Source organism: Tamandua tetradactyla, chromosome 26 (genome assembly GCF_023851605.1).
Source record: "Tamandua tetradactyla isolate mTamTet1 chromosome 26, mTamTet1.pri, whole genome shotgun sequence".
NCBI classification, from domain to species: Eukaryota; Metazoa; Chordata; class Mammalia; order Pilosa; family Myrmecophagidae; genus Tamandua; species Tamandua tetradactyla.
In genome coordinates, this window is record NC_135352.1 from 1,132,388 (window position 1) to 1,276,566 (window position 144,179).

Consider the following 144,179-nt stretch of genomic DNA (forward strand, 5'->3'; position numbering starts at 1 on the left):
TATCCTTCCATCAGTAACCACCTGCAAGCATATTCACTCTTAGTGATTTTCTATCATCATGCATCACTTTTGCCACATCTTCCCCTTCATACAATCAGACATTTTCCTTTGCCCACTTCAATCTTGACTTTTAAATGTTCCTTTGTGTTTCAGCCTTGTTGTTCTGTGTATCTGCAGTTGCCTCTCTTTCAGCATTTAGTCCATTGTTGGGGAATGATTATGATACCGAAGTCTTACCCATCTTACTCTTGGTGGATATATGTGTCCATCAACGTAGGGTATTTTGAGCAAAGACTACATGAGTATCCATGTATGTCACTCACATATGAACATGTTTATATAAAAGGAACCTCTGGGTTCCTTTTCTGGAACCCAGAGGAAATATAAACATGTCTGTGTATGAGTGACATACATGGAAACACATGCAATCTTTGCTCACTATAACCTAAGTTCAAGGATACATATATCCACCAAGGGAAAGAGGGGTAGGCATTCGGTTACATAATCATTCCCCAAGAATCGACTAAATGCTGAAAGAGAGGCAACTGCAGAGTTACGGTTGGATGAATAACATGGATGAAACACAAAGGAACAATTAAAAGTCAAATTTGAGGACATCAATGGAAAATGTCTGATGCCCTGAGTTGTATGAATGGGAATATATGGCAAAAGTGATGCATGATGATAGAAAATCACTGAGTCAATATGCTCACAGGTGGATACTGATGGAAGGGTAAGCTTTGAATTTCTAGATTCATGAAAATGATTCCAATGTGGATAAATTGTTTGGCAGTATATGAGATAGGCCATGAAAAGTTGGGAAATTAGGCCAATCATTCAGTTAATATCATCCCATCTCAGTCACTTCATATTTAACTCAGTGAGAGAAGGAAAGAAAGATCATGATGATATTACATGGAGAAGCAGTTTCTTTCCAGAAACTTTGCACTAGTGACCAGGTCACTGATGACCAGTTCTGGCTGTCAGTTGCTGGTGCATTCTAGGCAGAATGTTTGGGGGTTCTCTCAGGTTTGTTGCAGGTAGGAAGCTCCATGGTTACCGGGCAGAGTCCTGTGGAGGCCACAGTGCCTCGAAGGGAGTGTTAGCCTCTGGGGAGCTTCTGTTTTCCATGATCCTTGGGACTCTGAGAGAGGGTGTTGTTGATGTGCTACCTACCCAATGAACTGATTCCAGCCCTGACATTCCAGAACCTCCTGTGGGAGTCAGGAGTGTGCCCAGTTTTCACAGGTTTTTTTGAGAGGTCTCTTACTGTTCTTTCAACTCATGCAGTCTATTAGAAATTGGCTTTATTAAAGACATGAAAAGCAGCTTGCAGACACACTGGCTGAACTGATTGACAATAAATGTCAGCACCTTGCCGAGTTAAGTGTTGTGCAGAAGAGGCCTGTGTGACTCAGTCATCTCTAGGAAAGTCCGTGCTACAGAAAGAGTCTTTACCCATGCCCAACCTTCTCAACAACTGCAGCAGAGCAAAGACAACCAGAGTGATGCCGATGGAGGAATTAACTTGCTTGTCCAAGGACAAAAGGAAGAACAATCCAGAGGTCCCAGGCATGATGAGGTAGTAGAGATGCTCAAAACCCTGGAGCCCCAAGAAAAGGTCATGAGAACCAAGACAGCACAAGGTGCTTTCCCAGAGCCACTATGTGGCCACCACTTTTTGTGTCAAGGCCTGACCACCAGCATCGGGTCTGGGGCTTAAAAAAGCCTTATCTTTCTACTCTACTCCATCCTCTTGAATGCCTACATTCACACAACCAAGCATTATTAGAGACTCTTTGAGAAGAGGTGATGGAAAGGCGTCACTTTGATGTGCTAGAGTTCTGCTGCTTTTGCCCCCCAGTCACTCAACTAATGATTTCTGTTGATAGTTTCACTACATTCAAAGAATATTGGACTTCAGGAACACATCCATAAATATGGGGTAGTCTTTCTATAGAAACTGAATAGTGTGGCTTTTCCTTAACCAAGGCTCTACTACTTTAGAACCTACTGATATGATTTAAGAGAGTTCTTAGGGCCATACCCATATGTTTATAGGTATTTGCATTTCTTTCTTTCTGAATTCGTATGTTAAAAATTTTTAATTCATTCTAAATATATGCGTGTGAATATATATATGTATATATATATATCTATATATATATATCTCATTATTATAATTAAAGAACAATATGCCATTTAGCAGTCAGCATTTCAGAAACTGAAGTGACATTCATGTTCCAGTTTCCATTCCCAGCATTCCGGACATAAATAAATGTATTTATTGAAATGAATATTAGATGAAGTACTAAAGAAACAATGACAACTCGGAATAGATGTCTTTTCTGAAGTACATTATACTAACAGAGTACCCATAATGATTTAAATATATGCTGTAAAAGTGAAATAAGGATGGAAAATTAATTGATGAATGTGAATGGAGGGTGTGTTTTTTTTTGCACAATATCAGGGTCCTCCATTGGACTTTTCTCAGGATTAAGAACTCTCTCTTGGACATAGAAGGAAATGGCCACCAGCCCAACCTCCTCACTTTTTTATCTGACCAGGGTACACACCGCACAGGAAAGCTCAGAGAGGTGCAAAGATCTTATCTCCCAGAGACACATTAGACATTCCTAACAATGAGTAAAAGAAAAGGCTCTGCTTGAGATCACAAAATGGAGATCATTCTTGTTGGTGGAGGAAAGAAGAAATTCACACTATGAAGAGTGGTAGGATCCACATAAGATGAAACACTGATACAACATCCTCAATTTTTCTCTCAACAGAGAAAGAAAATGGAGCTTGGGCCTTTTGTTACACCAGTGATGATGAGAAAGTCCCTGTTCCTGGAAAGTGGGTGTTCTGAGGATAAGGGATGAAATGAAATAGAACACAAAATATGTCAGGACATGAGAGGGGTGATGGGGAAAGAATAAGTCAGGTAGGGTAAGGAGTGGTTGATGGGGAGAATGCAGCCTCTTGGAAGGAGGAGTCAGGGAAGGCTTCTGAGGAGGAGACCCTGAAGGAATGTGGGAAACTGGGGCAACACTGAAGTATGAGTGGCCAGGACAGTTGACAGCCCAAAGCAGGCACGATCAGGAAAGTGGTTGTGTAACTGAGAAATCAGGATTGAAGGAAAGATTTTCATCAGTAAATCATTATGCAACGATTCCTTTTTGCTTTCTGAAATGTTAGAGGAGACAGGGAAATATGTGACATCTCTGAGTTGGTTTCCAGTTGCCTTTGATATCAGAAATAACTGTAAAAAGCTCTTAAGATGGGCCTTTGTGATAGCAAGAGTTGGTCACTCTCGAGTAAAACAAAGATTCAAATGCTAATGAAGTCAGCCATTAAGGACTTCTTCCTAGTGGTTCACACCTTAAGCATTGAAGTGATAATTCTGCCTCCCCTCCTTTTCAATTTAGGATCTTCCATTGAAGCAATAATGAGAACACTTGTCTTATTTTCTGCTTTGAACATAACTCTCCCAAATGAACTTATCGCCTCATTTTATTTCCATCAAATCTTTGAACCCCTGAACGCTGGGAGACAAGCTGTTCAAATATTCATCTCTCTGCTCTCCTGCTTCATGTGGAGTAATAATAAACTCTTTCTGCCTTTAAAGCTGCAGTGTTCCAGGAATAGGTTATTGAGTGCAAAAGGCAGAAGAATTCACAGCCTTTCCCTTTCACCAGTGTGAGGATGAGCCAGAGACAAGAGGGGCTGGAATGTAGTGTAGGATGACCTGAGAGGTAGATAAGGCTCTCATGGGCCAGATAATTGTTTGCATTGTCACCACAATAGAGTTTTTTATTTGAATTTCCAATGACTGTGATGCAATGTGAGGAGCAAAGGAAAGTAGACATGTTGGGTGAACACTTGGTGAGAACCGCAAGTGGTTAAAGATGGTGAGGGCTGAATGAGGGGCCACATGGGCAGAGACGCAGATGCAGAGATGGGGTCAGATACAGACAGGAGGCTGGCTCATAATGAATGTGAGGACACAAGAGATGAGCTAAAAGTTTGATAAGGGGTTTGGCCTGGGTATCTGCATGAGGGCAACCATCCTCCATGTATAAGGGATGACTGGTCAAGGAGTGTATTTGATGGGAAATGGAATGAGTTTTGGATGTGAAGAGTAAGATTTCAGAAGACCAAATGAAATCAGATTAGAAATAGCATGTGCTCACGTTGAGAGAAGCAGCATGGATACAGAGTGATCAGAGGACCCTTTAAATGTGATGAGTCATCACTCAATGAGATATTACTAACACTCCAGATTTCTAAGCCCTGGAGAGATTGCCATGGGGAAAATAGTGAATCACCTCCTTGTCCAACAGCCTTTATGCTTTCCCACCAACAGAGACATTGTAAGGAGCCTTGCCATTGGATTGCCCAAAAGGTTTACCCAGGTTTGGACTTGAGTTTGCCTGAATCCTCTCTCCAGTCCCCTTTCTCCACCATGAGAAAGAACAGGTTTCAGAAGTGCTTTCACCATCATATTAGAAATATTAAGTCCATTCGGAATTAGACATACTAAATATGTGGATGGTCCTGGTTCTAAATGCCATCTATTCAGGCATGGCTGCCACCTACATCTTACCAGCACAAATATTTCCTCACAGCCCACCATCACGCACAGTTGCCTCTAGAATGTCCAAGTTCTGTGCTAACGTGACGAACTCACATGCTGGCCTCCTCTTCAAACATGTTCATCCTTTCTCTTTCTCTGTTGCATGAAAAGGGATTCAGTCCTGATAGGTATTCAGTGCAGATCTTTGTGGTCTTACTTGACTCCTTACTTTTCACCTAACAGCTGTTCTTCATGACCCTTCCAGAGCTGACCCTTGTCCCTACTGTTTGCCTTTTTCTGTGGTCACAGCCAACTGCATCTCTGACAGGATGACTATACTTGCATCCTAAATGTATTCCTCCTTCTTCTTTTACCCTACAATTCCTTAATATGAAAAAAATTTGCGTGTTCATATGTTTCAATGTTTATGTACACGCATTAAAGATTATCATCCAATATATGCATCATGCAACTTGTATTCATCATGATGATCCTTTTGTGTATAACCTGTTGACCTTTTGTCTAATTGTCTTATCAATTTCTGAGAGAGTTGTTCCAAGATTCACTGTTTTGATTTATGCTGATCGTTTGTAGATTTCACCTCTAGCAGTTTTTAAAGCAAGGAATGGAGGTTGAAAGCAAAGTTCATTTGGTATATTTGTCCTGGAGTGGATGCACTATAGCATCAGAAAATAGTTGTACTTTTGGCTCCATTTTTGTGGATCTTTGCTTTTCTTGGTTTTGATTACCTTCATCCACGATCCTATTTTCCATTGTACCTTGGACTGCCAATTTGGACTGCCAATTTGCTTGATATCTCAAATGAGTTCCAAAATAAATCAAAATATATTTTCAATTTTGTTCAACAGTTGTGATTCAATACACCATGTGTATTTCATATAATTCTGAGAATCTTTCAGTATAATCTATCTTCTTTACATGCAGATTGCACAGGTGCTCAAAGTTAGAAGTTTAACATGGGCCAGAAGGGGCTACCTGACTCCAGCCCACAAATACAGCCATGAAAATGCCTTATTTCTTTTCTGATAAGTCTAAGTTGCTATGGCTGTAACTGTGGGTTCAGCTAAAATCAGGCAGCAAAGACATGAGGACAGGACAAATAATGACACTGTCCAAACATGGCTATAAGTTAAAATGTCCATGTGTAAAGCTCTCAGAAAACTGTCCCAGTTAAATACAGAAGTACACAAAAAGACAAAGGCCCTACCTGCACACACTTTTTTGTCAGCTGTTTCCACCTACTATAAATATGAATGGGCAAGTTGGAACACCCGATCTATGAGGAAAGCGGTAGAAAGAACGATGGAGAGCAAAACATATGTGCTGTAGGGGGAAAGTGAGTGAGGAAAAGATCAATGAAATAGAATGGATGTTGGAAAAAATTTTCCTGATGCATTAAAGTGATGAAAGAAAACATTGCATAAATTAAAAATATGTGTCTTTATTCATATAAACACACACACACGCACAGGCACACACTCATATACATACTTGAATATGGGTCCATGGAAATTTTTATGTGAATTAGTGAATATTGCATCAATGGCTACAGAGGAACCACATTTCCAGGCTTATTGCATTCATGTCCTCATCATTTTGAAGCTAGTAGAAAGGGAAGCCGACACACCCACCCTTGAAATCATACAAACACAACCCAACTTTCAAGGTATATGAACAAAACCGCCATCATTTCTGCCCTCTTGAAAGGGTACCTCAAAGACAATTCCAGGAAAATACTTTATTGAGGTATCCTTGAACCCACTATCACAAATGGATTTAGAAGAAATTGTGTACCCAGCATGCTATAAAAGTCACTACACTGGTGGTTCTCACCTTCTGTGCAGAGCCAAGTGAGCATTGAGTCTTGCCCTCAAAACTGCATTTAAGTGATAATTCTGCTTCCCCTCCTTTGCAACTTAGGATCTCCCATTGAAGCAATAATGAGAACACTTGTCTTCTTTTCTGCTTTGAACATAACTCCAAAATGAACTCATCCCCTCATTTTATTTCCATCAAATCTCTGAACCCCTGAACTCTGGGAGGGGAGATGTTCGACCATTCATCTCTCTACTTTCCTGCTTCACGTATAGTAATAATAACCTATTTCTGCCTTTGAAGCCGCAAATTCCCAGGTATTGGCTATCAAGTGCAGAAGGCAGAAGAATCCAGTCTTTACCTTTGCCATTCAACAGTGTGAGCACGAGTCAGCGACCAGAGGGGCTTGACTGTAGTGAAGAATGAGGCAGGTAAAGCTGCCACAGGCAGATGAATGTGTGCATTATCACCACAATGGAGAGTTTTATTTGTACTTATAATGACTGTTACGCAATGTGAGGAGTAAAGGAAAGCAGATATCATGGGTGAACACTTGGTGAGAGCCACAAGTGTTTAAAGATAGTGAGAGCTGAATGAGGGGCAGCATGGGCAGAGATGCAGCTGCAGAGATGCAGAGATGAGGTCAGATACAGGACTGGAGACTGGCTAACAATGATTGTGAGGAAACAAGAGATGAATTAAAAGGTTGACATGTGATTTGGCCTGAGTATCTGCATGAAGGCAACTATCCTCTATGAATAAGGGATGACTGGCCAAGGAGTGCATTTGATGGGAAATGGAATGAGTTTTTGGCGGAAAGAGTAAGATTTCAGAAGACCATATGGAATCAGATTAGAAATAGCATGTGCTCATGATGAGAGAAGCAGCTTGGACACAGAGTGATCAGGGGACGCTTTAAATGTGATGTCATCACTCAGTGAGATATTAGTAAAACTACAGAATTCTAAGTCCTGAAGAGATTGCAGTGGTGAAAACAGCAAATCACCTCCTTGTCCAACAGCCTTTATGCTTTCCCACCATCAGAGACATTGTAAGGAGCCTTGCCATTGGATTGCCCAAAAGGTTTTCCCAGGTTTGAACTTGAGTTTGCCTGAATCCTCTCTCCAGTCCCTTTATCCACCATGAGAAAGAACAGGTTTCAGAAGCACTATCACCATCATATTAGAAATATTAAGATCATTAGGAATTAGAATTACTAAATATGTTAATGGTCCTGGCTCAAAATACAATCTACTCGGGCATGGATGCTACCTACATCTCACCAGTACAAGTGTTTCCTCAAAGCCCACCATCATGCACAGTTAACTCTACAATGTCCAAGTTCTGTGCTAACGTACCTAACCCACACTCTGCCTCCTCTCCAAACATGTTCATCCTTTCTCTTTCTCTGTAGCATGTTAAGGGATTCAGTCCTGATAGGTATTCAGTGCAGAGCTTTGTGATCTTACTTGACTTTGTTTTCACCTCACAGCCTTTCTTCCTGTCCCTTCCACTGCTGACACTTCTCCCTAATGTTTGCCATTTTCTGTGCTCACAGCCAACTGTATCTCTGACAGGATGACTATACTTGCATCCTGGATGTATTCCTTCTTCTTATTTTACCCTACAGTTCCTCAATTTGAAGAAAATATGTGTGTTTTTACGTTTCAGTGTTTATGTACACACATTAAGGATTATCACAAAATACATGCATCATGTAACTTGTATTCATCATGATGATCCTTTTGTGTATAACCTGCTGACCTTTTGTCTAATTGTCCTGTCAATTCCTGAGAGAATTGTTCCAAAATTCACTATTTTTATTTATGCTGATCTTTTGTAGATTTCAGCTCTATCAATTTTTTAAGCCATGAATGGAGGTTGAAAACAAAGTTCATTTGGTATGATTTTCCTGGAGTGGATGCACTATACAATCAGGAAAAGACTTGCAAGTTTGGTTCCATTTTTGTGGATCTTTGCTTTTCTTGGTATTGATTACCTTCTTTCATAATCTTATCATCTGTTGCAAATTTGACTGCCAACTTGCTTGATATCTAATATGAGTTCCAAAATAAATAAAATATATCTTTTCAATTTTATTCAACAGTTCTAGTTGAATACACCATGTGTATTTCATATAATTCTGAGAATCTTTCAGTATAATCTATCTTATTTACATGCATATTGCATGGGTACTCAAGGTTAGAAACTTAACATGGGCCAGAATGGGCTACTTGATCCAGTTCACAAATACAGCCATGGAAATGCCTTATTTCCTTTCTGATAAGTATAGGTTGCTAAGGCTGTAACTGTGGGTTCAGCTAAAATAAGGCAGCAAAGACATGAGGACAGGACAACCAATGACACTGTCCAAACATAGCTCTAAGATAATATGTCCATGTGTAAGGCAGACAGAAATCTGTCCCAGTTAAATACAGAGAGACACAAAAACATGAAGGTCCTTCCTGTATGCAGTTTCTTTTTTTAAAAATTTATTTATTAATTAAAAACATTTAACAAACCAAATAAAAGATTAACATATACAATCAGTAATTCATAATATCATCACTTAGTTGAATATTCATCATTTATTAGAACATTTGCATCAATTCAGAAAAAATAAAGACAATGGAAAAAGATATAAAACAAAAACAGAAAAGAAAAAAAAGATTATACATAACATACCCCTTACCCCTCACTTTCATTGGTGACTAGCATTTCAAACTAAATTTATTTTAGCATTTGTTCCCCCTATTGTTTATTTTTATTCCATATGCTCTACTTGTCTGTTGACAAGGCAGATAAAAGGAGCATCAGACACAAGGTTTTCACAATCACACAGGCACATTGTGAAAGCAATATCATTATTCAATCATCCTCAAGAAACATGGCTACTGGAACACAGCTATACACTTTCAGGCAGTTCCCTCCAGTTTCTTCATTACATCTTGAATAACAAGGTGATATCTACTTACTGCATAAGAATCACCTCCAGGATAAGTGCTCAACTCTTTTTGGAATCTCTCAGCCATTGACACTTTGTCTTATTTCACTCTTTCTGCTTTTGGTCGAGAAGGTTTTCTCAATTACTTGATGCTAAATCTCAGCTCATTCTAGGGTTTTTCTCAATCCCTTGATGTTGACTCTCAGCTCATTCTAGGATTTCTGTCCCACGTTGCCAGGGAGGTCCACACCCTTGGGAGTCATGTCCCATGTAGACAAGGGGAGGGTGGTGAGTTTGCTTGTTGTTTTGGCTGGAGAGAAAGTCCACATCTGGGCAACAAAAGAGGCTCTCTTGGGGGTGACTCTTAGGCTTAAATTTTAAGTGGACTTGACCTATCCTTTGTGGGGTTAAGTTTCATATGAACAAAGCCCAAGGCTGGGGGCTCAGCCTATAGCTTAGGTTGTCCACACTGCTTGTGGGAATATCAAGAATTCAACTTGGGTAAGTTGAATTTCTCCCTGTTCTCACCATTCCCCAAACGGGTCTTTGCAAATACTTTCCCACTCACTGCTCGAATCACTCTGGGATTCAAGGGGGCATCACTCTGGACAAACCAAAAAAATCTCATGTCCTACCGGAGATTCCAAATATTTATGGTGGGCAATCAAACTATCTGCATAAGTTGTATTAGGAAATGCACCAGTCAAAATATAAATTTTGTGCCTAATAAACATTCTTAACTTTCCAGTCTCACACATAAGTTGACATTTTAAAATAGAATTACCATCTATTTTCAGCACCCTGCAATAATGACCTTCCTTTGTTCTTCCTCATGCAGAAACATTTTTAAAATTTGGACATTTGGTCACTATTATTATACACTTTAGGCATTCCTAGATCATACCATCTCAATCTTTAACATCTATCTTTCTTTCTGATTTCATTTAGGTCCCCAGCCCTCCTTCCTCTATCATTCTCATATGCAGCTTCATTCAGTGTTTTAACATAATTGTATTACAGTTAGGTAGTATTGTGCTGTCCATTTCCGAGTTTTGTATTCAGTCCTCTTGCACAGTCTGTATCCTTTCAGCTCCAATTACCCAACATCTTACCCTATTTCTATCTCCTGATGGTCTATGTTACCAAAGAAATATTCCAAGTTTATTCACAAATGTCACTTCATATCAGTGAGACCATACAGTATTTATCCTTTTATGTTTTTTGGCTAGTCTCACTCGGCATAATGTTCTCAAGGTCCACTCATGCTGTTACATACTTCATAACTTTATTCTGTCTTAAAGATGCATAATATTCCATCGTGTGTATATACCACAGTTTGTTTAGCCACTCCTCTCTTGATGGACATCTTGGCTGTTTCCATCTCTTTGCAACTGTAAATAATGCTGCTATAAACATTGGTGTACAAATGTCCATTTGTGTCTTTGCCCTTATGTCCTTTGAGTAGATACCTAGCAATGGTATTGCTGGGTCATATGGCAATTCTATATTCAGCTTTTTGAGGAACTGCCAAACTGCCTTCCACAGTGGTTGCACCATTTGACATTCCCACCAACAATGAATAAGTGTGCCTCTTTCTCCACCTCTTCTCCAGCACTTGTCATTTTTTGTTTTGTTGATAATGGCCATTCTGGTGGGTGTGAGATGATATCTCATTGTGGTTTTGATTTGCATTTCTCTATGGCCAGGGACGTTGAGCATCTCTTCATGTGCCTTCTGGTCATTTGTATTTCCTTTTCTGAGAAGTGTCTGTTCAAGTCTTTTTTCAATTTTGTAATCTGATTGGCTGTCTCTTTGTTGTTGAGTTAAACAATCTCTTTATATATATTCTGGATACTAGACCTTGATCTGATATGTCATTTCCAAATATTGTCTTCCATTGTGTAGGCTATCTTTTTACTTTCTTGATGAAGTTCTTTCATGCACAAAAGTGTTTAAATTTGATGAGTTCCCACTTCTTTCTTTCTTTCTTCAGTGCTCTTGCTTTGGGTGTAAGTTCTATAAAACAACCTCCAATGATAAGATTTATAAGATATTTCCCTACATTTTCCTCTAACAGTTTTATGATCTTAGACCTAATGTTTAGATCTTTGATCCATTTGGGTTAGCTTTTGTATAGGGTGTGAGATATGGGTCCTCTTTCATTCTTATGCATATGCATATCCATTTCTCTAGGCACCATTTATTGAAGAGACTGTTCTGCCCCAGGTGAGTTGGCTTGACTGCCTTTTCAAAGATCAAATGTCCATAGATTAGAGGGTCTATATCTGAACACTCTATTCGATTCCATTGGTCAATATATCTATATTTATGCCAGTACCATGTTGTTTTGACCACCGTGGCTTCATAATATGCCTTAAAGTTAGACAGCATGAGACCTCCAGCTTCGTTTTTTCCCCTCAAGTTACTTTTAGCAATTCGGGACACCCTGCCCTTCCAGATAAATTTCCTTATTGGTTTTTCTATTTCTGAAAAGTAAGTTGTTGGGATTTTGATTGGTATTGCATTGAATCTGAAAATAAATTTAGGTAGAATTGACATCTTATTTGTATTTAGTCTTCCAATCCATGAACACAGTTTGCCCTTCCATCTATTTAGGTCTTCTGTGATTTCTTTTAATAGTTTCTCATAGTTTTCTTTGTATAGGTCTTTTGTCTCTTTAGTTAAATTTATTCCTAAGTATTTTATTCTTTTAGTTGCAATTGTAAATGGAATTCGTTTCTTGATTTCCCCCTCAGATTGTTCATTACTAGTGTATAGAAACACTACAGATTTTTGAACGTTGATCTTGTAACCTGCCACTTTGCTGTACGCATTTATTAGCCCTAGTAGTTTTGCTGTGGATTTTTCAGGATTTTCGACATATAGTATCATATCATCTGCAAACAGTGAGAATTTTACTTCTTCCTTTCTAATTTTGATGCCTTGTATTTCTTTCTCTTGTCTAATTGCTCTTGCTAAAATTTCCAACACAATCTTGAATAACAGTGGTGACAGTGGATATCTTTGTCATATTCCTGATCTTAGGGGGAAAGTTTTCAGTTTTTCCCCATTGAGGATGATATTAGCTGTGGAATTTTCATATATTCCCTTCATCATTTTAAGGAAGTTCCCTTGTAATCTTATCCTTTGAAGTGTTTTCAACAGGAAAGGATGTTGAATTTTATCAGATGACTTCTCTTCATCAATTGAGATGATTATGTGATTTTTCTGCTTTGATTTGCTGATATGGTGTATTACATTAATTGATTTTCTTATGTTGAACCATCCTTGCATACCTGGGATAAATCCTACTTGGTCATGATGTATAATTCTTTTAATGTGTTGCTGGATTCAATTGGCTAGAATTTTGTTGAGGATTTCTGCATCTACATTCATTAGAGAGATTGGTCTGTAGTTTTCTTTTTTTGTAATATTTTTGTCTGCTTTTGGTATGAGGGTGATATTGGCTTCGTGGAATGAATTAGGTAGCTCTCCTTCATCTTCAACTTTTTTTGAAGAGTCTGAGCAGGATTGGTACCAATTCTTTCTGGAATGTTTTGGTAGAATTCACATGTGAAGCCATCTGGTCCTGGACTTTTTGGAAAGCTTCTTAATGACTGGTTCAATTTCTTTATTTGTGATTGCTTTGTTGAGGTCATCTATTTCTTCTCGAGTCAAAGTTGGTTGTTCACACCTTTCTAGAAAGTTGTCCATTTCATCTGTATTGTTGTATTGATTAGCATAATGTCATTCATAGTATCCTGTTATTATCTCCTTTATTTCTGTGGGGCCAGTGGTTATGTCTCCTCTTCCATTTCTGATATTATTTATCTGCATCCTCTCTCTCCTTCTTTTTGTCAATCTTGTTAAGGGCCCATCAATCTTATTGACTTTCTCATAGAAGCAGCTTCTAGTTTTATTGATTTTCTCCATTGTTTTCAGTTTCATTTATTTCTCCTCTAATCTCTGTTATTTCTTTCCTTTTGCTTGCTTTGGGGTTAGTTTGCTGTTTTCTCCCCCGTTCTTCCAAGTAGACAGTTAATTCCTGAATTTTTGCCCTTTTGTCTTTTTGATATAGGCATTTAGGTCAATAAATTTCCCTCTTAGCATTGCCTTTGCTGTGTCCCATAAGTTTTGGTATGTTCTGTTTTCATTTTCATTTGCCTCGAGATATTTACTGATTTCTCTTGTAATTTCTTCCTTGACCCACTGGTTGTTTAAGAGTGTGTTGTTGAGCCTCCACATATATGTGAATTTTCTGGTGCTCTGCCTATTATTGATTTCCAACTTCATACCTTTATGATCTGAAAAAGTGTTTTGTATGATTTCAATCTTTTTAAATTTATTGAGACTAACTTTGTGAACCAGCATATGGTCTATCTTTGAGAATGATCCATGAGCACTTGAGAAAAAGGTGTATCCTGCTGTTGTGGGGTGTAATGTCCTATAAATGTCTGTTAATTCTAGCTCATTTATTGTAATATTCATATCTTCTGTTTCTTTATTGATCCTCTGTCTAGATGTTCTGTTCATTGATGAGAGTGGGGAATTGAAGTCTCCAACTATTATGGTAGATGTGTATATTTCTCTTTTCAGTGTTTGCAGTGTTTGCCTCAGGTATTTTCGAGCATTCTGGTTCGGTGCATAAATATTTATGATTGTTATGTCTTCATGCTGAATTGTTCCTTTTATTAGTACATAGTATCCTTCTTTATCTCTTTTAACTGTTTTACATTTGAAATCTAATTTGTTGGATATTAGTATAGCTACTCCTGCTCCTTTCTAGTTGTTATTTGCATGCAATATCTTTTCCCAACCTTTCACGTTCAACCTATGTTTATGTTTGGGTCTAAGATGTGTTTCCTGTAGACAGCATATAGAAGGATCCTGTTTTTTAATCCATTCTGCCAGTCTATGTCTTTGATTGGGGAGTTCAATCCATTAACATTTAGTGTTATTACTGTATGTGTAGTACTATTTTCTACCATTTTGCCTTTTGGATTTTATGTGTCATATCTAATTTTCCTTCTTTCTACACTCTTCTCCACACCTCTTTCTTTTGCGTTTTCATATCTATCTCTAGAGCTCCCTTTAGTATTACTTGCAGAGCTGGTCTGTTGGTCACAAATTCTCTCAGTGATTTTTTGTCTGAAGATGTTTTAATTTCTTCCTCATTTTTGAAGGACAATTTTCCTGTGTACGGAATTCTTGGTGGGCAGTTTTTTTCTTTTAGTTATTTAAATATATCAACCCACTCTCTTCTTGCCTCCATGGTTTCTGCTGAGAAATTATGCATAGTCTTATTGGGTTTACCTTGTATGTGATGGATTGCTTTTCTCTTGCTGCTTTCAAGATCCTCTCTTTCTCTTTGACTGATGACATTCTCACTAGTAAGTGTCTTGTAGTATGTCTATTTGGATCTATTCTCTTTGGGGTATGCTGACCTTCTTGGATCTGTAATTTTAAGGTTTCCATTAGAGTTGAAAATTTTTCAGGGACAATTTCCTGCATTAGTTTTTCTCCTCCTTTTCCCTTCTCTTCTCCTTCTGGGACACCCACAACAGGTATATTTGTGTGCTTAATATTATCATTCATTTCCATGAGTCTCTGCTCATATTTTTCCATTTTTTCCCTATAGTTACTGTTTCTTGTCAGATTTCAGATGTTCCGTCCTCCAGTTCACTACTCCTATCCTCTCTCACTTGAAATCTATCATTGTAGGTTTCCATTGTTTTTTCATTTCTTCTACCATGCCTTCATTCCCATAAGTTCTGTGATTTGTTTTTGCAGACTTTCCATTTCTTCTTTTTGTTCATTCCTTGTCTTCTCCATGTCCTCCCTCAATTCATTGATTTGGTTTTTGATGAGGTTTTCCATGTCTGTTCATATATTCTGAATTAATTGTTTCAGCTATTGTATCTCATTTGAGCTATTGGTTTGTTCCTTTGACTGGTCCATATCTTCAATTTTTCTTATGTGATTTGTTATTTTTTGCTCACATCTAGGCATTTAATTAACTTAATTAGTTTATTCCGGAGATTGCTTTCACTTATCTTACCTAGGATTTTCTTGTTGAATGAATTTGTTGTCTATCTGTTCTCTGACATTCAGTTCAGCTTTTTCCGGACCTCTAGCTTATGTTTTCTTTAACAGAGGATAATTTTTTGGTTCTTATTTTCTTGTTTCTTGCCCTGCTTCTATGATGCTTCCCCCCCAACCCTTAAGAGGGTCTATGTAGGTATTATAGACTCTAGCCAGGTTTTCCCGGACTAAACAAGCCCCCTATTAGGAGGAAGGAGTCACCTATGTCAGTTTTCCCTGAGGTTGAGAACCAGTAGGTTAAAAGACTTTCCTGTGAAATCTCTGGGCTCTGTTTTTCTTATCCTGCCCAGTATGTGGTGCTTGTTTGCCTGCGAGTCCCACCAGCATAAGATGATATGGTACTTTAACTTTGGCACACTCTCCCTGCTGGAGGCATAATGGAGACAGAGGAGAGGTTGTAGGCTGGTTTTAATGGCTTCAAATTACCAAGCCCTGGGGTCTGAATTCCTTGAGAGAGGGATTCCACCTGAGTTGGGCCTCACCTCTCCCCTGGGGAAGGCATGTCCCGACTTGCAGGACAGTCAACGGGGTCTGCCACCTGCTGAGGGAAGAATGGCTATGGGACAGAGAGACGCAAGAAGGACAGCAAGACAGGATTCTGATCAAGCTGCAAATTTTATTAAGCAAGCCGGGTGTATATATACTGACTTGGGGAGGGAGTAGGGTATGTGGGGCATTATGATAGGAGGGAGTTCGCGCCGGCGGGAAGGTCCTGGCCGGAACCTATTTCCGTGAAGAACCTTGTTGTACTATATAGATGCCATTTCATTAGCCGGGGTGGCCATGTTGGCTCAATCGCTATCTTAGGTTAGCCTCTGGTCCCCAACAAAGGCACAGGCTTGAGACAAGCCCTGAAAGCAGCTAGTTTCTGCCTATGCCTGGGGCAGTTATTGCCTGAGAATTCCTGCCACTGAATCCAGAGGCAGTCAAGGCTTTGTAGAAACATAGCCACAAAAAATCTGTTTCTTTTCTTCTTTATTTGTTAGCCCAATGGGTGACCTCCACTTTGACCAGGTTCACCTGAGCTGGGGGCCTATCTTTAGTAGTCGAAATTTGTTAATTAATACCACAATTGTTGTTTGGTTGGGCTTAGCCCCTGCTTCTGTTAAAGTCTCCCTCCTCTCCCCTCTGGGAAGCAGCCTGTGGGAGAGGGGCACCAGCCACCACGGCCTGGGGAACTCGCTGTTCTGGGGAGGCTTGCAGCTGGTCTAGACTCGGGTACGCTGTGTTTCCAGTCACTGACGTGGCTCCAGGAGCCATTCTGTACTGTTTCTGCTCACCTAGCAGCTATTCTGGAGAATGAACTAAAATGTGTACATTGCTAAACCACCATCTTGGCCACACCCCCTGCACACAGTTTCCTGTGAGCTGCTTCCACCTATTATGAATATGAATGGGCAAGCTGGAACACCTGATCTATGAGCAAAGAAGTAGAATGAACAGTGGAGAGCTACTGTTGAAAAACAGTATGTTGAAAAAATCTACCAATGCTTTAAAGTGATAAAAGAAAATATTGCATAAATTAAAAATGTGTATGTATTCATATAAACACACACATAAGCACAGGAATACACTCATATATATATATATTTGAATATAGATCCATGGACATTTTTATGTGAATTAGTGAATATTGCACCCATGGGAACTGAGGAACCACACTGACAGGCTTTATGAACTCATGTCCTCACCATCTTTAAGCTATTAGAAATGAAAGCCAAAATACCCTCTCTTGAATGCATCCAAATACATCCTACCTTTAGACACATATGAAGATAACCAGCATCATTTCTGCCCTCTTGAAAGGGCACCTCAAAGACAATTCCAGAAAAATACCTTTTTGAGTCCCCCTGACCCCACTAGCACAAATGGATTCAGAAGAAAACGTGTACCCAGCATGCTATGAAAGACACTACACTGGTGATCCTCACCTTCAGTGGAGAGCCATGTGAGCATTGAGTCTTGCCCTCAAAACTGGTCCATTAGTGATAAATTCTATCATCCTCATGATAAGATGAAGAGATAATGTAAATAAGTTGCCTAGTTGTAAATTCATTCCAAGATCTAGATTAAGCAGTCTGTCTCATATCCTCTGAGGTTTGGCAAACATATACATTGTAAAGGTCTGAGAAAGTCAACCTCATTTATTTTTGAATACCAGGCATGGAAACTTTGAGCAGTGTAACTGACTCACAGGACAATGGTAAAAACATGGGAATGCACTTCCAAAGAATCCAGACTATGGATGATCAAGGTATACCAATGATACCCTAGTGTGAGGAGTTTTGGGTTTCTGGAGTGCCAGTGCTTAAAGTTCATTCCCAGACAGAGATATTAAAATAATGTCCCCAGGTAGAATGTTAGTTGCCATGACCTTTCCATAGGCAAGTGCAAAAGTGGCCATCCTCTTCATTAAATGACTCTGTGGTTTGATTGAGCCCATTTCCTCACCTCCTTCCAGGGCTTTGTGTCTGCATCCACTGTTCTTGATCAGAACTGGAAAGGGATTGAAGAGAGGATTCAGCAAAACTCAAGACCTATTGTTTGGATACACTAATGCTGAGATATTTCCATTCAAAAGAAGCATGAAGGGCAGGTAGAAGTGGGAAGAACACTGGTGCAGATGAATAAAGAAATTTAGAAGAATGTGGGTAACTAGATAATAAGTGATGGGGGCACTTAAAGAAGTGAAGAAGAAATACCTGTGTCAGGTGCTGCTGACTGAGCCATTAGAGTGATGTGAAGGAAATTTGGAGGGTGGTTGAAAAGTCTGAAATCCACATACAATGCTAAGAATGTGCCCGAACTGCACCTCTATCTTTGCAACACATCAATTACTTCTGCCTGTAAAAACAGGGAATGTTACCTGAAGCCAATTAGACCTCAGTAAGCTGCTAACGTGTTTAACATACATCTTCCACATGATTAAGCTTTCCTTTTCTGGAACCCAGAGGAAATATAAACATGTCCATGTATGAGTGACATACATGGATACTCATGTAATCTTTGCTCACAATACCCTAAGTTGATGGACATATATATCCACCAAGAGTAAGATGGGTAAGCCTTCGGTAATATAATCATTCCCCAACAATGGACTAAATGCTGAAAGAGAGGCCACTGCAGATACACAGAACAAGGCTGAAACACAAAGGAACACTTAAAAGTCAATTTTGAGGCCAGCGAAGGAAAATTTCTGATGCCCTGGATTGTGTGGATGGGAAGATGTGGCAAAGTGATGCATGATGATACAAAATCACTAATAATGAAGATGCTGGCAGGAGGTTACTGATGGAAGGTTAAGCTTTGAATTTCTAGATTCATGAAAATGATTCCAACGGGGATAAATTGTGTGGTAGTATAAGGGATAGGCCATGAAAAGTTGGGAAAGTAAGCCAATCATTCAGTTAAAATCAGCCCACTTCAGTCATTTCCTATTTAACTCAGTGAGAGGGGGAAAGAATGATCATGATAATATTATGCAGAGAAGCACAGTTTCTTTCCAGAAACTTAGCCCTAATACCCAGGTCACTAATTACCATTTCAGGCTGTCAGTCGCTGGTGCATTCTAGGGAGAATATTAGGGAGTTCTCTCGGGTTCGTTTTAGGCAGGATGTGCCATGGTTACTGGGCAGAGTCCTGTGAAAGCCTCAGTACCTCAGAGGGAGTGTTAACCTCTGGGGAGCTTGTGTTTTCCATGATCCTTGGGAATCTGAGCAAGGGTGTTATGGATCTGATGCCAAATGAACTGAGTCCAGTCCTGATATTCCAGAGCCTCCCATGGGAGTCAGGAGTGTGTCCAGGTTTCACCAATTTTTTGAGGGGTTTCTTACTATTCTGTCAAGTCATGCAGTCTGTTAGAAGATGGCTTTATTTAAGATATAAAAAGCAGCTTGTGGACACAGTGGCCAAACTGATTGAGAAGAAATGTCAGCATCTTGCCTAGTTAAGTGCTGTGCAGAAGAGGCCCGAAGTGACCCAGTCATCTGTAGGGAAGACCATTCTACAAAAAGAGTCTTTAAACATACCCAGCCTTCTCAACAACTACAGAAAGGCAAATATAACCAGAGTGATATCGATGGAGGAATTAACTTGTTGTTCCAAGGATTACAGGAAGAACAACACAGAGGGCTCTGGTAAGAAGAGATAGTAGAGAGTCTTAAAAGCCTGGAGCCCCAAGAACAGGTCTTGAGAACCAGCTGCACAAAGTGCTATCCCAAAACTACTATGTGGCCACCATTCTCTGTATCAAGGTCTTCCAATGAGCATTGGGCCTGGGACTTAAAAAACCCTTTCCTTCTCCTCTACTCCAGCCTCCTGAATACCTACGTTCACACTCCCAAGCATTCTTGAGAGTCTTTGAGAAGAGGTGATGGAAAGGAATCACTCCCATGGGCTGGAGTTCTGCTTTTGCCCCCCAGTCACTCAAGTGATGATTTCCATTGACAGTTCCACCTTCAATCAAAGAATATTGGACTTCCAGGGACACATCCAGAAATATGGGTCTTTCTACAGAAACTGAATAGTGTGGCTTTGCCTTAACCAAGGCTCTGCTACTAAAGAGCATACTGGTATGCTTTAAGAGAGTTCTTAGGTATATACTCTTATGTTTATAGGTATTTCTTTGCATTTCTTTCTTTCTGTATTCATATGTTAATATTTTTGAATTCATCCAAAATATATGTATATACATATTTATACATATATATCATTATTATAATTACAAAACCATATGCCATTTAGCATTGAGCATTTCAGAAGCTGAAGCAACATTCATGTTCCAGTACAAGTTTCCAGCATTTCTGACAAAAATTAATGTATTTGCTGATACACATATTAGTGGAAGAATTTAAGAAACAATGGCAACTGGGAATAAACTTCATTTTCTGAGGTGCATTATACTTCCAGAGAACTTATAATGATTTAAGGATATGATGCAAAATGAAAAAAGGATAGAAAATGAATTGATAAGTGTCAATGGAGGGTGTTTTTTTCCCACAATGTCAGGGTCTGGCATTGGACTTTTCTCAGGATTAAGAACTCGCTCTTGGTCATAGAAAGACATATCCACAACCCCAACCTCATCCCTTCTTTATCTGACCAGGGGACACACCTCACAGGAAAACTGATGGAAGAGCAAGGATCTTATCCCAAAGAGACACATTTGACATTTCTAACATATGAAGGTTGAGTAAAAGAAAAGGCTCTGATTGAGATCACAAAATGCAGATTGCCTTTCTGGTAGAGGAAAGAAGAAATTCACACTAAGAACATGGGTAGGATCCACATAAGATGAAAGACTGAGAGAGCAACCTGAATTTTCCTCTCAACAGAGAATGAAAATGGAGTTTGGGCCTTTTGTTACACCAGTGATGATGAGAAAGTCCCTGTTTCTGGAAAGTGGGTGTTCTGAGGATATGGGATGAAATGAAATTGAACTCAAAATATGTCAGGACATGAGAGGGGTGATGGGGAAAGAATGAGTTTGGAAGGGTACAGAGTGGTCAATGTGGGGAAAAAAGTCTCTTGGAAGGAGGAGTCAGGGAAGGCTTCTGAGGAGGAGTCACCCAAGGAATGAGGGAAACTGGGGCAGCACTGAAGGATGTGTGGACAGGACATGTTACAGGCCAAACCAGGCATGATCTGCAAAGTTGTTTTGTATCTGAGAAATCAGGATTGAAGGGAATTTTCTCATCAGTAAATCATTATACAAAGATTCCTTTTTGCATTCTGTAAGGTTGGAGAAGACAGGGAAATACCTGACATCTCTGAATTGGTGTCCAGCTGCCTTTGATATCTGAAATGACTGCAAAACCTTTTTAACATGGGTCTTTCCATCTATACAGAAGAAGAAATGAAAGGAAAGCAGAAAAAAACTATGCATACCATCACCCTTACCCCTCCCTTTCATTGATCTCTACCATTTCCAACTATATTGATTTTAACATTCCTTCCCCTTATTATTCATTTTTATTCCATATGTTCTACCTGTCTGTTGACAAGGAAAATAAAAGGAGCATCAAACAAAAGAATTGGACTCCATTTGGCAGAAACTCCAGCCCACAGGTATGGTGGGGCACCAGACTCTCCCAGTGGTTCCCCGACCTGCAGTTGCTGCCACTGCTGCACCAGCCAAGGGCTGATCAGTAATTTGAATTAAACAATTATTTGGAATTGTTAATGCAACCAGCATTTTCAACACATGGATTTCCTCAAAGCAGGCTGACAGGAAAATCAGAGATTGCAGTTTATAAGAGCATGCTGCATTTTTTTAGCAGAAAAACTACAAATTTCTAAATTTCACTGCAGAAAAAAGCAAGATCCTTCTAAATCAAACAGAAAACAAAATTTACTGAATAAGTTTTTTAAAAATATTTTTATTGACAAAACATAACTACATACAAACTTGAACATTCTTAACATTTGAACATTCTATTTTTGGTATATAATCAATAACTCACAATTTCATCCCATAGTTGTATATTCATCACCACGATCATTTCTTAGAACATTTGCATCACTCCAGAAAAAGAAATAAAAACAAAAAAGAAAAAACAAATGCATACCATACCTCTTAACCCTTCCTCTCATTGAACGCTGGTATTTCCATCTACCCAATATATGTTAACCTTTCTTCCCCCTATTTTTTTCTAAACTCCTTACCACTTCCTTTCATTGATCATTAGTACTTCAATCTGCTCTATTTATTTTAACATTTGTTCCCCCTATTATTTTTTATAAAAAGTTTTAAAGTAATTAAAAGGGGCAATGTCAGTTTGTAAATATGATAACAGAATAAAGTTTTTAAAAAGTCCATGGAACTATACAAATAATGAACACTAAGATCATGATGCACTATAGTTAATAATACAATTATAATTATGTTCTATCATCAATTTTAACAAATATTCCACAACAATGCCATGTATTAATAATAGAGTTGTACATGGCACTCATATTTAAAGCATAATTGGTCTTTAAACCAGCAATTTCTCTAATGAAGAAGAGAAAATAATCTTTAGTTGAGGAAATTGGGTGCTTGTGTTATAATGGTAAATTTCTGGTGATGAATGAGGGCACTGCTTAACATTGAGACACCTAATGAGTAATGGGGACACTAATATAATATGTGGGAATTTCTTATATGAATTTCAGGATCTAGGTTATGAATGGAGGCATTAATATACTATTGTAAACATCTGATGTGCTATCAAGGCCTTTGTATAATTTTGGGAAACCTCTGATGAAATATGTTAAGGTCCTATCCTCCAGTTATGTGAATATGAGCTTATTTGGAAATAAAATCTTCAAAGATGTGATAAGCTAAAATGAAGCCAACCTGTATTAGGGAAGGCTGTAATACACCATGACAGGTGTCCTTATAAGAAGGAGAGAGGTGATACAGCAAACACAAAGGAGAATGTGACATGAAGATTGAGGCAGACTGAAGTGCAGCAAGTCAAGGACACCAAAGGTTGGAAGGCAAGAAAGGAGTCTCCTCCACACAGGGCTCAGAGGAATTCTCACCCAGCTGGAAACTTGATTTCTGGTCTCTAGTTTCCAGAACAATGAGGCAATAGATTTCTGTTGTTTTAAACCATTTACTTTGTAGTATATCATTGAAACATTCCTAGGAAACTAAGACAAATGATCGTTATTTAAGAAAGAACATCATTGAAAAGACTTTGAGCTACAGGTCTCATATTTTAGTGTATGCAGTTTTGTTGTTCTTTGATGAACTATTTGTAGAAATTTCCTGATTTAAAATTGTGTGAGAATCACTTAATGCAAACTGAATTTTTCAAGCACAATTGAATTGATCATATATTTTATTTTTACTCTGTCCTGACCATTGTGAGTAATATGGAGGACATATGAGGTCCTACCTTTAAATGTAAAATTTTTCTCAGAGTTAAAAATAAGTCAACTTGCATTATCTAATTTAACTTGTATTTGAACACCATAACTACATGCAATCTTGTAAGGGCATGAGATCTTGTTGGTTTGTATAGATGAGTTTGATGCCCCGATATATCCCAGAGTAATTTGGGCAGAGAATAAAAAGTATGTGCAAACTCCCCTCAGGGATTGGGGAGAAAGTGGAAATATTCAACTTCCCCATCTGGGGAATTCTTGATATTCTCACAAACAGTGGGTATAATTAATTCAATAGGGTAAGCCCTCAATCTTGGTTTTTGCCACTATGAAACTTATTTCTCAAAGGAGAACCTGTCTACTTATAATAATGCCTAAGGATCACCAAAGAGAACTTCTTTTATTACTCAGATATTTCCTCTCTCTCTCTAAGCCAACTTGGCAGGTGTGATCACTGTCCACCCCATTATGTGGAATATGACTCCCAGGGGTATAATTCTCCCTGGCAATTTGGGACCGGACTCCCAGGATGAGCTGGGTCCCAGAATCATGGGACTGAGAAAGCCTTCTTGACCAAATGGGGGAAGAGAAAAATGAGATAAAATAAAGCCTCAGTCATTGAGAAATTTTTTTACATGTTTTTATTGTAACCAACAAACAAACATCCAAACATTCTTGACATGGTTACAATCAATGACTCACAATATTATCACAGAGCTGTGTATTCATCACCATGATCATTTTTTGAACATTTTTTTTTACAGATAGGTTAGGTTAGATTATGTGTTAGAGAAAATTTCAGTTCCAGACCAAATAAACCTTTCTTCCTTTGGTCTCAAAGAATATGTGTGGTTCTAAAATATAAAAAATGTCTGCCTTACCCATGTGTTCTAAATTACTTTAATCCAAATTTAACTGGTTTCATTCTTATCTCTAAATATCAGGTTATGTATATAACAGCTTCTCAAAATCCAGAAATAATAGTTAAGACTCTGGACTAAATGTGTCTGCTATAGAAGTTTATAATCTAGACCCCTGGTTTCTTATAAGCATTCCCTAAAGTAAACCATAATATTGTTGGTCTTTTGTTTCTGGCTTATTTTGTCCCACCAAATATCCCACACATTCATTCACATCATTGTATGCCTCAAGACTTTGTTCTTTTTTGTAGCAGCACAACATTCATTCATAAGTATACACCATCTTTTGCCAATCTACTTCTCAGTCAGTGCATCCTTCAGTCACCTGCATTCATCAGGCATCATGTATAGTGCCTAAAGTCCACAGTCCATCAATACTCTCAAGTTTAGATAATTTCATTGTTCCCAAGAGAAATAAAATCAATCAACATGCCCTCACCAAATAGGAATATTTGCATCTCAGACACTGAGAAATTTTAGACAGAGTGAAGAAGTTACTCTGAAGGTTATTCTTATGCATCATATAGACATCCCTTTTTAGTTCATAGTGTATTGTAGTGGCTAGAGGGAAGTACCTGAAGCTGTTGAACTGTGTTACAATAGCCTTGATTGTTGAAGATGATTGTATAACTATACGGCTTTTACAATGTGACCATGCAATTGTAAATAGCTTGGGCCTGCTGTTCCTTTTATCCATGGTATGAACTGATGAATAAAAAAATAGGGATAAAAATAAATAAATAATAGCTGTGGATAAGGGGTAAAAATTGTATAGATGATAACAGTACTAGTGGTTAATGAGAGGGAGATTAAAGAGGTATAAGATGTATGAGTTTTTCTTTTTATTTCTTTTTCTGCAGTGATGTAAATGTTCAAAAATAATCATGGTGATGAACACACAACTATGTGATGACATTGTGAGCCATTGATTGTATACTTTGGATGGACTGTATGTGTGTGCAAATTTCTCAATAAAAATATAAACAATAATGCCTATGAAATAACCAGTATAAAGAAGTTTCTCACAAATGATCAGTTCTGTGATTCTGAAATTTACAGAAGCATAAGTTAGATAAGGAATAATTTTGCACGGATTGGAGATGTTATAGAAATTACCAATGAATTAGGATTGCATTAAGCCATATCAAGAGGAAAATGACATTCTAGGAAACCTGTGGGTAAATTTTCTTCTATTTGAAAACTTAAAAGTAATGTGGGGAATTTTTCATAACACACACTTTCTTTATATGACTTCTGAAAATTATCATGGTCTTTGCATGATGTGAGGGAGGAAAGGTTAAACAAATTCTCTTCTAAAATATCAAAATCTTGTCAAATTTGATACCAATTACAGTCCTCAGGTTCACATTCTAGCCCAATTATTAGTTTCTATATGTTATTTCTAAATCCATCATATTATTCCTGCTTAATATCTTTACAAAATTTAAACTCCAAACTCTCCATGGATGACACCTTGATGCAATATTATAATTCAGTTTTTTAATATAATATTCATTTTGAATTCTTTTACAGAAAGATATTTAACGTTATCAAATACTGTTTTTCTATAAAATTCCCAGAATTATAACAGATGTAACTTTCCATTTTCATATTTCTTTTGGTCAAGTTTTCATTCATTCACTAATGCACTTACTTATTTATCAAATATTTTAACCGCATTCCAAGTTTTACTCCTTTAAGGCTGGTGCTTCAAAAGTGGATAAGATAATTTCTTGACCCTCTGCAGCATAGACAATTGTAAAAGAAAGAGACATTAAACAGACATTAAACAGCTAGTAAGCCATCCATGTGCAAACTGCTAAAAATCTGTGTATGTTTGCATGTGCTTGTATACAATAGTATAGGGATCTAAAATAGGTAACTAAAATTTAACCACATAAAATAGGCATTAAGTAGATAAATTTTACTAAAAGTTATTATAAATAAATAAAATAAATACATTTTTTGTGATCACAAGAACTATAAAAATGCTTTAAATAAGTATTGGATTTTGAAGAGGGAATTGCATTCAATCTGTAGAGGGAATGTTGAATAATATAGAAAGAAAGAAATGCATAAGTAAAACAAGGAAATATTTTATATAGTCCATCAAAAGTAGTTATTGGTGCAACAGCAATGTAATTCATAATTGGCTATGATTTTAAATAAAGTTTTGAAAAATGTCAAAAACAGATTTATAAACATATTAGGCAGAGTAACAGTGCATAAGAAGCATCAGTGGAAATTAGAGAAAATGTTCATTCTTTGCATGCAAACTCAGAAAAGAAACATAACTGAGCAAGTACTTTCACAAAAGCCTTCCCAGTGCCTTAGTTCAGAGATTGTCACTGCCCTGTGGGGTGGGAAGTAGATTTCAGCTTTCCCCAAATCCCTCTTCAATGGTCTATGTACAGGACACAAATGCTCAACCATAGTGTAGTCCTAATAATAGACTTTGAGATTTCACATCCATGGATTTCTTTTTGTGAAATAATCCTGCATATTCATTAGAGTCATTGAAAATAAGTAGTGATTGAATTCCATTTGTGCCAATATTGGAGGATAGCTAGCTATAGTTCTGAGGTGCTGCATGATTATAGATTGTATGTAAACACACATATATGCATCCATGCACAAATACATGCATATGTGCATACATATATATATAAGTATGGATACATTCTCCATTTCTCAGGATACAGTTCAAAAAGTTGCTATTCACAATATTTGAAATTACTTGGCACTTTGCTTTTAAAAAGTTGTTCAGGAAAATAAAGTTTTTGATATTGATTAGAGTTTCTGTGGAAAAGATTCATTAAGGAGTTTACAGTGTAAAATTTATAGAGAGAAGAAACTATGTTGTTTTCTTCTAAATGCAAAGGTTCACCATGAGGGATCCTGGGCTGATTTTAAAGCCATGCTATTCCAGCACAACCTCTTTCCAGGTGTGTGCTGAGGAAAGCTCTCAGAATGATTTGGTCTCAGCAGTTTCCATGGATGCCTCCTCCTCTTGGCTCTGAAGATCAATTTCCAAAGAAACAAAAATGGAAGAAAGTCCAACTCCTCTTGCTTTTTCCTTAACTAGGATATTTCTGCCACGCCTGGAGATACTTTATACAGCAAATTTAAAGACTGTTAAGGAGAAAAGTTGGATATCTTAGAAAAGGAATAGAAACCTACTGGGAATATTTCCTAAGTTTATAAAAAGATCTTAGTCCTGAAGAGAAGATAGCCTCGACCCATAGTAGAAGTCTAAAAATTCTTTGAGGTTAAGATGTAAGGGAATATTGCTTAGTCTTGAAAGTTCTGATTAGTTTTTAAAAAATATTTATTTAAATAATCAACAAGGAAAGTATATTAGTGATTTAACAACACATAGAATCTCACCATTTATTTTCTGGCTTTCTGACATTAAACCATTGCTTACTGTCTCTATTAGTCACTCTTTCTCATCAATTTCCTCAAATCCTCCTCAAATGCCTAGGGACTAAAGAGTTTATTCCTTGTACCCTCCGTTAATCAATCAATCAGTCCTTCTCTCCACCTGCCCCTCTACATCACTTTTTCTCTACTTTTTGTTGCATTCTTCCACATTACTCCCCTTACCACTCCCTGCTGAGTAACATGAAGGACTTTGACATATTCAGCAATGTACGGTAATATAATGATTTTGAGAATCCAGACTTCCTGCTGTTTTACATTTTCTTACACTACCTCCATGGTCAAAGTCTAACCCATGTTGTTAAGTGAGCTGGTATATAACAGGATATGCTATACTATTGTATAACAGGATATTCACTGTTATATATGGTGTATAACAGGATATTCACCCCATTTATGTGAGAGAAATTGTACTTCTTTGCCCTTATAAGATGAATAAAATGAAATAATATTAATAATTTCTATTTAAGTTTTGGATATTTGTCCTGCATTGCTAGTTTGATTGTATGGAAACATATCTGGCAGATACTAAAATTCTATTATTTGACATAATTGCATTTAATTGATTTGTCTATTTTTTGTTTATTAAACTAGGTAAACTTAATCCATTTATATGTTTTGATACACTTGACATGTTTATTTTACATTGGGCATGTCATTATTTTTGAAAAATTTCTTTGTTTGTTCCTTTAGTTTTTACCTTATTTTCATTTCAGAAATTTGTGTATTGCTCTTCCCAAGTTATCTTTGGCTTGAGGATTTCTTTGAGATTTTCTTTCCTATCAAAATGGCATGTTACTGGTGTTTTTTATTTAAGATGACAATTTTTAAAATTTCATCTTCAAATTTGGAATTTACTCAGCCCACTGTTACTACCAATTTAGTTAAATTATGTTGCATGAGATATACCATTCTATGGAAGGAAGTGTTTCCTCAAACATTTCTGGCTAATACCTAATGATGCCACACACATTTATGTAAGCATTCCAAAATCATAATATAAAAGCAACTCATTTGTTCCAAAATATCTCAAAATTTTAGATATTAACAGTCTAGCAGTGTTCCTTTTAAGATTTTATTCATTTAAAATTTTGAAGTTCTCCATTGTTAATGCTTATGTAAGATATTAGTAAAATTTGAAATTCTCTAGATGCAACAATTTTCAGTATCTAAAGGATGATTAACAATTTCATTTTGATTTCTTTAGCAGCCAGTATTGGTTGACAAATTTAACTACTTATAGTAGTTAAACATGAAGGCATAGATGTAGCAGCCAGTTTAAAAGAACATACTAATTATTGCCTTTTTATCATTTGGGTTAACAACACAGCTGTATGGGGTTAGAAAAAAAACTGTTAGGAAATGCAAATTTTATATATCCTAAGTATTAGGAACATTGATTTTCATATATTATTTTCTGGAAGTTAAAAAACATTAAGTACAGGGCAGGCCACATGGCTCAGCAGGCAGAGTTCTCACCTGCCATGCCAGAGACCTGGGTTTGATTCCTGGTGCCTGCCTATGCAAAAAACAAACAAACAAACCAATAAATAAAAAAATATTAAATATAGCTGTTATTTCAATCATATAGTTATTTTTAAACAGAAATGGAAGAATACATAGAACTCCTTCTATCTTAGAAGATTTTGATTTATTCAGTGATGTATTTTACTTTTTCTCTCCCCTGGCTTTCTTAAGAGAAGAGATTCTCCATCCATCATGGCGTCAATTGGACCATGGTGACAGATTATTCTCATTAGGATACATACCAGCAGAGCCACTGGGGACCTCCTGTTCTACCTTTTTTATTGGCTTATTTGGAGACAATCCTTGGAAATACCTTCATTATTGCATTGATTCTCATGGATAATAAATTCCATTCACCCATGTATTTCTTCCTTAACATCTTCCTCTCAGTGAAATAGTAACCACCACATATTTTGTTCCCAAGATGTGGGTGCATTTCCTGTTAGAGAAGAAAGACATTCTCTTCAGTGAATGCTTTGCCCAGCTCTATATTTACTTTCTCTCTGGATGCACTAAGTTCATCCTTTTTACTATAATGTCATATGACCCTTGATTAACCATTTGCAGCCCCCTTTGGTACCTTATAATTATGACCAGCTCACTCTGTGTTCATCTCGAAATACTCTCCTGAGTAAGCAGCTTCCTGCTTAGTCTTCCAGTTACTATCGTTAAGGCAGGACTGTGCCATACTGTGGTCCCAGTAAGATTGATCATTTTCTCTGTGGCAGTGCCCCCTCCTCCCCAAGGCCTGGGCTCATACCATTGACCTATTAGAATTCCTCAGTTCCCTAGTCTTTCTCACTAGCTCCCTCTAACTCACTGTGGTCTCCTGTGTTTAAATGATCTCCATCTCCTGAAGATAATCTCAGGCCAAGGACAATGCAAAGCTTTTTCCACCTGTGCTTTTCAATGTACTGTGATCCCCATGGACTGTAGAATCTCTATCTTTGTCTATATTTATCCTTCATAGAAGAGCAGCCTGTAACTCAACAAGATCCTCTTTATCCTCTCCAATGTCATCACACCTCTCCTGAGTCCCTTCATCTTCAGTCTATGGAGTGAAAACATGAAAGATGCACTGCAGGACACCTTAGCTAAGGGCCAGAACTTCATTAAAAGATGTAGTCCAAGTGACGGGATCTTTGAAAATCATTCCACACCTGGGAATTCTCAGTCATTTAGAGAATGAGTACAGCAATTGATATGTGGTTTATGATGGAGCTTTTTTTACTTTGTCATACATGGAATGCATAGTAAGAAGTTAGGTGGGTTTTCCCACATTTGATTTAACAACTACCAGGATGTTAGGATGCAGACTCACTGTACATTTCTATAGGGATATTAATTGAGTTGCTCACCATGAATGAGCTAACAATCTATGAGTATAAAGGCCTTTCCTTATTGTATTAGTCAGGGTTCTCTGAAGAAACTAAACCAGCAGGAGATATCTGTAAAGATGAGGTTTCTAAAAGTGCCTCACACAACTGTGGGGATGTACGATTCCAACATTTGTAGGGCAGGTCATGAACTGGTAGCTCAATGAACTGGTCTTCAACAAATTTCCTAGGAGAGGTTGGCTGGCTGAAGCAGAAAGAGAGATTCTCTCTTGAGAACCTCCCATTTGAGATATTTATCCCATAAGAGCAATGGAGTTAAAAGGTGTCACCACGAATATGAAATCATAGATTGCATTAATAGTTGGTTGCCATTTGCAGGAATGGAACTTAAATTCTTCTTGTCTTTCTTTTTTACATGAGTTTAGCTACCTCTCCTTAGGATTAAACTAAAAATATTCTCCCTTTTATTGTTCACTGATGTCCCTTCTTTGGATTTATAGCTCCTGGTAAAGAAAACATTTATTTATTCATGTTAGCCTTCATTTCAAATCTACCTGTGATATAAAGTTGGAATAATTAAGGAAAAGAATAAGGAGATAATGGATAATTTGCAAACTATCATAAGTAATGTATAATTAAGGGAACAGTATCTACATAATATTGGTCATGGTTATCTCCTTCCTTTTATATAATTTTTGTGGGATTCAGGAGCACATTTACAAGAAAATATCCTAAGTATGATGAGTTCTAGTGATTGACAAATGTGCTTGACTCTCATTCTATCTACTTTCTACCTGGAGATTTGACAGTTTGACCCTTTGTAGGAAAATTGATTTATCAATAGCTTGTTCAGACAAGATACAGATAAAGTTCTTTCTTAATACCAACAGACTGGGGAAGTATGTGGACTTTTATCTTTTTAACTCCCTTCCTTCCTCAAACACAAAATTGGCCTTCTGAACTAGTCTCTCTCTCTCTCTCTCTCTCTCTCTCTCTCTCTCCACCTCACCCCCTCTCTCTTACATTCTCAACCATGTTATCTTGTCATTTAGTAATCTAGTGTTTTGTGCATGCAAACAGGAAAGCAAGCAGTATAGGGAGTTAGTGGTTCATAGGTTTGTGCAGCAGGATATAGAAAAATTCTTTCTACATATATCAGTAAGGAGATGACAGAAAAAGGCAGTTTCTATTAGGACTTAAGAAGAAGGAATGGAAAAAGAAAAATAAGAAATATTAGGAAACAGGGTCTTAATTGAGTCTATGCAAATGTACATCTCCTAGTAATTTTTGTTCCTCAAAGTTTCTTTCTGATTATATAATCCTATAAATATTCCTTTGTTTAATTTTGATTCTGTTTAGTGTACTGTGATTTTGATTATAGCAGTTGGTTTTAGCATGTATTTAGTGTGTAACTTATTCAAAAATTTCTATGACCAGTCTTTTTCAACCCAGTTGAAAAAAGGCTGAGTAATTTAATTCAAGGATTTTTTTAAAGAACATGTAAAGTGGATCATTATAGATGTTGTGCATATGTAAGACATGAGACCCAAAAGGCAATTTCTTAATATATTCAAAATGGTTAAAATGACTAGTTTTGAAAAAAATTGATTATATTCTAAAAAAGTATTACCAGGGTATTCAAATTTTGATTGCTTGGCATGTTACTTATAACCTTCTAATTAATATTTTTGTCTTGAAAGTAGTCAAACTAATTGAATTTTGTAATACCATTATTTTTTGGTTGTATGTTGTATGGCAGGGTCACATTTCATTCTTTTTCCATGTAAGTATCCCATTACCGCAGCACCATTTGTTGAATGCTTGCTTGTTTGCTTTTTGTTTGTTTTTTGAGGAAGTGCTTGGTCTGGGAGTCAAACTCAGGTCTCCTGCATGACAGGCAAGAATTCTACCACTGAACTACCCTCACACCCCACCATTGCTCTTTTGTTTGTTTGTTTTTGCACCCCACCATTACTTGTGTGTGTGCATGCATTTGTGTGTGTGTGTGTGTGTGTGTGTGTGTGTGTGCATGGTCCAGGAACTCAACCCAGATCTTGGGCATGGAAGGTGAGGATTTTACCACTGAACCAACCGTGCACCCCCCACCATTACTTTTTAATGATATGATATTTTTGGTCCTTTGGGATTGGGGATTAAATAATATAATCTTCTGTCTTGCATAAATATTATCTATAGTATAATTTTTGTTTTTTGTATATAGTAGAAAGGAAAATAAATTATTTCCCACCACCATTTTCTCTTACATTGTTGAGCAACTCAGCTTATTTTTCAGAACCAATAATAATATATAATTAACCAAATATCAGGGTATATTGTATAATAAATTTAAATAATTTAAATAATAAACATTGCTGGGATTATTTTTCAAAAGTAAGTAAATGTATAGCTTGATTTGATGAAGTATTTTATACTTCTGCATATTATTCTTTTGAATAAAATATTTGTTGTATTATTGTTTTGAATGAAATATTTGTCCAATGAAATTTTACAAGTAATGATTTCAATGCAATATGCATTAGTGATTATGAGAAATGGAATTCATTTAACCTCCTAATTTTCATTTAAAACTGTTTTTGTTTTCTCCTTCCCCTCACTCATTTAGGTAAATTTCAATGGCCAAACTGGAACATGAGCATTCCAGCACTATTACCTACATGATGTGTAGATTTTCCAATCTGTATCATACTGAAATCCCTCTCTTCCTCTTCTCCCTGGTTTATATGGAAAATCTCCTGGGAAACACAGCTGCCCTCTCTCTATTGGTTCTTGATTTTTCTTTCTCTGGATGCCCATAAATCACTTCCCTTGTCATCTGACATTTCTCAACCTGTTTTTAGCACTGTATTAGCTAATGTTCTGTATAGATACAGAACAATCAGGAGATATCTGTAAATATAAAATTTATAAAAGTGTCTCACACAACATAGGGCAGGCCATGAGTTGGCAGCTCCAAAGAAGCTCAATGAACTCTTAGGAGAGGTTGACTGAAGCAGAAAGAGTGATTGTCTTTTCTGAATCTTCCTTAAAATCCTTCCAATTTTAGACTGAGTTTTACTCATTGCAGAAGACGCTCCCCTTAGCTGATTGCAAATGCAAATAGCAGTCGATGCAGGCAACATGATTATCATTTAAGTCCATGAAAGGTCTTCACAGCAACAGACAGGCCAGCACTTGCCTAACCAGACAACTGGGCACCAACACCTGGCCAAGTTGACACATGAGCCTGACCGTCACAAGCACCCTTTTTATCCCCAAGATGCTCTTTAACTTTCATCCAACCAGAAAACTTATAATCTTACAACCTCAGACTTGCCCGAATTTACATCACCTTATTCTTCAAGTCGCCTGAGTCCTTTATGCTTGCAGTGATGGCTGTGGATTGCTATGTGGCCATTTGGTACCCACTAAGATACCTGCTTTATTATGAACTCTTCTGTGTGTTTGGCACTGGCTCTGCAGTTCTGGGCAATCAGCTTCTTTGACTCATTGTGCCTCTTTCCTTCATAACCTTTCCACTCTGTGATCCTTATGCTATTCAGTACATTTTCTGTAAGAGGCCACCATTCTTTACATGTTCTGTGCTGAAACTTATTGCAGAAGACTATGATGATATTGGAGGTGATTGAAAAAGTGTTTCTCCACTTCATTCTCATAACAGTCTTCTCCTACTTTGCATCCTAATGGTAGTAAATGGAATGGACTAAAGAGAGGGCAGGATAAAAGCTTTTTTCACCTGTACTCCACACCTGATTGTTGAGACCATATGTTATGGGAGAGGACTGGTCATATTCATGAGACCCAACTCTCTCTACTCAGTAGAGGGATACAAACTCATCTCCTTGTTCTATGCATCAACATCCCAATGCTGAATCCTCTAAGTTACAGCCTGAAGAACAAGAAAGTGAAGGGTACCATGTAAAGAGTCATGGGAAGATAACCAAAAGCAAAAACAAAACAGAAAATACCAGCCATAGAGTAGAAGCTTTAAAGATTAAAGACAATGTTTCTTACCTTGTGTTCACCTCCAAATTATGTGGGCTTAAGATCTAAGACTTGAATTTTGGATTCAGTAGACTTGCAAATGTATATGCAAACATATTTTAAAAATTTCCCAAAGTATTTTCCATTCAACTTTCTTTTCTCTATGAATGAATATGTATGGATATCAGTTTACTAAGCGTTAAATTATTGCCATGTCAGCTCAATAAAATACTGTGATAACTCAACCATATTAATAGGATTGCCATATCGTACAATCACTGCCTTCACAATAATATGTAAAAGTATTACATACTTCTTTTTATAACCCTTTTTTATAAGTTTTGATAAGTTGCCCATTCCTAGTCTACCAATCTGCTGTGACTCATAGGGGATGTCAACTAGAAGATGCTAATCTCAGCTTTTTCCCAGAGTAAAGAACAGAAAGAGAATGGAAATTCTGAAATACACACATCTTAAAGAAATGAAATTTGAAGTTATCAATGAGAATTTTTCAGGATGTAGAACAAGGTCTTCATTTTTATCAATTATATTATTTTATTTATTTTTTCCCTTGTGGTGAATCATTTATGAAAGTGGTATGATTTTCTTTAATTTAAAGAAGTTCAAAGGAATTATTTAAACTTCTTTTATGTCATTATGGAAGAGAGGCTACATGAATGAATATTAAAAATTATTTCATGTATTTAACTGTATTTATTTACTACAATGTACACACAGCCATGGTTTATCATGGGGCTCATACACTAATGAGCTTAAAATTGTTGGATTTGAAGGCAATTTACAGAGTTAAATCCAGGTTAAACCACTTAGTAGGTACATTTCTTTGGGAAAATAACTTCACCTTTTCATTATTCTGTTTGTCAATTATTCCACCTGAAAAAAATCATTAATTTTAATACATGCATTGTTGAAAGTATGAAACATATGTAATACACCTGGAACATAGCAAAGGCTTAATAAACACTGCATGTTATTAGTTTCCAGATACCATTTAAGGGAAAATAAATAATTTTTGATAGATTTTATAATTTCATAGGAAGAAAAAAATGTGGCAATTCCACTAAATAGACAACTTGTCAGAACTGTGTTATTTCTGTTGACAGCAATTTGCCCATTGAAGCAGAAATTCCTTTTTCCAAGGTCACATGTAAAACTTTTAGAATAATTTATAGAACCTAATTTTATATTAGTATTAAGACTTCTAAGAAATATATTATCCCCAGACAACCCACTGTCTACCTGTGCCTCAAGGGATAAATGCAGCTCATTTATGTGTGGGAGACCTGTGCTCTCATTAAAAAAATTTAAAGCCCATATATAAAAGAATCTTAATTTGTTCCTGTCTTATAATTTTTTTAATATTCTGACATGTGGTTACATATTAAAAAAAAGAATATAACATTCTTTTAATGTGGAGTGATGCAGTAATTTATTTGTAATCCTGTAAGACCTAAGTCTTCATCATCACCCTTCAAAAATATGCATGTCAATGGTTTTCTAAACCCTACCTTGGATGTGACTTTTCTTATAGCTAAGCTATCATTGTAATTCAGAGTTGCCCTTTAACAAGCACAATTTTATAAATGGTATCACATTCTGTTTTCTAAATAACTGCTCCAGAAATATAAAGAAATTGAAACAATGGTGTCTAGAGGAGATTGCCCTCTGGGTGAAATCAGAAGTATGTAACATGTTGTAACTTAACCCCAAATTTGTCAATCTTTAAGACTTGTTTTGCTTACTATTAAATTGAAAAACCATATTCCTTAGTAACTGAAAATTAATCTTAACCTAATGTATATTTTTCTTATGACTAACAGTGAAAAAGCAATGTATGAATATTGTGTGAGATGATAGCAACAATCAGGTGAATCAAGAAGCAATACAAATGCAGTAAAACCAGTGTGCATTTTTTTCAGTTATTGTTTTTATTAATGGTATAGCAAGGAAAATAATTTTTATGTAGCATAAGGTAAACTATAATCAGTGACTATGATTAATATAAATTAATAATAACTTGAATAAAGTTAAATTTTTTCAAAGAAACTTTCCAAGCTTCCACCTTCCTCCATTTTTACCCTATGGTCAATTTTTAGTTTGAACTACTGAAAACTCCCCTACAGCAAAAACTGCCTATTCCTAGTAATTACCACTTTGTTATGTTTCAAGTCTCATAGAGGAAACTCAAAACATATTTGGTTTAAATTTTTGAATTATAATACCTGGTTAAAATCTTTGGGAAACCAAAATGATTTTGATTAAGACTTGCAACTTAATTGGGAAACTGTGATTAATTCAAACTCAATTTTGATTTAACAACTTTTTTTGCACCTCACCAAAAATAAATGTTACAGGATTTTGACAGCACATGGATATAGATTACTTAAATAGTTTTGCAAAAAAGTCTATTACCAGAAACCATAAGAAGAAATTTGAATGACAATGTAATTACAATTAGGTGAAGACCAAGTGGAGTGAATTCAAATTCTCTAAGGATTGATTATGAGAAAACCTGTGGGGCAGGCAAGAACACTTGCCTGGAATGCCAGAGGACCTGGGTTCGTTTCCCAGTGCCTGCCCACGTATTTAAAAAAAAAACAAACTAGGAAAAATGAGAAAACCTGTGTTCATGTAATGACATCTTCCTCCTAGCAGTCTAGTAAGATCATGGTAGGAAAGAAGTTTCTTCATTTTGGGTCAAAACACTTTCACATGTACAAAATGAAGATACTTTCCAAAGGCTTAAACTTGAGGCTGGGTCCTTAAACATAGTTTAACTTTTTGAGAGGATTTAATTGGTTAAATGAATTAAATTATAGGCCCAAGAAACTGTTTCTTTCTAACTTAGAAAATGGGAAGGGTTGTGTGTCTGTGTGTCCAGGAGTGTGTATGTGTTCATGTGTATTTTTTGTGTGCTTGATTATGTGTGGGAACATATATGTGCATGAGACAGATGAACCAAAATATTAACTCTTTTTTGTAACTGTAATAACTTACACACTTAATAATACTGAATACTTGAAAGCTGTCATGGTCAGGTTCATGTGTCAACTTGGCCAAACGTTGGTACCTGTTTGTGTGGTTGGGCAAGTGCTGGTCTGTTGCATAGTCTGTTGTGATGAGGACATTTCATAGAATTAAATCATGACCACATCATCTGCATCCACAGCTGATTCCATTTGTAATCAAGCAAAGGGGAGTGTCCTCTGCAATGAGTGATGCTTAGTCTAATCACTGGAAGCCTTTTAAGGAGGATTCAGAACAGACAGTCTCTCTTCCTGCTTTGGTTGGTGAGCCTCTCCTGTTTAGTTCATCCAGACCCTCCATCAGAATCATTGGCTTCACAACGTGCCCTGAAAATTTGGACTCTGCATTCCCACAGTTATATGAGACACTTTTATAAATTTTATATTTGCTAGTGTTTCTTACTGATTCTGTTTCTCTAGAGAATGCTAACTAATACAAAAGCTATATGGACCTTGTTCTTTTTCAGCATTGTGTTCTAAATTAGATATAATTTCTGAGACTAAAAAATTAGAAATGATGATTGCTACTACAACATATGGTTGATATTTTTTCTTTTCTTTCAGTACTCACTCAAAATTTCCTTCTATTTTATTTGGAAATATCATTCCTAGCACTATATCTCTCTGATATAGCCAACCATGGGTTGGCTTTCCTCTTGAATGTTATTCTCTTATTGAATTCACCTCTCCTATTAAATTGTATAAAATAGAAATAAAATCTAAATGAGAAGGAATGGCATTGACACTCCCTAATAAAGCATGTGCCCAAGTTTCTAGTTAATCAAGATGATGACATAAGACACTTAGGGTGTGCACTTACACAGAACCTTTGAACAAACTCCAAAAATTGGCAGAGCCCTTTTCCTTAAAGTTCAAAATAAAGAGAAATTAAAGATACTGGTGCAACTGGGCCAGTGACAAGTTGGGCAAATACAGGTTTTTAAATGTTAAGAGGAGCTCAAAGTACCTAGCTTGCCCCTTTCCCAACCCATCATAGCATGTGTGGAGCCAATATTTGAGCCCATTGTGGGTTGCTGGCCTTGTTCCTGCAGTAGAAGGGCAATCCCTGTGCATATTCTAGAGTATCTTTATGTTCATGACAATCTATGAGGTGACAATTTGAAATATTGAATTATGAAATTATTCTCTGGTTGGTCCAAACACAACTTGTTTTGTGGAAAACAATTAATTAAAAAGGATGACCTGCTTTAATAGATTAGATAGTCATACAATAGATTAGAGCACCCAGGAAAAGGAGAAAATCTATTTCATTGGTATTAGAGGGAGCATTCAAATTCCTGTAAATGGGGAAGTTCCTATGGCCATAGGAAATCTTGAAAACCCAGGACAAGACAAAGGTTCAGGGAACAGGAAGTCAGACCTGCACTACATATAATCCTCTGCTGATATTCAAAGTAGGGCTAAACACTGAAGAAAAGCATCAACTGAAGCAGAACCAAACTACAAAGATTATAAAAGATGTTTTTTTCACAATCGTTGCATTTTTTTTTAGTTAGGACCTTGCACCTAAGGAAATCTCTTTTATATCATTAGATGGATACTAATGTAAGGAATAGACATACCAAGGACAAAATCTCAGAGATAAGATCTTCAAATATTGAGCTGTAAATTATGCAAGTAAGGACTACAATACAAAGAAACAGGAAATGATGACTGATTGAAAGCAGCAAAATAAAAATCCAGAAAACATCAAAGAAGAATAGTCTTTGGATAAACCAGAAAAAGACTTTAAAGAAATGATGCTGAACATGCTCAAGAAGATAAAGTAAGAAATGGAGAAAGAACTAAAGGATTTCATGAAAGTAATGGATGAACAATATGAGGGTTCATAAAGAAATAGAAATTTTCCAAGGGAACCAAATAACTTAAATTTCAAATTCCCTAGAGAGTTTCAACAGTAGTTTGTAGTTGACTGAAGAAAAAAGAAGAAACTTAAATAGAAGACAGGTGAAATGATACAGGCTGAAGAATAGACAGAAAAATTATCAAAAAAGTGAAGAGAAACTAAGAGACCTGAAGATTACCATGTCCTGGGTGAAGAAGAAAGAGAAAAAAGTGTAAGCAAGAATATTCAAAGAAATAACAGGAAAAAGATCTAATATTTAGTGAAAAACATTAATATTCACATTTACGGAGGACAGAAAACCACACACAAAGTACACTTAATGAGAACTATCCCAGAAACATAATTGAAACAGGTGGATATGAATAACAGGATAGTGTTGTGATAACTTCAAGGGACAAGCAAGGGTGCTCTAGATAATTTACTACTATATTATTGGTAGAAATATGGATGCTAAGTTACTTCCATTTCTCATAAGAAATCCTGGAGACAAGAAGGCAATGGGAAGTGTAATCAAAGTGATTAAAAAAAATCAATTGCCAACCAAACATTTTAAAACCAGTGAGACTATCTTTCAAAATGGAGGGAGATATTAAGACATCCACAGATAAAATTTGAGGTTATATGTCATTGCTAAATGTGCTGCAGTGGTTTAGAGCTACGTAACCCCCAAGAAACATGTTCTTTTTTTTTTTTTAACATGGGCAGGCACTGGGAATTGAACCCGGGTCCTCTGGCATGGCAGGCAAGCGTTCTTGCCTGCTGAGGCACCGTGGCCCAAGAAACATGTTCTTACACATAATCCATTCTGTGGGTGTGAAACCATGGAATATAATAAGTTGTAATGAGGTTATTTCCATTAAGTTGTGGCCCACCTCCATCAGGATGGGTCTTAGTCTTACTACTGGAGTCCTTTATAAGAAGAATGAAATTAATACACATATGGAGCCATCAGAAGTTGAAAGACAATGGAGCCTGGGAGACAAAGGAAAGATCAGGTGGGGCTGCCATGAGCATTGCCACGTGATTAAGGAGGCTAAGGACCAAGTTTATTAGTGGCCAGCTATGGAATTCCAAACTATTGTAGGAAAGCATCATCTTAATAAGACCTTCATTTGCACTTCTATCCTCAAAACCATGAGCCAATAAGTTCCTATTTTTAAGCCAACTCATTGTATTGTATTTGCTTGACAGCTGAGGAATCTGAAACATATTTTGGCACTGGAAAATTGAGTGCTGACATATCAAATACAAAAAATGTCTGTGGAGGGCTGCACAGGTGGTTCAGTGGTAGAATGCTCACCTTTCATGGAGGAGACATGGGTTACATTTGTGGACCATGCATCCACCCCCCCAAAAATATTGTGGAAATAGCTTTGGAAATGAATCATTGTAAGAGGTCAGAAGAATTGTGATGTTCTTGATAGAAAAGATCTAGATTCCATTGAAGAGATTATTGGTAGAAGTGTGGCTACTAAGGCACTTTCAAAGAGTCCTTAGAAGGAAATGATTAATATGTCATCAGGCACCAGAGGAAAGGCAATTCTTATTTTATAGTGGCAGAGAACTTGACAAAATTGATTTCTGATGCTTGGAAGGCAAAACATGAAAGTGATGAACTTGGATATTTAGCTGAGGAGATCTGTAAACTAATTGTGGAAAGCAAAGCCCAGTTATTCCAGGTAGTTTATCATAAACTGTGAGAAGAAAGGGATAATCTGATAAATGAACTCTTAAGTGCAAGACAACACAGAAATTGATAGTTCAAGAAATTCTGAGTGTATATGCATTGGATATTCTGAGATTAGAAACAGAAGAATCTCTATCAGGGACCTCACTGAACTTCCATAAAGTGAATCCCCAGAGAATAGGTCAAAACTGAAAACAGAACTAGTTAGCCATTTCAGCAGAAGTCTGGATTAGAAATGCAGGCATGCAGGACTATCTGTGGATGTTTCTATTGTCTGATAGTTTGGCTCACTGTGAAATGTATGCAAATTTGAAAAGTTTTTGTGAAATCTTTATGATCTGTTCCATTGCTAGCCTGGACTGAAAAGGACAGGGAAGGGACAAATTGAAGTAAGAATAGCTTCAAGGGCAGAATATTGGACACTGAGGTCTGGAATAAAGAGATCTCCTTGAGCCAACAGAGTGAGTCCATTCATGTGATGTAAAAGTTGGGTCCACCTTGCTCTTAGATGTAGTGGTCATTGCAACACATTGACAAAATTGATTTCTGATGCTTGGAAGGCAAAACATGAAAATGATGAACTTGGATATTTAGCTGAGGAGATCTGTAAACTAATTGTGGAAAGCAAGAAGAGTTTTCTAAGAAGAGTGCAGCTTCCATAATGCTAAGAGATGGTGGGGTGTTTCCTGGTGTTTTCTGAGAGTTTGTCAACCACCTCAGTGCTTGGATATGAGGTGACCTTTGCTCCAGGATTTTCTCAGAGCCTAGCTGCCACCCTGTTATGTGGAGTCAGTACAGCATATACCCCCAGTGTTCAGAGAGTATGGCTACTGTGAAAGTGCTTATAAGGGGTGGTGCCACTGCTCCATCAGGCCCAGAGATAAAAACAGAAATCCATAGATGAATCTCAGATCTTGAATTCAGATGGAGTATACCCAGCTGTGCTCAGAATTATTTGTCACCAGTGATCCTTAATTTCCTCCTAATTTCTTGTTATTGGAATGGGAATGTTTATCATATGCCTGTCCCTCCTTTATGTATTGGAAACAGATAATTATTTTCTATGTAACACAGGTCCACAGAGAGAGGGGGATTATGTGCCAAGGGAGACCACACCCATAGGCAAATTTTTGTGAGACTTTGTACTTAGATTTCTTTCTGAAATGACTTAAGGTTTTGGGGAAGTTGTGATGGAATAAATGTATTTTGCATATAGAAAGGAACCTGTATTTTGGGGATCTGGAGAGAGTAGTATATACTCAAGAAAAACTTAATCCATCGGTACAATGGTATGAACTCATTGTAAGTGGAACAATTTGATGAAGCTAATTCAGTTAATGTGTGATGCAACTCAATTGGGGTAGATCTTAATACTTTTTCTGGTGGACTTTATAAACAAAATACAATTCAGACAGAAAGAAAGTCACAGATAAGTTTCAGAAGTTGAAGATCAACAGAATCTAGGTGAGAAAGGAGAGGTCACTATGTGCTCTTCTATGTGACAGAGTAACTGAGGAAAAAGGATCATGGGAAGATATTCCTAGAACACAAATATTTGATAAAAGAGCCTGTTCTAGTTTGCTAGCTGCTGGAATGCAACACACCAGAGATGGACTGCTTTTAATAAAAGGGGATTTATTTTGTTAGTTCTTCAGAGGAAAGGCAGCTAACTTTCCACTGAGGTTCTTTCTTACATGGGAAGGCACAGGATGGTCCCTGCTGGCCTTCTCTCCAGCCCCCTGGGTTCCAACAACTTTCCCCGGGGTGACTTCTTTCTGCATCTCCAAAGGCCTGGGCTGAGCTGCGAGTGCTGAGGAATGCCGAGCTTCTTAGGCTGTGCTACATTGTGGCCTCTCACTTAAGCATCAGCCAATTAAGTCAAACAACCTTCATTGCAGCAGGAACGCCTCCTAGCTGACTGCAGATGTAAATCAGCAACAGATGAGGTCCACGTACCATTAGCTCATGTCCATAGCAACAAAACTAAGTATGCTCACCTGGCCAAGTTGACAGCTGAATCTAACTACCACATGCCCACCCCTTGTCAACTTGGCAACTACAAATATCACCTTAAACAGGTGCAAAATATTCTCTTCTTGCTGTGGACCTGTGAATCTCAAAACAAGTCCGGTGCCAATATGCAAAGGAAGATATTCACAGGATACAGATTTTCATTTCCATAGGGAAAAATTGGAAGAAACCCAGATGTAAAACCTGCAGGGCAAGTGCCATGGGATTTCAAGGTCTGAAAGTCATTTATCCTTCGGCTTTAGAAAGTGGCAGTCCCACCCCTTCCAAGGGCCTATGCAATGGCTGCCTTTTCCAAATCAACCTCAGGGAACATCGAGGAGACCACCTCTCAGCTCCACTCTCTCCAGGCATCAGGGCCACCCCTGGGCTCTCTGCCATTTCTGGGGCACATGCTCAACCCCTCCATGTGGTGGCAGTCAGGCTCTCCCAATCCCCCAAGGAGCATGCTACACCTTTTCCAAGGCCTGAGGCTGCACAACTCTTCCACTGCAATGAGAGGGGAGACTCATCCTCACCCTTCAGGGTAAACTCACCCTCTCCATGTATATGGGTGGGTCCACTCTCTTGGCTGAGGTTTCTTGACTTCAGACCTGAGCTTCCATGGTTCTCGCTCTGCAAACTCCAATCTCTCCCTTTTGTGTCCTCCTTTGTCAAGATTGGTATTAGTTCCATCTACACCAACAGTCTCTTCAAGCACTTCAGAACTTCTCCATTATTCTCTTCACAGTTCCTCCAAAATCTTCCCCTTAGCCATCCAAAAAACTGTTCCAACACATCTGGTATTTGCAAACCACAGCAGCACCCCACTCTCTGGTACCAAATCTGTTCTAGTTTGCTAGCTACCAGAATACAACACACCAGAGATGGATTGGCTTTTAATAAAAGGGGATTTGTTTTGTTAGTTCTTCAGAGGAAAGGCAGCTAACTCTCCACTGAGGTTCTTTCTTACATGGGAAGGCACAGGATGGTCTCTGCTGACCTCTCCAGGCCCCTGGGTTCCAACAACTTTCCCCGGGGTGACTTCTTTCTGTATCTCCAAAGGCCTGGGCTGAGCTGCGAGTGCTGAGATGAGGAATGCCGAGCTGCTTGGGCTGTGCTACATTGCGGCCTCTCATTTAAGCATCAGCCAATTAAGTCAAACAACCTTCATTGCAGCAGGAACGCCTCCTAGCCTACTGCAGATGTAAATCAGCAACAGATGAGGTTCACGTACCATTAGCTCATGTCCATAGCAACAAAACTAGGTATGCTCACTTGTCCAAGTTGACAACTGAATCTAACTACCACACTGCCATACCTTCATTAGGCCTTGATTTGGATATGATTTGAACTTCTCTTGGCCTCAAAGCCATGGACCAGCAAATCCAAAATATTTAACTCAGCCCACTGCATTGTATTTTCTTAAGCGGATGAGGTAACTAAAACATCCAGTCATATAGGATTAAGGCCCATCCAAATTCAATTTGGCCTTATAATAATTAAATCTTTCAAGACCTTATTTACAAATGATTTCCCATCTAGAGGATCAGGAGTTAAAACTTGAACACATCCTTGGTAGGGGACATGATCCATTCGTACCTATATGTGATAAAATTATTACTCAAAAGATTTCCAGGGGAAGATGGCAGAATAGGATAGGTTGAGTTCACCCCTACTCCAAAGAACAACTAAATAAGGGCAGGAAAAAGACTGGGGGAGTGATTCCAGGCTGTAAGTGACATGGGAGGCTTTCCTACACCACATAGGGAAGCCCTGGTTGAAAAAGTAGAAGAATGGAGACATCTAGAGAATGGGAGACTGGCTAGCTAGTGCAAACAGCCTAGTTTGTGCACTTCCAGATGGAAGCCCAGAGGTCCAGAGCCATCAAGAGTGCACAGACAGGGACACAGGGACAAAGAAGTTAATGAAGCTGTGTTCCTTGAACATGCCACCCCCTGCCATGGCTGATGACTCCCTCAACACCCCACACACCTGAATACTGCCACCCAACCTGCTCACTTCAAGCATTCCTGCCCCAGCCCCATCCCTACATGTCCTTGCCCCACACACCAAGCTGCATGTCCACAAGCCTATTCCAGACCAATCTCTCCAACACAAGTGCACAATCACACACCCTTTTACTGAGACATGTTTACCAGTGGCCAGCCCCTTGACCCCCAGCTCTCCCTCCGTTTCCCCTGTAGGCAGTCACCTGTGCACCTTGGCTGCAGGGACCCATCTTCATACAGAGACCACACCCGCACCCAGACCATACCGTTGCTCAACATTGCCTGCTTCCCCCTGAGCAATGCACACATGTACATCAGCATCTGGCTTCCCAGATGCATGCACACACACACAACCACTCATGCCACATCCCCTCAGCTTGGGGCAAAGGCTGACCTGTGTATTCAGGCCACACACAATACCAGCTTATGCAGGCACAATCCCCACCCACTGTCCCTGAGCTCTGCACATGTGCACACCAGGGCCCTGCCCCCCAGACCCACACACACAAGTTCCCTGCCCCCAAATCCACACACCAGCACAGCCACATCTTCTCTACCAGGCACCCATGCATTTGGTATTGGCCCATGTATCCCACCCCCTTGCTCCACACATGTGCACACCTTTGTCCCACCCCATAGCACAAGTGCCTTTCTCCCACACCTGTCAGGTGGTTTCAGGCAAATCTGTGCCTCACAGCCTCTGCCCTGTACAAGCAAACACCCCCACCCCACCTCACTCCTGCACTTGTTGACCTGTGCCAGGGCCTCAAGCATCCATCATCACCCACCACTGATGCGTGTTCCACAGACTTTATGACATGAACCCTGTCACTACACATTCATGCATTCACATCCTTCTTCCCCTGGACACATCCACATGCTCAAGGACAAGCCTATGCCCCACTCTCCCTGTGACTCAAATTCTGTGCCTTGGACTCCAAAACCTGACACCCATGATCCACATGCATTGTGTCCCTATACCAGTGTTAGCACAGCTTCTCAGCCAACCCATCTGTAATCTGCTGTGCCCTAACTCTGTGTTCTGTATGCTGCACAATGCTTCTATGCTCCAAGTCCTGCCTAAGATGAACCTTGACCCTTGGCCCCATACTGCATGTCCACAACCCCATGACCCACACTCCACATTCAGAGACAGCAGCCTAGAGTCCACTACCCCTGGATATAACTGCACCGCAAAATGTCACTGCCCTGATCTGTTCCTCCCCAAACCTGGCATCCTACTCCATGCCATCCTGCAAATAAATAGCTTTAGACTATTGATAGGAATCAATGTCCAAAGTAACCCTGTCAAGATATGTACATGCCATGAAGACAACAGAAGGTCACTAACCATATGAAGATGCAGACAAATGCAGCCCAGTTTAATGTCCAAATTAAAACACCAGAGGAGACACAGACTTTGGAACAACTTATCAAAGATGTTCATATAACTTTACTAAATAAAATCAGTGGTATGTTGAAAAGCCTTCAGTGGGGTGGCTAATGACATAAAGGAGATCAAGAAGACACTAGATGAGCATAAAGAGAAATTTGAAAGAGTAAACAGAAGAATAGCAGATGTCACAGAGATTAAAAATGCTGTAGACCAAATAAAAATATATACTAGAGGCCAACAGCAGATTGATGAGACAGAAGAAAGAATAAGTGAACTAGAGGACAGGACAACTGATTTGGAACACATAAAAGAGTAAATGACAAAAAAGATGGAAAAATTTGAATTGGACTTCAGGGAAATGATGGACAAACCAAAGCACACAAATAAAAGAATCACCAGTATCCTAGAAAGAGAACAGAAGAATAAAGGCCTAGGAAGACTGGCTGAGGATATAATGAGGAAAAATTTCACAACATTTATAAAAGGCATAAACGTGCAAGTCAAAGAAACCCAATGAACTCCAAACAGAATAAATCCAAATAGGCCAATCCCAAGACACATATTAATCAGTCTGTCAAATGGTGAAGAGAAGCAGAAAATGCTAAATGTGGCAAGAGAAAAGCATCTACTACATACTGGAGAAACCACATAAGACTGAATTTGGACTACTCAACTGGTACTATGGAGGTAAGAAGGCAGTGGTATGATATGTTTAAGATCCTGAAAAAGAAAGACTTCAGCCGAGAATTCTGTACCCAGCCAAATTGTCCACCAAAACAGAGGGAAAGATTAAAATTTTCACAAACAAGCAAAGGCTGAAAGAATGTGTCCACAAGAGACCAATTGCACAAGAATTACTAAAGGGAGTTCTGCCTGCTGGGAAAAAAACCAACAGCAACAGAAGGAGGTCTGGAGGAGGACACCAAATTGTGGAGTACCAGTAAGGGTAATCTAAATGATAAAAAGAGAAAAAGAAGATATAGATCTGGCAAATAAATCCAAAGGATAAAATGATGGATTCAAGAAATGCTTCTACAGTAATAACTTTGAATGCTAATGGAACAAACCTAACAACTAAAAGATACAGATTGGCAGAATTCATTAGAAATATGATTCATCTATATGGTGTTTACAAAATACTCATCTCAGACACAAGGATACAAATAGATTGAAAGTGAAAGAATGGAACTGACCCAAAAGGGAAAAAGAAGTGTAAATAAAAAAGTGTCAGTGACAGAGAGAGTTTAAATAGAGTCAAGAGGTTCTCTGGAGGTTGCTCTTATGCAAGCTTCAATTAGACCTTGATACCTATCATAACGTGCCAACCCCCAACTGGGAACATTTTAGACAATCCTAAAGAACACCTAGAACAATATATAAGATTCCACAAGGGTTCCATACTCTAGTGTAACTTTCTAGAGACCTACAACCTTCAGATGGGTCCCTGAACCAGATAAATCCTGAAACCTAGAGGACCCAGGCTCTCCAGAACATCAGATAGTTCCATCTCCCTACCTTGTACTAGTTTCAGACCTTTCAACATGAAAATTTAGAATGGCCATTGCCCAAACATCCCAAAAGAGAGGTGTTCTAGTTTGCTAGCTGTCAGAAAGCAACACACCAGAGATGGGCTGGCTTTCAATAAAAAGGGATTTATTAAATTAACATATAGTTCTTCAGAGGAAAGTCAGCTAATTTTTGACTGAGGTTCTTTATTATGTAGGAAGGCACAAGGCGATCTTCACTGGCCTTCTCTCCAGGCCTCTAGGCTCCAACAACTTTCCGTGGGGTGATTCCTTTCTGCATATCCAAAGGCCTGAGCTGAGTTGCAAGTGCTGAAGTGAGGTATGCTGAGCTGATTTGGCTGTGCTACATTGAGCTCTCTCATTTAAACAATTACCCAATTAAATCCAACATCATTCATTACAGCAGACTTGCCTCTTAGCTGACTGCAGATGTAATGAGCAACAGATGAGATTCATGTACCATTGACTCAGGACGACAGCAACAGAACTAAATGCCTTCACCTGGCCAAGTTGACAACTGAATCTAACTATCACAAGAGGGATAGAAAGATGAAAGGTGATGGAGGAGTTAGAAGAGATGACAGGGTTTAACAAATTAATATGATTGTTGAATCAATAAATTGATATATCTTTTAGTCTCCAGTATCTTAGTGTAGCTAGAAGTATAAACTTAAAGTTGTAGAATTGTAACCCATGTCAAACTCTGAGATATGTTCTACAACTAATTGTGGTGTTGTGCTTTGAAATTTATTGCTTTTTTGTACACATGTTATTTTTCACAAAAAGAGAGGAAAAGTTGATTCTTGTGAGAAAAAACCAATTAAGCCTTCTATTGTCTTATATTCTGGGGCAGGTAGAAGGAAAAATCAGAGAAGTTCATCTGGTAGCCCAAGACAGACTCTGGGATCTGTCCTGTAACTACCTGTTGAAGAGTGCTTTGAAAACTATTGCTTTTTATTCTTTGCTTTGTATATACGTTATAATATACAATAAAAAGTTAAGAAAAAGAAAGTGAAAGAATGGAAAAAGATGTTTCATGCAAGCTGTAACCAAAGGAAAGCAGGAGTAGCTATAGGAATATCAGACAAAACAGACTTTAAATATAAAAAACATCACAAGAGAAAAAGAAGGACACTATATATTAATAAAAGGGACAATTCATCAAGAAGAAATAGCAATCATAAATGTCTATGCTCCCAATCAAGGACCTCCAAAGTACATGAGGCAGATATTGACAAAACTGAAGGGAGCAATAGATATTTCAAAAATAGTAAGAGGCTTCAAGGCACTATTCTCTATAGACACAACAACAAGACAGAGGATCAGAAAGGAATAGAGAACTTAAGTAATTTGATAAATGGGTTAGACCTAACAGACATGTATAGATCATTACATCCCCAAATACCAGGACATACATATTCTGTAATGCTCATAGAACATTATCCAGTATAGATCATATGCTGTGGCACAAAATCATTATAAATTAGAACCACTGAAATTATTCAAAGCACTTTCTCTGATCAAAATGGAGTGAAGCTGGAAATTAATAATGAACAAAAGACTTATAGGAAGATGGCTGAATAGAGAAGCTTGAAATTAGCCCTGCTCCATGGAAACATTAGAGAAGGGACAGGAGGGTGACTAAGGTGGCAATTTGGGAGTGCAGCTGACCTAGGAGAGCCTTCTGCACCACATGGGGCAACCCTGGTTGCAGAGGCTGAGGCAGAAAGCTGGAACCTGATGCAGAGGTGCAGAGCCCACAGAAGGGCACAGATGGGAGCTGAGGTCTAGAAAATAGGCCAGACCATGTTCCTTGGGCATGCTACACTCACCAGCACAGTCCCATGAGTGGTGACACACCCCACTCCCCAAGCACCTGAACCCCATCACCCATTCCCATTCCCTGTGCTACAGATGCCCCCACCCCACAAGCCCCCAGTGCACCTACCTACCCCAAACCCACACCCAAGTTCAGCCAAACCCACCTCTCCTGGACCTCCTCCAAGCACTATCTCCCTGTCCCTGTTCCCTGCAGGCTGTTGCCAGTGCATAAAGGTTGCAGGCACTAACCTCCATACCTAGACTACACTATCCCCCTGCCCATAGTGTTGCACAGCCTCATCCTGCCCCCCCCCAGCTCTGTACATCAGCTTATACCACTCCTTTTCCCACATGTGCACAGGCCCCAAATCACATCATTTAGCTTTGGGAAGCACAGTTGATGGCAGTCCTAGAACCGTGCATGCACATGCACCTCAGCCACATTTCCAAGCTCTGAGAAAGTGCTGAAATGCACAGCTGGGTCACATCTGTCCCAACCCATGATGGCATAATGCTGACCTGCTGCCACAGCTCTACACATGTGCATGAAGGGCCCCATTTCTTAGTCCAGTGGACACCTGGTTCAGGTCCCCCAGACCGGTGAACCCACACAGCTTTGTACTCCCTGACTGCTGGGTGCTCACATTCACAAGCATCAGCATAACATCCCTAACCTGTGCTTATACTTGCCCTGAAACAAATCACCGCACTGAGTGCCCCACCCCATACCCTATTCCCTGCTCTACAACCATCCTGAAAACACAAGGCCCTAGACTACTAAAAGAAATCAATTCCCAAAATAAATAAATCAAGATATTTACATGCCATGAATGCAGCAGATGATCAATAAGCATATCACAATGCAGAAAGATACAGTTCTGCCTAATGACCAAATTAAAGCACCAGAGGAGACACAGATGTTGGAACAACTAATTAAAGATGTTCATACAACTCTATTTAATAAGATAAGTGGGATAGAAAACAACATGAAAGAGAGACAGTAGAAGAGCACAAAGAGGAATTTGAAAGAATAAATAGAAAATAACAGATATCACAGACATTAAAGACTCTGTTGACCAAATAAAAAAATATACTTGTGCTGGTTTGAAAGGATGTATGTCCCCTAGAAAAGCCATGTTTTAATCAAAATCCTATTTTGTAAAGGCAGAATAATCTCTATTCAATACTGTATGTTTGAAACTGTAATCAGAGCACCTCTCTTTAGATGTGATTTAATTAACAGTGGTTGTTAAGTTGGATTAGGTGATGACATGTCTCCACCCATTTGGGTGGGCCTTGAGAAGTTTCTGGAGTCCTATAAAAAAGGAAACATTTTGGAGAATGAAGGAGATTCAGAGAGAGCAGAGAATGCTGCAGCACCACAAAGCAGAGAGTCCACAAGCCAGCAACCTTTGGAGGTGAAGAAGGAAAATGCCTCCCAAGGAGCTTCATGAAACTGGAAGCCAGGAGAGAAAGCTAGCAGGTGACACTATGTTCACCATGTGCTCTTCCAGCTGAAAGAGTAGCTGTGTTCACCATATACCTTCTCAGATGAGAGAGAAACCTGAACTTCATTGGCCTTCTTGAACAAAGGTATCTTTCCCTGGATGCCTTTGATTGGACATTTCTAAAGACTTGTTGTAATTGGGAACATTTTCTCAGCCTTAGAGCTGTTAACTAGCAACTTATTACACTTCTTTTTTTAAAAGCCATTCCATTTCTGGTATATTGCATTCCAGCAGCTAGCAAACTAGAACAATGCCAAAAGCATACAACACCAGATTTGAAGAGACAGAAGAAAGAATAAGTGATATAGAGGACACAACAATTGACTTCAAAGACTCAAAAGAACAAATGGCAAAAATGATGGAAAAAATTGAGTTGGATCTCAGGGAAATGATAGACAAAACTAAGTGCACAAATATAAGAATCATTGGTGCCCCAGAAGGAGAAGAGAGAAGTAGAGGGCTAGGAAGAGTATTTGGGGATATAATGGAGGAAAACTACCCAACCCTCATAAAGGACATAATATAAAAGTCAAAGAACACCAATGAACACCAAACAGAATAAATCCAAATAGGCCTTCCCCAAGGCACATACTAATCAGTCTGTCAAATGTTGAAGAGAAGCAGAAAATCATAAAAGCAGCAAGAAGAAAGCAATCTACTACATACAAGGGAAACCAAATAAGACTGAGTTCAGACCACTCAGCTAGCATCTTGGAGGTGAGAAGGCAGTGGAAGAATATATTCAAGATCCTGAAAGAGAAAGACTTAAAGCCAAGAATTCTGTACCCAGCCAAATTATCCTTCAAAATTGAGGGAGAGGTTAAAGTTTTCACAGACAAAGAAGTGCTGAAAGAATGTGTCAACAAAAGACTGGCCCTACAAAAAATACTAAAAGGAGCTCTGCTGGCTGAAAAAGAAGAGACAGGAGAAGGAGGTCTGGAGGAGGGCACAGAATTGAAGAGTACCATTAAGAGTAATTTAAAGCATGTAAAGAGAAAGGTGGAAAAGAATATATAGATATGACAAAATAAAAATATAAGATGGTGGAATAAAGAAACACCTGTTCAGTAATAACTTCAAATATTAATGGACTAAACTTACTAATTAAAAGATATAGATTGGCAGAATGGATTAAGTAATGTAATACAGCTATATGCTGCTTACAAGGCATATTTGTATCCTTGTGTCATGTTAGACACAAGGATACAAATGGATTGAAAGCAAAAGGATGGTATAAGATTTTCCACACAAGTTGTAATCAAAAGAAAGCAGGAGTAGCTATACTAATATAGGACAAAATAGACTTTAAAAGTAAACATCATAAGAGATAAAGAAGGACATTATATACTAATTAAGAGGTCAATTCACTAAGAAGTTATAACAACCATAAATGTTTATGTTCCCAATCAAGGAGCTCCAAAGTACATGAGACAGAGTTTGGCAGAACTGAAGGGAGCAATAGATGTTTCAACATAATAGTGGGAGACTTCAATACACCATTCTCCTCTATAGATAGAACAACCAGACAGAAGATCAATAGGGAAATAGAGAAGTTAAATAATTTGATGCATGAATTAGGCCTAACAGACATATATAGGCCATCGCACACCAAAGCACAAGAATATGCACTCTTCTCTAGTGCACATAGAACATTCTCTAAGATAGATCATATGCTGGTTCACAAAACAAGTCTTCATAAATTTAAAAACATTGAAATTATTCAAAGCATTTTCTCTGATCACAATGGGATGAAGCTAGATCTCAATAACCACCAAAGAATGAGAATATTCACAAATATATGAGGATTAAATAACACACTTTTAAACAACTAGTGTGTCAAAGAAGAAATTGCTAGCGAAATCAGCAGCTATCCGGAGATGAAGGAAAATGAGAATACAACTTATCAGACCTTTTGGGATTCAACAAAGGCTGTTCTGAGAGGGAAATTTATTGCCCAAAATGCCTGTATTAAAAAACAAGAAAGAGCAAAAATAGAGGACTTAACAGCACACTCGGAGGAACTTGAGAAACAACAGCAAACTAATCCCAAAGTAAATAGAAAAAGGGAAATAACAAAGATTAAAGCAGAGATACATGAATGTGAGAATGAAAGAACAATCGAAAGAATCAATAAAACCAAAAGTTGGTTCTTTTGAGAAAATCAATAAAATTGGTGGGCCACTAACAAGACTGACAAAGAAAAAAAGAGAGAGGATGCGAATAAACAAAATCAGAAATGGGAAGGGTTGTGTTACCACAGGCCCTGAAGAAATAAAAGAAATCATAAGAGGATACTATGAGCAATTTTATGCCAACAAGTTAGGCAACTTAGATGAAAGAGACAAATTCCTGGAGACACACAAACAAGCTCACTGACTCAGGAAGAAATAGAAAATCTCAACAAACCAATCACAAGTAAAGAGATTCAATCAGCCATAAAAAAATCTACTACAGAGAAAAGCCCAGGGCCAGATGGCTTCACAGGTAAATTTTATCTAACATTCCAAAAAGAACTAACACCAATCCTGCTCAAACTTTTCCAAAAAATCGAGGAAAAAGGAACTCTACCTAACTCATTTTATGAAGCCAGTATCATTTTAGTATGTAAAGATGGTATAAGAAAGGAACACTACAGACCAATCTCCCTAATAAACACAGATGCAAGAAATCTCAATAAAATATTAGCAAATTGAATCCAACAACACATTAAAAAAATTATACATCATGACCAAGTGGGTTTTATACCAGGATGCAAGGATGGTTCAACACAAGAAAATCAATTAACGTAATACAGCACATTAACAAATCGAAAGGGAAAAATCACATGATCATCTTGATTGATGCTGAACAAGCATTTGACAAAGTTCAGTATAATTTTCTGATTAAAAAAACATTCTAAAAGGTAGGAATCAAAAGTAACTACATCAGTATGATAAAGGGAATATATGAAAAACTGATAGCCAGAATCATACTCAACGGAGAGAGACTTAAAGCATTCCCCCCTAAGATCAGGAATGAGACAAGAATGTCCACTGTCACCACTATTATTCAACATTGTGCTAGAAGTTCAAGGTAGAGCAACCAGGCAGGACAAAGAAAGAAAAAGCATCCAAACTGGAAAGGAAAAAGTAAAACTCTCATTATTGGCAGATGATGTGACAGTATACTTGGGAGATCCTGAGAAATCTACAGCAATGTTACTTGAGCTATTAAACAAATTCAACAAGGAGGTGGGACATAAAATTAAAGTGCAAAAATCAACAACATTTCATTATGCAAGCAATGGCCTAGCTGAAAAATCAGTTAAGGAAAAAATACCATTCAAAATAGCAAATAAAAGAATTAAGTACTTAGGAATGAACTTAACTAGGGATGTAAAGGACTTGGATGCAGAAAACAGCATAACATACCAAAAGAGATCTAAATAAGTGGAAAGACATTCCCTGCTCATGGCTAAGAGGGCTAAATATAGTTAAGATGTCAATTCTCCCCAAACTGATCTACAGATTCAACACAGTACCAATAAAATTTCAACAACCTACCTTGAAGATTTGGAATAGCTAAAGACCAAATTCATCTGGAAGGGAATGAAACCCTGAATAGCTAAAATCATTCTAAAAAAGAAGAATGAAGTGGGAGGATTAACACTCCCTGATTGTGAAATCTATTATAAAATCACAGTGATCAAAACAGCATTGCATTGGCACAAAAATGGAAGCATTGAGCAATGGAATCAAATCAAAAGTGTAGAAATAGAGCACCAAATCTATGGTCAACTGATTTTTGACAGGGCCCCAAATCCTCTGAACTGGGATGAAATATTCTTTTCAATAATTGGGCATGGAAGAACTGAAATCAAAAGCCAAGAGAATGAAAGAGGATCCCTATCTTACAACCTACACAATAATTAAATCAAAGTGGGTCAAATACCTAAATATAAGAACTAGCACCATAAAGCTTCTAGAAGAAAATGTAGGGAAACATCTTCAATACTTAGTAATAGGGGGTAATTTCCTAAACTTTACACCCGAAGCAAAAGCAGCAAAATAAAAAATAGATAAATGGGATCTCCTCAAAATCAAATGCTTCTGAACTTCAAAAGACTTTGTGAAAAAGGTGATGAGGCAGTCACTCAATGGGAGAATATATTTTGAAATCACGTATTGGACAAATATTTGATTTCCTTTATATACAAAGAAATCATACAACTCAATGACAAAAGAATCATCAACCCAATTATAAAATGGGATAAAGACATGAATAGGCATTTTTCTAAAGAGCTAATACAGATGACTCAAAAGCACATGAAAAGATGCTCATTTTCATTTTTTACAAGGGAAAGGCAGATCAAGACTACAATGAGATACCATCTCACACCTATAAGAATGGGTGCTATTAAACAAACAGGAAACTAAATATTGGAGAGGATGTGGAGAAAATGGGACACTTACACCCTGCTGGTGGGAATGTATAATGGTGCAGTCACTATGGAAGACTGTTTTGCAGTTCCTTGAGAAACTAAATATTGAGTTGCCCTATGACCCAGCAATAACACTACTTAGAACATACCCAGAAAAGCTGAAAGCAATGACACAAACAGACATTTGCACAACGATGTTCAAAGCAGCATTATTCACAATCACCAAAAGATGGAAACAAACCAAATGCCCATCAAGAGGTGAGTGGATCATCAAAATGTGGTACATACATTTGATGGATATATATACATACAATGATATATACATACGATTATGCAGCAGTAAGACAAAATGATGTCCTCAAGCACATGTCAAGATGGATGAGCCTTCATAACATAATGCTGAGTGAAACAAGCCAGACACAAAATTAGAGATACTGTAGGATTCACTTTTATGACCATGTTAAAGGTAAAACCAGAAGCTTATAATACCGAATATAAGGGGTTTAGAGATACATAAATGCTAGAGATGGGTGGATGGTTAGCTAATCAGGTTGTACTCCAATGTAAGGGAATAGATAGAATTGAAGGCAGATATCTAGTGGGTCTATAAGTAATATTACCATATTGAAGATGAACAAGATAGAAAGGGGTTGTATACACCTAAAGGTTCCATGATTAATATTAAAAATATGAATTAGTTCTTGCAAGAACTGTTTCAAAGGTATGATTCATGTACAAAGGCTCTTTAAGTTCAGGGTGCAGGGGATAAACTGTTACTGCATGCTATGGACTATGTTTAAAAGGAAAGCATCAGCACTACCACAGCAACAGCAGAGGTGTGTAATGGGGAGAGGGACAAGATTTAAGTTTAGATTTCATATTTGTTGAGGGTGTGTTTACTGGTTTTCTTTCTCTTGGGAACAATAAAATTATCTAAAATTGAGTGTGTTGATGGACTGTGAACTTTGGTCCCTCTACATGATACCTGATGAATGCAGGTGGATGAAGGATGCACTGACAGAGAAGTAGAATGAAAAATAATGGTATATACTTATGAATGAATGTTGTGCTGCTACAAAAAAAAGGAATGAAGTCATGAACAAGCTCATGAATGAATGTGTGGGACATTTGGTGAGTCAAAATAAGCCAGAAACAAAATGAAATGCTTTCAATCTTCAAAAATACTTGCAAGAAAACAGGGGCCTAAATTGTAAGCTTTTATAGAAGACACATTTAGTCTGGAGGGTAATTATAATTTCTGGATTTCAAAAGGCTGATATACATATATATGTATAATGTGATATTTAGAGATAAGAATAAGCCAATCAGATTGGGTTTAAAGTAATTCAGAGCACAGAGGTAAGGAAGACAATGTCTTTATATTGGAACCACACATACTCCCTGAGACCAAAGGAAGAAAGGTTTATTTGGTCTGGAACTGAAATTTTCTGTAGCAAATAATCTAACTCAATCTATATGTGTAGATCATTTGACCAGTTGAAACACAGGGAGCCCAGAATAAGAAAGAGGTCCTTTAATCCTGTATAGCTTAATGCAATTCCTAGATGCATCCTCAAGTATATTAAGCAGATGATTAAAAAGTATTGGCAAAGGCCCTTGAGGGATGGGAGAAAAATTATAGAACTATTAAACTTCACCCCTGAAACTGTGTAAAACTTTAGAGACACCCAAATCAATAGGCCATGCCTTTGATTTTGAGGCTTAATCTTGTGAAGCTTATGCAGATAGCAGAGAAGCTTAGACTACCTATAGGTATGCCTTAGTGTTACTTCAGGAGAAACATCTTTTGTTGCTCAGATTTCACCTCACTCTCCCTAAGCTCAACTCTGCAAGTGAAATCATTGCCCTCCCCCCATGTGGGAAATGACATCCAGGGGTGAAAGTCTCCCTGGTGATGTGAGAGATGAATCCAAGGGATAAATCCAGCCCTGGCACTGTGGGATTAACAATTTTATCCTGAGCAAAAGGGGGAAAAGAAGTGTAACTAATAAAGTATCAATGGCAGAGAGTTCATACAGTGTTGAGAGACTACTTCAGAGGTTGTTTTTATACAAGCTTCAGTTAGACATTGCTACCTATAATAACATGTCAAACCCCAATGAGGAACATTCCAGCCAATCTTAAAGAAAACGTAGGGCAATATATAAGATTCCACAAAGTTTCCATGCACTAGTGTATCTTTCCAGAAACCTACAACCTCCAGATAGGTCCCTGGACCATATAAGTCCTGAAACCTAGAGGGCCCAGTCTCTCCAGAACATTAGATAGTTCCATCCCCCTATTCCAAATTAGTGACAGACCCTTCTAATATGAAAAAGTTAGAACGGCCATAGTCCAAGCACCCCTAAAGAGAGGGATAGAAGGATTAAAGGTGATGGTGGAGTTAGATGAGAAGTTATGATTTAACAAATGAATATGATTGCTGAATTAGTAAATTGACATCTCTTTTAGTCTCTGGTATCTTAGAGAAGTATAAACCTAAAATTGTGGATTTGTAACCCATGTCAAACTCTGAGATATGTTCTACAACTAATCATGGTGCTGTGCTTTGAAATTTATTGCTTGTTTGTATACATGCTATTTTTCACAAAAAAAGGAAGAAAATGTCAATTGTCATGATAAAAAAATATTTAAGCCTTCTATTCTCTTATATTCTGGAGCAGTTAGAAGGAAAGATCTGAAATGATTTTATGGTAGCACATGACAAACTCTGGGATCTGTCCCGTTACTACTTTTGAATAGTGCTTTGAAAATTGTTGCTTTTTCATTTCTTTGCTTTGCATATATGTTATACTATACATTTAAAAAGTTAAAAGAAAAGCCATTGCATTTCTGATATTTTGCACTCTGGCTGCATTTACAAACTAAAACAAGGTAAATTATGTAACTAATTTGAAATCTTCCCACCAAGAAAATCCATGTTGAAATGGATACAATCCAAGTTCTTATTACAAAAGATTCAAATCTTTAAGTCTTCAAACATTTATTATTAATAGAATGTTATGAGGTACTCCCTACAGCATTTGACAAAACTTAAATATAAAAGTAAGACTTGGAAAAAATTCATAATATGTATAAATATAGATAAAAAATTAAATTTTAAAACCTTTTTGCTATGTAAAAAGGATTATGCATCATTACTTACTGATTTCAGTTCAGAATAATTCAAGAATAATTCATCAATAACAGATTGGGATTAAATTAGTTGTTATTGTAATGTTTCATATTATTTCTATATACAGAAAGATAGTTTCCTTTACTACATATTAATTTACCCTATTTTTATGTGTCCTTTTTTAACTTTGACTGAATTATATGCTTCTGATGGTGGGGAATTGAGTAAGTTTTGATTATTATCATGCTATCAAATGCTCTGTAGTATATAAATATATATTTTCAAATTTCTCTGGGATTTTAATAATTTTTTCATGATCAGGTGAAATAACTAATATAAATCAGTAAAAGATGAACCTATCAAATGGTTTTCATGAGGTTAAAATGATATTTGCACAATTACAGTATATACAATTACTAGTATATAGTAAGTATTCAATAAACCTTGATGGCAATGATGGTGATAATAAGAATGACAATGGTTATGAACTTGACCTAACTGGCTCCTAGTCCATTGACTATGTATGAGACTATGTAATCTGAAAAGTATTGAATATTCAAAACAACACATGTACAAAGGTTGATCTTTTTTAGGATTAACATAATTCTCATGGATATTGTGTTTATTAGTTTTCTTCACTTCTCTAATTTAAGAAATGCATTTCTTTTAATTACATTTCCTTTTATAATTAATTCCCAGGAGAACATTTGTTCACTAGAAGCTCCAGGGAGGCAGCAATAATGGGTTCATGCTTCACTCTCTCCAAATTCAAATGATTTTCAGATGTGTTGATGGAAACTTCAGAGTTTTGGGTGCCTTTGTTACAAGGCAAATGAAGAAGATAGCTCATTCCCAGTTAAGCCTTTATAAACTGTTCTATAGATAAGGCTGTATCCTCCACTCCTTTGTTTCAAAGCATTCTGAGACCATCAGAAAAAACAAACAAACAAACAAAAAAAACCCTAATCTATAGAAAGGATTCCAACCAGGACACCATACAAACCATGCAGCCATGAACAAACAAGTCTCTGAAACTATATACTTGGGAGTATGCCCCCAAATTCTGAAGTACAATTCAGTATGTAAATAGAGAGTTTACAGTATTCTTCCTTTATCACTTACTCCTCTCATCCTCCCTATTGCAGTGGTTTCTTCTTGTTCATTATTGTTCTTCTTTCACTTAGTCACAGCCTTATGCAAATTTTTGGAGTTGACTGAGTGTCTTTAACCTCTTCACTTGTGCATTTAGACTCTGCTTTTCTTTTAACTGCCATACACACTGCTGGTGTCCAAAAGATACCCATAAGCTGCATACATTCAAACTACCATTTATCAAATCACAGGAAAATCTTCTAGTATTATCCCTTCATTCAAAATTACCTTTACCTTTTCCTCCAAATCTGAAACATTTCCTTTCTTTCAGCTTGATTATAGGAAAATAACCTTATTATACCCCTTCAAAACTTTTCACCATATTGACAATTTCAGGTTTTATTAATTAAGATAATGAACCTGTGTGAGAGAATTCTGAAAGTTTATTTAAGCAATCACAGTACAAACTCAAACCTTGATGTAACCTTATTTTTCCTCCCTTTATCATTAATGCATATCATGCATGTCAGAAAGTCATGTGTGTTCTTGTTAACTTTTCTTATTGTGAAATAAATATATAAAAATGACAATGAGTGAAATAATAACAAAATCAATATTTTGGGTTAGAAAGAAGAGCAAAATCCAAATCCAAAATCTCAAAATTTTGTCTCATTTCCACCATTACCCTCTATAATGTACTCAAATTTTAGCTAATACTTAAGTTCTGTTAACTAATATTTTACTAATAACTACCTGGTAAAACATCCATTAAAAGTAGCAATTAAGATCCTGCGGAGGAAGCACGCTGGGCTCTAGCTGGTCTCCATGCTGGGGACATTGCCATGGAAAGTAGCATGAAACGGCTGTGCTCGGTGCGTCAGCACTGGGTGCGAGCTGATGCTGAAGACGCCGCGGTGGGGTTCCGGCTGCAAGATCAATGAGAAACATAATGTATTTTGGTGGTACATGCCAGAGCCCTGCTCTCCCAGCCCTGGTCCATCCACCTGCCCCTCCTTTGCAACCGTCGCTGAATATTAAACTATTTCTTCCCTTTCCTCTTGACACTGCTGCTGCGGTCAGCCTTTTCCCTAATTTTAATGCGATGGACCTGATCCAAAAAGCTGTAATAAATCATTCATTCGGGGTTCCTCTTCCTCATCGAAGAAAGCAAATCATATCATGCAACATTTGCCAACTGAGATTTAATTCCGATACAACACCGCAGGAACACCAGCTATGACGACGACAAGTGTGGAAATTCGCAAAAGCAGTGTTATGACAACTGAGATCACCTCTAAAGTGGAAAAAAGCCCCACAACAGCCACTGGCAATAGCTCATGTCCTTCCACAGAGGCTGAGGAAGAAAAAGCAAAATGACTTCTTTACTGTTCCCTATGCAAGGTTGCTGTCAACTCAGCCTCACAGCTGGAAGCACACAACTGTGGTACTAAGCACAAAACCATGCTAGAAGCCCAGAATGGAAGTGGGACTATCAAAGCATTTCCTAGGGCAGGAGTGAAAGTCAAAGGACCTGTTAATAAGGGAAACACAGGCCTACAAAACAAAACATTTCACTGTGAAATCTGTGATGTGCATGTCAACTCAGAAACACAGCTTAAGCAGCACATTAGCAGTATAAGTCACAAAGACAGAGCTGCTGGGAAGCCCCCGAAACCTAAATACAGTCCTTACAACAATCACCAGAAAGGAGCACATCCACTGGGGGTAAAACTAGTATTTTCAAAAGAACCGTCTAAGCCATTGGCTCCACGAATTCTACCCAACCCCTTCAGTCCTCGAACTGCTCCAGCAGCCACGCTATTCCAGACTTCTGCACTTCCTCCAGCGCTCCTGCAACCAGCTCACGACCCATTCGGACCGCCCACACGCCTGTGCTGTTTGCTCCTTACTGAATTCCAACTAGGAGTAATTGTACTGCAATAATTTTTTCAAAAAAAACAACAAAAAACACAGAAACTATGCAGTATTTATTTATAGTTTAAAGTGTATCTGAAGAGCCAGGACTTTTGATAGTGAATTGAAAAGATTATTAAAAAAAAATAGGGAAGGGTTGGGAAGGGAGGGGAGGGGGAGGTATTTTCTGCCAATTAAAGCATTCCTCTTGAACGTTGGTCGTTTTAGAAGTGAGCTCCCACATTGACTCAAAGAGGTATCTAGAACTTCTGAAGCCCCTGTGACCACGCTTTTGGTCACATTTCCCCCTGCATTGTCTTTCCTGCTTTATGAAACAACTATACCTTGTCTAAGGGCATTAATTGGTTCCCATGTATATATAATGATTTACTCTGTAGATTAAAATAATGTGAAAAAAGTAAAACAAAACAAAACAAAACAAAAAAAAACAAAAGCAACACTGTGAATAGCAGTATCTGTGCTGGTCTTCTTGCTATGACAGCAATACTGGGTATTAATCCCAACAAAAGTAGATACAGTAGGTGTCTTGTAAAACAATCGTGCTGTGTCTCAATTTATGCCACTAGGTTTTAAAGAATTGCAAAAGGTAGAATGAACAACTATTTCTTGTCAGTAAGCAGTCAAAATATAACACTGAATGGCGTTGCAGAGGTCTTCCTGGCCACCCCACCCCCACCCCCCACCCCATATAGCCTGGAGACAACTTTAAGTTCAGAATAATAGAACAGGGCTACACTTAGACATGGGAGAGAGGTTCATAAGGAGGATTTTTTTTTAACATCCTAATTTTTCCACCCTAAAGGAGTATAGTTAGAACCAGGGAAATGTTTCTAATGAATCTGTGTCTGAAAAAAGTTAAACCCATACATGAATCATGAGTGTTTGGAAAATAAGTCTCTACAACTCTTCTGTTTCATGAATGAGGTGTGATCATAATCTAGGATAATATAAAGTAAAGATCTTCCGTGTTAGTATATATCCAATAAAAAAAAGAGAATATTGCCTCTCTGCAATATCCCATTTATATCATATCAGTGGGGTTGTCTCTTAGGCAAAGATTTCTGCTTTGAGTATGACAGAATTAAGCTATAGTGGAGTTTTTTTGTTTTTTTAGACTTCCCACTGATATGATATAAACAATATATATTTAAATGTTAGTAACAAGAAAAATGAATATACGTTAATTGTAAACCAAGGATATAGTGTTAAAAAAACACAAATAGAATCCACTCAACCATCATTTTTCTAGTGGAGTTATAGATACTGACAGCCTTCAACATTCACCATAAGGCTGAAAAGAGTTGATGTTTTACCTTTAAAACAAGATTTATCAGGGGTATATATAAATATATGTATATTGTATATATGTTAGAAAGATTAAGAGAACTTATAAAAAAGAAAATCTATATAAAATTATTATATAACCACCCCGTGTTGCATGTTATCATTAAATTGGTAACAAATGGCATAAAGATAGTTGTGCCTTTAATTTGTGATAAAGGCTACCTGCCTTTTCCCACAGAAAGCTAAAATAGACCTACCAGCATGTTATCATTAAATTGGTAACAAATGGCATAAAGATAGTTGTGCCTTTAATTTGTGATAAAGGCTACCTGCCTTTTCCCATAGAAAGCTAAAATAGACCTACCAGCATGATGGGGTTGGATGCAGCCAGTCTATTGCATTAAGAATAAGGATGCTTATAGTTAGAGCAATGGCAAAACATGTACAATTCAACCCTATGTGATTTAGGTTTAGAGAAAAAAAATATTTTTGAAAAGTTTTTGTAAAGTCTATTTAAAAACATAGGGAAGGGCTGGGTATGGCCCTCCTGAAATGGCTGTTATAAAACTGTAGTGACCTTTCAAGTGGTAGAAAGTTTCAAGAAGAAATGATGCTTTTGAGAGATAGGAATTTAGCATTTGTCATTTTATATTTAAGAAACACCCACAGCATGCTTGGTGCTCAACATTAAACAAGACCTTTCTCCAGAAGAAGTTCTCCACCATCCAGCTAGAGACATTTGTCATATAAACATGTCTTTAAAGCGATTGACTTTATATATCTTTTGTCATACAAACAACCAAAAAGAAAAAGAAAATATATTCCATAGGTCTTTTGGTTTTAAAACAAATGTCAAACCATGCCTCTCTAGTTAAACACTATAATAGCATTAATATTTGGTTAATATTTGGTTTTGGAAAGTACCTGGTGATTTTGCATGTGCCAATGTTTCTACTTTCTGGTCTTAGCAAGTGTTTCATTTTTTAGCATACAGACCCTGCTGCTGGAGTCAGGGAAATTAGTTTGCTGTTTGGGGCACTGTATCCCATGTGACCAGCTTCTAAATTTTTGAAAACTTGGTTTCTTTTTTTCTTTTTTTTTTTGTCAAGCATTCTGATCTTTTGCTATAGTCAGCCTGAATCCCTATCGAACAAGCTTTATACCTTATAAAACCTCCTCTCTTTCTGTTGGAGAACTTAAATGTTAATTGATGAAATAGCTCAATACAATGTGCTTTTAGCTGTCTGTACCCATTTTCACCAAAGTGAATGAACCAGTCCATCATAAGTCAGGGCTTGTGGGATACACAGAGTCCTGGATCACAAGGCATTACTAATCTTAATGATATGCTGGGAAAAAACAAATCAGTCATAATTTCTCCATTAGCCGTAATAAGAAAACTCAGATATCCCTGGATTCCTTCTGCCTCACTTTGCTATGGGACCATTTTTGTTTAAATGGTCTCCCTTAAATTGGAGTTGTGAACATCAGTTGTCTTTTACTCACTGCCTAATAAAGGAAGATGCCTAACCACAGAAAAAATAGCAATTAAAATACACAGTCAACTAAATTTAGCTTTCTTAAAACCTGCCAACATCACACTTTTTTTGTCTTGTAATTCTGGATTTGATATTACATCCTGCCCTAAACCTGTATTCTTGCCATCAAATAGTTTCAGAGTGCAATGTATATATTCTAAAACATCAGCTAAATAAGTAAAAATCTCCATTTTTGCAAAAATTTTCCTATTTCTCTTTATTTCTGGCCCTTGCATTTTTGTATGAAATTACTTACATTTGATAGCTGTTGTTGCTCCCAGAAATAGTCAAAATTCCAAAATTATACTTTTAACCTCTTATGAGTATTTGCACTATCTTTCTGAATTCAAAGAGAAATATCACCAAAGGTTAAAACAAAGATATTCTACCCTTTCCCTTATACTTGAAATAAATATGAAAATAGTATTCTCACTAAAGGTTGATTCTTCGGGAGATGAGATAGGCTGATTTCACATTGTTTAGCTGTTGATTTGACAATGTGGAGGTTGGAGTCAGTGGGTCAAAGGTCATGAGCTTTAAGGAAAATGCATCTTACATGAACATGTTCAGTTATTTCATTAATAGTTGATTTCTTAATTAAAAAGTACCCTAAAATACCTCATTATACATATTAGTATATAATTATATTTATTGCAACTTTCACACTAAATAAGTACCTTTATATCTTAATGGATAAAAGTTACTGCACCAAGTCTATCAAAAGGGCATCCCATATGAGTGTATTTTACATCACTTGAGAATGACTTTTAATGATAGATCCCCTAGATTTAGGGGAAGTTCAAAGTTTATCCAAATTTAGTTATCACAACTTGACTATGACAGTTATTCTGCTAATATGAATGAATCTAACACTTGAGCTTGTACATTTTGTCACAGAAGTTGTTCATGCACTGGAGAAATGATCATGTCTCCTTGCAAACAAAAGTTAATCAGTTGTCATGGGTAGGGTATTTCCAGGGTTGAGAAACAAAAACCATCATAAACTTCTGTTTCCATTTGATCAGCCTGACTGGTAACAGTATAGTCAAAGAAACAAGAAGAAAGTTACTGAGTTCATCCTTCTAGGATTTCAGAATGAAAAAGTAGAATTTCAAACCTTCTCTGTGTTCCTGCTCATGTACATGATGTCTCTGATTTACAACACAATGATTATCATTCTCATGTGTTGTGACTGCCATCCACATTCATGCATGTATTTTTTTGTAGCTAATCTTTCCTTTCTTTAAGTCACCATCATCTCCACAGTGGTACCTAAGATGCTACCCAACCATTCCCACTCACCAAGTCAATATCCCTTGAGAGTTGTGTTACACAGTCTTTCTCCTACTTCCTCCTGGGACCCACAGACTTCTTCATTCTTGCTGTCATGTCCTTTGACAGATACTTTGCTGTTGGCAACCCACTGAGATATGCTATTATCATGAACAAACTGACATGCATAATGTTGCTGCTGGGATCCTAAGTGGGGGCATTTCTGTCAATTTTACTATCATCCATCTTAACAGCAACTCTATCCTTTTGGTGGGCCAAATGTAATCAATTAGTTCTGTGATGGTGCCCCAGTGCTAAAGCTTGTCTATACAGATATCTCTAGGGCAGGACTGGCAGACTTCATCTCTTCTGTTGTTTTGTTCTTGGGTTCCTTGCTGTTTCCTGGAATTTCTTACATCTACATTTTCATTACTGTCATCAGGATTTTCTCTGTTCAGGGGTGGCAGGGGGCCTTTCACACTTGTTTCCCACTTGACAGTTATAACACTTTATTACAGGAGCTCAATTTTCATCTACATTCTCCAAAAAGGGCAATATAATGGATGTCAATAAATTTGCAACAGAATGCTATTGTAACTCCAAGGCTGAATGTTTTTATTTACAGTCTCCATAAAGAGAACATCAGAGAATCCCTGAGAGATGTCATCAGTAAGTATGTAACTATGTAAGCAAATTTAAGTTCTTTTAAATGAATTCCATATATGTATATATATATATTACTCTTCCTATCTAGCAACAAAATCATTTTTATTATGTAACTACTTAAACTTTACTACTCAAGAAGAGAGAAATTTAGGAGAACAAGTATTCTAAATCAGTACTTCCTAATCCCTATCTAATGTTCGTTTAACAGAGACTTAAAATATTTGCAGAGATTCTCACAGATCTCAAAATGCATGTATAGCTTTCTACATGTACACACACACACAAATTCAAGCATGAGTCTCAATTTTCCTTTGTCTACAATGTTATTTAGGTCAAATTCTTGTACTACCTAGTGATTTGAGCTCAAACAAAGCCACCACTTCATGGTTAAGCTATAGTCTTACCCTATATTTCAAAATTTTTCTCATGCTTTTTTCCCTTTACAATATTATTATTTTATTCTGATACATATAAGTTATCTTCAGAATGAATTATAAAACATATTTGAATTCATATTTAAAATATTGTATATGAAATTATTTATCCTATTGGTTACTTAATTATAAATTGAATTTGTAGGCTGATCTTACAAGGCTTCATGTCATTTACAACCTGTGACATTCATGTGCCTATGAAACAAAAGCTAGGGGAATATCTTCCTTTCATGATGGAATTCATCAGTACTTACAGCCCTCAGCTAATCATGTGAAGGGGGATAGAAAACAGGAGCAATGATTAGTATATACACATTTTCTTTCTGGGATTGCTGGAAATGTTAATAGGTATGGGATTTTTGATGTAACATTTATACAAGTAATTTTATTAAAGCTAAATAACATAAACTGGGAATTTCATCACAACTTATGGTACATAGCATTCTCAGTATTTGAATGAACAGTTATTAGATTTTCATTATCTTAATTAAATGCAAGTGACAAAATTGGTACAAGGATTTACTAAGCTGAACATAAAGGCAAATTCATACTTGTTACTATTAATTATATTTCAAGTTATTCAGATGACTCTTGTAAATAATATGTAATTTCAGTACAATATTATTGGCTTGAAGATTGTTAAAATACACAAATCTTAAAGATGTTTCCATCATATACTACATCTCTGACCTTAGGGGACTGTCAATATTAAAAAAATGTACCAATCTCTGCTTATAGAAACCAACATATGCTACAACACTACAATGATCTGTGTTTGGGTTGCCAATTATTCCCAGACTCTTTCCAAACTATCTACTCTGGTACCTGGCTATAAATTTATGGAGTATCCTTTTTTTAAACATGTATCACCCTATTGCAATTGACTGGTTATTTTGATTTTCCAGAAGCACAAAATCCATGGAGACTTTAATGATGATTCATCCAAATTTCAACCTCTAATGCTGATAAGTATTTTTCACTTAATTGAATGAAATAGGTAACACTGCGTCAGCAATCCTTGTATGTTTTATTATTTACACTAAATTTATGTTTGTTAAAGAATCTATCAACAAATAGATATTGGAAAAAATCAGTCAAAAAATGAATGAATGGATGAATATTAATGAATACTTTAACAAGCACATTAGTGGATATTGTGTATACGTATGTATTTATATAAACATAAAACGAGAAAAAGTTAAAATAAAAATCATATTTCTGCTTTGTAAATATAATTTAAATAACTCACATTTTAATAATTACTCAATCATTTCAATCTCTTAAATATTGTTTGTAATTGTGTGCATATAGATTAATAATTGCTTGATTGAATGATACTCCAAGGGATTTTCCAAATGTTCAAAAATGGATTTTGGTTATATTCACACAAATCACTTATGAATGTGTTTATCATAGAAAAAATAAAGAAGATAGTAGTCTAGCCTATCAGCTTAGAACAGAGTGAAAATTATTTTAAAGTTTACACATTTCAATGTATAGATATTTCTAATTCACTGATGCATTCAAAGTATGGCAAGGTAAAATTATCACTATACTGCTTCAAGCTTTAAAATGACTTTAACAATTTGCCAGTCAGAATACAGAATGTTGGGCGGGTCACAGTGGCTCAGCAGGTAAGAGTGCTTGCCTGCCATGCCCGAGGACCCGGGTTCGGTTCCTGGTGCCTGCCCATGTAAAAAAAAAAAAAAAAAAAAAGAAGACAGAATGTTTTGGCTGGAAGGAATATTTTATTCAAAATCTCTCTCTCTCTCTCTCTCTATATATATATATGTATGTATATATACATGTATAAGTATGTGAAGGAAGTTATGCATTATGTACATCATCATATAGCTATTAAAAGCAGAAGTGTATTGGAATTCAGAACTTAAGCCATTATTTTGTTATTTTAATATGTAATTTTAGTCCTTGCTTACAATATTAATTTTTAGATGCTATGTGTACAACAGATATGAGGGTGATCTAGATTCCTGTCTGAAGAACAATAGGGAAGTGAGCTGAAAAATCAACTAACAGCAATAGGCTTGAAAAATACCCTCTTTTTTGTTTTATAAAACCATTTTTTTCATCTGTTGGTTTACTGGAATAAGTTTCACAAAATTTCCTTGAAAGGTTGTCTCTCCTCTACTCAGATGCTTGGACTCCTATAAATGTCACTTCTTGGTAAGACCTTAAATCTTTTTTTTTTTAAAGGAAAGACAGAGAGAGAAGGAAGGAAGGATAGAAGGAAGGAAGGAAGGAAGAAAGGGAAACATCTTTAAACATTTTCTTGTTTTTATTGTATTCTGTTTCTCCGTTTTTGGTACATGGGCTGGGGCCGGGAATCGAACCGAGGTCCTCCGGCATAGCAGGCAAGCACTTTGCCCGCTGAGCCACCGCGGCCCGCCTGCTGGGGCCGGGAATCGAACCGAGGTCCTCCGGCATAGCAGGCAAGCACTTTGCCCGCTGAGCCACCGCGGCCCGCCCTTAAATCTTTGATTGAAATCTCTGGCATATATGTGTACAGCATGCCTGTCATTTTTTAGTATGTCTTCTATATAATAACCTGTACAATATTCTTATAGGAATGGAGGAATAGTCAAAAGAGTAGATCCATACATACCATGAAATACTGGAAGATCAATTGGAATGGAGTCATTTATCAGCTGGTCTCTATTTGTCTTCATTCTAACAGGGACTCTCTTCAGTTATCTATGTGCAGTGAAATACTATATACCAAGCCTGGGAAAGTTATGAGTATTCTTCCCCTGCCTCCCACCATATAGTTACTATGGTAAATGGCTGAAGAGATTTGGTGGAAGTATTGGAATAATTGGTACTGCCTAAATAAACTTGCTTTCAAGGTCCTTCTTCAAGGAAACATGGCATATTTTCAATCAGTTAGACATGGTTTAAGGATGAACTCAGACCTGGACACTGTTATATAAAAAAAATCCAAAAGCAAACAGAAAGGACTACAAAGGAAGAAGACAGCTGAGACAAATAGAAAAAAATAGCAAGAGAGTGTACTTCAAACTAAAGATTTCAATGATCATAATAAATATTAGTATCTAAAAACCTTAACTAAAAGACAGCTATTGCTAGATCAGATGTAAGACAATGAGACTGTATATTATCTGTGACTAAGTCACTTTAAATATAAAGCTGCAAATAGGTCAAAAATGGAAGGAATGAAAATATATACTGTAGTATCACCTGTCAAAATAAACTATAGTGGCTATGTCAATGTGAGAAAAAGTAGTCTTCAGAGAAAATTATAACAAAGTTAAGGAAGATAATTTCACGATAATAGTCAAAATTCAAAAGGATATTATTATCCTAAATGATAATGACTATTATAATAGAGCTTTAATGTGTCTGAACAAAATACTGATGAACATTCAAGGAAAAGATGGTCCACAATTATATTCTAAGATTTAATTTGCTTCTCTTAAAACATGGTACAATTAATAGAGAAAATTTAGTAAAGATATGATAAACTTGAGCAGCTTTATCAAAGAAATTGACTAATTGATGGTTATGGAATACTCTGTGGTCCAACAACAGCAGAATACACATTCTTTTCAGGTGTGTGTGGAAAATTCACCCGTACAGATCATATCTTGGGAGTTAAAATGTCTCAATAATTGATAAATATCTAAGTCTTACAAAGTATATTCTCTGGCCAAAATTTAAATAATAAAATTAATTTATGCATATATTGAATGAGCAAAAGCCTTAAAAGATGCAAATGAACAAAGCATAATAAGGAAGAAATAGACAATCTGAATAGCACAAACATTCTAATAAAGAGTTTGAGTTTTTGGTTTAAAACCTTCCCCAAAACAAAACTCATTGTGCTGATGACTTAACAGAGAATTCTACCAAGCATTTAAGGAATAAGTACTGAAAATTATATACAAAGTTATCCAGAAAATTTTGGAAGGAGCATGACTCTGTAAGGCCAGTATTTCCCTGATTTCAAATCCAGATAAAAAATATTACAAGGATACAAATCTACAGAAAAATAGATATCAATGTAACAATTCTGAAATTAAAATATATCAAATCACATGCAATAACATCTGAGAAGGATATGCATTGTAATAGGGTGGGGTTCAGTCAAGCAATAGAGAATAATTTAAAAAATAGAATATAAATTGAAGTGATTAACCACATTAACTGAAAAATAAACCATGCAATCATCTCAATATATGCGGAAAATACAATTGATGAAAACAAGCATCCACCCAGGATGTAAAAATTCACCAAACTCATGATAGAAGAGAATTTCCTAAATATGTTAAAGGCTATTAACAAAAATCCTACAGATAGCAGAATACTGGTTGATAAGAGACTGAATGCTTCCCCATAAGATCAGTAACAAGACAAATAGTCCTCTCATACCATTTTAACACTGTACTGAGTGGTGTGGTCCATGAAGACAGAAAAAATAAAAAAAAAACTCTCACTTTTAAAAGAATTGTCTTACTCTCATTTTAGATGTATGCTTATAAAGAAAATTCAATAAACTCAATGCAAAGTTGCTAAAATTAAAATAAAGAATAGTAAGATTTAAGGGCAAAAGGCAAAAATACAACATTTCTATGTAATGGCATAAAAATTGGAAACCGAATTTTAAATTTATACCATTTTTGATACTATCAAAAATAAGAAGGCGGCGGTGGTGGACACGCTGGAAAAGCAAGTCCGGCGGCGGCTCTCTGCAGTGCCTCTGAGCTCAAGGAAGGACAGAGGCAGGCGGCCGACTGCCGCAGAAGAGAGTAGGCGGAGAGGCTAAGACAAGCCCGGGTCAGGGGCCTGAGGTCAGGAGCTGCAAATTCCCGGGCTTCCAGGAGCGGCTGCCTAGCCTCCCTGCAACCCCGGCAGTGGACCATCAGTAGGTGCCCTCGCTGTTGAGAAACGCTGCCGGGCTGGGCTCCGCACCCTTCCCCTTTCTCCAAGTTTCTCAGTTCAAGATACCGGAACCATGTCCGGCATTCGGAAACCCCTACCCACTTTCCACGAAGGAGAGGAACAGGGAGCAGCCCTCTTCAGTTGTAATCTCTGTAACCTCATTATTGTCCAGTGAACCATTATTTTAAAATCTCAGCATTTTCTTGGTGCCTTCAAGGAATCACAACAAGAAGATGGATTGTTGGCTTTGAAGAGGGAATTAGAAGACTTCCTTTCTTAACCCACAACTGAAACTTTTATTGTTAAAGATACCAAAACTTGTGAGAAATGGAGAAAAATTAAAACAATGAAAGCTATCTTCCTCTCAGCTTTATAGATGTTGATAATGCCTGCCATGTCTTAACACAACACAGCATTCTGTATACTACTGTGAAGTTGTAGTGTTATGTTGAGACCAGTCATCCAGAGCTTAAAGAAGAAAATAATTGAACATTTTAAGTGTACACATTATGACCTCTTTAAAAGCCAAAAATTGTTCCAGGTTTTCAAATTAGAAATAAAAAAGTAACTGAATGTCTTGGAGCAGCTAGAAAGAAAAATCTGATATTGTGGAACTGTGACCCATATCAAACTCTAAAATCTGTTCTGTAACTACTTGTTACAATGTACTTTGAATTTTTTGCTTTCTGCTAAGTATATTATATTTCATAATTTAAAATCATTGTTTTATATTTAAAGAAAAAGCCACTGAAGTTTCCTGTGGGGTAAGTTATCCCTGTTTTTGTTGGAGAAGCCCACATGGTAGCTGAGAGACCAATAAAGTCCTGAACAACTGACATTGCTCAATGCCCACTGGAGGAATAGTCAGTAAAAACTCAGTCAGAGGCACTTCCAGTGTCACTGTGGCTTGTTGAATTAAAGATTTAGCTGCATGCTTGAAGACTGAGATAATATCTTGCTTATGGAATGTTACTTTTGTCTTATAAATGCGCAAATCTATAATCTTGGCTGGACATGCTGCATCAGCACCAGCTACTCTTTGAATGATATTTTCTTTTATGGGAATGTTTTGACAATACATGCAAATAATAATAAACATTCAAAGGGCTGAAAAGCTTTTTGAATCTCACAGTTTATCCTAGAGCACTTTGTTAATGTCTGCACCATTGGTGCCATGGCAGTGGCAGAGAAGATGGATGGCACCAAAGCATGGATCAAGGCAGTGGCACTGAACCCAAGCATGTGTAGCTGCAGTCTTCTTCCCTGCTATACACTTGCATTCAAAAGCACAAGAGTCAACTTCTTCAAAACTGTTTTGGATGAAGGACTAAACATTTTATTAATTCTCCTATAATTTTGTTAAATCTCATCTATCTAATAAGTATCCCTTTAAAATTCTGAGTGATGAAATGCAAGCTTATCCTCTAAGCATTATTGCTGCATACTGGAATATGACAATTGTCTTAAGGAATAGCATATGTGTGATTGGGCTGAGCCAGTTGCATTGAACATCAATTTTCATGAGAGAATGATTGACAGACAATTGATGCTTATTCAGACTTGAGTAGTTACACAGCATTTCTTGAAAATGAATGAACTGTGCCTGCTGCTCTTGCCAGTGATAAAATTTAAATTTTCAAAAATTAGAATTCTGGAAAACTTGTATTTGTCACAGTGAGCTTGACACTTTCTGAATACATAACAACTTCTCTGATGAGATTGGTGGTGTAATTAATGTGACTTTAAAAAATATTTTATGATATGTTACTATACGGAAATTCTGGATAATTCAAGGGAAAATATTTTCCTAATTAACTGTGAGTAAAAGAGCTATTCACAGTGCAAGATGGCCAAAGGATTTTGAGGTAAAAGTACAGAAAAAGTTTATTGATAAGATACAGATTCACATGGCAACTAAGCTTTATAAAGTATCACTTGTTGAATCTTGGTCTAATATCAAAGAAGAAAATCCTCAGCATTTGTAAAGCAATTAAACTCCATCTTCCAACTAAAAAGAGGGGTCATAAAACTTGAATTTTACAAAATGTCAGTTCTCTCAAAATTGATCTACAGATTTAGCAAAATCACAATATTAGTAGGCTTTTGTGGGAAAAAATTATAAAGTTATAATTCTTATGAAATTCATAAAGAAATGCAAAGAACCTAGAACATAGATGAACCAAAACAGCTTTGAGGAAAAGGAAAATGTTTACAGGATTAACATTACCTAAATTTAAGAATAATTATAAAGCTTTGGAAATGAAAACATGGTGGTACTGGGAAAACCATATACAAATTCCTTAGAGCAAAATACCAAATCCAGGAATGTACTAATACCGACACACCCACATGCAACTTACTTTTGTCAGAGTTTCAAAGACAGTTCAAAGATAAGAGGGTGTCCAAAAAATGGTACCACACACAAAAATCAATACTTAAGTAAATGGACTTTAATTCACATTTCATGCCATATACCAAAATTGACTCTGTGAAACTAAATGGTAAAATTAAAATTCTAAAATTTATAAATTAAAACATAGTAGAAAATCTTTGTGAACATGGTATGACATTGATTTCGTACATATGGGATAAAAGGTACAATACATAAAAATTAATTACTGAACACCATCAAATTTAATATCTCTGTTGTTCAAAAGATATCATTAACAGAATAAGATAAGGCAAAGATATTAGGCGATACTACAAATAGAAAGAAACACATACAAGTGCTTCAGATAAAACAACAAGATAGAATAGCTAATAGTAAAAGTTATCACTATACCAAGCACTAGGAAATACATATAGAAACTGTAGCTCTCATAAACTGCTGGCAGGAATGGAAATTACTAAAAGTGCTTTGAAAAAAGCTCAGCAGTTTCTTAAAAATATGAACATGCACCCATCATGTGATAAAACCATTCCACTCCTAAGTATTTACCCAAGAGAAAAGAAAATATTTTTCCAGGCAAAGCTGCTTATCAGAATGTTAATTGATGGTTGGCTTTAATAATCAAATACTGGAAATAATGGGTTAACATTTTTTATAAACCTCTGCAATGGAATACCAGTCAAAAATTAAAAAAATGCACAATCAAAGCACATAACAATAACATGGGTGATAGACAAAATATGTATGCTGAATGAAAGTAGAAAAGAAACACTCCATATTGTATGATCCCATTCATACAAAACTTTAAAAAATGCACTAATATCTTTAGTGACAGAAAACAAAACAGTGGCTGCTTAGTTGGTGCGTGTGTATGTAAATTTTGTTTGTGTGATATGCCACTTGAGTTTAGTGAGGGCATACATTTCTGTTTCAGTGTATGAAATTCTTGTTGATATAACCAATAACCCACCAAGCCAACATGCTTAAAAGAACATTGATTTACCACTCATAAAATCAAGTTTGCATGTGCTTGGTAGTTTGAGATAGGGAAGTATGTCTCATGCAATTACCTGAATGTTGATATGTAGTCATCAAAGTGTGAAAAATAGATAACACATCTACCAATTAAATCAGTAAAAAAAATTTTAAGAATGACATGTCCCCTAAACAATGGGTCACATTCAACTTTATTACTTTACCAAATTGATTGTCCAATATTACTGACACATGTACAGCATATGATTATGAACTTGACACCAACTCAAAAGTATCAGAAATCATTTTAATTTTTGAAGAGGATCAGTAAATAAGAAAACAAGCCTAGTCAGGGTTTTGTCAAAATTAATCCTTAAAGAAAATAGCAAATATATTGAGAAATAAACTGAACCAATCATTCCTTCCTTGTGCTCTTTCATCAAATCTTTCTATATTTCTTGAAATTAATGAGTTTACTAATTAGTAGGCATGCAGCTACTGATCATTTGCATTATCTAGGATATAATTCTCCCCACATCACACAGTTTTGAAACCACTGATGTATTTCTGTCACTTTGGGAAATACATAGTATTGTGGGTTCTGTGATGGTTAAATTCACATGTTAAATTGACCAGGTGATTGTGCTCAGTTGTTTGGTTATGCAAACACTGGCCTGATTGCTAGAATGAGCATATGCCATGGACTCAAATCACCATCAATTTGATTGCCTCTATAACTGATTTCATTTACAATCAATTTAGGAGATTCCCTTCAACAATGAAAGAAGTAGTACCCAATTAGTTGAAGATTTTAAAGGAGAACTGATACCTTCAGAAGTCAGAAGGGAGAATTTTGATCACTAATTCAGTCATACAGCTTCTGTCATGGTTAGGAACATATATCAACTTGGCCAAGTCATGGTACCTGCTTATCTGATTGAGCAAGTGCTGGCCTGTCTGTTGCAATGAGGAGATTTCATAGGATTAGGTCATGATCATGTCAGCTGCATCCACAGCTGATTCCATTTGTAATCAGCCAAAGGGGAGTGTCTTCTACAATTAGTGATGCTAAATCTAATCATGGGAAGCCTTTTAAGGAGGACTCAGAGGAGACAGGTTCCATTCCTGCTTCGGCTGGTGAGCGTCTCCTGTGGAGTTCATCCAGACCATCCATCAGAGTTGTCGGCTTCACAGCCTGCCCTGTGGATTTTGGACTCTGTGTTCCTGCAGTCACGTGAGACACTTTTATAGATTTTAAATTTGCAAGTGTTCCCTGTTGATTCTTTTTCTCTAGAGAACCCTAACTAATACAGCTTCCATAATGAATTCATTAAAAATCTTCATCAGGGCTCCTTGCTTGTGGAAAGCACTATGGAGTTTTGAGTTTCCCATACACACAGTCATGCAAACCAATTCCTATAAGAAATTTCATGAAAAAAAATTATATATATATATATATATATATATATATATATATATATATATAAATATCCTGTCAGGGAGTTATAACTATTATTTCTAAATTCTGAGATGCTGAGTTGTTTGTTTATAATCTGGCCATTCCCACAAACTTCGAGTATTTATGTGACACCTAAGTCTCAGAGTTAGAGCTCTGAAGATATGAAAGCCAGTGGTGCCCCATACAGGAACTGTTTAAAAAGTTAAAAAAGTGATCAGACTTTGAGTAGAGATATGAATGAAGTGGATCTGGATAGGACTAACATAAATCAGAATACAAGGTAAAGGATGATATTATCCATATTTTAAAACTTCTATGTGAGACTAAAGAAGAGACATTTATTTGGTGCAAATTTATATTTTGGGTAGTGTATTTCCTAATTTAATGTGTATGGTCAGTTTAATTGAACACCATAAGTATATGTGAGATCTTGTTGGTCTTTCCAGGTTAATATGATACTATGATATATCCCAGATTAATTTGAGCAGTGAATAAAGAATTTACAAGGTCCACTTGAGGAACTGGGGAGAAATGAGGAAATATTCAGCTTCCCCATTGGGAGAATTTCTGATATTCTCAGAAGCAGTGGGGACAAACCAAATCAATAGTCTGAGCCCTTGATCTGGAACTGCTTTCAGATCAAATGTATCACTGTGTGAGTGGTTGAATAAAAATAAAAATTGAATCCACAACCTTGCAAGTTGTCTGTTGTTAAAGTGATGGCATTGATTACAAAGGAATAGGATCTCAAAAATTGGAATGGGGGACATATGGGTTGATTATAAAAATGGTGGGGACACTGGAACTCTACATTCTGATTAATCTTTGCAGATAAACCTGCAATGATCTTTCCTAGGAATCAGCTCCCCAATCTCCAATTTTTCCTGAAGAATTAGCCATCTAACCTCAAATTGAAGATAGTAACCCTGCTGTGCCTTAGAAACCCACAACCACCTTCCGAAAGCAAACAGCCTTCATCCCTCTGAAGAGGTTTATCATGTTTCACAAGATAAAACTGCAGTGGAATGTCCTAAGAAAGTTGGCTTGCTAGACATTTCTAATTGTTCTCATGACCTAAACTCACTACCCATCTGCAACTAGAGTGAAGTCCCAATAGGTTCCAAAAGGTTCGGTACAACCTTATTGACCCATGATGAGGTACGAAAGAACTGCATGATTTTTTCTATTTCTTTAGATATAATTCAGGGTAATATGTGTGGAAATGGATATTAAGGGTGTGGGATAATGATGAAGATATATCAAATTGCATCAGGTTGAATTTAATGATATGGGTCCACTAAGATATTTTAGATTCAAGGTTGAAGCTCAAGGGTTTAAAAGGTGCTCAGACAGTTGTGTAGTTGGCTGAAACATTGACCAAAAGGTGGCATGCATTACCTGATAGTGAAATACCAGAAATGCCTATGTATAATGAAGATGAGGGGATCCAACAGCTTAGGGAAATTGAAATGTTAGAGTGAATTAATCACTGACCCAACGGAGCAGTGTTCAGAGGATGGCCCATTCACCAGGGCTGTGGGTAATAATTTTCTGAAAGCAATTCCATTGTCTCTGAAGAACTGTGATTTCTTATCTCTGTAGGTAAGATATTACTGTGGGAACTGCTGTCGCTAAATTTGAGTGCTTAAACACAATGGGATTGATAGGTTCTTGGTTCAGCAGAAACCAAGTGGCAGCACATAATCAACAAAGACAAGATGCATAGCTACCTTTATGGACAGCAGACTCTAAGTAATCAACATAGACTGATTATCACAGACTTAAGGTGTCTGCCTTAGATCATAGGGTACCTCGAGTAAAATGCATGAATTAGTCTACTAAATTCTTACCTGATCTGTATGAACAGAGGAGCTTTAGTTAAAAAGAAAAGAACTCAAATTTGAATGCAAAAATAGAGTCATGGCCACTTAATCCATTTGGAGACTTGAAGCCCCATTCCCCTGAATGAGTGGAAGGCCAGGTCCCTTTAGGAATGGACCACGCTACACTGCCAAAAATATATAACATTAAGCTTCCTATCAGTCCTCCCCAAAGCACCTGAATCCTTTAATCAGGGTAACTATACATTGAAGAAAAATATATGATCAGACATTTCAGAGATTATTAACTCCAGCTCAAAAATGACACTAATTCCAAGAAATCCAAAACTTCACTCTTGTCCAACAGTCTGTGTAGAGGCTTATGGTGGTCAGGTATGAATGGAGTTTTTAGCTCCAGTCCATTTCACAGTGGGACCAGTGCGTCCCTGGTCCTATTCTGTGGTTATATCCCCAGCTCCAGAATGCATATTTAGAAGAGATAAATTCTAAAACAGGCAAAATCCCCACAATTGACTCCCTGACTTGTGGAGTTAGGGGTCTGAGGATAGGAAAGGCTGGGTGAAAGCCTCTAGAATTGCTTCCACCTCACAAAATGTATCAAAAGCACTACTGCATTCCTGAAGTATTTGCGGTAATTATTGGTAACATCAAGGACTTTAATAATGCAACAGTGATATTTGCCGTTGAGGCCGGAACCGTTAACAACAGAAAGTGTGCGGGAGCCAGCGGGCGCACGAACGGGTGCAGGGACAATGACGCCGCCCCATCTTGCCACCGCCGCATGCTCCACGGGATCTACCCTGCCCACCCCGTCGTGCAAGGGGATGGCTTACAAGTCGAACTTGAATGCACACGTGCCCGCCGCTTCCGTCAACGCAGCTGGAAGTGTCCCCTCTACTTCCACCAGCAAGACAACGTCCTCCCAGTACCGCCAGATGCTGAGTGATTATGGGCCGCCCTCTCTTGGTTACTCCAGAGAACTGGAAACAGCCAGGTTCCCCAAAGCAAATTTGTTGATTTTCTGGTCATTGACAAAGAGTTGGGAAAAGAGAACAGACCCACCTACTCCGGGAGCAAGAGTGTCATGGAGAGGTTAAAATGAGGCATCTCTCATGCTAGAGAACTGGTTCGGGAGTGCCTGGTTGAAACAGAACTGAACATCAGATCCTAGCTGCTTAGTAGCTTTGAAGGCTTTCCATCGTTTTACAAGTTTTGAAGTTACAGTTCATCTCCCTTGCTCAGATGAAACTCTTATTTTCAGAGTGTTAAGTTTGCTTTTATTTCTCCCTGTTTCCCTCCAGTGGTTCACTAGGCTCTGACCTAGGCTTTAAGCTTGAGAAAAGATTTTGCAATAGATTAGGATTGCAGTTTTAAATAGTTAGGAAGTACGCAAGATTCTTTTCCCTTAAGCATTGATTGAAAAAAAAAAAATCATTGGAAAAGTTACCTATCATCAAACTGTAGTGTGACTTCAAGATACCAGTGTCTCACTTTTGTCTTCTTTTATGTCATATTATGCTACCTAAATTGTCCCTTGCTTATTTTCATAAGCTAATACAACTATTAGCTGACTATTAGTGCTTTAAAGTCAATTAAAAACTCCACAAGTTATAAATACAGAATAAAGAGCAACCTATCATACCTAACAAGGACCCCCTAAATTTTTCATACTGAGACACTATGCAGATGTCAGTTTTGTGTTTCCTGTTAGTTGATCAAAATGTCTGGAACAAATGATTAAAGCTGTTTACATGCTTGCATGTATTTATTACTCGACATAATAAAGCTTATTTTCATTAAAAAACATAATGCTGATGATTTCCACTATATCCCCATTCAACTTTCTTATTTGGCCTGTCCAGAAAACAGATGGACCTTTTAGGATAAGAGCAGATTATCACAAACTGAACCAGGTGTTGATTACAAATACAGCTTCTGTGTCATATATGGTATCATCACTTGAGAAAATCAAAACACATCCTTGTACCTGATGTGCAGCTATAGATGTGGCAAATGCAGTTTTCCCAATTTTTGTTAGTAAAGACCATTAGAAATGGTTTGCTTTCAGCTGGTCAGGTCAGCAGTACATCTTCACTATCCTACCTTAGGGGTAATTCAGCTCTCTAACCCTATGTCATTATTTAGTCCTCAGGGAACTTGATCATCTCACCCTCCTACAAGACATCCCACAGGTCCATTATATTGATGATACTTTGTGCTTGGATCTAGTGAAAGATAAGTAGCAACTACTCTAGACTTATTGGTAAGGGATTTATTTGCCAGGGGATGGAGAATAATGAAAAAAATTTCAAAGTCCATCCATCTCTATGAAATTTCTAGGTGTTCCCTGATATGGAGCATATTGAGCTATCCCTTTTAAGGTCAATCAAAAGCTGTTGCATTTGTCTCCTCCCACAACTAGAAAAGAGGCACAATGTCTAGCCCTGTTGGCCTCTTCGAATTTGGATACAGCATATTCCTTATATGGGCATGACACTCTGACCCATTTACTGAGTGACTCAAAAAGTTCTGATTCTGAGTGGGGAGTAGACTTTGAAACAGATCTAGATTGCTTTGCACACTGCTGTCACAATTGGGCCATGTAATCCACTGGATCATGTGGTGCTGGAAATGTCAGTAGCAAATAGTGATGCTGTCTGATGTCTTTGGTAGACCCCTACAGGAGAATCAAAACACAGACCCTTAGGATTTTGGAGAAAAGTCTTGCCATCCACTGCAGATATGCAAAAGATACTATCTTTTTGAGAAACAGCTTTTGACCTGCTACTGCACCTTTTTAGAGACCAAATGCTTAACCTATGGGCCCTAGTTACCATGAGACCAGAATTGCCCATTATGACCTGGGTATTATCTGACCCATAACCCATAGTGTTGTGAATACACAGCAACATTTCATCATAGAATGGAAGAGGTATATGTTAAATGCAGCTCAGGTAGGCCATGAAGGCACAAGTAAATTACATGAGACATTGGCCCAAATACTCATGGTCCACACTCCTGCCACATCACCTTCTCTTTCACAGTACACAGTTATGACCTCTTGGGGAGTTCCTTACAATAAGGTGACAGAGGAAGAGAAAACTTAGCCCTGGTTAATGATCATTCTGCACAATATACAGTTATGATAAGAAAATAGACAGCTTTAGCACAACTGCTACCTCCTTGAAGAAGGTAATGAAAAGAAACCCTCCCAGTGAGTAGAACTTAAAGCAATGCTACTGGTTGTTCATTTTGCTTGGAAGGAAAAATGGATGGTAGTGCCTTCCTATACTGATTCATGGGTTACTGCCAATGTCTAGGCTAGGTGCTCAGGGACATGGGAAGATGATCAGAAAATCAGTGACAAAGAGGTCTGGTGGGAAATTATATATATATAGAAATTTATAAGTGGATAAAAGCATGAGGATATGAGTCCCAAGTGACTGATCAAAAGGGTATGACTTCATCAGAGGAAAATTTTAATATTCATGTGGCTAGGATGACCCATCCTGTGATTACTAGTCAACTTCTTTCCCCAGCCACACCTGCCATTGCCCAATGGGTTCATGAAAAAGTGTCCATTGTGGCAGAAATGAATATTGTGCATGGGCATAGCAACTTGGACTTACACTCACCAAAGGAGCCACAGCTAAGTGCTCATTCTGCCAGAAACAGAGACCAACATTCATTCTTCACCATTCAGTGAGATGATCAGCTTGCTGCCTGGTAGCAGTCGATTACATTAGACCATGTCCATCAGGGAACACCTGGTTACGTATTCTGGATATGGGTTTTCCTTCTCTGTATGCAGGGCTTTGACCAAAACCATCATTGTGGATTGAAAGAATGCCTTATCTATCATCATGGTGTTCCTCATAGCATTGCTTCTGATCGAGGAATTCATTTCATGGTACATGAAGTGCAGGAATGGCACATGTTCATGAAATTCACTGGTCTTACCATATTCCCTATTTCCTGAAGTAGGTGGATTGATAAAGAGATGAATGACCTTTTGAAGGCTCACTTACTAAGCCAACTGGGTGGGAACACCTTGCAGAGCTGGGGTAATATTATCCAAGAGGCTGTATATGCTCTAAATCAGCATCTACTCTATGGTCTGTTTATCCCATAGCCAGGATTCATGGGTCTAGGAATCAAGGGGTAGAAATGGAAGAAACACCATTCAGTATTACCCCAATTATCCACTAGAAAGATTTTTGTTTCCTGTCCCTTTAACCCTAAGGTCTGCTGGATGACAGGTGCTTGCTCCACAAGTAAGTGTGCTTCCACCAAGAGACACAATAATGATTCCACTGGATGTTAAGACTGCCATTTGGACACTTTGGGCTCCTGATGCCTCTGAATCAACAGGCAAAGAAGGGCATTACTATAATGGTTGCAGCGATTGATCTTGATTATCAAGGGAAAATAGGACTGAAAATGCACTATGGTCATAAATAAGAGTATACCTGGAATGCAGGAGATTCCCTAGGGCATCTCTTAGTACTACCGTGCCTTTTAATTAAACTCAATGGAAAATTGCAGCAACCCAATCCAGGGAAGACTACTGATGACCTAGAAACTTCAAGAATGAAGATTTGGTTCACATCACCTGATAGAAAACCATGGTCAGCTAACATGTTTGATGAGGGCAAATTGAATATAGGATGGGTAGGCAAAGAAAGTAGTTTAAAATATAAACTACAACCATGTGACTAGTTACAGAAATGAGGATTGTAATGATTATTAATATTTCTTCATTTTGCTATATGTTTGTATATATACAGAAAGGAAATATCTTTATCTGTTTTCTTTCTTATCTTATCCCTTTAACATATGACATAACTTATAACTTAATGTTGCAGTATTTGAGTTATAGGATATCAACTTTAAGATTGAAAATTGCCAAGGGACTCCTTATACTCAAGGAAGCTAGTGCATTTACCATTGTATACAAGACAGGATAGTCTTGTTAGTCAAATATATAAGTTTGTTTTTATTTAGAGATTGTGGCATCATCAGGCCAGATGTATAAATATTAGACACAGGGCTGTGACAGAAATGGGATTGACTGATAAACTTAGACTTTCTGTGCAGCATACATCCTCAAGCCAGGCATATCATTAAGAAAGCAGGTGGCCAAGAACATGACTGCTCAGTCATTATTAGTAGCCTGGCATGGGGTACAGAGCTTCCTGGGCTGGACTGCCACATCCTATATCAGGGAATGGCTATGTCTTTTTAGCACTGCCACCCAGAGGACCCCTGGTGGGGACTGCAGCAGTGAGGACCCACCTGATGAGTTTGGGCCATCTCTGGCTGAATGAACCTTAAAGCTAGTGCTTGTGCCAATGGGGTGGGCCAAGAGTGTCACCTATGTGAAACAGGTGGTTGTGGTGCAGTGGTCCAGAGGTTGGTGCACAGATGCATGGGTGCCCTGTGGAGAGGTTGTCTGTGCACATGTGTGGGTCTGTGGGGTAGGGCTTCACACTTGCACAGAGCTCAAGGGCAGCAGAGTTTGCTTGCACCTGGTTGGGCTGGGGGTGGATTTGGCCATTGTGGTCATTACAGTCATTTGTCAGCTTGGCCAAGTGAAAATACCTAGTTCTGTTGCTGTGGGCATGAGCCAATGGTATGTGAACCTCATTAGTTGCTCATTATATCTGCAGTTGGCTAAGAAGCATGCCTGCTATCATGAATGATGTTTGATTTAATTGGTTGGTGCTCAAATGAGAGAGCTCAACATAGCACAGCCAAAGCAGCTCAGCATACCTCATCTCGGCACTTGCAGCTTAGTCCAGGCCTTTGGAAATGCAGAAAGGAATCACGCTGGGGAAACATTTGGTAACCCAGGGGCCTGGAGAGGCCAGCAGAGATCACCTTGTGTTTTCCCACATAAGAAAGAACCTCAGTTGAAAGTAAGCTACCTTTCCTCTGAAGAACTATACATTAACTAAATAAATACTTTTTATTGAAAGCCAGTCCATCTCTGGTGTGCTGTATTCTGGCAGCTAGCAAACTAGAACAGCCAGTATGCAAATGTAAGTGCTTTCCTAGAGATGGGTTTTATGGTGAGGGTGCATGTGTATGCCCATCTGGAGGTGCCGGACACTGATCTACTCATGTGCATAGCTCATGGGTGAAGGTGAACTTCCATGACTGTTAGGACTTGGAGCAAGTAAGGCCCAGATATGAAGGTGAATGACCAGAGCCCAGATGCACAGGTGACTGCCTGCAGGGGTCAGGTGCTCAAGGGGCTGGACACATGTGCAAGGATCTCGGGAGGGGTGAATGAGACAGTGCTCTTAAATGGTAGAAGTGTGTTGAGCTGGGGCAGGTGAGCACGTATGTCTGCGGCAGGGGGTCATGGTGGAGGCACTTGGAGCATGTTGGGGTTCAGGTGTGTGGTGTCTGGGGGTATTTGTAAGTTGTGGGCCAGGGGGTGGCATGCATGATGAAAGTTTATTCAAGGAATATGGCTTGTCTTACTTCTTTGTCTCCTTCTCCCTGTCTGTGCACTCCTGAGGGCTCTGTGCCTCCATTTGGAAAGGGCTGTATTAGGCTGTTTGCACTAGCTAGATGTTCTCTGGTTCTCTGTGTCTCAATTCTTCAGCTTTTGCAAGCAGGTCCTCCCTAAGTGATACAGATGACCCCACCCAGGTTACCTACACTGTAAAATCACTGTCTTAGTCATCTCCCTGTAAATTCTCTAGTGCTCCTTGGAGTAGAGGTAAACTTGAGCTATCCTATTATGGCATCCTCCCAGAACTCCCCAGGGTTTTTAATTATACTTTCTTCCAAATGTGCCACAGACAACCCATTGGCCAAGAAAGTGTAAACTTTCAGTTTGAGCACCTCCTATGCACTGTGAACCACATGTTTGTGACCACTTTCCACTTTTTCTAATCAGCATCAGTGCCCAAATCAAGGTGCAGTTCTTTCAAAAGACCCGAGCAACATTCACTCCCCACCATACAGGCACACTAAGGTCTCCATTCTCCCCAACAACATAACCATAATAGCTTAATGGGTGAATTCCTCGATTCTCCCATTTTGTGTAAGGGGTTTTGGCTGAATCTAGTTTGTAACCACTTCCAATAACATGATTGTTGGGAAAGCCATATATTTTCCAAGTCACATTGTCAAGATATCCACTGGATTGACAACAATAAGCAATTTTCAGTTCAGGCTGTATTTGAATATTGGGTTGAGGCAGAGATGGGGATTTGGAGGTGAAAAAAAGTGACATGAGATTTGAAAGTTATCAAAATGGGCTGAACTTGGATGTATATTATGCCAGCACAGATAAGCTTTGGTCAAAGAGAAGAGATTTTGGAGTGTAACTCATGATAAAATTGATAAATAAGTTAAGGTAAATTAGAGTGGATGAGGTATTCTACATATATGAGATAAGTAGGAGATATTAACTTTAAAATTTAGGAGACAAATGAATTTTAAATGCTGAAAAGATTAAATATGCTACCCTGGAATGTGTTTCTGAAATGAAAATAAGGTAGGTCACAGATGTTAAAAAGATTAAGCATCATAGGTGAGTTAGGGATTGTGAATAAACTTTGAATTTAAATAAATAATTGATAAGATTGGTCAAATAGAAGAAAATATGAACAAGTCACAACATGTATAATAACTGGTAAAAGTTCTCTGAATGCTAATTGTACTAGTTTTCTTTTTCTGCCAGAAGGCAATATACCATAAATAGAACAGCTTTTAAAAAGGGAGTTTATAAAATGAAAGCAACAAAAGTTATCTTCACACACATCTGGATGGCATCTGCTGAGCCCTTGTTCCTGGGCTTCATTGCTTTCAGCCTCTGTTTCCTATGAGGATTCTGCGCTTAGCTTCTACAGGGCTGGGTTTAATCTCTTAGTTTCTATTGGTCCTCTCCAGATTCTGGCTTGCTTAGTATCTCATGGGAAGGCACATGATGAAATCTTCTGGGTGCTGCCTGTGCCTATGGATCCACCTGCTTCCTCTGTTGGCACTCCAAGCACAAGCAAACGTCTGTGTCTTTGTCAGTGCTGAAGCAAATGTTCTCCAAAGGTCAGCATCTGAGGTTTCTCCAAAATATTTTCCTTTTTAAAACACTTAAGTAAACTGAACAAGACCCACATGGAATGTGTAGGGTCACATCTCAATCTAACCAAAAGGCCACACCCACAATTGACTGTTTCACATATCTATAAAAGTCATATTACCAAAAGGTCACACCCACACACGAGTGAGTCACACCTTCACAAAAATAATCCAACCAGAGTTTCCCATTCCGAACAATAAGTCGGTTCCCACATGATTCAATAAGGATTAAAACATGGCTTTTCTTGGGTACATAGTACTTTCAAATCAGCATATTTCACTGTCTGGACCACAAAATAGACATATTCTTTCTAAAAACAATATACATTCACTCCATGACAATATCACAAAAGCCTTAAACCATTTTAGTAATAATTGAACTACCATAAAAACCAACAACTTTACAAAATCTCATCAAAGTCAGGTACAGGCAGGGCCTGTCCTAAAACAGAAAATTCTCCTCCAGCTCTGCACCTGTGAAACACAGAATAAGTTAACTGCTGCCAAAATATAAAAGAAATACTGTCATGGGATACATGTTTCTATTGTCATAAAGAGATATAAAAAGATAAGTAGGGGTCAAAATTCTCAAATACTTTTGAAAATCTATAAGGCAAACTCATTTAGAGGTCATATTCTGAGGGTCATTTACCCTCAAACTTTAGAGAACAGCAGTCCCACCCTTTCCAAGAGCCTAGGCAGTGATCTTACTCTCTCCAAATACTGTAGTAAGGGTTTCAGAACTGGGGAACATTGGTTGGACAGCCTTTATTCTGGCTCCATGCTGTCCAAACTTTGGGTGAGCACTGGGATCTCTGCAATCTCCAGGGCACATGGTCATTCTCTCCAGAACAATGTGTGGTAGCCAGATTTCCTCCCCCCCAATCCCTGTTTTATGCAATCCACACACTCTGAAACCTGGGTCAGCAATATTGTTCCTGAACATCAAGGCAGAAAGCTTGCCCTCTGCCTTTGGGGCAAACTATGCTCTCCAAGTGCATATGTGGGTCCAGTCTCCTGACCCAAGAGTTTTTGGCTTTGGACCTTAGCTTTCATGGTTCTGCAACTGAAGTATTTTTGCTTCAATTTATCCCTTTTCTGTCCCTTTTATATTAGACTGACAGCATGGTTCCATTTATACAGTTCCCACAACACTCTTGTTGGTTTCCTATGCAGTTTATTGGGATCATACCTATCAGACAGTAAGGCTTTCCACAAATCTTATTTGAATAAGCCCTTCTCCAATCCTCCCTTTCCTTCTAAAGACTAAAGGCTTCCATGTTTTGTTAAATCCTTTGGTGGGGTCCTATTCACTGGGGTCTCTCTTTCTGGAAGTCCATGATTTTCCAGACATAAATTTCTCTTTTCTTTGTACCCATAAAGACTTCAGTACTTAATTTATCTCATTCTTGTAGCATTTTTGCTATAAGCTGCAAGATGAAGACAGTCTACATTTTTCACATTGATGTTAGAAGTTCTTCAGCCAAGTACCCTGGCTCACCACTTTCAGACTCTGTCCTCTATCCAACAGCAGTACTCAATTTGGTCAACTTACCTGCCATTTTAAAACAAGGGTTACCATCCTTCCAGTTTGCAATGACACATTTCTTATTTCTGCCTAAAGCCACATTAGAGATAACTTTGAATCCAGAATTCCACCAACAATATCTTCATAGCATTCTGAGTCTTCTCTATTAAGATCCTTGCAAGTTTTCAAGAATTTTCCCCTTATACAATTAAAAACTGTACCAACATATTTGGTGTTTGCAAGCCACAGGAGCACACCAGTTCTCCAGTATCAAAATCTGCATTAGCTGCTTATTTGGTACAAAATTTATATTTTGACTACTGCATTTCCTAATACAACTTATGTAGATAGCTTGGTTGAACACCATAAGTACATGGAAACTTGGGTAGGATATGAGATTTTGTTGGTTTGTCCAGAGTGATGTCCCGATGAATCCCAGAATGATTTGATCAGTGAGTGGAAAAGTATTTGCAAAGTCCCCTTTGGGGAATGGTGAGAATGGGGGAAAATTCAAACTGAATTCTTGATATTCTCACAAGCAGTGTGGACAACCAAACTATAAGCTGAGCCCCCAGTCTTGGGATTTGTTCATATGAAACTTAACCCCACAAAAGATAGATCAAGCCTACTTAAAATTTAGGACTAAGAGTCACTCCCAAGAGAGCCTCTTTTGTTGCTCAGATGTGACCTCTCTCTCCAGCCAACACAACAAGAAAACTCACCACCTTCCCCCTGTCTACATGGGACATGACTCCCAGGGGTGTGGACCTTCCTGGCAACATGGGACAAAAATCCTACAATGAGCTGAGACTCAGCATCAAGGGATTGAGAAAAACCCTACAATGAGCTGAGACTCAGCATCAACAATTGAGAAAACCTTCTCGACCAAAAGGAGGAAGAGTGAAATAAGACAAAGTGTCAATGGCTAAGAGATTCCAAACAGAGTTGAGAGGTTATCCTGGAGGTTATTCATATGCATTAAGTAGATATCACCTTGCTATTCAAGAAGTTGAATGGAAAGGCTGGAGGGAACTGCCTGAAAATGTAGAGCTGTGTTTCAGTAGCTATGTTTCTTGATGGTGATTCAATAATGATATGGCTTTTACAATGTGATTCTGTGATTGTGAAAACCTTGTGTCTGATCCTCCTTTTATCTACCTTGTCAGCAGACAAGTAGAACATGTGGAACAAAAATAAATAATAAGGGGGACAAATGTTAAAATAAATTTAGTTTGAAAGGCTAGTGATCAATGAAAGGGAGGGGTAAGGGGTATGGTATGTATAAAATTTTTTCTGTGTTGATTGTGTTTCTTTTTCTGAATGGATGCAAATGTCCCAAGAAATGATTATGATGATGAATATGCAACTATGTGATGATATTGTGAATTACTGATTTTATATGTAGAACAGAATGATCAAAATAGGAATGTTTGCATTTTATTTGTGATTTTTGGTATTTTAAAAAATAAAATATAAAAAATAAATAAGTAAATAAATAGTAGGGCGGACAAATGTTAATATAAATTTAGTTTGAAATGCTAGTGATCAATGAAAGGGAAGGTTAAGGGGTATGGTATGTATAATCCTTTTTTCTGTTTTCATTTTATTTCTTTTTCTGTTGTCTTTTTATTTCTTTTTCTGAATTAGTGCAAGTGTTCTAAGAAATGATTATGATGATGAATATGTAACTATGTGATGATATTGTGAATTACTGATTATATATGTAGACTGGAATGATCATATGTTAAGAATGTTTTTGTTCATTTGTTGTTTTTTTTTAAATTAATAAAAAATCTGTATTAGTTTGCCAAAGCTTCTGGAACACAATACACCAGAAGTTCAATGTCTTTTAGAAGGAGATTTTATTTTTTACATGGGCAGGTCCTGGAAATCGGACCCGGCCCTCTGGCATGGCAGGCAGGAACTCTGCCAATGAGCCACTGTTTCCCAAAAAGGGAATTTATCAAGTTGAAAATATGCAGTTCCAAGGCTGAGGAAATGTTCAAGTTAAGGCAACAAGAGCTTACCTTCACTCAAGAAAGGGCAATGCTTTCTGGAACACCTCTCTCAGCTGGGAAGGCACTTATGAGACATCGCCTGGTCCCTTGCTCTGGACTTCTTTGCTTTTCACCTCTTTTGCCTGGGAGGGTTCTGCACTTGGCTTCTCCAGGGCTGGATTGCATCTCTTAACAGCCCTTCAGTCTTTCCAGCTTCTGGCTTACCTAGCATCTCATGGGAGGGCATGTGATGATGTCTGCCTTTCTAGACATCAGCTCTCTCTGTTGGCATTCTAAATATCTCTAAATATCCATATCTCTGTCAGCTCTGAAACAACTGTCCTCCAAGCATTTCCATCTGAGGATTCTCTGAAACGTTTCCCCTTTTAAAGCACTCTATTAAACTAATCAAGACCCACCTAGAATGGGTGGAGACACATCTCAATCTAAACAAAGACACATCTTAATCTAATCATTGGAAGGCTTTTAAGTCATACCCACACCTGGGTGAGTCTCACCTCCATGGAAACAATCTAATCAAAATTTCCCACCCTAAGCAGCAGGTCTGGCCCCACAGGATAGGGCCAGGATTAAAATATGGCTTTTCTTGGGTACACATTACTTTCAAACTAGCATATTCCAGCCTCCGGACCCCCCAAAAGACATATCTTTCCATATACAAAGTACATTCACTCCATGAAGATATCACAAAAGCCTTAAAAAATTTCAGTAAAAATACAAATACCATCTGTCATGGTCAGTTTCATGTGTCAACTTGGTCAGGTTGTGGTGCTTGGTCATCTGGCTGGAAAAGAACTGGCATGTCTGTTTTCTGAGGACATTTCGTGGGCCTAAATCATGATTATTTTGCCTGCACCCACAGCTGATTATGTTTGCAACCAGCTAAGGGGAGTGTCTTCTGTAATGAGAGATGCTTAATCTAATCATTGGAAGGCTTTTAAGGAAGATGCAGAAGAAACATGAAGAAGGCTCAGCATGGTCTAGGGTTTCAACGTCACCCCCAGCATCATTTTCAATCCATATGTCACCATCCCATTTTTCTCTAGAGAACCCTAACTAATACAGTACCAGAAGTGGTTCTTAAGAAACAGAATTTTAAAAATGGGTTTTTTACAATTGGTTTTCTACTTTGCCTGGACTCAAATGCACTAAAGATGCTGTTTACAATGATCAGAATGACACTGACAATCCATGGCATGAGCTGGCAAAAAAGATAGTCAAAATATCACCACTGGATTCTCCTAATACTTCATTTGTATGAAGCCAAGCTCTGGGTGACAATGTTTTAGACAACTTTATGGAGTTTTGTGGAAATAGGAGCTATAGAGATGCTGGCTGTTAGATATTTTGGATACATTGATGAGGGAAAGGGATGAGCTGAAGGCTTCGAATGAGAAGCTTGCATGCCATAGGAGAGATGTAAACATTTCTATGAGTGCCCTGAAGGAAAATCTTATTTCTTGTACCCACAGACTTGGGATCTCCAAAAATCAATGCAGAATTTTATTGTTAGAGTAGCAACTTTACAATGTAAACTGAAATCTCAGTCTTGCATGGTGTCTGCTATTAAAGTGAGGACATTAATTGGAAAGCAGTGGGACCATGAAAAGTGGGATGGTGGCATATGGATTGATGATGGTGGTGGAGAAGTTGAAACCCTAGGTCAAGCTGTGTCATTTCTAGATACCCCTGTAACAGTCTTCCCTGAGAACAAATCTGCCCCACCTCCATCTGAAAGAATTAACCATAGAATGATTAATCCTGTTTCACCAGATGAAATTGCAAATGAATGCCTGAAACAATTGGCTTGGAGGATACTTCTAATTCTTTTCATGGCCCACCCCACCATCCCTCATTTCTTCCACACCTATAATTAGGCTAAATTCCCAACAGGCCCCGAAAGGTGAGGTACAAAGCATCACCCAAAAGGAGGTACATTATACTCCAAAAGAACTGCATGCGTTTGCCAACATATGCAGACAGAAATCAGGGGAATGTGTGTGGCAGTGGATTTTGATGGTGTGGGGCAGTGATGGGAGGAATATAAAGATGGATCAGCTGAAATTTAATGATGTGGGCACATTAAGCAGATATTCTGCATTCATTTTTATAGCTTGGGGGGTCTAAAATGGCATTAATAGTTTGTTTGGATGGTTGATGAAACATGGATCAAAAGGTAGCTGACATTACCTGAGGTTGAAATGCCAGAGCTGCCCTGGTAAAATCTGGATGAGGGAATCCAATGGCTTAGAGAGATTGGAATTTTAGAGTGGATTTATCATGGAAAGCCTGCTCATACACCCCTGAAATGTCCAGAGGATGCAACTTGTACCAGAACAGTGAGAAGTAAATTTGTGAGACTAGCTCCATCATCCCTGAAGATCTCTGTAGTTGCCTTTCCCTGTAGGTCAGATAATACTATGAGAACTTCTGTCAATGAGCAGAAACCCTTAAACACAATGGGGATGATAGGATCTCAAGTAGGCAGAAGTGAGGTGTCAACACTTAATTGCCAAATACAAGGTGGGCATACCTATCATAAAGAACAGTGGACTCAAAGCAGGGGTTAAAATAACCTGGTTTGCAGAAACTTGTGTTGGCTAGTAGATCATGGGGTACCTACAAAAACAATAGATGGGCAATCTACTAAATTCTTGTTTGAGCTGTATAAGCAAAAGATTCTAAGTCAAGTGAACAGAAGTCTAACTTGAATTACAAAAAAAGAGAGTCATGGCCATTTAATCAATTTCCAGACTGGAGAAAGTTTACAGACATAGAGCCCCTTGAATGAGGGAGAGGTCATGTCCCTTCGAGTGAGGACCATGTTACATTGCCACTAATTTATACTGTTGATCTTCCTCCAAGTCTTCCCCAAGGAGACCTATGGCCGTTATTTATTTATTTATTTATTTGTTTGTTTGTTTCCATAGGCAGGCACCAAGAATTGAATCTGGGTCTCTGGCATGAGAAGTGAGAACTCTGCCTGCTGAGCCACCTTGGTCTGCCTGAGACCTATGGCCTTTTACCAGTGTAACTGTGCATTGTAGAAAAGGAATGGTCAGATATTTCAGGGATTATTAGACACTGGTTCAGATGTGAAATTAATTCCAGGGGACCCAGTACATTACTTTGCTCCACTAGTCAGAGTAGGCATTTATGGAGGTCAGGTGATCAATGGCGTTTTAGCTTAGGTCCATCACACAGTGGGTCCAGTAGGTCCCCAGACCCATTCTGAAGTTATTTATCCAGTTCCAAAATGCATACTTGGAATAGACATACTGAACAACTGAAAGAACCCCCACATTGGCTATTTAACGCATGGAGTGAGTGCTATAATGGTAGGAAAGGCCAAGTGAAAGCCACTAGAACTTCCCCTAACTGGCAAAATGATAAATCAGAAGCAATACCAGATTTCTAGAGGGATTACAGAGATTACTGCCACTCTTGAGGACTTAAACAATATAGGGATGGTGATTCCCAGCACATCCACATTCAACTCTCCTGTTTGGCCGGTGCAGAAAAGAGATGGGTCTTGGAGGATGGCAGTGAATTATTGTAGGCACAACTAGGCAGTAAGTCCAATTTCATCTGCTGTTCCAGATGTGGCATCACTGTTTGAGCAAATCAATACAGCCCTTGGCACCTGATAAGCAGATACTGATCTGGCAAATGCTTTTTTTTCTCAATATTATTTAGTAAGATCCACCAGAAACAGTTTGCTTTCAGCTGGCAAGGTCAGCAATATACCTTCATTGTCCAATTTCAAGGATATATACTCTCCAGCCCTATGTCATCATCTTGTCTGCAGGGAACTTCATCCTTTCTCCATCCCACAGGACATCACACTGGTCATTATATTGATGATATCATGTTGATTGGACCTAGTGAGCAAGAAGTAACAACTACTCTAGACTTATTGGTAAGGAATTTGTGTGTCAGAGGATGGGAGATAAATCCAACAAAAATGCAGGGGTCTTCAACTTCAGTGAAATTTCTAGGTCTCCAGGCATGTGAGGCATGCCAAGATATCCCTTATAAGGTGAAGAATCATTTGCTGCATATGGCCCTTCCTATGACCTGAAAAGGGGCAAAGCACCTAGTTCTTCACTTTGGGTTTTAGCAACAACATTTTCTTCACTTGGGTATGCTACTCCAGCCCATTTACGGAGTGACCACTAAAGCAGCTAATTTTTATGGAAACCTGAGTAAGAGAAGGCTCTGTGACAGACCAAGCTGCCATACAAGCAGCTCTGCCACATGGACCATGTGATACAGCATATCCAATGGTGCTGGAAGCTTCAGTGTCTGGAGAATTTTGCAAACCCCTATAGGAGAATCACAATGCAGACCTTTAGGCTTTTGGAGCAAAGCCTTACTATCTGCTGAAGATAAATACTTTCCTTTTGAGAAACAGCTTTTTGCCTGCTACTGGGCCTTATTAGACACCAAATGCTTAATCATGGGCAGCCAAGTTACCATGAGACCTGAGTTGCCTATTATGAGGTGGGTTTTGTCTGAGGCATCAAGCCATATAATTGGGCATTGCAGTAGCACTCCATCATAAAATGGAAATAATATATATGAAATAGGACCAGAGCATGTTCTGAATGCCCAGGTAAGTTACATGAGGAAGTGGCCCAAATTCCCATGGTCTGAACTGCTGCCATATTACCTGCTCTTTCCCAGGCAAGAACTATGGTCTCTTGGGGTGTTTCTTACAGTGAACTGACTGAGAAAGAAAAAAATCGGGCCTTGTTTACAGATGGTTCTGCATGGTATGGAGGTACCACCCAAATGTGGACAGCTGCAACACTACAACCCCTTTCCAGGAGGTCCATGAAGGACAGTGGTGAGGAGAAATCCTCCCAGTGGACAGAACTTTGAGCACTGCACCTGGTTGTTCATCTGGCTTGGAAAGAGAACCGACCAGTGGTGTATTTGTATACTGACTCATGTGCTGTTGCTAATGGTTTGGCTATATAGTCAAGGACTTGCAAAGAGCATGATTTGAAACCTGGTGACAAAGGGCTCTCAGGAGGAGTTATATGGATAAACATTTCAGAGTGGGCTAAAAGCATGAAGATATTTGTGTCTCATGTGAATGTGTACCAGACGGTGACTTCAGCAGAGGATGGTTTTAATAATCAAATGGATAAGATGACCCGTTCTGTGGATGATAGTCAATCTCTTTCCCCAGAAACTCCTGTCATTGCCAAATAGGCTCATGAACATAGTGGTCATTTTGAGAGGAATGGAGTTATGCATGGGCTCAGCAACATGGACTTCTGCTCACCAAGTCTAATCTGACTATAGACACTGCTTAGTGTCCAATCTGCTAGCAGCAGAGACCCACATTCTGCCCCCAATAAGGCACCAATCTCTGAGGAGATCAGTGAGCTACCTGGTGGCAAGTTGATTACATTGGACCACTCTGATCATTGAAGGGGCAGTGATCTGTTATACTCTGGATATGGGTTTTCTTTCCCTGCATGCAACGCTTCTGCCAAAACAACCATCCATGGATATACAAAATGCCTTATCAATTGACATGCTATTCCACACAACACTACTTCTGATCAAGGAACCCACCTCACAGTAAATGAAGTGCAGGAATGGGCACATTCCCTGGTCTTACCATGATCCCCATCATACAGAGGAAGCCGGATTGTTTGAATGGTGGAATGTCCTTTCAAAAACTCACTTACAGTGCCAACTATGTAGTAATACCTTGCAAGTTTGTGTTGATGTTCTCCATGAGGCTATGTATGCTCTGAATCAGCATCTAGATTATGGTGCTGTTTCTCCCGTAGCCAGGAACCAAGTGGTGGAAATAAGACTGTCACCACTCACTATTACACCTAGCAATCTACTAGGAAAATTTTGCTTCCTGTACCTGCAACCTTGAGTTCTGCTGGCTTATAGGTTTTAGTTCCAGAGGGGGAGTGCTTTCACCAGTACAAACACTGATGATTCCATTGTATTGGAATCTAAGACTTCCACTTGGTTTTTTGGGGCTACTCATGCTTCTGCATCAACAAGCCAAGTAGGGGATACTTTATTGGCTGAGTTGATTAACCCTGACTATCAGGGGGAAATAGGACAGCAACTACACAACAGAGGTAAAGAAGAGTTTTCCTGGAATACAGGAGATTGCCTAGGGCATCTGTTCTAGTTTGCTACCTGCTGGAATGCAATATACCATAAATGGAATGGCCTTTAAAATGGGAAATTTGATGAGTTGCTAGTTAACAGTTCTAAGGCTGTGAAAATTTCCCAATTAAATCAAGTCTATAGAAATGCCCAATCAAAGGCATCCAGGGAAAGATACCTTGGTTCAAGGAGGCCAGTGAAATTCAGGATTTCTCTCTCAAGTGGAAGGACACATGGAAAACACAAGTCAGAGTTATTCTCTCATCTGGTAAAGCACGTGGTGAACACAGTCAGGGTTCCTCTCTCATCTGGAAGGGCACATGGCAAAGACAGTGTCATCTGCTAGCTTCTATGCCTGGCTGTTTCATGAAGCTCCCTGGGAGGCATTTTCCTTCTTCATCTCCAAAGGTCGCTGGTTTGTGGGCTCTCTGCTCCTCGTGGCTATGTCGTTCTTCTCTACTCTCTCTGAATCTCTCATTCTCCAAAATGTTTCCTCTTTAATAGGACTCCAGAAACTTATCAAGACCCACCCAAATGGGAGGAGTATGTTGTCACTTAATCCAGTTTAACAACCTCTCTTGATTAAATCACATCTCCAGGGAAATGATCTGATTATAGTTTCAAACATACACTATTGAATAGGGATCATCTTGCCTTTACAAAATGGGATTTTTATTAAAACATGGCTTTTCTAGGGGACATACATCTTTTAAAACGAGCACATTCCACCCTCTGGACCCCAAAAAGACAGGTTTTCCCCATAAACAAAATACATTCATTCCAAAATAATATCAGAGAACTTTAAAAAATTTCAGTAGCAATATACTGGAAGTACAAAGTTAGAAACGTGCAAACTCCTATCAAAGTTAGTTACAGGCATGGTCTGTTTTAAGGCAAAATTATCCTCTGGCTTTGGAACTTTGAAAACTCATAAGAAGCTATTTGATGCCAACATACAAAGGAGGAACAGTGAGATGATATACACACCTTTCCATAGGAGGAAAGAACACAGAGGTCACTGGAACCATGCAGTTTAAAAAACCTGCAGGGCGAAATCCATTAAGTTTCAAAGTCTGAGAATCATTTACCTTCGGGGCTTCTGAAAACAGCAGACCCACCCTTTCCAAGGGCCTATGCACAGGAATGCCTCGCTATGAATGCAACCTTGGGAGACATTGGAGAGAGCACCTTTTTCTCGGCTCCACCCTCTCCAAGCATTGGCACCACACCCAGGCTCTCTGCCTCCTCTGGGGCACATGCTCAACCCCCCATGTGGTGGCACCCAGGCTCTCCCCAAACCCCAAGTAATGTGTGGCATGACTCTTCCATTGCAATGAGGTGGAAGGCCTATCTTCTGCCTTTGGGACAAACACACCCTCTCCACCAGCTTGTGTGTGTCCGCTCTCCTGGCCCAAGGTTTCTTGACTTCAGACCTCAGCCTTCATGGTTTTGCCTCTTAAGCTATTTTTCCTCCAATGTGTCCTTTCTCTAACCCCCCCAGTACAGACTATCAGTTAGTGGCTCCATTTTTACAGTTCCACAGCACTCTCATTGGCTTTCTATGCAGTAGCCTTGGATCATGCCCATCAGACATAAGGATTTTCGAGAAATCCATCCTGGATAACTCCATGTTCAATCTTGGCTTTCTCTGAAATGGCTGGCTGGTTCCACATTTGGTCTCCCTTTCTGGAGGCACTATTCTCTGTGGTTTCCCTTTCTGGAGGCCCAGAATTTTCCAGGACATCAATTTCTGGTTTCTTTGTACTCAAGAGTTCAGTTTTCAGCTTATCTCTTTCTTGTTGCATTTCACTATAAGCTGTGAGGAGAAACCAGGATGCACTTTCCATATTTAATTTGGAGATCTCTTCTGCCAAATATTCAAGTTCATGGCTTTTAAAATCTTCCTTCCAGTCAAAGCCACTGGTAAACTTTGCCAGATTGTCTGCCATTTTAAAACAAGTATCACCTTCCTTCTAGTCTACAATAGCACATACCTCATTTCTATCTAGAGCCTGGTCACAGGTATCTTTAGAACCCACATTATATATTATGTCCAGATACTACATCTGTATGATGACCTCACCACAATGAACATTATCTCCAATCAGAGGAAATCTTCACTGAGCCCAAGGCCAGCTCCCAGAGCAGAGCTGGCAAATAGACCATACTCACATGCTCCTGGTCAGAAAGCATAAATGTTTCCTCACTTTAGTTAACACATTTTCAAGATCCATTGAAACACTTCCCCACACCTCCAAAAAGCAACTGAAATAATCTCTGTCTTACTTTTTGACATCATTCCCTGCTTTGCAATCCCACATTCATTACAAACTGATACTGGCCCTGCATTCACTTCACAACTCACACAGGGTGTCTCCCTAGCTCTAGGAATCACCTGGTACTTACCCATCCCCTATGTCCCCCAATCCTCAAGTAGAAAAAGCTAATCATTTACTAAAAATACAATTTACCAAACAAGCAACAGAACTCCACAATCCCTGGATCCAACTCTTACCCCTTACTCTCTCTTGTCTTAGCGCACTCCCCAAACAACCCTCTTTTCTCAGTCCATTTGAGCTTATGTATAGATGTCCCTTCCCCTTAGGCAACCTACCTTCTCCTGAATCCCCCAGGAGAGATTACTTTCCCATGCTCTCTCAATTAAGAATCCTTCTATGCCAATATGAAGAAACTTCTCCCAAGCCCTGATTCCACTATCACATCCACACACAGCCCTGGAGACCTTGTCCTACTTAAAACCATGCAACCCACAAAGCCTCTCCAATCCAAATGGGAGGGGCCTTACATAGTAGTCCTACCAACACCTTCACTCTTAAACTAGCCCAAAAGCCCACTTCCTGGCATTACCAAGCATCATAAAGCTCTATAACCCTCCTAATCCAGTCCCTCAAACAACCCCCACAGGACTGACCTCTCACAAAATAACCAAACTGAATAGCACTGGAACTTCATCCCCAGATCCCCCTCCAGCCCCTTGCTGAACTTATCTCTCTACTCCCTCACCTTACAGAGTCTTTATAGCAATATCTCCTGACATTCCTGCTGAATGAATTCCTCCAAGGCACCATTTGGACTTCCAGTGGCAGCAAATCCAGTCCTTATTTTACCCCTTTACTTCTGCCTAAACCACAGCACTAACCCTGTTGGTCTTATCTCACTGTTCTTCACAGTCAATGCCCCCCAAATCCTTACCATCCTCTTACAGGAACAATCTAGATGATAAAAAATGCAGTCAATTGTGCCAATTGCTGGATATGCTTCAAATTCACCCACACTGATATCCTAGCCTTGCTTGCCTTTCCTTTAAGCCCTGAAACACTCTTCCAAGTCCTTCCACAATGTACCGGCTTCAGTGGCTGATGGGTGACAAAACTCCCCTCAAATGTCCAGAAAGTGAAGATATATCTATTCTTCATCAAACTATAAGCAAAATAGAAAACTCTCAACCTATAGAGCATTTGGACTCTACTGGTACAATTACAGGCCTAATAGGCAAGCCCTTCCTATGCATCAAACATCTCTGTTCATGACCCTATTCAGATGATTTTGGACATATGCCACCAACATCATGCAATTGTACTATAATCTTTAATACAACCACCTTACAATGGCATTCAAATGAGCACATAACAAGAAAGCATCTGAACTTGACCCTTATTTGGGATAGCACAAGCATTAACAAAACCTTCTCTATGCACATAATTAGGAAAAACTACAGTGAAGGCACCCTATGTTTTAACAGTTCTTAAGATCAAACTGAGCTTTTAGTCTGGGAACTCTTTCAGGACAAGTCTATGATTTAATCAAAACAAAACCCAAGATGGATTTAAAAAAATGCTTTACTTTCCTTTTTTGCAACCTCCTTTATCAAACCAATCTAACTTTTGATATCTCCAACCCTCACTACTTTTCTCTGTGCCTAAAAATGAAGTGTATGGTGGAACTCAATCTATTCAACTTTTCCACACACCAGGATTTATGTTTTAGCTCCTCTGGACCATCAACAGCCCTGATGCTCACAGGTACTGTTTTTATTTCTTATATGGGGACACTGCATACTTCATAACACCTTGAGTATGGACAGGAACCTATACTATAATATCCATCATTCCTAATGCCACTATCTTAAAACCCCAAGAAATGGCCTCTTCTAGGCAAATACCAAATGTAGGATGCTTTCTCAAAACTTCACTTCAAACTCAAAAATGGAAAAAAAAACTATTCTTATAAGATCTGGAATTTGGATTTCATGCTTATGATAATCGTATTCTAGAAAAATCTGGCATAGGACACACCATCTACCACAGCCTGTTTTGGTTTATAGGAATTCCACTATTAGAACAGTAAATTTTAAATATCTCTCTCACATTGCAATTATCTTGGAATACAACTGTATGAGCTACTGATAATCAACAATAAGAGATAGATGGTTTAGCTTCATTTGCTCTACAAAACAGGATATCATTAAATGTTCTCACCATAGTGGCAGGAGGCACTTGTGCAATCATAAATGAAATCTGTTGTTTCTATGTTAATAAAACTGGGCAGGTAGAGGGAAATTTTAAAATTTTAAAAGAAAGCATAGAAATCATCCAAAAAGCCCAGAATGCTAATTATGGGAGCCAATCATGGCTATATTCATTTCTCTCCTATTTCACATCACCACTAAAACCATCTCCTGTATCCCTTATAACAACATTACTAATATTGTTTCTATTTTCTGTGGGCCTTGTCTCTTACAACTCCTCTTCCAGTTCATACACTAAGTCATCTTGTCAATGACCCAAGAATATGTGAATGATGTCTCCCAATATGAGAAGGAGCAGAAACAACTTTTTCTCCTGTCCCACAACACCTGCAGTCACCCCTAAATTTTTCCCCTTAGGATTGCTGTACCCAATTTCAGATGGAAGCAGTTACAGAAAATTGGCCATTGCTCCATTCCCCCATTAACATTGCAAAAAGATTGCAATGTTAGGCCTGAAGAACAGGACCCCTACACACCAAGATGTAACCTACTGCTGGCAAATATTTCAGAAAGACTCTCTCACCCCAAACCACACCATCCAGGCATCTCCTTTACCCTCTGTCATTTCCTTCAAACTCTATCAGCTGCCATCTTGTGATAACCTCCCATTACCCTGCTCCACTGGGAACATGTAAAATCCCCTTACATACTGTTTGCCTTTCAGCATTTATGACCTTGCATGACTAAGGCGGTGTTTAAATTTAAACTTTACCATTGGAAAGCTGCCAACTCCTTACTCAGCCCCCTATTTCTGAAAATTAACCAATAGAGAACTGCCTAACCCTTCCTCACCCTAAACCTTAAAAACCCTATCCCCTGGCACCTCAGGGCAGCTGTTTCTCTCTTGCTCAAAATACTGCCCAGGTGGCTATGTTTCTCTCTGAAATAAAGCCTTTGTCTTAATTTTTTGTTCCCACCTCATTCCTGGTGAGTTTACTGAGTTTGCCTTTCAGGGTTTGCTGCTGTATTCAGGAAGTGTTGGGCAGTCTCTTTGCCACTGTCAAGGGTGTTTGTAGTAATCACAAATACAGAAGCCCTGGACCCTGGTGTTCAGAGATTTCTTGGGGTTCATTTACATGCTGTTTGGACTGGGGAGGATTTCTTTTTCTCTGCCTTTTTAAAGATGTGATCTAATTGATCTTTACACTTTATAAATTATTAAGTTCCATTTTGGCCTAATTTTAGTTGCTTATATTTTAGACTGGTGCTAAGTTTTCCTGAAAGGCCAATAACAAAAACACAATTAAACAGGACAGGGGTTTCAGCATTAACGTGGTGTATTAGGTTCTCTAGAGAAACAGAATCAACAGGAAATATCCATAAATATAAAATTTATAAAAGTGTCTCATGTAACCATGGGAATGTTGAGTCCAGAATCCATAGGGCAGGCTGTGAAGCAGATGACTCCGATGGAGGGTCTGGATGAACTCCACAGGAGAGGCTTACCAGCCAAAGCAGGAAAAGAGTTTGTCTCTCCTGAATCCTTCTTAAAAGGCTTCCAGTGATTAGATTAAGCATCAGTCACTGCAGAAGACACTCCCCTTGGCTATTTACAAATGGAATCAGCTGTGGATGTTGCCAACATGATCATGATTTAATTCTATGAAATGTCATCATTGCAACAGACAGGCCAGCACTTGCCCAACCACACAAACAAGTACCACCACCTGGCCAAGTTGATACATGTACCTGACTATGACACATGGTAAAGATTTAAGAATTGTATAAAGTTTTTTTTGAGTCTATATAACATTATATAAATATATAATATTTAAGTATGTTATAATATGATATTTTTTAGTCTGATATAATATAATATTGAGGCTTTTTTTCTTTCAATTAATATTTTTGGGAAAAAATCAGGAAGGAACTTCTGACTTTTTTGTGTTCTATAGCTAGCTCAAATGCTTCAGTTTTGTCAATAGCTCTTCATTTTGAAAAGTCATTGAAGGGATTTTACCAATTAGCTTTGTCTATCCAGATTTTGGTATGACCTTCACCAGAAATCATGTAAATTAATGAATAAAGGTCTGAATATTCAGGCCCATAAGTCTGAATGATAATACTGAATGTTTTTTGTTTTGCAAAACCTACTGGGTCTTCAGTAGGATTAGGGAAATCGTATCACTATAGACAGGGACTATAAATAAGCTAGGATATAGAGGAGGGCTTAAATGAGTGTTAGAAAGTAAGGGTCAGGATTATGCATAATTTTTCAATATTGATAATGCAATCAAATGAGCTCTTTTTGTTAATTTAACATTTACTTCTTGAAAAGAGGCAATTTTAGAATTAGTTTGCTTTCAGTTACTAATTAAAGTAAATATTTCATTCAGTTTGCTTAGTTTTAGAGCCCTTATTTTCTAGTTGAGCCTTCAAACATGCTGTTTTACTTTGCAAGCTGCCGGAATGCAATATACAAGAACTGGAATGGCTTTTATAAAGGGAATTTAATAAATTGCAAGTTTACAGTTCTGAGGAAGTGAAAATTCCCAAATTAAGTTACCAACAAGACATACCTTCACTCAAGAACATCTGACAGGTCTGGAACACCTCTGTCATCTGAAGTCCCATGGCTGGTATCTGCTTGTCCCTTGCTTCTGGGCTCCATTGCTTTCAGTCTCTGTTCCTATTGGGGTCCCTCACCTTGCTAATCTTATGCTAGCTTTCATCTCTTAACTCACCCTCACTTTCTACAGGTTCTGGCTTGCTTAACATCTTATGGCAATGTCTGTTAGGCTCCAAGCATCTCCAAACATCCATGTCTCTTTTCTGCACATGTCCACATTTGTGTCAGATCTGTTGTGAAGTTTCTGCTGGCCCTGAGGCTCTGTCATTTCTAACTCTCTCCAAAATGTTTCCTCTTTTAATGGATCACAGTAAATTAATAAAGATCCACTTGGAATGGGTGGAGTCACACCTCCCTCTAATTAAATGTCACATCTCTATGGAGATATTCTAATCAAGAGATTCCAAGCTGCATTATTGAATCAAGATTAAAATAAATGGCTGTTCATGCAAGAATGGATCAGGCTTAAAGCATGCCTTTTCTAGGGAACATAATACTTTCAAACTGGTACACATGCCAATGTAGATATATCAAAAGATCCACATGTGGCCATAATAATTCAAGGTTATTTAGTATTCTAGGTCTAATGGGACAACAATTTACATGAAGTAGTACTCTAATTTTTGTACAATAAACTGACTAGTGGGTTAGATGGTGAGTACCCTTAGTGTTTTTAAATGGATTGAATCTCATTTAGGGCCTATTGTTAGTAATTGTTCTCAAATCCACCCATGGCCCCAAAGTTAGGTGAGTGAGCACTTCAGATCCCAATCCTGATACCATTCAGTGTCAACTGAGAATTAACAAACTAATATGCAAGGCAAAAATAGTATTTATTTGGGGTCTTAAAATTGCAATTTGGGGAACACAGATTTAGGCAGCAATCCAAATCATGTTCCATTTTGATATTTCCAGACAAGAGTTTTTAAGGAAAAGAAGTAGTCAAGTTGTACACAGTTGGTGACTATTTGGAGTACTTTAATTGTCTTTCAAGTTAGATATCTATCCGACTTCTTTGTCTAATGGCTTGTTTATGGTGTCTGGATGTTCTTAGGGGGTTCAAAGAATCTTGTGCTTGAGGCTTTGCATGCTTTGGCAGTTTGCAATATCTGGTTGAGACTTGCTTAAGAGTAATCTTCACAATGAGCTCCTGCATTTGTTTACAATCTCTTGGACAGAGTAGTTTTATATTGTTTTATTTCTTTAATGAAGTCCAAGATTTAAGGTGCAAACCAGACCATTCTGGGAGCTCAAGATGAAAGGCATTGTTTTCTCTGGTTAAAGGTGGTCCATTACCTGTGAAAAATGTTTCTTAGATAATTAAAATGATTATCAACATCCATTAAATAAAAAAAGATAGCTAAGATAATAGATGGAAATGATTACCAACTCAGTCAGTGATTTATTGACTTTTCCTCATTCATCTAAAGTCTAACTTTAATAGGGAAACTAATTGAAACTTCTTCTAATTTGTAAAAATAGACCAAAAGAAAACCCATATTTGATATAAATAAAATATAACTCTTGGAAAAAATAAAACAATTACCTACTTTTAAAAATTTCCTTCTTTTTTTCTGCTTACTAAGAGGACAATACCCCGAATCTTCAAGCAGAGGCAACCTGTTCCCAGATAAAGAAAAATCAAAGAAAACTGTCATAATTTTATATTTGAGAGGACATGATTTAGTGCATTAATTCCCAAGCAAATTAAATTCAAACACTTCAAATGCTGTCAAAGGATAACTTACCCTAATCATTGGAGAACCTTTGAAAACAGCCCAATGGGCCTTTGCTGCTTTAAGGGATCCAGCCGCCAGCTTGGGCCTCTACACTGAGGACTCTAGGTGGTGAAGATGACCTAGATGAAGGTCATAGTGTGGCCAGACTGGGCAGGGCTTGTTGCCATGGTAAGGAACTTGAAATTGATCTTTGGAGGATTTCCAGAAAGGTAGAGATATGGCCCAGGTCCCAGAGGCCTCAGTTTCCCCCATACATAATAAATGGGTAGAGTGAGCTGTTGCTAAACCTTTTGATCTCTTCCAATCTTTGAATCCAGGAAGTAGAATGCAATGAGCCAATGACATAAACAGGAGCAGCAACTTTATCAACTGAAGGAACAGAGAAGAATTCCACATGGATATGTTTCATATGTGTTTGGGCACATATACATATACATTGTTTTTCTCAATAAGAACCTGCTTGTTAGTTGAAATGCTTAAATATTATAATGATCTGAAAGTTTCAGCACCTGTGTAAATTAAAAGTGATTCATAATGCCCAGCAAATTTTTAATTCAAGGAAAGACACTCAAAGAAAGTATTAAGCTTTTCATGTGGTCCTAAATCTGTTGCTCTCAAACATTTGTTCTCAGGACTCCTTTATACTGTTAAAAATTAGTAATTCCAAGGAAGATTTTTTCTGTCAGTTTTATCTATCAACACTTACCATATCATATGTTAAAAATGAGAATGTTTTAAGTATGCATTTATCAATTTACAATGAAATGATAAACTTATTACCATATCATTTGTTAAAACTGAGAATGTTTTAAATATGCATTATCAATTCATGAAAAAATGATAAACCCTTAATATGTATTAAAAACTTAATATATATAATTTTTTAAGATAACTATATATTTTTAAATTATCAGCAAGAAGAATGTAGTGTTTTACATTTCTTGTCAATCTCTTCTATGTCTAGCATAATATAAGAAAAGTATTTATGAATTCAATGTGTTACCATAAGGAGCCTCTGAAAAACTCTGCTGTACACATGAGAGAAGTGGTAAAAAAAAAAAGCCAATGGCATCTTTATTCTGAGAAGAGGAAAATAGGCAAATGGCATCTACACAAGAGTGCTAATAAAACTGCTGACCTATTTCACCCAGGATGAAGCCAAGGCTTATGTGTTCTTAGTTCCAGTTATTCTTCCTGACAAATGTATTGACTTTCTATTCAATTAGCCAATAAAAAGTGTCTGAAAATTTATCAAGGCCATGCATTTAAATGCCTGCAGCTACCAGACAAAAAACATGAAAGTGACAACATGAGGTACCACAATTGGGAAACTCCCAACAGTGGGCTCCAATGGATGCAAGGACAGAAAAAGTTTAAAACATGCCAATGCCCATTCAGATGATATACCCAAGTAGAAATGAGGTCTCAGTATTCCTGGGAGTATGACTTTTCAAAATAAACTGCTTTTGTGTGAACCTATGTCTCTGTTTATATTTTGGTAACTCAGGTTGAATAAGTGGACACGATGGGATAAAAATCACTCTATTTTTTGTGAACTCCTAAACTAAAACAATTACATTAATAATCATTGACCTCTTTATCTTTCTCTAATTTCAGGGGCAAAGCATCTTCACTGAACCAAGGAATGCAGCCCTCAAGGTTGAGCCCAACTTCTCCCACATAAACAGAAATCCCTTTTGAGATCCAGCACCTTATGTCCACAGTAAAATCTGAGAATAGTTGCTATTTTCAGCCCCGGAATTATCCATCCAGTGTTTTTGTTGACAGCTGGTGAAGCACAAAACATACAAAGGCCTATTTAGAAATAAGTGGCAGTTAAGCTGTGGGCAACTGGAAAGGCATATGGCAAACATGATGATGTCTACAGCTTCTCCCGACACAGAAGGGTGAGGATCCTTCTGCTCCTGAAATAAAGGCCCAAGAAGAACCTATATGGAATAATGAATCTTCTTCCTGTGTTCCATTGGAAAAAAAGGTCAACTTGCTTCTTGTGTGTGTATCTTTCTGTTTTTTTTTCATTCTTAAAAGAAATGGAATCATTATTTATGGTAAAAAACAAAATTGCAGTATTTTAAAATGTTTCACTAACAGATGAGTAAAATTTTCTCACCTTTAACTTTTTCTGTCATTGTTCAGAATACAACAGGGAATTTTCAAATCCATTTGTGGGCTTTAGGGTTAGTTAAAAACTTCCACCATTTCTTCATCCCAGAGGCTTATCAGAATATAAGTCCAAACAAGGAAACATTGAGAATATAATTATTTTCTTTCTTCAGGGGTACAAACCCAGCATCAGGGATCCATTAAGCCTGTGTTTTCCAAAAGCAGAGAGGAATGGTCTTGGTATCCATTGTTATAAATGGAAAGACAAACTAGCAACTCTGTGCTGACAGACTATGCAATTATTCATGTATCTAAGGTCATAGGTGTACTCACTCCAGAGCGACATGATGGATGCATTGTCTCCTGTCTAATTATCTCTTTTTCCTTCACCCCTCATGTTATATTTAAAAAGCAACAGAGATATCATTTCCTAATGAATAATCTTGTTAGACATTTTGGTACCTGACTTCTAAGTCTCAGCTGCTTTTTAAGGTTTCACTATATTTGAGCTAAAAATAACAAGATGGAGAAATAGAGCAGAACTATGTTGTAGGAGGGTAGCATGGACACTGGGCACTGAGTCCCTGCTTATCTTAGTTCTGTTGAATCAGTTACAGTACTGGAGCCAAGACAGGAACAAGGGACCAAGTGGACTAAGGTCTGGGGCAGCCAAGACCCCAAGTTGATGGGGTAGTGGGACTTGAGTGTAGTGAGTGAGAGGCAGATCCAGGAGAGGGGTGGGCAATGCTGGAAATGTCAAAGTCACAGAGAAGCATAAAGAAAGCAAAAAATCTGTTCTAGTTTGAAAACTGCCTGAATGCAATATACCAGAAATGGAACAGCTTTTAAAAAAGGCAATTTTGCAAGTTTCAAGTTTGTGAAAATGTTCAATTTAAAGCAAAGCTATAGAAATGTCCAATTTAAGGCACCTAGGGAAAGGTACCTTGGTTCAAGAAGGTCAAGGAAATTCAGGATTTCTCTCAAACTGGAAATGCACATGGCAAACATGGCAATATGCTAGCTTTCTCTCTGGGTTTCTTATTTCATGAAGCTTCCCTGGGGGCATTTCCTTCTTCAGCTCCAAACATCTCTGACTTTGTGGGCTCTTGTGGTTCTCATAACTTTCACCTGACTCCCTCGAAAATGCTTCCTCTTTAAAGGGAGTTCAGTAAGCTAAGAGACCTGTCTGGAATGGATGAAGTCACATCTCCCTCTAATCAAAGATTAATATCCACAACTGGGTGAGTCATGTCTTCATCAAGATAACTTCATCAAGTTTCCAACCTACAGTACTGAATAAGAATTAAAAGAAAGGGCTACCTCCACAGGATGGATCAGGATTAAAACATGGCTTTTCTAGGGTACATAATCCTTTCAATCTAGCACAAAATTCTACCAGTTATGCCTATGCTCAGAGGTTACATTGTTAATATTTGGGTGCAAATCTTCTCTCAAGTTTTCTGATTAAAAAAATGCATTTTGGAAATGAAATACTAATTGCATTGCAAATAATGATTTGTAACATTTTTGACAGTATTTTGTAAAATGCCTATCATTTTTAAATGGCTGACATTTTACATTAAATAAACTATGTGGAGTATAATCCAAGAATCATAAACTGAAATACAGAGTTGAATGAAAGGTAAAGGTAGGTATAGGAAATGATTGCAGTAATTCAATTCAGTACAAGAAGTGTCAGCCTTGAAATAACAAAGCTGCAAGGAAATAAAGGCATTTATCTGAGGTCATAGAATTGCAATTTGAGAAACCCAGATTCAGGTAGAAACCCAAATCATGTCCTGTCTTGGCATTTCCAGGCAAGGATTTATATATATAGATGTATTAGGCCTGTTGTTTGTGCTTGGTGGGTATTTGGATTGCTCTAATTTGTTCTTCAGGTTAGGCAGTATACTGAGTTCTTTATCATGTGTTTTTCTTCTGGTGTCTGGGTGTTGTTAGGATTTTGTGGAAGCTTATTGCTTGAGGCTTTGCATGCTTTGATAGTTTGTGATCTCTGGCTAAGAATTTTCTGATTCACCACCAGAATGACCTCTGGATTCCAGTCCTAATCCACTATGACATCTGATTAACTAATTAAATCTGTGATGTGTTATTTTTAAGTAAGGTCATATCTGTGGACATGAATTTGAGGGGGGATGCTATTCAACTAAATATGGTGTGGTTGAAGTTAAATTTTCAAGTGCATTTCAGTAAATTATTCCTATTTCTGTTACACTTCATTATGCACTAAGAATATTAAGAAAGGATTTATAGTCTAGACAGTATGTGAAGATGTGAAAATTTCCTTTTAACACAGATTTGATATTTAGCCATGTGAATATAATAGTTCTTACAATGCTTTTCTCCTTGTTGAAACTGCTCCAAGATTTAAAACATACATGACATTCCCTCTCAAAATGAAAGTGCACAATTTGTGAGTTTGGCCACCTGCATATTGTTAGAGGCTCTTGCATACTTTATTGCTTCTTGGGTAAAGTGGATATATCATGCATCAATGATAAAATAAAATGGGATTAAACACACAAAAACAAGCACTAGGAAGATAAACTATCAGATTGAAACCTTTCTTCCCCCATGGAACACCTCCAGAAATGACTTTGGAGGCCCTAAGGTCACACATATGTTTTTAGGCTATTTTGCATCATCACAGAACAGCTACCACTAAGTTACCTGAGAGCTGTAAGTAAATTCTTCCAACAGGACTTTTCTGTGTGAATCTGTCCAGCTTTCTATTGTCGGCTTCTTACTAGTTTCCGAAATTTGCTTAATGCCTCTGATTCCCAGTGTGATTTTTAAAAATATGGGCAGCCACCTGGAAGCAAACCCAGGTCTCTGGCATGGCAGGCAAGAATTCTGCCACTGAGTCACCTTCACACCACCCCCAGTGTGATTTTCTTAGGCAGTCACAATGTTCTCAAGATCAGAGGCTCAGCATGTTTCATATTTGTTACCAAGATCTTTCCCATAGGGGCTCTCTATCTCTTGCTCAAACTCTTCCTAACCAACACCCCCATGCCCTTTAAATCAACATATTTTGGAATTCTGTACAATATAAGCATCAACTCCCCATTATTTAACCACAGTCCATATCCTGGTAACCTGCGTTTTACATTCTACCTCTCAGAGTTTGCTTTTTATAATCAGTTCATATCAGTGAGATCATATAATACATATAATTTGTGCCTGGTTTATTTCATTCAACCTAATGTCCCTAAGGTTCATCTATGTTGCCATATGCATCAGGATGTATTCCTTTTTATGGTTGAATAAAAGTCCATCATATGTATATATCACATAATGTTATCCATTCATTAATTGATGGACATGTGGCCTCTTCCATCTTTTGGCAATTGTGAATAATTCCAATACAAATGTTGTGCAAATATCTGTTTGACTCCCTGCTTTCAATTCTTTTTGGTATATGCCTAATAGTGGGATTGCTGGGTCATGTGGAGACTCTATACTTAGCTTACTGAGCTGCCAAATTCTCTTCCAAAATGGCTGCATCATTTTACATTACCATCAGCAATGGATGTTCCTATTTCTCTACATCTTCTCAAACTTTGTAGTTATATGCTTTTTTTAAAGTAGTCATTCTGGGGAATGATATCTCATTATGATTTTGATTTGCATTTCTCTAATAGCTAGTGTTGTTGAGCCTATTTTCATGTACTTTTTAGCTGCTTGTGTATCCTTTTTGGAGAAATGTCTATTCATGTATTTTACCCACATTTTAATTGTCTTGTCTTTTTATTGCTGAATGTAGGATTTCTTTATTAATTAAAGATAAGAATATTAAACCTTATCAACTATGTGGTTTCCAAATTTATTCTCTTGTCAAGAAGGCTCTGTTTTCTCTTTCATAACAAGGTCTTTTTATGTGCAAAAGTTTTAATTTTGAGGAGGCTTCATATGTTTAGTTTTTCTTTGTTGATTGTGCTCTCTGTGTAAAGTCTGAAAAAGCATTGCTCAATACAAATCATGTTGATGCTTCCTATGTTTCCATCTAGGAATCTTATAGTCCTGGTTTTTATATTTAGGTCCTTTTCCTTTTCCATTTTGTGTTAGTTTTTGTATTTGTGAAAATGCACCCTCTTTCATTCTTTTGCAAATGAATATTGAGTTCTCCCTTCAATATCCATTGTTGAAGAGACTATTCTTTACCAATTGAGTAGTTTTTGTACCCTTGACAATCATTTGGCTATAAAGCTGAGGGTCTATTTCTGACCTCTCAATTTCATTCCATTGGTCAGTTTGTCTATTCTTTCATCAATATTATGCTGCTTTAGTCATTGTAGCTTTTTAATGCTCTTTAAAGTCAGGAATGTGAGGCATCCAACTTTCTTTTTCTTTTTGAGAACTTTTTGGTTATTCAGGGTCTCTTATCCTTTCAAATAAATTTGATAATTAGCTTTCCCATTTTTGCAAAGATGGCTGTTGGGAGTGTTAAGGGGTTGTGCTGGTTTGAAAGGATATATGTCCTTCAAAAGGAAAAGCCATGTTTTAATCTAAATCCCATTTTGTAAAGGAAGAATAATCCCTATTCAATATTGTATGTTTGAAACTGTAATCAGATCATCTCCCTGGAGATATGATTAAATCAAGAATGATTGTTAAACTGGATTAGGTGATGACATGTCTCCACCCATTTGGGTGGGTCTTGATAAGTTTCTGGAGTCCTATAAAAGAGGAAACACTTTAGAGAATGGAGATTCAGAGAGAACAGAGAATGCTGCAGTACCATGAAGCAGATGATCGTTGAGCCAGTGACCTTTGGAGATAAAGAGGAAAACACCTCCTGGAGGGTTTCATGAAACTAGAAGCCAGGAGAGAAAGCTAGCAGGTGATGCCATGTTTGCCATGTTCCCTTCCAGGTGAGAGAGAAGCCCTGACTGTGTTTACCATGTGCCTTCTCACTTGAGAGAGAAACCCTTAACTTCATTGGCCTTCTTGAACCAAGGTATCTTTTCCTGCATGCCTTTGATTGGACATCTCTATAGATTTGTTTAATTGGGGCATTTTATCAGCCTTAGAACTGTAAACTAGCAACTTATTAAATTCCCCTTTTTAAAAGCCATTCTGTTACTGGTATATTGCATTCTGTCAGCTAGCAAACTAGAATGGGTGTATAGAAAAAATAGGAGGTACAAAGTTTAAATCTATTGAGTAGCTGAAAATACTAGTGGTTAATGAAAGGGAGGGGCAAGGGGTATGGTATGAGTGATGTTTTTTCTTTTTTCTTTTTATTTCTTTTTATGGAGTGATACAAATGTTCTAAAAAATGATCTTGGTAATGAATATACTACAGTGTGATGATATTTTGAACCATTGCTTGTATACTATACAGAGAATATTTGTATTTAAGTGTCCATGTTTGTATATTGTTTTCGTTTGCTAATACAAAATAAATACATTTAAAAGAAGAGATTTAAAAAAGGGAACCATTTTGGAAAAAGATTGGCATCCAACAGAGCCAACACAAGGCCCCACATTTGGAGATGCAGAAAGTAAATGCCCTGAGGGATGCTGTTTGAAACCAGAAGCCAAAGACTCCAGCAGATGCCAGTCACATGCCTTCCCAGATGACAGAGGTGTTCTGGACCCATCAGCCTTTGATGAATCAAAGTATCTTTCTCTGGATGTCTTACTTTGGACATTTTTATGACCTTAGAATTGCAAATTTATAACTTAAATGAAATCCCTTTTTAAAAGCTAAAACATGAAAGAATGCTCATTACTAGTATATAAAAACACTATGATTTTTGCATGTTAATCTTGTATCCTGATATTTTGCTGAATTTGCTTATTTGCTGTAGCAGCATTATTGTTGAGTCTTTGGACTTACTGTATGTAGGATTATGCCATCTACAAATAGTGACACTTTTAGTTCTCCACTTCCAATTTTGGCATCTTTTATCTCTTTAACTTGCCTAACTTCTCTGGATAGAATTTCCAGTATAATGTTGGATAGAAATGGTGACAGTGGGCATCCTTGCCTTTCTCCAAATCTTAGCAGTAAAATTTTCAGTATTTCACCATTGAGAATTATGTTAGCTGTTGGTTTCTCATATACACCCTTTACTGTGTTTCAGAACTTTCATTCTATTCCTATTTTTGAAGTGTTTTTATCTAGAAAGGATGTTGAATTTTGTCAAATACATTTGGAGATGATGCTGTATTTTTCCTCTTATTTTTGTTAATATGCTGTATTGCATTAATTGATTTTATTATGTTGAACCATTATTATGTACCTGGAACAAATAAAACTCATTTGATCATGGTATAAAATTATTTTAATGTACTGAAGTATTTGATTTTTAAGTGTTTTGTTGAAGATTTTTACATCTATATTTATAAGAGAAATTGTTCTGTTATTTTCTTTTCTTATAGTATCTTTATTTTGCATTTGTATTAGGACAATGTTGGCCCCATGGAATGAGTTAGGTAATGGTCTCTCATGTTTAATTGTTTGGAAGAATTTGAACCAGATTGGCATTAACTCTTGGAATGATTGGTAAAATTCACCTGTGAAGCCATCTGGTCCTGGACTCTTCTTTGTTCAGAGTTTGTGATGACTGACTCAGTCTCTTTGCTCATGATTAGTTTGTTGATGTCTTCTATTTTTTCTCAAGTCAGCATAGATTGTCTTAGATAAAGACTAACATTTCTTGAATGTTTCTCCCCTACTAAAGTCAAGTACTTCTTATGATTTTCCCTTATTCTAAAGATAATGTTGATTATTTGGTTAGATAGATTTCATTATTAAATAGAGTATGTACATGTATTTTAGCAATTAGTAATTAATACTGATCACATTCTATTAGGTAAAAGATTCCATATGGTAAAGCCAAACATCAATGAGGCAGGGAAATAGATTCTCTCAAATCTAATAGGAAGTACTGTAAAGTCTTATGACAAAGAGTATGGCTGCATTTCCTATTATAGGGAGGTAACTGAAAAATGGAACACTAATCCAGGAGGCTCCTACAACACAATCATGAGAAAATGATATAAGCATAGAAGGTATGAAAGTCATTATGTGGAAAAAAGTATTGTTTTCTGAAATTAGAGCTCAGAATCTACAAATATGACTGTTAAGATGGTTAATTTTTGAAGGATGAGTTTATTTCCTCTGATTACTCAACTATATGTCAGATTTTTTCATAATAAATGAAATATTTCATTTTTAAGAAGATAACTGTGGCAGTGTATCATTAGGAAATGTGAGTGAGGCCTCAATTTGAACAGGGTTGGATTTGTGAGTAACACAACTTTCTTGAATTTAAGTAAAGTCATTTATTGATTAATAGAAGATTAGCAGAAGAATAAAGTAAAGTAAGTTTTATCACTAGGTATGAATTCATCAACACCCAAAGAGGAATTCTGGGAAATACTGGAGACAGGATATTCAGGTTCCAACTGAAAAAATCTTGAGCAGAGCATATTCCTCTTAGATAAGATTCTCCCAGTCTAACTGCTTGCATATAGTTTATATGGTGTTTTTACACAACAGTGTCAAGATTCCAATTAACTTGCATGATTTGGCCCAGGTGGTTCTCTGAGAACTGACTAGGAACCTAGAGGCATTTCCTGGGACTTGGATAACTTTATCAAAGTAAGTTTCCTTCTGGGAGGATAACCAGTCCTCCCAGCTGGAGTGCACATTTTAACAGCTCAGCAGCAAGGTCATGCAATGGCAACATTAGTTGAGCAGTACAAACTGTATACACTTAATTCCTTTTTTCTTTATGCTTCATTTGGCCCTAGAGTTTGGTTTGTTCATGATATAGGTGTGGGTTATTTTTTGGGTAAATTTAGTATATATAGATTTTTTCATTGGAATATATATATATATTATATAAAAACAGCAATAATATAAGACAAGGTATTAAAATATTTTAATGCAAGTATAGATTTAAAAAGAAATCATATTAAATCATATTAATGATGCATATGTGAAGTAAGGACTCAAAGTGCACATATATATATGGAACAGGTAAAGGGTAAAGATATAGTATGCTAGATGAGTTGGGGTAAGAAAGAGTATATATCACTCAGCCAGCATAGTAACATTATGCTGAATAGGTCCACATGACTTAAGGAAAGAAAAGAAATATCACCCAACCAGTACACTCTTAGATTAAGTGATTAAGCAGAGTATATGGAGCTCAAAGTAGCAGCCTGCACTCTGTAGAGTTTTCCATTAAATGTTTGTCAAAGAGTACAGCAGCAGGAGAATGAGCAACAGAGTAGAATTAAAGATGCTATTATACTAGTCAATGTTATTAATACTGAAAGGGAGTGTATGACTTAATTCCTCATCTTTTTTTCTTATAAAACATTCCCAACAGAATCTTGCTTATTAGGAATATATACACAGCATTTTACATGCATGACAGCACAAGTTCTACCTTGAACAGCTGTTAAAATATCTAAAGCCGTTTTGTTTTGTAAAACCACTTTTCTTATTTGAGTGGTTTCATGTAGCAATAAGGTAAAAGTTTGCTAAATTTGACTAAAATCCCAAGCAGTATATTCAGCCAAAGTGTCAATATTAAATTTAACTTCAGTTAGTCCCAGTCCCTGGAAGGAATATGGCTAAAGGCTAAAAACACCAGGCAGTATGTTTTTTTTATTCCATTGGTGGTATATTGTGTCCCAATTGGAGGAATTTTTAGGCAATGAAGTAAGAATTTGTCCTTTAATACAGGATCACAACTTGGTACATCTATCCATCTAATTAGCAGGCAAGTATGGATATCCATATCATCCACACATCCACATATATCTCTGGTGAAGTTAGTCTGCAGGGGCAGTCCCCATATAAGGACAACCATCCCACCATTTGTTAGTAGTAACTGACAATATAGTGGTGTTACAGAATGATTTTGGGATCCACCCTGCCACCCCCTGAGGATCCTCCCAATGTTGTTCAACATATTGTGGTATTCTTTTCTCTTAAATTTATGTGTTTGTCTGTTAGCCATCCAAACCCATCTGTATAGCAAACCCCACCAGGAGAGGAGGTTTGTCCATATTATCTGTAATTTGTCAACAGCTCGTTGCACTTCTTCCCAGTCTGATGAACTGCAATTGGTGTATTCTAACCAAGTCCAGTTCTGTTCAGTGGCTGGTGCTATTTTCCACAGAAATCCTTCAGCTGTGTCAGCCAGGAATTTAGTTCAGATCCAGCAGTGAGAGATATTACGCATTTGAGAACAGCTATGAGTCCATGTTGCCAGACTATTAATCATTCCTCTGGCAATTATCCAGTTGAAGGCAATGAACACTGTAATGTACTTATTCATGAAAAAAGTTGATTAGTGGGCAAAATTTTTACATTGTCTTGTTCTGAATATGCTGTTTGTACAATGTTATTTATTCCCACTGCAATAACTTTTGCAGGTTTCAATTTGTCTTGCGAATGTCTTTTTACTTACATTTCAGAGCCAACTTTGTATTTGTAGAGCCAAAACCACCACATCTAGTTGTGATATTGAGAAGCTGCTACAACTGTTAACATTCCTACTTTTTATATGATATTATAACTAACTAAGCTATCCTGTCCTGGAACATAATGTGTACTGGTTCTTAGAAAAATTATTTAATAATACTTTTATTTCTCCCAAGTAATCAGAATCTGTTATCCTGGCCATAATTTGGATACCTTTTAATGCTAGATTAGATCAATGGAGAACATGTCTGAAATAACCATTAGAAATTTTAACACCAATTCCAGTACATCTAATTTGTTTATTGGGATTAATACGCACCTCATTTTGTGGCATATAAATTATTACATGCGGAGTCAAAAGTTTCTAAATACGAGGCTCAAGCTTCTGGAGTTAGAGCAGACCATTTTAGGGTTATTCATTTGTACTGATTTTTTATTTGTAAATTTGGAGTCATTCATGTCAATGGAATGGAATTCCCTAAAGGCCAGTTATTTAATTGCTGCAATGCAGTAAATAAATTCTTTCTAATTTTTATATGAATTTTGTTCAAATTTGTGTAATTTTTCTTTTAATAGGCTACTCATTCGTTCTGTCAACCCAGCAGCTTGCAGCTAATGAGGGACATAATCTATCTATTCTAAATTATTTTGGTAGCAATAATTGTCTATTTCTTCTACTTTAAAATATTACCAATTAGGAAGTTACAAGAAGACAGCAGAATAGGGAATATTGAATTCAACCCTGTTCTAAGGAATGGTTAGAGAAGAGATGAGAGGTTGAATGAGATGGTGATTCTAGAGTGTAAGTGACCTGGGAGAGTCTTCTGCCCCACACAGGGTGGCCCTGGTTGCAAAAGCTGAGGAACTGAGAAGCAGAGAACCCAAGACCATCTGGCTAGTGCAGACAAGTTAACATGAAAGACTGGAGCTCTCAGGAGTGCACAGATGGGAAGATAGGGACCAGGAAGTAGGCCAAGCTGCATTTCTTAAATGCACTAGCCTTTCCAGAGCAGCCTTATGACCTGTGACTCACTCCACACCACATGCACATGAACCCCATCACCCCACTTACCTCTCCCTGCACTACAATTACCTCAACACCACCTTGCATGCATACCTACCCCCAAATCCCACCACAATTGCATTCATACTTACCTCAGCTCCACTCACTTCTCCTTCAAAATTTCTGTCTTGCTTTGCCCTTCCAAACCCTACCTCAAAGTCCCTGGCCTATGCAGGTGGTTGCCAGCGCAAAAATGCTGCTGGCACTTACTTCCATACCCAGGCTACACTTACTCCCAGCCCATAGAGTTACACAACCCCATCTTGACTCCCACCATAGCTCCATGCTTATGTCCATCAGTTTATGGCCTTTCAGATCTGCACATGTGCATTGTCCCAGTCACACACTCTTGCTAAAGAAAAACATTGACTTGCCCAGTTGGGCCACATCCACCCCCAGTTGATACAGGCACAATGCTGACCTGATGCTCTGAGATCTATTCATGTACAAAAAGGGCCCTATGTCTTAGACCAGTGTACATCAGGACACACCTCACAGATGCACACAGACACATCTTACTGACAATGGTCACCCACACTCACAAACACCAGCATAGCATCCCCAACCTGTACCTGTGCTTGCACTGAAAGACATCACCACATTGTTGTGCCCCAGCCCACACTCTGCATTCTGCTCCACATCCATCCCACAAATATGAGGCTTTAGATTACTGAAGGAAAAGACTTCCAAAGTAAACCAATCAAGATATTTACATGCTATGAAGACAGCAGATCACTAAACATATCATGATGCAGACAGATATATTCCAGTCTAACAACCAAATTAAAACAACAGAGGAAAACCAGCATTAAAACAACTAATCAAAGATGTTCATATAAGTCTATTAAATAAAATAAATGGGTTGGCTAATAATATAAAGGAGATCAAGAAGACACTAGAAGAGTATAAAGAGGAATCTGAAAGAATACATAGAAAATGGCAGATCTCAAAGAGATTACAACTGCTGTTGACCAAATAAAAGACATACTAGAGACACAAAACAGCAGATGAATGGGCAGAAGAAAGAATAAGCAAACTAGAGGACAGAACATGTTATTCAAACACTCAGATAGTTGAATTTGATCTCAGGGAAATGATATGGACAAAACAAAGCACTGAAAGATAAAGATTATTACTTTTCCAGAAGGAGAAGAGAAAAGTAAAGGGCTTGGAAGATTAGTTGAGGATGTAAAGGAGGAAAAATTTCCAGCCCATATAAATGACATAAATATACAAGGCAAACTAGCTCAATGAACTCCAAATAGAATAAATCCAAACAGGCCTTCCCCAAAGAACAATACTAATCAGTCTCTCAAATGTTAAAGAGATGCAGAAAATCCTGAAAGTGGCAACAGGAAAACAATCTACTACGTACAAAGGAAACCACATAACACTGAGTTCAGACTATTCAACTGGCACTATGGAAGTGAGAAGGAAATGGTATGATATTTTTAAGATCCTGAAAGAGACAAACTTCCTGTCAAGAATTCTGTACCCAATCAAGTTATCCTTCAAACCGAGAGAGAGAGTAAAATATTCACAGAAAAATCATGAACACATATGTCAAGAGGAGACCAGCCCAACAACAACTACTAGAGGGAGTTCTTCCAGATGAGAAAAAAAAGAAAAAACAGGAGTGGGATGTCTGGAGGAGGGCACATAATTGAAGAGAACCAGTAAGGGTAACTTAAAGGATAAGAGCAGAAAGAGGAAAAGGAATATATAGATTTGAAAATTAAAATTTAAAAGATAAGATGGTGGATTAAAAAAAAACTTTTTATAAATAACATTGAATTTTAACAAACTAATTTAGCCAATCAAAGATACGGACTGGCAGAATGAATTAAGAAATATAATGCAGCTATATGCTGCTTACAAGAGACTCACCTTAAATGCAAGGATACAAATTGAAAATAAAAGGATGGAAAAAGGTGTTCCATGAAAGATATGACCAAAAGAAATCAGAAATAGCTATACTAATATCAGACAAAATAGACTTAAAATGTAAAAACATCATAAGAGACAAAAATGGACATTATATATTAATAAAAGGGACATTTCACCAAGAAGAAATAAACAGCCATAAGTATTCATGCTCCCAATCAAGGAGCTCCAGAATACACGAGACAGGTATTGGCAAAACTGAAGGGAACAATAGGTGTTTCAATATTAACAGTAGGAGACTTCAATACACCACTCTCCTCTATAGGTAGAACTACCAGATAGAATATCAGCAAGAAAATGGAGAAGTTAACTTGATAAAATAATTGGACCTAATATATATATGTCATTACACCGCAAAACACCAGACTATACCTTCTTCTCTAGTGTCATTGCTACGTTCTCCAAGATAAACCATATGCTGGGGAACAAAGCATTTTTATAAACTTATTTTTATAAATTTATTTTTAAATTTCCTATAAAAACAAATTTATAAATTTGGTATAAATTTAAATTTATAAATTTAAAAACATTGAAATTATTCAAAAACACATTCTGTCATCACAATGGAATGAAGCTGGATATCAATAACCACAAGAGAATAGGACTTTCACAAACATATGGGGATTAAAAAACATGAATGAAAAAATTGCTACAGAAATCAATAGCTATCTGGAGATGAATGAAAACAAGAATACAACATATTAGAACTTCTGGGATGTGACAAAGACTATGCTGAGGGGTATATTTGCTGCCCAAAATGCTATATTAAAAAACACTAAAGATTTCATTTATGTCCCCAGCCCTAGAAGTCAGAAAGAAAGATATATATTAAAGATTGAGATGGTATAATTTAGGAATGCCTAGAGTGTGTAATAATAATAAAATGTACAATGTACAATTTTTAAAATGTTTTTGCATGATTAAGAACAAAGGAATGTCATTATTGCAAGGTGCTGAAAATAGATGATAATTAATATTTTAAAATGTCACCTTATGTGTGAGACTGAAGCAAAAAATGTTTGTTACAAAATTTATATTTTGACTAGTGCATTTCCTAATATAACTTATGTAGATAGCTTGATTGAACATCATAAGTAGTTGGAATCTCAGGTAGCACATGAGATTTTGCTGGTTTGTCCAGAGTGATGCCCCGATGAATCCAAGAGTGATTTGATCAGTGACTGGAAAAGTATCTGTAAAGCCCCCTTCAGGGAATGGTGAGAACAAGGAGAAATTCACCTTCCCCCAGTTGAATTCTTGATATTCTCACAAGCAGTGTGGACAACCAAAGCTATAGGCTGAGCCCCCAGTCTTGGGGTTTGTTCATATGAAACTTAACCCCACAAAGGATAGGTCAAGTCTACTTAAAATTCAGGTCTAAGAGTCACTCCCAAGAGAGCCTCTTTTGTTGCTCAAATGTGGCCTCTATCTCCAGCCAACACAATGAGCAGTCTCACCACCCTCCCCCTCTCTACGTGGGACGTGACTCCCAGGGGTGTGTACCTTCATGGCAACATGGGACAGAGATCTTGGAATGAGATCAGCATCAAGGGACTGAGAAAAACCCTAAAATGAGCAGATGCTAACATCAAGGGACTGAGAAAACCTTCTCGACCAAAAGGGGGACGAGGGAAATGAGACAAAGTGTCAATGGCTGAGAGATTCCAAACAGAGTCGAGAGGTTATCCTAGAGGTTATTCTTATGCATCAAGTAGATATCATCTTGTTATTCAAGATGTAATGGAGAGGCTGGAGGGAACTGCCTGAAGATGTAGAGCTGTGTTCCAGTAGCCAGGTTTCTTGAGGATAATTGAATAATGATACAGCTGTCACAATGTGACTGTGTGACTGTGAAAACCTTGTGTCTGATGCTCCTTTTATCTACCTTGTCAAGAAAAGAGTAGAACATATGGAATAAAAATAGATAATAGGAGGAACAAATGCTAAAATAAATTTAGTTTGAAATGGTAGTGATCGATGAAAGTGAGGGGTAAGGGGTATGGTAGGTATAATCTTTTTTTTTTCTTTCCTGCGTTCATTTTATTTCTTTTTCTATTGTCTTTTTACTTCTTTTTTTGAATTAATGGAAATGTTCTAAGAAATGATGAGTATGCAACTAAGTGATGATATAATGAATTACTGATTATGTATGTTGATGTTTTTTGTTTTTTTATTTTTTAATTAATAACTAAATTAAAAAAATAAAAGTAAAAAAATAAAACACTAAAGAACAAAAATCAAGCACTTAACTGCTCATCCTGAGGAACTTGAGAAAGAACAGCAAACTAACCCCAAAGCAAAGAGAAAAAGATAAATAATAAAGATTAAAGCAGAGCTAAATAAATGGGAGTGTGCTGGTTTGAAAGGGTGTATGGGCCCTAGAAAAACCATGTTTTAATCAAGATCCTATTTTGTAAAGGCAGAATAACCCCTATTCAATACTGTGTGTTTGAATCTATAATTAGATCACCCCCTGGAGAGATAATTCAATCAAGAGTCATTGTTAAACTGGATTAGGGGAGATGTGTCTCCACCCATTTGGGTGGGTCTTCATTAGTTTCTGAAGTCCTATAAAAGAGGAAACATTTTGGAGAATGAGAGAGATTCAGAGAGAGATTCAGAGAGAGCAGAGAATGCTGCAGCACCATGAAGCAGAATCCACCAGCCAGCGACCTTTTGAGATGAAGAGGGAAAATGCCTCCTGGAGAGCTTCATGAAGCAGGAAGCCAGGAGAAGCAGCTAGCAGATGATGCTGTGCTCACTGTGTGCTCTTCCAGATGAGAGAGAAACTCTGACTGTGTTCACCATGTGCCCTTGCACTTGAGAGAGAAACCCTGAACTTCATCAGCCTTCTTGAAGCAAGGTATCTTTCCGTGGATGCCTTAGATTGGACATTTTTATAGATTTGTTTTAATTGGGACTTTTTTTTGGCTTCCTTACTGTAAACTAGTAACTTATTAAATTCCTCTCTTTAAAAGCTATTCCATTCTGGTATATTGCATTACATCAACTAGCAAGCTAGAACAGATTTTGATACTGGAGAGTGGTGCAGATTGCAAATTCTGAACATGTTGGAGCAGCTTTTTAAATGTATAAGGGGAAGAGTTTGGAGGAGTTGTGAGGAGCTTGATAGAGAAGGTCTAAAATGCTTTGAAGAGAGTGTCAGTAGATATGTGGAATCTAAAGCTACCAGTGATGAAGCTATACACAGAAATGAGGGATGTGTTATTTCAGAATTGGAAGGAAGATGAGTCTTGTTTCAAAATGGCAGCTAATCTGGCAAAATTGACTAGTGGCTTTGGCTGGAAGGTAGATTTTAAAAGCCAGGAACTTGGATATTTAGCAGAAGAGATCTCCAAATTAAATGTCAAAAGTGTATCCTGGTTTTTCCTCACAGCTTATGGTGAAATGTGACAGGAAAGAGATAAGATAAGAACGGAACTCTTGGATGAAAAGGGACCAGAAATTGATGTTCTGGAAAATTCTGGGCCTCCAGAAAGGGAGACCCCAGAGAATAGTGCCCCACATGAGGACTTGGTCAAATGTGAAACCAGTCAGCCAATTCAGAGAAAGCCAGTAGTGGACATGGAGTTATCCAGGAAGGATTTTCTTACCAGTACAATCCAAGTCTAATGCATAGAAAGCCAATGAGAGTGCTATGGGAACTGTATAAACAGAACTGCTGCCAGTCTGGACTGGGGAACTCAAAGAAGGGGCACATTGGAGGAAAAATAACTTCAGAGGCAAAACCATGAAGGCTGATGTCTGAAATCAGGAAGCCTTGGGCCAGGAGAGTGGACCCACTCAAGCCCATGAAGAGGGTGCATTTGTCCCCAAAGCAGAGGATTGGACTTCCACCTTGTTGCAGTGGAAGAGTCATGCTGTCTGAGGCCTTAGACAGGGTGAAGCACATTCCTTGGAGATTGAGTAGAGCCTGGTTGCCACCATATGGTGGGTTGAGTGTGTACCCCAGAGATGGTAGAGAGCCTGGGTGCAGCCCTGATGCTTGGAGAGGGTTGAGCCCAGAAAAAGGTGGTCTCCCCAATATCCTGCAAGGTTGCATTTGGAGAGAGGCAGGCCTCTGTGTAGGCCCTTGGAAAGGGTGGGACTGCTGTCTTCTAAAGCCCCAAAGATAAATGATTCTCAGACTTTGAAATATAATGGAATTTGCCTCATGGGTTTTTGAAACTGTATGGGTCCAGTGACCCTTGTGTTCCTTCCTCCATGTGGAAATGGGTATATGTATCCTATGACTGTTCATCCTTTGTATGTTGGCAGAAAATAGCTTGTTCTGAGTTTTATAGGTCCAGAGTAAATGGAGAAAATTTTGACTTAGGATTACCCTTGCCTTTAACTAACTTTGATGAGTCTGTACTGATTTTAATCTTGTATTAATCTTCTATTTTGAATGTTACTGGAATGATTTAATGTTCTCTTATATTGTTATGAAATGAATGTATTTTGCATACATGGAAAACCTGTTTTTTTAGGGTCCAGAGAGTGAAATGTGCTGGTTTGAAAGGATGTATGGACCCTAGAAAAGCCATGTTTTAATCCAAATCCCATTTCATAAAGGTAGAATAATCCCTATTCAATACTGTATGTTTGAATCTATAATTAGATCATCTCCCTGGAGATGTAACTCAATCAAGAGTTGTTATTAAACTGGATCAGGAGAAATGTGTCTCCACCCATTTGAGTGGGTCTTCATTAGTTTTTGAACTCCTATAAAAGAGGAAACATTTTGGAGACTGGGAGAGATTTGGAGAGAGCAGAGAATGCTGCAGCACCACGAGGCAGAGTCCACCAGCCAGCGATCTTTGGAGATGAAGAAGAAAAATGCCTCCCAGGGAGCTTAATGAAACAAGAAGCCAGGAGAAGAAGCTAGCAGATGATGCTGTGTTTGTCAAGTGCCCTTCCAGATGAGAGAAGAACCCTGACCATGTACACCATGTGCCTTTCCAGATGACAGAGAAACTGACTGTGTTCACCATGTGCACTTCCACTTGAGAGAAAAACCCTGAACATCATCAGCCTTCTTGAAGCAAGGTATCTTTCCCTGGATGCCTTAAATTGGACATTTCTATAGACTTGTTTTAATTGGGACATTTTCTCAGCCTTACAACTGTAAACTAGCAACTTATTAAATTCCTCTTTTGAAAAACCATTCCGTTTCTGGTATATTGCATTCCGGCAGCTAGTAAACAAAAGAACAATAGAAAGAATCAATAAAACCAAAAGTTGGTTCTTTGAGAAAATCGATACAATTGATGGGCCACAAGCAAGAATGAAAAAGAAAAAGAGAGAGGATGCAAAATCACAGACCCTGAAGAAATAAAAGAAATCATAAGAGGATACTATGAAAACTATATGCCTAAAAGCTAGACAACTTAGATGGAATAGACAAATTCCTGGAAACACATAAAGAAGCTACACTGACTCAGGCAAAGGAAGATCTCAATAAACCAATCAAAAGTACAGAGAATCAATCACTCATCAAAAATAATCCTACAAAGAAGAGCCCAGGGTCAGATAGCTTCATAGGGGAATTTTATCAAACATTCCAAAAAGAACTAACACAAATCCTACTAAAACTTTACCAAAAAACTAAGGAAAAAGGAATAATACCTAACTCATTTTTGAAGCCATTAACATTTTAATACTAAAACCAAGTAAAGATGCTATAGGAAAGGAAAACTACAGGCCAGTCTCCCTAGTGAATATGAGTGCCAAAATTCTCAACAAAATACAAGCAAATAGAATCCAACAACACATTAAAAGAACTGTACATCATAACAGTGCAGATACCAGGAATGCAAGGATGGTTCAACACAAGAAAATAATTTAACGTAATGTAGCACATTAACAAATCAAAATGGAAAAATCACACGATCATCTTGAAAGATGCTGAAAAAGCATTTGAAAAAATTTAACATCCTTTTCTGATAAAAAAAACTTCAAAAGATAGGAACTAGTAAAAAAAAAGGGTAGGATCAAAGGTAAATTTATCAATATGATAAATGGCATATATGAAAAACTGATGGCTAGAATCATACTCAATGGAGAGAAACTGAAAGCTTTCCCCATGAGATCAGGAATGAGACAAGAGTGCCCTCTATAACACTGTTATTCCACACTGCAGCAGAAATTCTAGCTAGAGCAATCAGGAAGGACAAAGAAATAAAAGGCATCCAAATTGGAAAGGAAGAAGTAAAACATTCATTAGTTGCAGATGATATGATACTATACTTGAAAAATCCTGAGAAATACACAACAAAGTTACTTGAGCTAATAAACAAGTCAGCAATGTGACAGGATATAAAATTAATGTGCAAAAGCCAGTAATATTTCCATACACAAGCCATGACCTATCTGAGGAGATGGGTAAGGAAAAAATTTCAAAATAGCAAGTAAAAGAATCAAGTACTTAGGAATAAACTTAACTAAGGATGTAAAGGACTTGTACACAGAATACTATGTAACATTGCTAAAAAATATTAGAAAAGATTTTAATAGGTGAAAAGACAATCCCAGCTCATGGATGGAAGGTTAAATATAATCAAGATGTCAATTCTACCCAAATCAATCTACAGATTCAATGTACTGTCAATCAAAATTCAAACAACCTACTTTAAATACTTGGAAAAGCTAGTTACCAAATTCATCTGGAAGGGAAGGAGACACTGAATAGCTAAAACCATCCTAAAAAAAGGAAAATGAGGTGGGAGGATTAACACTTCATGATTTAAAAACATTATAAAGACACAGTGGTCAAAACAGCATGATACTGGCACAAAGATAAAAGTATTGACCATTGGAATTGAATCTAGTGCACAGAAATAGACCACGAAATCAAAGATTAATTGAATTTTTACAAACCTCCCAAATTCACTGAATTGGAATAAAATAGTCTTTTCAATAAATGGGCAGAAGCAAACTGGATATCAATAAACAAATGAATGAAAGAAGCTACTTACTTTACACCCCATAAGAAAATAACTCAAAGGGGATCAAACACCTAAATATATGACCTAGCACCATAAAGTTCTAGAAGAAAACACAGGAAAACATCTTCATGACCTAGTAACAGGAGATAGCTTCCTAAACTTTACACCCAAAGCACAAGCAACAAGAGAAGAAATAAATGGGATGCCTCAAAATCAAATGCTTCTGCATCTCAAAACACCTTGTCAAAAAGTTCAAGAGGCAGCCAACTCAAATGGGAGAAAATGCTTGAAAATCACACATAAGACAGAGGTTGATATCCTGTATACATAAAAAAACAACTCCAAAACAAAAGAGCAAACAATCCAGTTATAAAATGTGCTAAAGATATAAATAGGCATTTTTCTGAAGAGCCAATACAGACAGCTCAAAAGCTCATGAAGAGGTGCTCATTTGATTAGCTATAAGGGAAATGCAGATTAAAACTGCAATGATACCACCTCACATTTATAAGAATGGCTGATATTGAACAAACAGGAAACTATAAATGTTGGAAAGGATTTGGAAAAATTGGGACACTTATACACTGCTCCTGGGAGTGTATAATGGTACAGCCACTATGGAAGAAAACTTGGCAGTTCCTTACAAAATCAAATATTGAGTTGCCTTATGACCCAGCAATAGCCACTTGGTATATTCACAGGAGAGCTGAAAGCAATGACATAAACAGACATTTGCATGGCAAAGTTAATAGCAGCATTGTTCACAATTGCCAAAAGATTGAAACAATCCAAATGCCCATCAAGAGATGAGTGGATTAACAAAATGTGGCATATACATATGATGGAATATTATGCAGCTGTAAGACAAAATTATATCTGTAAGTACATGGCAAGATAGATGACCTTTGAGGATATAATGCTGAGTGAAATAAGTCAGACACAAAAGGACAGATACTGTATGACTCCACTTTTATAACCATGGTGAAGATAAAATCAGAGGCTTATAATACAGAATGTAGGGGACTTAGAGAAACATAGAAGCTAGACATGGGTGAATGGTTAGCTAAAGAGGTTGAACTCCAATGTAAGGGAATAGATAGAAGTGAAGGAAGTTCTCTAGTGGATCTAGGAGTAATATTACCATATTGAAGGTGTAGAAGATTGAAATGTGTTGTATAGATCTATGTGTCCCATTGATTTACACTAGAAATATAAACAATTTCTTGCAAGAACTACTTCAAAGTTATGATTCATGTACAAAGAGTGTTTGAGTCCAGGGTTCAGTGAGAAAAATGCTACTATATGCTATGGACTATGTTTAACAGGAAAACATCAGCAGCACCAAAGCAACAGCAAAGACAAACAATGGGGAGAGAGACAAGTGTTAACAGGAAGTTCAGATTTCCTGTTTGGTGAGGGTGTATTTATTCATTATTTTTCTTTTCAAAATGATGATGAATTATCTAAAATTGAGAGTGCTGATGGACTGTGGACTTTTAGCATTATATGTGATGCCTAATGAGTGCAGATGGCTGAAGGATACACTGATTGAGAAGTAGATTGGTGAATGATGGTAGATACATACGATTGAATATTTTTATGCTACAAAAAGGAATAAAGTCATGAGGCATGCAATGATGTGAACAAACTTGTGATGAGGCAAAATAAGCCAGAAATGAAAAAATAATTATTATATGGTCTCCTTTAGAAAATGTTTATTAGAAAGCAGGGGCCTAGATTGCAAGCTCTTATACCAGACACATTTAATCTGGAGTGGTAATTATGATTTCTGGAATTTGAGAGGTTGTTTTATATCTCTATAACTTGACATTTAGAAACAAGAACAAAGTTGATCAGGTTGGGATTAAAATTATTAAGAACACAGAGGTAAGAAAGATACTGTCCATATTTTAGAACTGTATCTACTCTTTGAGGCCAAAGTAAGAAAGGTTTATTTTGCCCAGATTCTAAATTTTCTGCACACATAATCTATGTCAACCTGTCTTAATAGCCCATTTGAACAATTGAAACACAGGGAGCCCAAGATAAAAGTGAGGGCCTGTAATCCAGTGTAGTTTAAAGTAATGTCTGGATGCATCTTAGAATATATTAAGCAGATAATCAAAAAGTATTGGCAAAGATACTTGAGGGATGGGAGAAATAATGTGGAACTATTAAACTTTACCATCAGGGAATCCCTTAATACTGTTCCAAACATTAGGGACAACAAAATCAATAGGCAAAGCCCTTGAATATGAGGCTTACTCATGTGAGGCTTATTTAGATAGCAGAGACACTTTCCCTACCCATAGGCATGCCTAAAAGTTGCTTCCAGAGGATCTCTTTGGTTGCTCAGATGTGAATGATTCACTCTCTATAAGACTAACTCTGTAAGTTAAATCATTGTCCCTCCCATATGTGGGACATGACATCCAGGGCTGAATATCTCCCTGGCTGCATGGGAGATGACTCCCAGGGATGAGTGTCTCTGGAACCATGGGATCAGCAATTACATCATGACCAAAAGTGTGAAAAGAAGTGTAACTAATAAGGTATCAGTGGCTGAGAGAGTTCACATAGGGTCTAGAGACTATTTTGGTGATTATTCTTATACAACTTTCAGTTAGATATTCCTAACTATCATAACTTGCACACCCCAACCAAAACCATTCCAGCCAATCCTAAAGAACACCTAGAGAAATATATAAGATTATACAAAGTTTCCATGCCGTAGGGTAATTTCCAGATACCTACAACCTTCAGATGTGCCCCTGGACAAGATAAGCCCTGAGACCTAGAGGATGCAGCCTCTCCAGAACATCATCTAGTTCTGTCTCCCTACCCCATAATATCTTCCAACATGAAAAATTTAGAATAGACATAGCCCCAATACCCCTAAAGAATTGGACAGAAAGATCAAAGTGATGGTGAAATCATACAGAGAAGATAGGGTTTAACAAATGAGTATGATGGCTGAATTATGAAATTGATATTTCTTTTAGTCTTCATATCTTAGAGCAGCTAGAAGTAAAAACCTAAAATTATGGAATTGTAACCTACACCAAGCTCTGAAATCTGTTCTACAATTAATTGTTGTGCTGCTTTGAAATTTATTGCTTTTTTGTATATGTTATTTTTCACAAAAAAAGGAAAAAATGTCATTATGATAAATATTTATTCCTTCTAGACTCCTACATTGTGCAGTGGCTAGAAAGAAAAGTCTGAAAGGATAGCATGGTAGCTGTGCTGATTTGAAATGATGTATGTACCCTAGAAAAGCCATGTTTTAATCCTAATCCCATTTTGTAAAGGCAGCTATTTCTTCTAGTCTCAATTCAGTACTGTTTGTTTGAAACTGTAATTAGATCATCTCCCTGGAGATGTGACTCAATCAAGAGTGGTTGTTAAACTGGATTAGGTGGAGATGTGTAGCCACCCATTTGGGTGGGTCTTTATTAGTTTCCTGGAATCTTATAAAAGAGGAAACATTGCAGAGAAAAATAGATTCTGAGAAGGCAGGATGACATAGCCTCAAGAAGCAGAGAGCCCACTAACCAGCAGCCTTTGGACATAAAGAATGAAAATACCTCCCGGGAGCTTCATGAAAGGAAACCAAAAGAGAAATCTAGTAGATGATGCCATGTTTGCCACATGCCTTTCCAGATGAGAGGGAAACCCTGACCCTATTCACCATTTGCCTTCTTGCTTGAGAGAGAGACCCTGAACTTCAGCGTCCTTCTTGAACCAAGGTATCTTTCCATGGATGCCTTTGATTGGACATTTCTATAGACTTGCTTTAATTGGAACTTTATCTTGACCTTAGAACTGTAAACTTGCAACTTATTAAATTCCCGCTTTTAAAAGCCATTCCATTTCTACTATATTGCATTCCAGCAGCTAACAAACTAGAACAGTAGCCCATAACAAACACTGGGATCTTTCCTGTAACTACTTGTTGAAGAGTGCTCTGAAAATTATTGTTTTTTTCTTTGCTTTGTATGTATATTATACCATAAAGAAGTTTTAAGAATGTGACCCATTATCACTTTGAATTTGTAAATGGGGTCCATAATAAAATTTAATAATATCTAAGGTTTTACAAGTATTTCCTTGTATGGCACATTGGTATGCACAGCCAACGAGCACTCCAGAGTAGGTATCTACACAGGTGCATATGTATTGACACCCTCTACTTTGAGGCAATGGTCCAATACAATCAGGTTGCTATATTTGAGAGGGGAGTGTTCCTCTTGCTAATTCCCCTATTAGCATTTTTGGTATTGTTTGTAAAGTATCTTTTTTTACAAATCTCACACTGATTTTTAATCTGATTTAAAATAGGAAAATGTAAATCAGTCCCTCTGGCTTGTGCCCATCTGTGCATAGCTTCTGTACCTAAATATCCAGATTTCTGATGCCCCTATTGTGCAATAGTGGAGTCTTCTTCAGTAATAGTATTCACAGCAATTTTTGCCAAGGCATCTGTGGTAGCATTATACTCAAGTCTGGGTGAATTTAGGGTCAAGTGGGTACTCACATGAAGAACAAATACATTAGGATATTGAACAATTTCCTATATTTTTTCTCACAATGTTCTTCTTCATAATTCCTTTTTATGTATTTTTCAATTATTCTGTTTCTAGATGGACATTCAAGTAGTTAATTCATTGGTCACTGCCTATGAATCAGTAAATAAATGACATTCACCTCCTTTTTCCTGTAGTTATGCATGATGCACTTCTTTTAGTTTTGCCAATTATTACCTTTTTGCCTTGTTATTTTATTTCTGTAAGCAGAACAGAGAAGTTTTGTTTAAACAAAAACTATTATTAGAAACATATTGTTGCCTAATATTATGCAGATTAGTTATTGACAGAAGGTTAGAAAATGTCTTAATTGCTATAACATTTTCTAAACCCTTTTATGCAACTTAAAACACATCAAATGAACTTTATTTTTATTGTTTCATTTTTATAAAGTTAAAGAACAAATTTGTTGCAGTTGTTGAAATAAAATTATGTTTTCTCAGGGGTTGACTTTGAGAAAGCTAAATGTTGAATGTTCTCAGGTTTCAATCAGTATATATTTCTTTCTTTAATTAAAGCTAGTGAAAAAACTTCTTTTTCAAAAATGAGAAGATTTCTTTTTATTAACTAAGACATGATAATGACAAAATAAGGTATAAGAAGTTATTCTGATAAAATACAGACTCTCTGCTTTTTATCCTGATTATTTAAAATATAAATTTTTGTAGTTTTTTATTTTAAAAAGACAAATAACTTAAGAAAACTTGCTATTTTAAAAGGCAGAAAACAAAATTTTGGTCTTGCATCAGTATATTATTTGATATTAAACTTTTAAAAATTTTATAGATAGACCCATTAAATCTTTTCTTACCTTTGACCATAATTTCATTTTCCAAAGACCTTCAGGAACTTATTACATCTATTTATGTTTTTTCCTACATTTTCCTTAGTCTGTAATAACCATTTACTTTATTTTAGGACAGAACTACCCTCTTTTCTTTTTAATAACAACACATTATTTGTATTTTTCATACTCAAGTTGCCAAAATGATTTTTGAAACTGTCTTTGAGCAAGCATCTCAGTACATACAGTGCCATTAAAATTTATCTTGTGAGAGAAAATTTAAATATTTAATACACTTTAGTTAATACATATTGGAAATATTAATATATAATTTTAATAAGAATTAATGGCACATATAGATATTGTATTTGTTTTCTAAAATTTGCAGTTTTTCAAAGTTTCATGGCCACTATATAATTTTTCAAAAACTTTGAATATTAGGGTCCTAATTTCATTTTTGATAATTTTATAATATTAATTTATTATAAGATACTATTAAAATGTGAAGTTTTATTCTCATGTGATGTCTTACCAATGTCCAATTTGCACAATGGCCAGGCAGCATTATAATGGAAAATTAATTGTTTTGAGGGTCCCCTCCAAATTTAGATCACTTATTCAAAAAACATAACTTAAAGGAGATATAGCTGGCACATCCTGAGTGTTTCCTATGGCTGGGTAATATTAATGAAAGTCGGAAAGATCAAACATCAAGGTAAAAATTTTCAAAGTTCACAGCTTTTCTTTACTTTTAAGCTAAAACCAAATCTATTAACTCAACACACACAAACAAGGAGTTTCTTAATACCAAATGGCTTTACAATTCAAAAATACAAAATGCAAAACCATCAGGGGACCAAAAGCACTGGTGAATACAGAGACAGCATCCGGGGTATGACTGGTAAAGTCCCAAGGAAAGCACCCTTTTCTCAGGTGGCATTGCAAAGTCTAATTGCTTGCATGCAGTTTGTATGATGTTTTTATACAATAGTGACCAGATTCCATTTAGCTTTCATGATTTGCCCCAGGTGGTCCTCTGGGAACTGGTTAGGGAGTAAGAGAAGTTTCCTGGGACCTAGATAACTTTATCAAAGCATGACTCCTTCTGGAAGGATAACCAGCCTTCCCAACTGGAGTGCACATTTTAACAATTCAGCCCCAAGGTCATGCAATGGCAACATCAGTTGAGCAGAGCAAACTCTACAAATTTAGCTTCCCTTCCAGTATGGAATGTATGTGTGTGAACACTTATCAATAAAAATATTACAAAAAAGGAAAAAATGTAAGAGACAGGACTGTTCATATTTCCGGTTTTAATTCTAAAACTCCCAGTTTCTCTATACTGCCACACTGAGTCACAGGTGTGGCAAGTTTGTAACCTTATGATTCTCCACCTAGGTACTAATAGTGATAAATTCTCTGTTACCTTCACTACTAAAAACCAAAAACAACCCCCCAAATCCTACACCACCCTGTATTCACAGGTAGCTCCCCATCCAAGTGGCCAAACCCTGCTTAACTTCTGAGATCAGATGAGATTCGGTGTGTCCAAGGTGGTATAGCCATAGATATAAGCTCCCACCACCAGGAACCCCAAGAACCTGGGCTGCAGAGGGCTGCATTGCCTCACCTGGCTAGCTGCAGGTGCTGTGCAACCCAGTGTCCATCTCCCAGCTGCAGGTCCCTGTTAGCCACCAACCTTTACCACCACCATCATGGGATGTCTCCTGCCCACACACCAACAAGTTGGGAATGCTCAGGAGGCTGCATCTTGGGCCACTCCACACAGCCTAGCCCAGTTCTGTCCCCAGATGGCACTCCATCCCCAACTCCCATGCCTCCACAGACCCCCTTCACCCACCTTGCACAACTCACTTGCCCACCACTGCCTGGGTCCTGCTTACCCCAACACATGTCTCCAAAAGAACAGTCCCCCTGTGGTTTCCCATCAGCCAGGACTCCTGCAGCCACTCTGTGTCCTTCCTTGTGAAGTCCACACACTCCCCAGTCTGCCTAGGGCTTTAGGGAAACCCCATCGAGGGCCTGAGATGGATGCTAGAGGTCATGCCCTCAGGTGCAGGCTTTCTGCCAGCATCACTGCTTAGCAGAGGAGAAAGATGCCCTTGGATCTGGCTGAGGCAATCGGTCTCAGCCTGCTACAAGACCTGGGGCCCGTTTGGAAAGGTGGGCTCTGGATCCTCTCTGGGATACCCTGAGCCACAGAAGCAACAACCTCTGTGGCCCATGAGGTGCCTGTTGGGTGCTGGGTGGGGCTTCCCCCACAGTGACACCTACCACAGTACCCCCATGACTGAATGTGACAGGAAATTTTGCTGCAAATGTTGTGGTCCCTGAATTTGCTGCCCAGTTCAGGCACATGTTCCCTCACTGTGCAAGCATTCCATAAGCCCAGGACTGCCTGCTCTCCACCCCAGCATTGCATGGTCTCTGGATAGGCTTCTTGACCTTCCTGTCTTTTGTTATTTGAGATATGTGGACTGCCTGGGACTCATCCAGCTGCTCTTATAGGGTACTGGGGGGCTGGGAGGCAGGAGGTGACAGTGTGCACCCCAGGATTGTGGGAGAGGGGCTTAGTGGCCCAGGCATTGGCTGTGAGCCATCATGCACTGGGCAGCAGCGTCCAAAAGAAGGAGACAGGGAGGTACCAAGACACAAAGCAGCTGACAAAAGGCTTCAGCATATATTCTTGGTGGTGCATTTCCAAATTTATCTTGTATGGACAGTTTAGTTGCACACCATGAGTTCATGGAATCTGCAATAGGATGTAAGATCTGTTAGTTGGTCCAGCTTAGTGTGATGGTCTGATATATCACAGAATAATTTGGGCAGTGAATAAAGAAATATTTATAAGGTCCCTTTGGGGAATGAAGAGAAAATAATAAATATTCAATTTCACCATTTGGAGAATTTCTGATTATCTGGCAAGCATGTAAAGACAATTAAATCAATGCATCAAGCTCTCAATCTTGGAGTTCATCACAATGAAACTTATTCCTGCAAAGGATAGGCTAAGCCTCCTTAAAATTAAACCCAAGAGTCACCCCATGAGATCCTCTTTTGTTGCTTAGAAGTGGCTTCCCCTCTCTAGGCCAACTCAGCAGGTGAACTCACTGCCCTCCCCCCTATGTGGGACCTAACTCCCAGTGGTGCAAATCTTCCTGGACACATGGGATGAATCTCATGGGATGAGCTGGGACCCAGCATCAAGGGATTGAGAAAGCCTGCTTGACCAAAGGGAGAACAGAGAAATGAGACAAAATAAAGATTCAGGGGCCAAGAGATTTCAAACAGAGTCCAGATGTTATCCTGGAGGTTATTTGTATGCATTATATGGATATCCATTTTTGGTTTATGGTGTAGTGGAGTGGCCAGAGGGAATTACCTGAGACTGTTGAACAATGTTTCTGTAGCCTTGATTCTTGAAGATGATCGTATAAAGATATGCATTTTAAAATATGACTGTGGGATTGTGAAAACCTTGTTCCTGTTTATCTTTTTATCCAGGGTATGGATAGATTAGTAAAAAAAATGTGCTTTAAGAACAAATAAATAATAGGAAGGAAAAAGGGTAAAATAAATTGTGTATTTGGAAATACAAGTGGTGAATGAGATGGAGGGATAAGGGCTATGGTTTGTATGAGCTTTTTTCCTTTTCATTTCTTTTTCTGAAGTGGTGCAAATTTTCTAAACATGATCATGGTCATTAATATATACTTATGCACTGACTTTGTGAGCCATTGATTGTATATCATATGTGAAATTTATAGGTGTGAAGATTTATCAATAAAAATATTACAAAAGAAAATAGAAGGAAAAAGTAAGAGACAGGACTGTGCATATATCCATTTTAATTTCAAAGTTCACAGTTTTGCTTTATTGCAACACTGAGACACATGTGTGACAAGTTTGTAATCATTTGATTCTGCACCAAGGCAATAATGGCAATAAATTATCTGTCACCTTTATTATTAAAAACCAAAAAGATTTCCAGATCAAATACGGAAAGTGTAACCTGCTTTCTCCTTGCAACTTATAGTGAAATGAGAGAGGAAAGAGATCAGTGGAAAACTGAACTCTTGGGTACAAAGAAACTAGAAATTGATATTCTGGAGAGTTGGGCTTTCAGGAAGGGAGACCCCAAAGAATGGTGCCTTATGTGAGAATTTGTTCAAATGTGGAACCAGTCAGCCATTTCAGAGAAAGCCAGGATTGGAGATGGAGTTATCCAGGCTGGAATTGTGGAAACTCCTTCTGTCTGAAGGGCATGATCCTATAGATCCATCATCACATGTTCAGTGACAATTCTACAAAGCAAGAAATCCACCAATTCAAAATGGGTATTTTGCCTCCCATGAATGTCCTCCTCTTCAGTTCTACCAGACATCCATATACAGTAGTGGCAAATGCCCTCATTGGGCACCAACTGAATCTGCAAACTCCACCATAATGTATGGAGTCAGGACCAATCAGCCTCATTTGAGGCCCTTTTGCTTATGGAACAGCAAGTGTTCTCTGGTATCTACCCACTCAGAAGCCAGATGAGAAGCTGAAGAGGACTGCACCAGGGAGAGTGAAATGAATTGTAGGCTGTGCCTCAGAAAGAGTAAACCCCTAGATGTTCCATCTTTTAAATAAATTGACTGTGTGAGGGGCCTTGCAAGGAGCATCACTGGGAAGGAGTTGTGTTCAGCTGCTCAGGGAAGGTGTGGGGCCATGACTGTAAACCATGTGAGGACACAAGAAGGTCTCAGGGGATTTGCACTCAGTTCGGGAGTAGGAGACAGCAGTTCCAGCTATCTCAGGGCCTGCCACCCTAACAGTGCTCTGGAGTCAACAATTCACTATTTGGTGGACACTCACTTTCATAGGAAGCCAGGGACACTTGCAGAATTAATGAAGAACTTGAGCATTGAACTCCCTAGGACATGAAGCAATTTATTTGAGAAGTATTGAGAGCACAATTCCATATTAGGGTATAGAAAATGGTCCCTTCAGGCAATACCCTGGACCAGGAGAAGGGTATGGAGGGGAGAACCCAAGACTAGGGCATGGGTGTAACTTCCTGAAACATTAGTGGGTTTACCCAGCTTCCCTACATTAACTTGATACTCCTTCCAGGCTTTTGTGGAGTTGGACCATCATCATTAGTCTGTATCTATACCCCTTAGTTCCCAGGCTGCTCTATGTCTTGATGTGAGCAAGAAATGATATTGGATTGAAATAAAAAAAGAGCTAATTTCAAGCTGGACTTAGCTGGGTGACGGAATTCTGACTCTTGATGTTCTGATGCTTTCTGGAGGTTACAGAGAGAGTCACATGACTCCCAGGAGAAGATTCTGGTCACTCAACATTCCCAGAGCCTTTGGAAAGGGTGAAAAAGGCTGGAGCCAGGATGGAATGATAAGTGGTGGAAGGAGAAAAAAGACCTTATCTACAGAATAGCTCACTTGGGGCCTTGTGGGTGCACTTCCTTCATCATCTACCATCTCCTTGAAGGGGCAATTTGTCCTAAGAACCAATTTTCTATGTAGATATGATAAAGGTAGAAGATAATTATAATGGATCAAATAAGTGTTTAGGTGAATGAAAAGGAGGAGAATTTATATATCCAGTCTTCCCAGGAAAATCAAGTCTTGGCTCAAGAAGTGTCAACTGAAATACCTGCCTTAGTGAAATTAAGCCACAGGCAGTGATAGGAAGAGAGAGGCTGGGAGATCTGCAGGAAGGTTTTTTTTTTCTCACTTTCTCATGGGTGTGGAGCTCTTTGTAAAGCTCAGAGTTACCATAGCTTATACTCTAGTGGTAATCTGCCTCATCAGTCAATAGATCAGAAATGAGAAAAATCCCAGCATTGGTAGAGGCATAACTGTATTTGAAGAATTGACCAGGAACTCCTGAGCTCTGGTGCTTGTCTAACTTCACGTGGAATGTAAGAAGATAGTTGGAGGGTTCTCTGGCTTTTGCTGATAGCAGTATATCTAAAAGTTCCCCACACTGAAGCCACTGCTCAGGGTGCTGATGAGTCTCACTAAGATGTTCCAAGAGTTATGGAGACGGAGAGTGGCTGAGACAGCACAGGCTGGGAAGGGGAACCTGTAAACAGAGATGCACATGGGTAATGGGGCAGGAACAATGGAGAGTCTGCTCAGAGGTCTGAAGAAGAGGAGACTCACTTAGAAAGAGCAACTTCAATGTCTCTGTGGCTGCCACAACCTGCATAATGAAAAAAGAAACCCAAGAAGCAGAGGAGTTCAAGCCATTGTGGACATAACCCTGTTTGATCTACAGTGGAGCTGGGCTACCTCAGTCCTTTTTTCTCCCAACCCTCTTCCAAGGGATGGGCAATTCATGCAAATTTGATTCCATCAACTGCCTGTGCAAGCCCTCCCTGGCATCAGGTCATATTATAGACTGAGGAGAATGAAAGTTTTCTTGGCCCTTGGGAGAGCCCTGGGAGAAAGTAGCTGCTGAGATATAATGGTCCTTCTTCAAGGGACTGTCAAGACAGAAAGGGTGTAACTGCTGATTCCCCTCAGTGAGCACAGGGCCCAGACCCCCAGGCTGGTTACCCTTTGACTGAATGTTCCTAATTGAGCCCTAGTGGAGGAAAACCTGGGGCAGTCCCACAGCTCTGCCTGCTGGTCACAGAGCAGGATATCATAATTGTTGTGAGGCCTGGGAGCCAGGCTGCTTAATTCCACCTCACTAGGTCACTGTCTATGTCCAAACATTGATGGACTAACTCCTACTTTTTTTTATTCTGACACACCATGTTTGATTCTTAAATGTTTTCTTACTCCCAGAAATGCTATTGGAGTTGCAAGTATGTGAAGAAATTACATCCAAAGAAGTCTAGTTTACAGATCACCCTTTCTCACCCTAAGTAGAAATTGTATTTTCTACATATTTATATTGTACCCTTCAAGTCAGGATATTGTCCTGGTTTCATGATTTGTCCTTATTGTAAACAGACCTTTTCTATCTGTCTTTCATATGGCTGTTTTAAGTTTAAGAGGAATCTAAGTATATCTTTTCATGTTACATGTTTCTGTAGAGGTGTTTGACACCTGGGCAGGTGAAGGCAGAAGCCATCACCCCTCCCCACACCCACTGTCCTCACTGACTCAGATTCCTCAAATGATTCCCTCAGTACAGACTCATAAGGGCCTCCCTTAAATGTTCTAAGACATGCTCTGACCTCTGTTCCTGTCTCTTTATAGGTATTTAGGGAGAACTTTCATTTGGCCTGTGCCACAGAGACCTAAATGTCAGGGCTGTGTCCATTCTTAGCATCAAGTTATACAGTCATCATCACCTGGTTCTGCTTCAGGTGACACCCAATGCTCATCCTGAATGTCACAAGGTGAGCACTGTTCCCTGTCCTGGCAGAAGGATCAGACATGAAACAAATGTTCACAGTGAGAAGTGATGATGCTGTAAAAGGAGACTATGATCTAGAAAGCATCTTCTATGGGGGACACCGAAGAAGGGCAAAGTGAATCTCAGCATTGCAGAGAGTCAGGAGACCTCCTGGGAGAGAAGGGACAGGTAGATCTGGAGCCGGGCTCAGCAGTTGTAGCCCCCAGAGGAGTAAAAAGGATAATGCAATATTCTTGGGGATGAGTGGGGGAGTGGGTGTGAGGGTAGTGGAGTGGAGGCTGGTACCAGGACTGGAGAGTTGGGTGGGGCAGGGCCTTGGTCACCACCCTGAGGGCAGATGAATCACCCCCCTATGGATTTGGGCAGGCATTTATAGTTTTAGTAAAGGGAAGTGAAATTATCAGATTCCCATTCACACGCACTTCATGGAGAGGTGGAAAGGGGATCAGTCTAGGTCAGGATGTTCCACAAGTAGGGACAGCAGAGGTCTGAGGGAAAGGACAAATATGAGGGGTGTGGAGGGTGTCACTCTCAAGCCCCCAGCCCCAGGGCCAGTGGGATATGCAGTGCACCTGACAATAGGGAGCAACTGAAACTTCACATTTTGGGATAATAATTTGCGTGCTATAGTATCTTCATCCTTTTTCTAAGTTAAAAACCAAGTGGAAAGAGCAAAAGAAATGGGGGGGGGGAGATTAATTTGCTTTGAATAACTTCCTGCTTTTTCAAAACCTTCCTCAATTTAACATAAGGTTGTTATTAAGCTGGTTGAGTTATTTAATTTTACACATGTACATTTTTGATAGGTAATGTCTTTCATTTCCTGCACCTTATTTCTCTTCTTTACATGGTATACTTAATTCTTAAATTTCAACAAAGAATATCTTTTATCAAGTTTGATAAGAGATGTCACAGTGTAGTTGAGAATTTGAAATTTAAAGAGGTGTAAACTTTTGCATCTATAATCTTTACTAGAGCAAATCCCTCTAAGATTCTGTATGTCTTCTGATTGTGTTGGTTAGAGGAGAATTTTTGAAGTCTTCATATTAATTTTGTGGCAATTTCAGAGATAATATCTGAATGGGATTTTTTTTATAAGAATAAGAATAAATGCAGCTTAGCATCAACAATACAGAAGTCCCAAATGGAGCTTAACATTTTTGTCCCATTGCCACCTGCCTGTGTCTCTTTTGGCAGTACTGCTGTGCCAGATCATACAGTAATAGTCAGCCTCATCCTCAGTCTGGGACTCAGAGATGAACAAAAGGCCCACATTGACTGGAGCATCCTTGGATCCAGAGAAGCAGCTCAGGGTCCTGGAGTCCTGGTTCTGGTACTTGTCTGAGGCTGAAATGAATCTCAGAAGATTCCCCAGAATGCAACCTGACTTCTGCTGGAACCATAATATCATGTATCAACCACACAGGTGTCACTGCTCAGGGTGCAGGTGAGTCTCACAGAGGACAACTGGGACATAGGGACAGAGTCTTGCTGAGTCACTAAAGTCAGGGAGAGGGAACCTGCAATCATAGAAAAGCATGGGTGCTAGTGCTGGGGCAAAGGTGAAGTTGCTTGAGGTCACAATGTGAGTTGCTGATGCAGTCTGGGAGCTTCCACAGATGTCTCCTGCCTGACCTTACCAGTGAGAAAAGAGCACAAAGAAAGAGACCAGGCCATTGTGGACACAGCCCCCAAAGTTCCCAAAGGACCTGGGATGTTTTTATTCCCTCCCTACTGGCCTCATGAAAGGAAGGTTGTTCATGAAAATTGGGCCCCACCTTCTATCTGTACCCATTTTCCCTAAGCTTTGTGTCTTGTGATTAGAGGATGAGGATGGACAGGAATACACTGTTTGCCCCTTGGGGGAGCTGCAGGAGGAAGCAGCTGATGGACCACCACCTGGACCTGTGAGCAAAAGGCTCAGCCATGCCCAGAGAGGACAGTGGTTCTCTCAGGACAAGAGAAGAATGTCAGGTTCTATGTGACCTGGTGGTCCCTTTATGTAAACTCTGCCATAGAACTTAGGGAAATCAATGAAGAGACTTAATGTTTTTCCTTCTGAGGCTCTACTCTTTGACCTCAGCACCAAGTTGTGTTTTATTTCCTGGCAAGATTTTTGTGACAGCAGACTTACTCCCTAGAAAATCCTTCTGCCTCCTTGCTATCTACCTGTCCTTTCTTGAACCAAATGCAAGCAAATATCCCACAGATATAAAGGAGATGCCCTATTTCAGATGGAATGTGGTGAGGAAGTCAGACACAGCACTCAAGGGGTCATAGAGTGCATCATAGTTGCAGGAAGGTCCTACATCATGGCAAACACCCATGTGTTTGCCTGGAGCCAACTGAGTAATTGGCCAGATGTCTGGCCCAGCTACCTAACTCACAGGTCTCACAGACAGCCTTCTGCTAGCCATAAGGCAAACATCTGCTGTCCAGTGTGATACAAATAAACAGAAAGGCAGAGTGTTCCTTCTATTACCCAAGTTCTGTCTTGATGTCACTACCAGGACTGTAGAGAAAGAAGTGGCATCCACCTGCATTTGGACAGGGATACTCTTACTTAGGTATGTTGATCTTGTTTGGAAACTCTTCTTACAGTAACTATCATTATTATTGAAATTACAATCTCTGTCATATGTTTCTCTGCAGCTCCAACTTTGCTGGGTTTTACCAGACACTAAACATAGTGGGTGAAAGGACAACTAAAGGGTGCCATAGGAAAATGCACACAGAGAAATAACTCTGTGTAATTCTTTGTGGGGGGCGGGTTGGGATGGGCAGGGTTAGAGTAAAAAGTCTGAACACAATATGATGGATATGCTTGGATCTGAAGGATGAGACAAAATGATCTCTGTGAGAGATGGGGAAATTGCTTTAAGTGAGAGTTCTGGGCATGTGCCAAGCCCAGGAAAAGATTTGGGTGTGTTAGTAGTTACATTGGTGAATGGTAGCTTGTGGTGAGAGAACTGTTCCATCTGAGTGTGTGCATCCAGCCCCTCCCATCAGATGAGTAGAGAAAAATCTGGAACATGAATATTCCTTTACTTATATCTTGTATTTTTCATCTACTGTTTTAGAAAAGGGAGTGGACATAAAACATTCTTGGACTGCCTATTAATGCCTGCCTGTGCACACCACTGTATGTAGCCTCAGATACATGAACAACAGTGCTGCCTGTAAGTATTAATCCTGTAAGTGCAGGCATTTTTATGTATACTATTATATTTAATAGGTCTGAAGAGAAGACAGTACTTTGTGTGGAACCAAAACCTTGACTTTCATGAGCCCATGTCAAAGGTACACTGTTCTCTGTATCTGTGAGTCTGGATAAGTTGTTGGTTGTGTCTCTTGTCCTTGAGGGCCTGGAGCCCTGGGTGAGCCCTGAAACTTCTGCTCCATTCTAAGCAGGGACAATCAGCCATGTCCTGCTGATTGGAACCCAGAAAGTCTCTTAGAAATTGATCTACTTGCCATGGATCCAGTAAATATATCCAGCTATCTCAGGGTGGGTTGTTATTTTTGTGGGTCAGGGACTTGGGGAGATTGCCCCAGTGCTGCTGCAGACATGATGTCCCTTCAGTGAAGAGATTGTTTCTGTGTCCAAACATGTGACTGTGGCACCTGTCTCTGGCCTCTTTGGAGGAAGAAGGCCACTGAACCAGCACTGCCTGGGGTCCAGGTCCAGGTCTTACACCATGGGGAAAAGAGGAGTGAAAGAAAGAGGGGAAGGAGAGGCTTGAGCTTGGTGAGGATCTTCCTTCCCTCAAGCACCAGAAGAAGTGGCACCCCCCCATCTATGTAGAGAGTAGGCAAATTGAGTGGGAGTGGTGCCAGGTCAAAGTGAAGGCTCAGACTCTGTAGTCTGAAGCTCTGTTTGGATACTGAGCCCTCCTCAGTCTCTTTACACATCTTACATTAAGCAATCCTGAGAAGGAGATACTATGCTTAGATAAGATGTTGTATTGTCTGCCCTTGACAATTCTAATTCTTGTTTCTCCCAGATCAACAAGGGAAAGAGGAGGAGTTATGCTGATACAAGCCAAATGGGAGAAGAAGCCTGGTCTCTGGAGACCTTTGGGTCCTGTAGGTCCAATCTGTAGGCCTGTCCCACCTTTGTGTCCATGAGATTTTTTCAGCTGCCCTGGAGGCTGGAGAGATTTCCCTGACAACGGGGACATCTTAGGATTGACCAAGTGTCCCATGATGAGCATCTTGAGGACTACCAGGAGTCTGTGACATGCCAAAACCTTCCCATCTGGTGGTCTCAGCTCACCCTGATCAATTCTCTAGTTGCTCAAGCTCATCAGGACATAGTGGGTCTGTGGGAGCTCCATATTCCAGATGGTAGGACTGTTATTACAGAAAAGGCAATTGCATCACAAGTAATGACAAGAGACCTCACCACTCAGCTGC

At 38.1% G+C, this 144,179-nt stretch overlaps 1 long non-coding RNA gene and 2 pseudogenes across 1 annotated transcript; 2 read left to right on the forward strand and 1 right to left on the reverse strand.

Annotated features, from left to right (window-relative positions):
* Positions 1 to 29,532: 29,532 nt before the first annotated feature.
* Positions 29,533 to 66,255, reverse strand: LOC143669797 (uncharacterized). Its single transcript, XR_013169067.1, has 4 exons — positions 66,142 to 66,255; positions 60,836 to 61,008; positions 56,182 to 56,253; positions 29,533 to 29,663 (listed from the first exon to the last, which is right to left on the reverse strand). It is a non-coding gene; the product is annotated as an uncharacterized LOC143669797 (long non-coding RNA).
* LOC143669796 (zinc finger protein 385D pseudogene) lies at positions 60,964 to 61,995 on the forward strand (annotated as a pseudogene).
* A 13,361-nt stretch (positions 66,256 to 79,616) lies between the features above and the next one.
* On the forward strand, positions 79,617 to 79,963 carry LOC143669938 (cyclin-dependent kinase 2-associated protein 1 pseudogene; annotated as a pseudogene).
* Positions 79,964 to 144,179: the final 64,216 nt, after the last annotated feature.